Raw genomic sequence first — 121,896 nt, 5'->3', positions numbered from 1 at the left:
TTTTCTCCTCCCCATCCCTCAGGGGACGGGGTGGGGGTGAGCGAGCTGCTGGGGGGGGGGGGGGCTGTGCTGCCGGCTGGGTGGGCTCAAACCACGACAGAAGGTGACACCAGCATTCACCGTTTCTAACCAGCAGTCTTCTAAGGACTGGGGTATATTTTTGAAAGCTACGGTTGGCTAAACGTTGTGATAACTGCAGACATTATGTATCAGGACCTGTTTCCTGTTCCTAATAATTTTATTATCTTAGAAGAGATACAGAGCAAATTGTTTAGAAATATACAGTCTTTTTTACTTGCATGAATTGGATTAGTCTGAAAGATTCAATAAAGAGAATAACTCAGCTTAATTTTTTTTCCTACATGAGCTTGGATAAGTACAACTTGAAAAAGTTTCAACTCCTTTGGCACATTCTTTACAGTCAGAACAAGTTAACAAAATTTTGTTTAGATTTAGCTTTCTCAATGTGGTCCATTCTACTGTCTCTGCCTTGGGTGTTCTTCCTGTTTATAAACGAGCCACTATTTTAATTTTTCTTTTAAATGACCACATAGTGTCAATTAGTAGGGAATTTAAATAAAAAACCAAACCAAACTCTTAGAGTTGCCAAATCATGCTCCAACTGCTTGACTATATTATTCGTTACGGCCATAAAAACATATCTCAGTCTCTGGCAAAGTTTTTGATGGCTATTTTACTATCCTATCTTAGCAAAGAAGAGTACTTCATATACTACAAAATTTTTTACCCAATTCAGCTGTGCAAATACTAGCTTGCCCCTCTAGTATTCTATAAATTGGTATGTAAGATGTTGAATATGTTTCACATACCCAAAAGACAAACCAATATACAGACAAGGAATGACAAATACATAGAAATATTTATACACCATTTACCAAATTCAAATAAAACTCTAACAAAGGCAGAAATTAAAAAAATATTGTCATGTGTACTATATCCACAACTTTTAACCATGCTATCATTCACATAATTTTGAGATGCAAGGGTAAGGTAGAATGAAACATCCTGATTTTTCTTGCATTAGGGCATCAAGTCCCAGAGGTGATAGCTGCATTACTGGGAAGGATTAATGCCTGTATTTATCACGACTTATAAAACGTTACATTCTTTCGGTTCCTTTTTGTCAGCTTATTTTCTATATATTCCATGCTAGCATTCGTGAACCTCTCTTTTGTTGTATAAAGTGTGCGAAATGTTGTGTAGTAGTAACATCCTTTGGGGTTATCATTCATGTTGTCTTTGGGGCAAATTAGGGGTTGTACCTACCACTGACAGAGCCAGAGCCAGGTCATTCTCTGAAAGCAAGCTGTCAATTCCATTATGTTAGTTACCATTTATGGGCAAAAATCATATTAATTACCCATCAAACCTCCACAACTATAACCTGTAGTAATCTTGGACTGCCACCTAGAAGCTAACTGGCTGGTTTTGGAGTCATCTGGTCTCTCACCTTGAGAGCACACATGCTGGTGTGTCACAGTAAGTCCTCACAGAAAATTTCTTAGATTGTTAATTGATTTTATGCTGTTTCTTTGTTTATTAATATAGTTCTACCACGCAGAACTGTTGCAGAAGCAACAGTGTTTGCAATGAAGATCTGCAGTTGCAGCAACTGGCATCATGTTCTTCAGGTTTGCAACTTTCTGAACCGTAGCAGCTATTTTTGTTTTCAAGAAATGAAAATGTCCACCATTTCACATAATTTCTTTCTGTTTTCCACAATACAAGAAATCAGAGAGCTCTTCCACTGCTGTCAGATCCACGATCTACTTATGGCTGACACAGAGAAAGCCAGTACACACATGCAGAGCTTTCAAGACACACAGATGGCTACGCTGCCAGGCTAAGAACAGTAGTGCAGAAGAGCTGGGGATGCCAGATGTTCTCTCATCGTGAGCAATCCTAGAGTGAATCCAGGCAGAGAGGTGGGAGGAACACTACGACGCATCCAGGAAATCTAGCAAGCAAAAAGCACAGATTGAATAAACTGCAGCACCGGCATGCATGTGGACTATACAGCTACAGAAGACATCACAAGAGATTATAAATTAAGGTGATTAAGGTCTCCAGTGCGTTTACTAGCAGGTTATCATCACAGCTACAGAGGCGCTGGCATCCAAGCATGTACTAGGGCACATAAAGGACTGACTTGCAGGGAAAACTCATCTCTAGTTTTGTTTCAAGGGTTACAAGTCTCAGCAATGTCTACAACTGGTTTTCTTTACTTTGTAAAAGAATGTTAGTCACTTGAAACTAAGTCACTCTGGGCATTGACAACTCATGACAAAGAGCAGATCTGAAATCAAGTGGTTTGCACAAAATGGAGTGAAATAGTTTTAAAGTTACTCAGAAAAATTACGTAGTTTTTCATCATGAACCCATTTTGGTTTATCCATTGCATATTTTCAGTATACTTACAGAGTCGTTTTGATTCCGAAAAAAAAAAAAGACAGTAAACTCCTAACCCCATTTCTCTGATGCTTTTTATAATGACCACTGAAAGTTCTGGTCTGGGTAAGCTAAGTATGTCATCATCAAATTCATAGAGAGTTTTACAGAACTATAGGATCTAACCCAAAGAAGCATTTATTTCTTGTACTTGTTCCACTGAAAGTGCAGACTTGCAGAGTTTTTTGATAGTGTTTATTATTGAAGAACATCATATAAAATCAACAAGCTGCACTTGTAGCTAAAACACTGGCAGAAGAAAGTCCTTTGTTTGGGACAAACAAAGTGACATGGAAATCGGGTACAACTTCCAATCAAGGCCTTCCTTTCACGTGTCTGTAGGTATGATGTTTCAAACACCATCCCAGGGACCAAGAGAAGAAACAGTCATTGACTGTTATTCCCCAAACAAATTCACACTAGTACAATGTGATCAAGTATACAGAAAGGAAGAGGTTAAAGATAAAAAGCTGGAGAAAATATTTTTCCTTACTTGGGGTGATTTGAATTTCCCTTCCTGCCTACCCCACCCCCAATCAGGTATATAATTTTACCCAACAGTTACTAGACAGTGACATGTAGACCTAATTCCTCACTGAAATGTTGATGATCAGAAAAAAAAATGAGGGCCACACAGCATGAAACCCAAGAGGGAGGGGTTCAGCTGCTGATTAGCAAACAGATGACACAACTCCAATCTTCATTCAGTACTTGCTTCTAAATTTTGCAAATGTGTTGATGGGGATAGGTGCAGTGAAAATCAGCCTCTTCTAAGTCCAGTATTTTAAAATACCAAATTTATGAATGATATCTCTTTTCATTAAATATTTTGTGATATCCAAAGCATACGTATAGTCCATTCTAGCAGAGCAGTTAAAGAACAGGCTGTGTCAGCCTTTTAACATTTGCTACATGAGCATTACCTCATTCTAGTGTTTCTCTTCAAGATTTTTTTTTTTCCTGGTGTATAAAAAAGTGAGTGTTCATGAAGAAAGTGGTCTGGATAAAGAAGTTAGCAAGTTGCAAAGGAAAACCCCAAAAACACAGCCTATGTTTTGGGACTTTAACTTCCACATGGCAGGTGGGTTAAGGTTCGCATCTTTTGTAGTTCTTTATGATTTTGTAAGCCTATTAAGGTTTTGACAGTTGTTTTCCTACTTCAGGCAGGAAAACAAAGATTATTCAAGGACACTCCCCCACTTTCAAGCAGGCCAAAGCAGAGTTTATACTAGTTCCAAAGCTAGAGTTTTCCAGTTAAAAAAATGTAGGAAATTATTTATTGTTAGCTATATAAATGCATTGTTTCTGATCTGAATGTGAAGTCTGTCTTGCCACCTAATTAATTTCATAAAATAATCCAAGCTGTTAGGGCATAGCACGATCTCAGCATTGAAAAACTTCTGCACCTCAGTGGCAACATTGCCTCATTCATACTGCTGCAGAACGAACATCCATCAACTTGGGATGACTTAACAGTGAGAAAGAACATCTATTCTGGCTCCTTTAACTGCTCTTACCCTACTTTTTTCTTCATGTTATTTTCAGGAAATAAAATAAACTCTTCAGTAGGGGCTTTGCAAGTCATGCTTTGGTGAACAGAAAGCTTAAGAAAAGTGGCAAGAAAGTCACTGAAATTAGGTTTTCTTAAGATGCGGTAGATAGACCTAACAGCACTTACTACGCCTGGGCAGAGCTTCAGGAGTAAATTGGAAGCATGGACAACTTATAAGTCGGGAACAGAACGCACATGTGAAATGTGAACAGCTTAGAGACATCTGCATTTCATTTGCAATCATTCTTAAAGCTGTACCTCCACAAAGAAGTTCTCACCATCTGGGATGCTTTGAAGAGTTTATCTGTGTATGAAAATAGCCACACCATACTCTGGATCAATCATGCTTTTACCTGTGTAAATGAACTTTGCCTTTATTTTCTGTGAATTTTGGGGGTGCTGAGATGCAAGCTTACATCTGAAAAACAACACACTGTTCTGAACCAGTGTTGTCACAGACCTGCATTGATAGTAGCTGAGAACGAGTGGTCACCGTTATTTGGCTTTCAAGACCCTCCTTTGTCCACTGCAACCTCTTTCTGTCCCCCTTGTCTCATAATTTGCAAGTAGTACAGAGTGAAGGTGGGTTACTAATTAGGTTTCAGGACTAATTTTCTCACATTTCAAAGGCTGAGTTTGGACTCTGTCTCGGGGGAGAGAAACAGAGGAGAAACAGTGCAGGAAATGGCGCCACTTCCTCTGACACCTGCTCCCCCAGTTCCTTCCCCATTCCCCTCTCTGCGTGCCCAGAGCCTGGCTCCCCAGTGCCATGTCAGCCCCAGACTGGCAAAGAGGGTGATGGGGGAAAAATGACCCTTGGAGACTGAGCAGCAAGAGGGGCTGGGGTGGGGTAACTGCCCCGGGCGGCAGTTAGAGCCGTTGCAGGGGGACAAGTGGGCAGTTGTGGGACACCCCCAGGCAGGCGGCTGGTACAGGGCAGGGACAAGGTGAGCACGTGGGCGTGGGGCTGGGGCTGCCTGCCTGCTCCTGGTGGGCCCATGTCTCGGGGGGGGCAGGCACCCAGGCCGTTGTGCGACGGCATGCTTGTTGTGGAGGGTGTGTGTCGATCCACTGGGCACACCAGCACCCGAGCGTCCCCGTTACGGGAACCTGCATAGCGTCCTGCCCCTGAGCTGGCGTGTGTCCCCGCCTTTGTTCACTTATCTGTGTTCCTGTGTGTGTTTGCGTGCAGAAAGGGGACTATGCGTAACGGTGCGTGCGTGCACATGTGCACACCCAGGCGTGCTCACGGGGAGGGCCTGCGCAGATAAGCGTGCACCTGTATAGCAGAGGCGCGTGCTTGCACGCTTGGGTGCAGGCAGAAGGATGTGAGTCTTTTCGTGTACTTGTGGAAACATGCAGGCGTGCATGTGTGTGCAAGCTGAAGTGCGATGTTTAGTCCCACAGCTGTGTTGTTTTAAGCATGCACAGGTGAATGTCAAAATCTCACAAGCGCTTGGATGTTTTCATGTATATGTCTGTATGAAGGTTTGTGCTAAGATACTGAACGTCTGTCTGCAACGTATGTGCATATTTAAATGTCAGTTTGACAGTGTATCTGAGCATGCACTCAGGTCTATTTTTACATGTGAATAATCCAAGGAAGCAGTTTTGGTTGTAAATTGTGTGGTATACGCAATTTTGTGTACCAATTGTGTGGTAGCATTTGTACATACTTGATGAAGCGTGGATAGCAAAATGCCTTGTATCAAGGTTAGAGAAACATGTTGCTATGGAGAAAATGTGCTTATCTATTCATGTTTTATCAGTTGCGTTACTGAGAGAATGTGTTACACGAAAATTTTATTAAAACTGTAGATGTCACATGTATTTTCACCTGTCTCGTACACCTACTGTGCCAGATTGATGTGTATGTTTGTATATTTGCATGCAGTAGCATGTGTCTGTTCCGCAGTGCTTTCATTTGCCATGTGAGAATGTATGACTGCACATTTTTAATTGGGGAGCATGTGTAGGCCAGCTGGGAAGTATAGCCCGTTTTCATGAGTGTGGTATATGTTCTGTAGATCTAGCCTTGCAATGCATTGATTGCTATTGCTCAGTGACAGTAGGTAACAATGAAAGACATGCTCTTTTGCTGAAGATTTCTTACTAATACGGCATACTTTCATCTGTTGGTTTCCTATAGTTTCAATAGTTAGCATCACTTCCTAAGAGTCTTTAAAGGACTTTAAGGGACATTAAAATGAATGCCATGCTAATGAATCTGTCTTGCCACCTGGTTTACATGATTTGAAGAAAGCCTGCATTTAAAATTTTGTTCCTTAATAATATTTTTACACGAAACGTGAAACAAGCATCAGGACAAGAGTTCTCACATTGGCCACTATGCCTCAATTTGTGATCTGAAGGGAGCAGCTCCAGTGGGAATGCCAGGATAGTTCAAACTTTGGGCATATTTGCTGGTTGACTTCTCAGATATCAGTGCCAGTGGAGGTCACATTCGTAGTGGCACTTTCATTTTCCCCAAGACAAAGACTGCTATCTCAACCAAGAACTTTAGAAACCTCCACTCAAGCTGCTGATACAGTGGTAATGTTTATTGTTCAGTCAAGCTCCATTTGGAAGCTGAAGTCAAACTTCATCCATATATCTAACTTAACTGAGATAGTTTTCCTGCCCAGTTCACAGTTAATTATCTATTTTGAAAAAATTTTAAAAAGAAAAAGAAAAAATGTGAAAGATATTTTTTATTGATGACAGAATGATGAATGCAGGTAGATACACTTTGGGAGTTTAGTTATGGGACACATGTAAGTCATTGCTTTTCAAGTACTGCAGAAGTTAGAAGCCTGATGTGATGTCATTAGAGTTGAAGCTCTTTAATCAATATTTTTCTGAAATGATCTACTGCTAAAGCAGCTGTCATCCCATCCAAGGTCCCTGTGGCCATTCTGAATACAGTAATTATAAGTTTGAAGAATTGCTGAGGCTGAAAAATTTTGGAGACCCTCACAGATTAAGAAACTAAATTTTATTCTGTTTCCTGTGCTATGTGGGTTTTGCAAATAAGTTGCATATTACTCCACAGCATTCTGACATGGGGTGTTAACTGCCATTGTTGTAGGAGCTTCAGTTGAGTTAATTTTTGAGGGAATCAGAAGGCAGTGCTGAGTTCAGAACCATATAAATCAGTTCTACGCGTCACATTCTTTTAAAAAACTGTTAAATGTGCTTCGTATTTTGATATATTTCTTATAATCACAGGGAAATGGCAGGCAAGAAGAAAGAAATCCAGCTCCAGGTATAAATCCTAATTACTTGAACAGTTTTAGAGATGAATAGATTTTTTTTTCTGCCTTTTTAAGATGTGAAAATGTCAATTCATTTTATTTCAGGCCATAATAACCAGTCAAAACCAGTGGGGTGAAATGTTGCTGACAAAAGGTGTAGTAGGTACTAACTGTTACTATTTTCTGTTTAATCTCTCATGAAGACAGGTACAGTTTTTCATAATTATATTTAATAGATACTTGTCATAAATCTAGAAGACTGGTACTATATTATCTTTAAAGAAAGTTTATATTAATATATTTATAAATGTATATATTGTGTTTATGAATACACACTGTCTTCTATGACAGAAAAATACTTTTAATAAGTCATATTATCCATTATTTTATTCACTGTTTTACACTGATGTTTAGAAAATACCTTTCCAATATGGTATTCTGTACAGTAGAGGGTTGGACACTTTTGTGGAAGTTTTTCACTAAAATCATGTACAGACTAAATTAATTCTGTACAGTTGTACTTAGCAGTTAATTGGTCTGCATTCTTGAGAGTGCATGTTCTATGATGTGTATTATCCCGTTTTCAGTTCTCTCAGTCCAATAACAATTTCTCCTAGGTCTCCTAGGGATTGTGTTTGGGTAGGAGGAACAAATCTGTAATGGGGTCATATCTACAGAGGGAGGTAAAAATTCTGTAGAATAAAGATTTAGATAAAAATTAAAATCAACAGTGGGAAAAGAAAAAGAATAATTAAAAGGAAAAGGAATATGTGAGAAGTGTAGCTGTTGGGATTAATCATCTCAAACAGTATTGTGAAGTAGTTTGTTGATGTCAGAAGTAATTGAAATAAAAGAGGAAACTGTGATGCATCCACTGAATAAATTGATGTGTTCATAATGCATTCAATGACTAAAAGAGAACTGAAAGTTGCATGTGAACACCTTCCCAGTACTGTTCCAACACACCTATGAATATGTCTCATTTTATAAGTTCCACAAGTCAGCTGTTTGTAATTCCAAACTATTACATTTAGTAATAGATGTGTATCAGGCTTGGTGTGGTCCTTGCAAAGCTGTGGTGAATTTATTCAGAAGGCTGAAGAACGAGTTTGGTGAAGACGATGTGTTGCATTTTGCAGTGGTAAGGATGTAAATTCTGTATGGAAGTTTATTTACATTTTATTTTAAATGTAAATACACTTTAAATGTATCTTTTATCTGTCTGCATATACAGAGCTTTCATTTTACTGTCCTTATAGCAAGCCATCATAATTTTGGCCTGGTTGTCTCTTCTGCATATCTCCTTATAGGACTTTGTTTTGAGGTAGATCGGAAATAGTAATAAATATGGAATGAGCTGTAATAGAAAGGGAGCTGATATCCCACAGCTTTTTTTTGCCTTGATGAGACTGCAGAAACATTCAAAAGCCAGACTACCTGATTTTAAGTTTTGAGCCTCTACATTATGGATTATCATTTACAGTTCTTACACCCCTAAAAAATGCTTTTACACTTTTTCTCTGAATATTCCTTTGTATTTCATTTTTAAAAGAACAAAAAGGGAAAATTGAAAAATAAATTTTCACTAAGCTGTAGTATTAGAAATATTCCTCTACACCAGTAGTATAGAACAGGAGTTATATATCATATTTAAAGTAGATAAATTTGTTTCACAGATTCAGTTCCTCCCAGATGTTGACCAAGCTCACCCTTTTTCATGTTACTGAAAAATTTCAAGTGCCTGATCAAAGCATTTTTGCAGAAAATACGTGTATTGTTTACACACAAAAAAGCAGGCAGTTACGTTTGGAGGCAATCTCAAGTGCTTTCATAGAGTTGACCACATGTCACAAAGAACTTAATACAATCGATAATCACTTCCATCAAGACTTCATGGACTACTTCCTAGTTTATGTATGTTATTATAACCTACATGGGAAAACAGTACTAGGATAAGGTATTTTTCCATGATTAGCTGCTGTAATACAAAGGGAGACCAGCCCCATGGTACCAAAACCGTTCTTTCTTCATCACCAGCAAGTGCCATAAGGACTGCTAGTTGTATTTAAGACTGCAGTTTGAGTGTGTAACATCAAGGTATGTAAGACTGCAGTTTTCTTGCGGGTAAAAAGGTTTTTATGTATATGTGTGTGTGTATGTATGTGTGTGTGCATGCACACATAAGTAAATGATCTTTTTCATCTGACTTCAGGCAGAGGCTGACAGCATTCCAACTCTGCAGCCGTTTAGGAATAAATGTGAACCTGTGTTTCTTTTTTGTGTGGTAAGTACATCACATCAGTTTCTTTTGATGTGCTGCCTTTTGCCTTAATTTTTCAGTAGATTAAAAAGAAATGTGAAGCTGTATGAATCATATCTTTACATTTTACAGCATGTAGGATCATATCAGATGTTGTTTACTTGAGGCTGTTTCCCATGCCTAAATCTGTGATTCTTAAGCACAGTTTTGTGGTGGCTGCTGCAGGTACAGCCACAGAAGATTTTTGGTAGCCACAGCTTTGGTAGTTACTTAGTGAGAAATCCATGTAAGTTTTCCAGAGTTGCCTCACATAAAGTGCTACATGTGGCTACATTGAAATCATTATTTTATGCACATTTTCCCTCAGGGAAGAAGAGTTTACATTTCCTGCCACTTTAATGTTTTTAAGATAAACAAATAAAATTTCGTTTTTCACGCCTGAGCAATTGTAACAATTAATCATATATTTATTATCTCTCACTGATAGATGCAGAAAGACCGTTCTCCTAGGACTCCGCTGTGGAACACTGCTCACTTAGGAGGCAGTGGTTTTTTTGACTTGAGGGTGCTAGGATTTTAGTTGTCACAACTACGGGCCAAAACCAAAGATACTTTCGGGACACTTTAGGTTTGAATCTGAATATTGCCAAGTGAAGTTAGCAGCATCTTTGATCACTGGTAGTTAGCTTCACTGTGGTGCTCCTGAATGTAGTAGAGCATGCACTGAAGCGTAACATAGAGAAAAAGACAGAAAATGCCATGTTATAGAAAATAAGAGCTAGTAAACTCCATATTTGCATTTGCTTCTGACTGTACTGTTAATGGTGAGACTAGAAATAAACATGGAAAAATTGCGTAGAAGGAAGGGAGGAAGGAAGAGCAGGAAAAGTTCATTCTGGACTAGTAGAGGCAGTAACAGCTTTGGTATTCCCTACAGCAGGGATAGGAAGTGGTCCTGTTAATGGAAAAAAATAGCGAAATATAGCATGTTCCAAAACTCAAGTAAACGTGTGAACTAAGTGATGCGAACTCACCAAGAATGTTATTTTGTCTTTTTCAGAATGGCAAAATTGTTGCAATAGTGAGAGGTGTAAATGCTCCTCTTATAAGGAAGAAAATAACAGAGCTAGTGCAAGAAGAAAGGGAAATTGGAGCTGGACAGAAGGAACGTGCCCCGGTACTCACGAAACAGATACTTAAATATTTTTGTTACACTTGCATGGTTTCTCTCAATGTCTGTGATAGTGGTTTTGGTAATGTTGAATTTTTCGCATTTTTTTATGTAACAGTAAAGTGACATATGTGAGGGGTTGTTTTTTTTAGAAATTTCCATTGAATGGTACTTTATAAAAACTTAAGAAATTACATATTACAGATTAGCCTGCAAGAAATGGACAGATAGACAAAATGTCACTAGCACGTTTTGGTCAACTTTTTTCTTTCAGGACTGAGTATTTTCCACATATAACTTTGTAACAGTCCATCATATGAAAGAATTAAAGACATGGGAAATAGTCATGTCTCACTGCTTATTTTGAGTTAAAATGGAGTTCAAAGAACTCTTACGCTTACAGTAAAAGGAACTTTTAACCAACTGTAACTCAGTTAAGGCAAATCAGGCTAACCCAGGGTCTTTCTTAGAATTGCTCACTTTCCAGGGTAGCAAATGTGTCCTTACATTAAGATAAAAAGTTGTAAAGATGACAGCTGTGTTTAGTGACTCTAGCTTCACATTGGTGATGTACTTTTACTCTATTTGCAATTACCTTAGGTAGATGAACTTGTTTTCATAGAAGAGAAATCATCAGAAGAGACTGTTGAGGAGACTGTACCTCAGGGTGAATATATTTGGTTTACTTCAGAAATGTTAACAGAAAGAAAAAGAACAAATATCTTTTTAGTTATTTGATTAAGAGTTGGGTATGTCCAGCACTAATAGACCTTCTTTTGATTAATAATATGAAAGGCTATGACTGAGGATATCAAACTGAGGGAAGCTTTCTTCTGTAAGGAATTAAGATATCAGACTGTCATCATTAGTATTTTCATGCCGCCTTTTGGAACCTTCAGACTTCAGATCTGCATAAAACTAGCACCTGAAAGTCGCTTCTACACACTTCTACACTAGCTATGCAGTTTTGTTGAGGTGGTGTTTGTTAACCCTTGGATGTTCTACAGGAATGCCAACATGGGGGCAACCAGAGAGGACTGGAAGAGTTAATCTGTGAAAGAACGGCATGCCTTGTGTCTCAGATTATTTTTAATTAAGTCTTTCACCAGATTAGATTTAAGAGCTAAAGAATAGACTTTACATAAGAGCATAAATCCACGATAGTAGGATAAGTTGTGTCCCTTCCCCTTCCTCTTCATGCCTTCTTTATTGTATGGTTCAAGTGACATACTTCTGACCTCAGCTTTAGCCTATTTTTTTTCTCATAAACCCACTGAGACCTAGTAGTACAGTGTTACAAATCCTTTAGCAATTATATACAGACTTCACACTAATCCTCAGAACCTAAATGTGCGACAAGATCAGGGAACAGTTTTCAGCTTGGGTTCAGCTTCAGGTTAGAGGATCCCTCAGAAGCCATAATACACTCATATTTTGTGGTAATATTTTCCTTACCACATGCAGGTGCCTGTAAGTGTTTTCTAGTATTGGAAACAAGTAGTAGTCTGGTGTTTCTGTTAGAGCTGTCATTATATTCTTCCACAGTGTTTGGGATCTCAATGAATTACATTCTAATGCTTAACTGTAAACCTCAGATTCTGCAAAGATGATGTAGTTTATATTCTTTTCTGACCACTTTCTGTCATTTTGCAGGGATCTGTATGCTATGGATGCTGTAACAGTATGTCTACAACAGGAACACCTCTTTTCTTAAACATTAGATTGTGTTAGAAGGCATGTGTTACTTCAACAGTTATTTATTGCAAATGACTTCAGCATCCACAATGCTAAGGAAACAAATATCTACTATGACACGAAATGTGTATTTTTCTGGAAATCTCCAATATTCATACAGATTTTCACTTAGTGAATTTTCCTTAGTAATATTCATTCCTTTCACATTTCTAATCTTGTACATACAGAGCTCCCTAGACAAAGTTTCTATCTTAAACTCAGTTTTTCCACCACACCTAGCAGCATGTGAACCATTTTTCCACCATATTACCCAAAACACCAGTGGTTCATCAGGAATGTGGATTCCAGGGATGGCCAAGGTTAGTCCTGCACTCCAAGATATCTTTAAGTGCTGGAGTCACTTATTTTTTGGAACTACTGTTTGGCCATCTCAATATTAAAATGGAGTAATATTTAGAGACAGCTCAATAATGGAAAATTTAGTTGTGTATTTATTTTGATGAATGTATTCATTGACATGTGATTTTTTCCCTTTTCCAGAAGAAGTAGTCAGATATTCTGTTGGGATTATAAAACCTGATGATGTCTTAGAGGGACGCGTAGAAGAAATTAAACAAAAGGTAGACAGAATTTGAAAAGATTCTTTCATCCTATTTAGCTAAAAGGCATAGTACCAAGATACAAGATTAAGAAGATCCTAATTTATGCCCAGGCTTTAGAACAAGATCTGTTAATGCTTCTCTAATAAAGATGATAAAAGCATGATAATTTTGACCTGAAATAAGATAATGTTAAGATTGATACTATTGCTTTAATATTTTATTCAGTAGATGAGGTATGAAATTGATTTGTACCATGCCAATCAGCGACACATGAAAACAGAAAAATGTCTTTTTTTTTCCTTATATTGCAATAGAAATGAGAACTAGAAAGTGTGGTGGTGAAGTTAATTCTTGACAGTGTGTGCGCAGACACATATGGCAATATATGCATGTAGACGGTGAGGCTAATTCGTGTGCTCTAGTAATTGGGCACTAATATTTGTCAGTAGTGTGATATTTGTTCCTGCAGTGAAGAACACTATTCCAGCAAATACGCAAGGGTGCATCCACAGATTCAGTATTTGTTTAAGCCATCACACAGCGAAAGAAAAATTCTTTTGCCTTGCAGGATATGATACTAAAGTAATGCTCATTTCTCACTGTTCACATTACAAAAAATGCCTCATAACACTATATATTAAGCTAAAATTATGCTAATTTTAAAAAGTGTTATGACACGGACAGTGACATTTGCAGGAAGAAAATCAGAGTGTGGAATAGGTTGTTTCTGCAATTACTCTACATTGGCCAGAAAGAAAGCAAGTTCAGTAAAGGCAAAAAAAGCAGGCAGTTCTTGAAAGCAATTTGGCTGGAGCTGAGCGGCTGCTAGCTGGCTCTGCCTTTACACTGCCTTATGAGGTGTGTACTCATGCTGTTTCCAAAGTCAGCCTTGTCAAGGCGGTCTGGAAACACTCAGCAGCATCATAGGGGCTTTTAAAGAGCAGAGCGCTGGTAAGCAGATTAATATTGGCGTATGAGCAGTACTGGGGCTGGGTAGTGCCTTTGTTGTTTAGATATCAGTATATGGTATAAACCTCATACCAGTGGACTATGAATTTTGATACAGGTCATGTAAGTGCGCAACTCTTACACATACTTGAATTTAGTGCAGTAGTGTAACTTAAGATAGATAATCATAAAATAGATTTTATTTTATTTGCTGTTTCTAAAGCCAAGTAGTTTAGCCTCATACAACAATTGTTGACAAGTACACATTTATGTTACTACTATGATTATAATACAGTTTATAACAACATTTTTAGAAGTGGTTGCATGTTAATTACTCACAATGGTTAAAACAAGTTTATTCAATGTTAAATAAAAGGAATCATTAACTACTGAATGAATACATACATTGAACTGCACTATATTTTTCACAAACATGAACTTAGTGGGCATTGTAATCCTGAATTCAGTGAAGTGCTTTGAAAAGATGGAACTTCAGTTTAGGCAAATGTAGCAGTTATATTTGAAATATTTCAGAGAATTTTAAACTTAGGATAGCTTCCAGAATCAGTCAATCTAGATTTAAAATAACACATGATTTTGTATATATCCATTTTCAAATGCCACTGACTAATAACTGAATAATTTCAGATTAGAGATGCAGGATTTGGCATTGAAGCAGCAGAGGAGAAAATGTTGACTGAAGAGCAAATCAGAGTGTTCTATGCCCAGAATAAAGAACAGGTAAAAACAAACTAAAAACCTAAACCAAAGGAACAGGTAAAACATGTCATTGTAGCTATATGTGTTTACAAACCTCTGTCTTGTGAATTTTTAGTATGTTGAAAAACTGAATTAATGTATATTTAGTACATAGAAAAAAAGTGATATTATTTCTCTTTTTTTCTTACCAACGCATACAAATATGGCTTGGTAGCAATGTAACATTCCAACTAAGTTAAGCTAAACTCCAATTAAATACCAGAAGTTTTTGTAGTTCTTTCTGTTATCAGAATGTCTATAACCCCTAGTCATGGCCCTAAACATAGGTTGTTAGGTGCTGAAATGTAGCACAAAATCAAAATCCAGTGTCATGTATATGACAGTATGTATCTTTTGACACATACTTTTCCAGCCAGAAAATAAGTGATAGTATATATTACATTCTTTCCTCTTTGCAGCTTTTATCACAGGGTAGTACTGGGAATAAGCAGATGCATAGGCAGAAAGGGAAAGCATCTCCATTGAAGTTTCTTTTTGTGGCCTTGTCCTATATTAGTGGACCGCAAATAGCTAAGGACAGATAGCAAGTTCAAGACGACAATGAAATTATGCTGGTCAGCCATAAATGGTAGTGGTCTAGCAAACTAGCACTTGGATATTGTCAAGTGCTCTGGCAGTATGATAGCTAAAGTTAACTTTACAGAAGAATCTGAATCACAAAAATGAAGCTGCTTAGACTGCCTATTTAAGATCTGCAAGAAATAGACAAAGGCTGGAATTACATGCAGACAACTCGTTCGATATTATTAGAGGGACCAACAGAAGGGATCATTGAAAGGGCTGGCATAATCAGAAGAAGAACCTGGGAAATTGTTCCTGTGGCATTCCAAATGAATGAGAGTGAGACAAGATGGTTCCTACTGAAGCCAGAGGGAATAAAGAAATCTGATAGTGATCACCAGATGGCTGCACTATGGTTTAGAAAGGAAGTAACAGGAAGAGCTTGTGAGGAATTGTAAAGAGCTTCGTTTTGGCAAAGCTGGGATTCTAGTTTAGACACAGTTTTGAAGTAGAGGTAAAAGTAAGTCATCTTCATGGGAACAACAGCCAGATTTGAGATTAGTTAGGTGTGGAGGGAGTTGTGGGAGGAACAAAAAGAAAAAACAGGCAATGTTTGATATATGGCAGCACTACCACACTGCAGCAGATCCTAGCCAACATGGACAGGGAGAATAACAAAACTACCATGAACTATCAGAAGTGGTCCGGAGGGCCGTGTGCATATTGAGAAGCTAATTATTTGCCATTCTTTAAGTGTAACTTTAGGCTGAAAAATAATTATTTTAAAGTGACAACATAGAATATAGATTCCTTTGTGCTCAGTGGGCAAAATTATTCCTGCTTTAATACTCTGCAAGCTTGCTGAAGGTCCAGAGGCTGCCTATTATAACATAATGGAGACTCAAGGCATTAGACCTTGACAATAGACCTAACTGGAAGCAGAAATTGGTTTTTTTTAATGATGAAGCTGGGTGATCCAGGACAACCAAATCTGTTTCTTCTAACATAAGCAAGTGTACTTTTGAAGACACAACAGTATAAATACTCCCTTTATGCATTGTACTAAATGTTTTTGTATTTGCATTCATTCTGTCTCTTCTGAGTTTGTTCATCTTATGAAATGCGTTAAATGTCTGCATAGATATGAGGATAATTGAAAGAAAAAAGCAATGAATTGCAAGCATACATGTGACTATTTCATCCTTGTATTATTAAAGCAAAAATGTATCATACACAATCAGGTGAGGGTGAATAGTAAAGAAAATATTTAGTCAGGTATTTAAAAGGAGAGAAGATATTTGAGGAAATTCACAATATTGAAGGAAAAGGTGACATACAAGGAAAAAAAAGATTAAAAACTTGGAACAGCTTCGAAAGTTATTTTCTGATGAAAATGTACATTTAAAAGTTTGAAGGTTGAAACTGAAGGAGTGAAAAGAACATAGCAAAGAGAATGAAGAAAAAGCCTACAGATGTCTTGCAAATATCTCAATCTTCTATATTTACACCCAGCTACATGATTTTTGGTTTCAAAAACTATGCATGGAACTGTATTGCAGTTTGTTATGTCATACTGTATGTGCTACTGCAAGCATAGTGTTTGATCACATAGAGTTTCTAGGTCATTTTCTTCACTCATCATTTGTATTTTAACCTAGAAGAATATGTGGTACTTATTTAATGTAGTTCTATGACCGCCTTTATCTCAATTAATTTTGTTTTGAACATTTTATAACATTGTTGTCTCAAATCATTGATCAAAATACTTCCCAAACAATTTAACAGGGTTTTGAGTAAAGTATGTGAATGCCATTTTAGAACAGGAATTATGAGTTACTTTGGAAAGGATGGTTGTCTCATTTCTGATGATAAACTCAAGAGTTCCTGCAATTCATAGGGGCAAAATTATGTTTTTTAGCCTGGTTTTGATGATTTTGTTCAGTTCATGATGAGTGGACCATGCCACATTTTGGCAATCAGTAAAAAAGAAGCAACTGATGCTATTCCTCACTGGAAAGAACTACGTGAATCAAGTGAGAGTGTGCCTGAGGAGCCTGAGGCTGAGAAGCCAGACAGGTAACTACCAGTGAAAATGTGTCTGTGTGATTCAGTTACAGTATTCAGAGCACACCGTAAACTGAGGCACATTCTTACAGATGCTCACATGCCCATGTGTACAGGGTCCAGGGAGCAGGCAAGAGTTCTACACTTGGTCCTTCACAGGACCACCACTAGAGATGCAATTGCCGTTCCTGTGGGGACACGAACTCCATGGTTCCTGGGGAAAGATGACAAGCAAAGGGCACTGATCTGTTGTGGTTTCTGAACTAGCCTTGAATGGGTTGTCAGACTAATGGGAACAGTGCTACACTTCAAAGCTGATGTAGTCCATGCAATTTCACTTCATACTAGTTCACCCAGACAACATGACTGCCAGCATTGCTCATTGCACTCTTGCCCATGTTCACTCCTGTGTATGCTGGGAAGCTGTCATAACGGCCCAAGGGGACACCTGAAACATACTGTTCTCCCTGAGACCACTCTGTAAAAGCCAGCAAACAACTGGGAGGGTTTTGGGTTTTGTTCTGCCTCCCTCCAAGATGCATAAAAACATTGTAAGGACTACCTGTTCACAACTGTGGTATCTTGAAATGTTTGTTTGTCTCCTACACCAAGTATTTGTAGAGATTTTTAAAGAGGGTGATAGTTGTATACACAGCATCAGACAAGAGAGAGAGTATTCACAAAAATTCAAATATTGGATCGAGTTTTGTTTAGACAAGAGATTTACTTAAAGGCACATAAATTTAAATACTTTGTTCCAAAAAAGAACTTGTCGTAATAATATTTCTGTTGATGCCTGCTGTATCCCTTTCTGCATTAATCTAGTACAACTGGGGAATATTGCATTTCCTGTAAGTGGCCAAGAGTGACTGTATTTTCACAGCTAAATAAACCTTAGACATACAGCAAGTAGCAATGAGAAGTACCTCTGTTAAAGACGATTCTGTAGTACTATCATTTTTATGATCATGCTGTAAATGAATTAAGCACAATCCTTTTATTGATCATTCATTATACACTGTACACTTGTCAGAAGTAATTCTGTCTAGTGAAACAGAGAGACTTTTGAATAAGCTAGAGGAAAATTAGAAAAGCTGCATGGCTGAGATTTCTCTTTCATTGTACATGACAATGTACTTTTTGTGAAGGTTAGTAATTCTCTTCTCAAAAACATTACTTTAGCCATGAATATGAATTTAATAAAAACTTGGTTTGGCATTCTGTTCTTGTGTTTTGCTAAACTTTAAGAAAGTACATCTTCAAGAAGTCAACTGTTAACACAATGGATGCAGTGGCTTAACTACTGTATTACTTTGTGTCTTGTTAGGCTAGAAGGAACCGTGGAAACTGAGAGTATATTAAATCTATGTGATGTGCAAGACAGTGTAGAAGATGCCAGCAGACAACTTGCCTTCTTTTTCCCAAATTTTGATATAAAGAAGTCAAACCAGAAAGTTGAAAAGACTTTGGCCTTAGTTAGACCTTGTCTCTTAAAGGAAAGACGACGTAAGTATTAATAACTACATTTTCTATCTAGAGTATATAAAAAGTCTCATATTTTGAATTTTGAAAAATCTAACTCTATTAATGAAATGTACTTAGGTTATATTGTTTCCCCAGCATTAAGTTGACAGTAATCTTTGTCAGGAAAAAAGTTACATGGTTAATGATTTTGATATATTGAGAATGTAAATGTCAATGATTTTTTGTCCCTTTGGTTGATTTTTCAAGATTGTCTTTAGGTTGTAAATTTGTATGGAATATTTCTAGAGGACCTCTCAGAGAAGCTAGCATTTTCAAAGTATAGTATAGGGGATCATACTTCCCACCATAATAAAGTAGCTGGTAATATTCTTGAATGACAGGTCCAAGGTAGATCAATGGCAAGGTGAAGAAGATCTGACCCAGGATGTTCTATGCTGCGTAAGGCAGTGCTGCACAAGGGCAGGTCTATACAGACAAGGTTTTCACAGATTAAATAAAAAAATCTACGCCATTAGCATGAAGCTCCATCCAAACAAGTTTACTTTTCTTCTCAGATATATTTGCATTTCTTCCTAGATTCTAGATAGCATTTTTATTTCTAACTTGAGAATCTCTGTATTTGAAATAACCAATACACAGAGATCTGAAAGACTAGATTTTTGACCTCTCCTTGTACATTTATTTTCTTAATTGTTATCTAGTGTATTGCTTAGAGCAGCAGTTCTACAGTCCGTGTGTACGTAATTATAGAGTCATTTTGACTTGTGCCAGATACTGCTTGCTTACACATGTGGTCTTGTAAGACTTAGTTGAATATCCACCTATTCAAAATCCTTAGACCTCCTTTTGGTGATAGTAACACATACCGTATTTCTCAGTCAGGAGTTCCTACTGAGGTTTCTGAAGTAAGAGGAAGTGTTAAGAAGGTGAGCATCAGCTTTCTGAGTGTCCAGGCAATTACTGAAGCCCTCTAGCAGTTGCTTTAAATTAGTTTTTGGTTCTTCAGTTAGGGAATTGGTTCACCTGTAAAACTTTAACATTATGATTGGAAAGTCTATGTTGTTTCTTCGCAAGTGTGCAAATTAATGAATGGATGGCAAGTTAGCATTATTTCAATACATTAAACAGATTCTATCATACAAAGAATAAAGGACGATGGCTTCAAAATAGCAATGCAGAAAGAAATAATCCTGTCTGAAGAACAAACACGTGAATTTTACAAAGAGCATGAAAATCAAGACTACTTCCCAGTCCTTCTAGAGCAGATGACCAGGTACGTTGAATGAAAAATGAGAATATGCCTCTACAAATAAGACTGAAATTTTCACAATGAATAATTAGCCTGAATAATTCATGGCTACGAGATACTCATGTATCTGAGAGTTTAGTAGAACTCAAAACAGGATCAGACAACTGCAGATAATGAGATAATTCTCAAGTATAGCAGATAAATAAATGAGGTTTTTAAAACTTACTGGCTTCTCCATATCTCTGCATGTATGATGTCGAAGTCAGCGGCCAGTTCCATTGATTTGGGTGAAACCAATTGAGCTCTGCTCTGGAAGGCTGCATTTAGGTTGTCTATAGGAGAGCTCTGAAATCTGTCCAGTCTGTGTGATGGATTCCTTGGGGAGAAAAAACAAAACAAAACATGTTTGGATATTGCCTTCATGTGAAGTTGGGATATGGCTGGGACAAAAACTTTGGAGCTGATCAGCATTTTTGTGTCTAATAATATAGACATAGCCCAATTCTGTAACATTCTTGCTGTTGTGGTAAAATTCAGTAACTTTGAAATTTAAGTTCAAGTTTAAGCCCCATTAGCTTTTATCAGACTATAGCTGTTTAAACAGAGATCGGTTTTAAAATCCTCCAATACTAGGGCTCATTTTCCTAGCCTGGACTATATGTAATCAAATCACTTTCACAAACTGCAGAGAGTTTAGTAATTTTTTTTAATGACAGTTTTCCCATTTCACAGTGGTCCAACTCTTGTACTTGCTCTAACACGAGAAAATGCTGTAGCACACTGGAGAGATTTATTAGGCCCAAAGGCTGTTGAAGTGGCTAAGAAGGAAAATCCGAACAGGTAATACTTAGAATAATAAACCATCACTTACATCTTCCAATTTACTTTTGCATTCCTCACCAAAATGAATACCACATTCCAACTAGTGGAGCTATACTGCCATCATCTGGAAACGGATATATATTTCTGCAGTTAAGCTTGTTTTAAAGTGTTGTATTACACATAGAAACTATAACTTTTTTTTTGAAAAATAATGTCTGCTAAATATAATGAAAAGCTGAGTTTAAAAAAGCATATTGAAGTGAAGGAGATCTCTTGAGTCAGAGAAAAAGTATTGGTAATATCTAACTCTCGTTAATTTTTTTTTCTTGAAATAGCACCAATATTTTTTAGAGCACATGCTTATTTTCTCAGCTTAATGAAAACTTTGCATCAGTAGAATATTTTATTTATGACTACATTTTTCCTACACATTTTAGAAATGGACATCTTAGTTTTACCTGCTTATCATACTGTTCTAAGAAACTGCTGTGGCATTATCTTACCTATTGTTGACAAAAGTGATGTTTCATTAAGAAAGAACCGGTTTTATCTTGGAAATATAAGAAAATGAGAGTTGAGAGGGAAAGTGTTCATATTTCAGGTAGTTAATTAAAAAGTTGATTGTTCTTTTTGTAGTCAATGAAGGCTTCCTACTCCTACGGTGAGATCATCAAGCACTTAAGTCGCCAGATCAACATTAATTTGCATTCACTGGGTTAAAGCTCAAAATGGCTATTCTTTTAAGTAACTTCACTCTTTTCATGTCTCTTAGTTTACATGCAAAGTATGCAGTTGACAACATACCTGTTGACCAGCTGCATGGTAGTTCTACTCCCGATGATGCTCAGAAGGAATTACAGTTCTTCTTCCCTCAGGAGCACACTTTGGCATTAATCAAACCTGTTGCTGCTAAGAAGCATAAAGGTAAATGATCTAGAAAGTATGGACTATGTCTAATGTAATTTATACAAAGTATTAGCAACGTATGCATTCTTATTCTCTGAAATATTTTTTTCCATGCAGAGAAATGCTTTTACAGGGCTTGCATCGTTCATATTGAGGTCTCAAATGTGTCATTTCCTTTGTTTAAGCTGCCTACAGCTCTTTCTTCACAAGAAGGGTGGTGAAGTGAAGTGATAGAGTTCTTAGCTAAGTTAAACTGTTTAAAAGACAGGCACTTGTGCAAACCAGCTGCCCAGCATCCTTCTAAGTCAAAGAAGAGAGAGGCTTCCCAAATTCATGTTACTTATTTCAGGCAGGTATCTTTACTGACTCAAAAGGGGTCATTGCTCAATTAGATGCATTCCCATCCTTGTTTAACTTGCCATTAGACAAAGGGAATGAGGAGGAAAGGTCCAAGTAAAAAGAACACTGTTCACAATTTGGAATCTTACCTTTAAGATTTTTGCTGCCACTTTTTTTAAACCCTATATCCAGAGCTTCTTGGCATTCTTCTTTTCTTTCCTAACAAATTTCAGTAGTCTTTCTAATGTTCATTCATTGTTGGCTTTTCTGAATCTTTCTTCCTCTACTGTAACAATTCAGATTGATTTTAGCAGGGCAGCTAAAATAGAGCATTACAACTACAGTCCACCTTCTGTCCAATGTGAGAAACAACAGTGAATGCTACTGGTATAGTTTATAACAGTCTGGGTTTGTCACCTGCATAGGGATGGATTAGTGCTATGACAATTGTTTCTGCATCTTTCAGAGGACTGTTTAAGTGTTTGTCATATCATCCATGATTTTTTGATGTTGTAAGTAGAATTTGAATAGGTATTGGTAATTTTTTTAAAAAAGCATCTAGTATTTTTTGAAACATTTAAAGTTTGTGTCTTTTTTGCATCTAAACTTTTAAATTTTTTTTGCATCTAAACTATTTCAATCAAGAATGAGTTTGCTTGTTTTTCTACTAGATGATATTATGCAAAAAGTTAAGGATGCTGGATTTACCGTCTCAAAGATTAAAGAAGAAGCTTTATCTCGTGAAATGGCTACCCAGTTTTATAAGGATCACAAAGGAAAACCATTTTTTGAACAGTTAGTGACTTGTATGACTGAGTAAGTGTCCCGTTATACAATACTGAGGTATGTAGGTATACATCAAACTTTGAATTTAGAGTGCCAACAAAACAGGCTACACCCAAAGTGGGCTAATGATTTTATATTCTGTCACTCTTTCTGGCAAGTTTAGTGGCTTCTAGCATGGAGTGCTCTTCCTTTAAAAGGAAAATTTAAAATTCTTTCCAAACTTACAGATAGTGACCATGATTTTGGATTTTTTTGGAAAAAAAAAAAAAAAGAACTAATTTCTGATGGAATCCTTGTTCTCCCCATGTAAGACAAATATCTTCCTCATAATATTGTTAGTACTGCTGTTGATAAAACAGTATGTATTGTCTTGCTTCAGAAATTATTGGGTGAGAATCTTTTTAGGACAGAAAGTCCAAATCCAAATAGCTGATCATCATAATCTTTTTTGGCTTTCAAAGACAGGATATTGTCTTAAACAAAATACTCAGAAACAAATTTTAAAATTAAAACAGTTTAACAAAATTCAGATAGCGTAGTGCTTATCATAACCATTCACGGTACATCTGAAGTGAAATTTAAGTTTGCATCTCAGAACAGTGTAAGAGCTTCCTTATATTGATTTTACAGGGGCCCATCAGTGATAATGATCTTAACAAAGGAAAATGCTGTGGAAGAGTGGAGGCAACTAATGGGTCCAACTGATCCAGAAGTGGCAAAAGAGACCTCTCCTGACTCAATTCGAGCTCAGTTTGCACAAGATATTTTGTCTAATGCTGTTCATGGATCATCCAATAGAGAACATGCACTGAAAAGCATTGAATGTGTATTTGGAGAGATTGATATAGATTGAACAATTAAGGTGCAATCCCTGAAAATTTATATTCATGTAATTAGATGCATTTATCTACTACCCAACCACCTATATTTAAGACTATATATACACACATATTTTCCTTTGTACTCTACCCATTTTTTCATCAGCTGGTTTTTTGCTATCAGCTTTGCCATATTGCAAAGCATGTCAATGTAACAAGTCATACCTGCTACAAGTTTGATGTTAGTAATGATTTCTTTACGTATGCTTAGTAGATAGTTTTTCTTGTATCACTTTAACAGATTTATGCCTTTCCAATACTTCCAGGAGTCTAAGGTGTGTATATAACTACCTTAAAAAAATAGGGTCAAGGAAGGTCATTAAAACAGTATTAATGACACATCCATACAGATTGAGTCCTCCAGTTCAGGCAGCCTGCAAAGGAGAAATGCTGAAAGGTAATGGAGGCACTGCTACAACATTGGCAAGGAGCAGCAGAAAGTGTGGGTGTGCTCCCCAAGGAAGAAGGAGCCAGGAGCCAAGCATGACTGCAGCACAGGCTGTGCCCTCACCAGCAGGGCGCAGCCCCACAGCATCCAAGCAGAACTGGGTAGCCACGTCCATCAACAATCCCAGACAGAGCAAGTAAGGAACCATTCAATGGTCCAGTCAGGAACAACAGGCAAGCAGGCCACAGACAGGCATTCCTGCAACACAGCTCAGGCAAGGATTAAACCCAGGTGTAAGCTTAAATGGGGCTCCTGGGCCTGTTGGCCAACAGTATGGGTATGCATTCCAGGTGAGACTGCTCAGGGCTATCAAGGCCTGTTGTTTCCCTCCAGGCCCTGAAAAACATTTTCATTATTTATTCATCCTTTCCCTAAACATCTTCTAACAATTACTGCCACATGTAGGGTAACAAACTAGAAGGTCATTTACAGTCCATTTACTCGATTCAAATATATCAGATGAAGTAAGATATAAAGTCAGCTCTTAGATAACAGCTATTCTTGACATATACCTCCTTGCTAAACCAGTGGATTTGTACCCTTTCTCAGTTTAACTTGGCTGGCCTTTGTGGAGAACACAAATATTCCTCTGTAGCTAATATATTCTCACTTTCGCTGTCTGAGTCTGTTGAAGGTTGAGATACTAAAGAATGGCATTCAGTTAAAGCAATTTACTTACAGCATTGATTGTAAGTGCGAAGTCCAGAAAGAATGAAGTCTTTCTCACACTTTCTTTATTGTTCCTATTGTATTTAATACAACTAGCTGTTTTAAAGAGCTTCCTGATAAATATTTTTGTTGTGATGGGGTATTTGTTATTATAGACATTCCTCCAGCAGAAGTTGGACTGAGCATCCTCCTAGCAGCCCATTTTCACCTACAGCTGCTTTACTGCAGTAAAATCAACTTGAGGGTAGCTAGCCGGTAGGAAGTTGTGATTAGTGCAGAATTTATATGTCACCTTGGTGAGGGGAGTTCTGAGAAGCATATTCAGAATTGCTGTATGTTCTTTGGCTCGTTTTTCACTTCAAAAACCCATTTAAACTTTTCTTCCTGGCATTATTTCAGCACTCTACGTCTTTTGGGCGCTGGCACATTGTACTTTAAATCAAGAAGCGGTCTCAGAAGAGGTCTGAGTAGGGCAATTTCAGATACATCAACTCAGCTCATTTCCCGAGATCTTTGCTAGAGTTAACGGCTTCTCTACTAGCAGGGCAAACGCAATGTTGAAAGTTTAGATGGGATTATTCTTTGACAGGAACAGAAATGCTGAAATCAGCAAAATGTGTTTATGTCTTACTAAGAGTTCCTGAAACTTCTGATGGAAGTTCACAATCACAGTGCTTCATAGGTATCATACACAGGTTTTAGGTATGGTGGATCATTTATTGCACTGGTCTTAGAACTTTCACTTAGCTGTAGGAGTGCAATAGCTCTGACTGTTTAAGTGTGATATAATTTTACATACTGAGTTATTGCTTCTTTAACCATCATTCTTCATCCTCCATTACATCACTCTTAATCAATATAGCATTTTTTTCAGTTTGGTTTAACTCTTAGATGTTGAAGGATTCCATTTATTTGGGTTCATAATTAATGTGTGTCAATTATGATCCCTGTGTTATGCTTGGTTAAAATGGTCCAGTAGATTACATTGAAATATTACACATAGGTCTATGACAGGTTTTCTTCATGTAAATATCCAAACCCAAATTGAAATGTGGGAATAGTTAATTTGTTAATGATTATTTTCTTCTTCTAAATATGTTCTCGATCTTAATGTCCTTTAGCAGCTTTGGAAAGCAGGAATTTATTTCAGAACAATAAAAATGTTTCAGCTGATGAAGAGATTCAGATTCACGAAGGTTTTACATCTTTGAGATACAGACTTCTGTAGGATTATCAAAATATGCATTCAAAAGCATGGCAATTTAAATACTGTCAATATTGAGATTACTTTGTCTCTTTAAAAGTTTCACTCAACACTTAGGTATTGTACACATAATTTAGACTGCCATCTACTCTTCTTCAAATTTTATATTACTGTGACATAGACATGGATACAATTTTTAAGAATTTGAGCACTCATGGTGGGATCGGCAAGCATTTGCATTTATGGAGTCAGAAGGAATGTGTTCCAACATAAACTCCATTGAGTCTCACAGATGCAAATCTTCTTGCAATTAAATTTACACAACTCATCTGCCTACAAATCTTACAGAAAGTCTGACTCTGTCCTTTTATCTCATATCTAAATGCCAGATCAAAAGAGCATGTGACCTTCACGACTGTTAATTTAGAAAATATCTCGTGGTTCAGCATAGAATTAGGTGGTGCAGAGATGTGATGAAAATTCTTCCAACACTAACCAAAGATAACATAATTATTCTTCTGATTTTTGTCCCAGCAGGAGAGAAATGGAACCACAGGGCATGTTTATTTGTACAACAGACCACATAATTCCTTGTTTAGGAACATTAATGAAATCATAATCTGACACTATGACTACATTAAAGATCTGTTTCAGTTTATGATAAACAAGCTGGTTCTAAATCTCAAAACAATATTTAAGAAGAATTATTATGTCCCATTGTAGTGAGTGTTTGGACTGAATTACTGCATAATAAAATAAGAGAAGTGGGGAAAAACCTTTTTCCGCGCCAAGAAGATGGAGTCAATCAGCTTGTGGTTGTGTACTGCTGCAGTTTTTCCTTTGCTCTGACTGCTGAATGAGCTACACTGGCAAGTCAGACCTTCTAAGTATCTATTCACTTTATTCACAATTCTTTGTGATTTGTTTTCTGATTACCTTTCTCAGAGGATATATACTGATGTGCTCTGAGTATCTACAAACTAAAGTTTTCATCATTCTGTAACCACGAGATATTAAAATACTTCGGGTGTCGGTCTGTTTGGGTCATCTCTTGGTCACTCTGGTGCATCATCCGTTAACCTTCTATCTGTAACACAGACTGTCTGACATATTTAAGGTAGTTTTGGGTTTTGATCTCCGTATTCATATCTGGAGAAAAGGAGCGTGTCCTCCCTTCCAGATGTTTTCCTTTATGCTTATTGCCGTACTGGTTTATCCACAAGCCTTTTGGCAGCAACAATGGGAGCCAGTCTGATATTAGTAGGTTACCCGGGAGCACCTGAATTTACTGTGCATTTAACAAGAAAGTTCAAAATCCTGGGTCACTCTTTACAATAGCAAGAAGTCTACAGGAGTCTGGTGCATCCCATTTCATGCCAAAATTACGGCATGGGATAGCTTGTAGGATTATAGACTATAACCTAGAGGTTTTTGCATTGACATCACCGATTCAAATTATGCTTTTTTCAGTACAAATTGAAGCTATTGACATCTGACAGGGATTCTGTGATCTATATGAAATAATTGCAATGATTTTAGCCAGGTTCTCAGAACAATAGTAACCACCTTGCAGAAAGCTAGTCCATGCAACTGATTTTAGTGCTGTCTTTAATATTCTGAGATAATAAGGATCAAGAAGATTAAACACCTTCCAATAAGGCTTGTGTTTCATTTCAGAGATGTTACAGGAAATATAGTGTTAGCAGTTGAAACTGAATGTAGTTTTTCCACAGAACCTTGACTAGGTCTAATTAGAAGTAATGCACCACTGTAGAAATTATTAACTTGCAAGTTAATGTTTTTTTGCTATAAATAGAAATGTAATTTTGAATGTTTGTTGACCCATATTGATGGATTTATGTTTATTTACAAAATTACTTGGAGCTGATGTGGTTTACCAGAAAAGTCTGGTTGAGGAAACATTTTCAGATGTGCATTTACATTTAAATACTAAGCACAACAAAAAGGGTGTGTTGGTCGTGCGTAAATGGAGTAAATATTTTTTCAGGTTTCATTCATTTGGAATCTAGGTTACAATGCTGGATAAAATAATTAAAATAATATTTTGGACTGGCAAATCTTCTTGTTGTTTGTACAGGAAGTATCTCTCAGTTATATGCAATGGCTGGACAAAAGTAACGAGTTGCAACACAGAATTGAATTAAAGTGACCGGGTCAGCCGCATCTTGTTGGAGGGGGGTTTATGGGGTTTTTTTAAATGTGGTTCATAAAAGAGGTTCATTTGCATTTATAGTGAAAATATATATTCTAAAATGGCACCAATTATTCCCAATTAGAGTAAATATTTTTTCAGGTTTCATTCTTTTGGAACTGAAGTTAGAACATTTGGTGAAAATATTCAATGGCACTTCTTACTAAACCGGGCACATGTGTGTGGGAGGTAGTAAGAAACGGACTAGAAACATCTGTTCGGTGTTCCAGGCAATTTTTATTTTATATGAAAAAAATGCCAAACCCCGCAGTCGGACGGCAGCTGTAACACTGAGGAAAAAACATTCAACACTTCAAGTTTTGGCCTGTTAATTTTTCAGCTGTAGGTAGGTAGAGTAATTATGCTCCGCCATCGGAGAGCTATTTGCCCACTCTGCTAATTCGAGGTTTCATGACTCCATGCTGGGGTGCACTAACACAGCAATGACTACACCGGGCCACAGATGTGCACGGGGAGAGGCGAGTCTGACTTTTTGGCACACGCCGAGGAGCAGAAGTGGTGAGTGGGCCGTGCAGGAGGCTGCATTTTCCAGCTCGAACAGCCCTCACGGCTCCACTGTCTGTTTCACCCATTCACAAGGGAAGGGCAGTGGGTTGGATTCTGGGTCTGGATTCAGCCAGCATTTGATATCACAGTGAGTTAATAATTGTAAGGGGTTTTCAAGATAGAGTGACATATTATTGTTGAATGGTGTTGACCCATGGCTTCTTAAAAAGTAGAAAAAAATGGATTTGGGAAAACACGCTACCTTACTAATTCATCCCCCCTGTCTGCACATCTGTTCTTTGTATTAGGATATCCCCTGCTTTTGTGGTATTGCCTTCTTCCATATTTTTACCATATCAGAATAAAAGTTAGCATAAAGCATACAAAAAGATGTCAAGGCGTTTGGAATCACTGGGCTCAGTGCACTGAAGTTTATTCCAACATACTGGAAGAAGGGTCAATCTAATGATGGTGACTAACAGAAGGAATGGTGACGATTCTCTGGAGAAACTAATTTTTACATTTTTTTTCTCCGATATCAAAAAATGAAAAAATTTTATTTTAACGGTTGTAAAATAACATGTAATGTTGCTATGAAGTCTAGCTAGCTGTTCCAAAAGTTTCCTTCAATAAACACCACACTTCACTATGTTCACAATGAAGCTTGTTAAAGTGAAATATCACAACTTTGGTATTTGTTATTTCAATGTGACAATGGTAGGACTGTCGTTCATGTTTAATAGCTAACCTTATACATACTTACTGGGGTACTTTAAATTGGGATCAATAAGTAATTAAAGCTTAAAAACTCCTGCTACACAGTATATAAAACTATTTTAGAAGCTTTCCAATCATACTGATCTTTTAAATCATGCTCACTTAAGTCAGCATTTTCAAACTCACCTTATTTAGTCACCTGCAGTGAAATTCTGTCTCCTTGGATTTCCATGTCAGTTTTTCCATTTCATTGTGTAGGACTAAGATTTCACCTATAGTCTGTATTTCGGCACCTAAGTTTGTGGTCTGTTTTTTTAGATGTCAAGCACACATAATTCCCACTACAGTCAATAGATGCAATATAGGCTCAGCATTCCTGGTACCTGTATTACATATTGGATCTAATTCTGCAGATGTTCCATGGAGATAAAGTTCTGCATCTGCTCAGAATTCACAGGAAGGGCTACATTCAAATGCTGACCTTTACATATTTTAAACAACTGCTTGAAGCTCAACCAATGATCATGTAGTGTTGTTTTTCTTCCCCCTGAACTACCCTATACGCTATTACTCCATTTCTCTGTAACACCTCTGTCCCTTTGTTTTAAACATTCTAACTTGGCATCTATGTCTTCAGCTTGTGTTAGCGTAATAATGAATATATTACTGCTGCTACTAAAATCACTCCAACATATTCTACCTTGAATTTCATGCACGAAAATTTCACTGAAATTCTTGTAATGACAAAGATCAATATACTGATGTTAACCTACACAGAACTCTTTCTTTTCTTTTTCTGATGTAGACCCTCTCTATTTTAGAAATGCTCATTTTGTTTTATAGATACAAGAATTGCCAAGTCTAGGCCTTAGTTTAGCTGCAAGAATTCCTGGAGGTCTTTCAGATGTCTATCATGAGCTCCTACTATGCTAATGTAGGTGATCTTCTTATGTGTTAGCAGAAATCAGACAGTGCTGTCCATACTGCTTCATCCATGTACAGCTCGGGAGGAATAGCACAAATGCCATCTTGGAGTTATGCAGATTAGATTTTTATCACCTTGGCTATTTTAATACCTCACCCAGCAAATGTTAAGTCAGTAAAACTTAGTACATAAATAAAAGCATCCGCTTTGGCTGTGAGCCTTTGCAGGGTAAATGTTACCTTCTGATCAGCAAACCTGCAGACAGCCAGTTGTTTTGAGAAGTTCATGAACAGGGACAAGCCTTATTTACTTATTTATTTGTTTATTTATTTATTTGGTACCAGAGAAAGATTTAGAAATATGGTGTCAAATGATAAAAAATTATCCAAATGAGCACTAGGCCACATGAAGCCCTACCTTCTCCTTAATACTGTACAGTAGAAGTTATGTTTAGAATAATGCTTCTGTTCCAGTTGTTGTAACAAAGCTATATTACAGCATTCTACAGATCTGCTTCGCTTTAATCTGTCCTTTTAAAAAATACCGATTTTTCAATTAGATGCTTAAATATATTTGAACCTATAACAACAGAAGCCAGCCTGAAGTACAATAAAAAAATTAAATGTCTGCTTTCAATGCATTTTTGCTACACAAACCCACAAGATCAAATACTAGCACTGTAAGCATATTTTTGGCACACACATAAAAATAATCACATAATGCATACCCAGATGCTTATTGGTAAACTATTACTCTTTCGAATGCTTCGAACAAGGGCTGTATTCCAAATAGCAAATAGATTCCACTCCCGCAGCTGCAGCGGTTGCTGCCTGAGATGTCTGCCAGAGGTCACCATCCCTCTGCTGCTCCTCAGCTGCTACGACTCCCAGCTCCCCAGACTAACTCACAGACTAACTCACTGACTAACTCACCAGCTACTACACTGGTGCACTTCCTGAGGACAGAAGAGATGCCCCATACAGCTCTCCAACCTCCGGCATGGAAGCAGGGCAGGCAACCGGCATGAGGAGTTAAAACCTGTGGCAGCCAAGGCTGGATCTATCTAGAATTGCAAATCAGAGCCCTAAGATAAAGTTCAGTCAGCCTGAATATGCCTACCACATATCAGTGCAAACCTACGCTCTATGGCTTGCAGCTGCTTTAAAGGAAAAGCAAACCTTTTAAAAGTAAAGTGCAGGAAAAATGTCTACGTAGAAACTGCTGTGAGTTTTTAAGTCGATGAGTTCTGGATTAATAAAACATGCCGATCAAGCCAGATTGTGACCCTCATCATGGAGAAAAAAGTCTTTCCTTTGGGAAATGTCACATTCATACTTTTTTAGGGTTGATTTCTTTCTGGCCATTTCTTATTTTAATGGCTTTTTTGGGGCCACTGACCACTGGGTTGGTGTTTTTGGTTGATGGTTTTGGGGCTCCACTCCGACCACTGCGTCCTGCATTCTGGTTCTTACTGCGGGCTGTTCGTAGATTTTGTTCTTGCAGTCTTTGTTCCCACCTCTGTGGAAATGCAAAAAGACAAAGAGGCTGAGTTACAAAAAGACATTGCCATAAATAATTACATCTTCATCAAAGCTATCCTGAACCTTTGACACTGGTGCTGCTCTTAACAGTTTTGTGCTCTATCCCATAGGGCCATTGATCTCAGCGTGTTATGGCTGTCTGCAAGGGGAATCTGCCACACACTCTTGAGTGGAGAAATTTCCACAATGAAATGGTTGACGAAAATGACAACCGCACATCCCATGTGCATGCTGCATGCAAGTGCACATCTCACGCCTTTCCAGAAATCCGGGGGGCTGGCACCGTGCCATCAAAAAACCAAGGTCTGAGCACTGGATCTCCTTTGCAAATGCCTTCTTTGCTGCCCTACCAAACGTGCTACTTGGCTTTTCCTCAGAAAAGTCTGCAGAAAGCAGACTGTCTTTTCACAATATATATTTAAACATGTAGCTACGAGGGAAGGTGGTATTTACTTTCTGGTTCTGCTTTTCCCTGGGTGGAGAGGACTGGGCATAAAAGAGCTTGTGTTACAGACAAACAATGGAGATGACCACTGAAATCACAATGTTCAGAGTTGCAATGGGATGGTTGTGAATAATGCACCTGCAGCTTTATTCAGCAGCATCCCTGGGAAATTTTGAAAAGCAATGAGATCGAGCCCACCAAAGAGAATAGCTGTCAGATTTCCAAAATCAAAAGTGCAGTGGTTAGAAAACAGGTTTTTACAGTGAGGTTAAGTGGTTAGGTTATCCGAAATACGGCAAGATCCACAACACTGCAGCAGAGATGGCAGTCTTTCACCTCTAGGAACAGAAATACTTATTTTAAGGAAGGCGAGGTAGATAGTAGAACCTGGAAAGCATCTTGCCTCTCCCCTCTATTAATGAACTTTCTCTTCTGAAACTGCCAAAGGCAGGGACTTTGCCCAGTGATCAGAGTGAGAGAAGTGCTCTCCAGCTTTCCTACTTGGTATCTCTGCACTAACTCTGCTGCAACTCAGACTCTTGTCCTGGCTAGAGAAGAGACCAGCCATGCTGTGGTTATGTTAACAGCTGTCTTGTATGGCCCACAGACAGCTCAAAACATTCATTTTAAGTGGCAATTCAAGAGAAAAGTTGGATGCAATTCTTCAGAGATGAATGATGGGCATCAAAATGAAGCCACTGTGATACCTAGCTCCATAGTCGGCTATTTTGTGTGGTCGGGGTCATTATATGTATCTTTATAAAACAAAAACTATCAGCAGGCATTTAGGTGTGTCCCACTCAAACATGTTTAAATGAGGATTTAATTTATGAAACTACTAATATCAGAGGGAATGACACATGCTTTGAGAAGTATTTTGTTTGCCAGTCATGCATCTATTGGACAGTCCGGAAACACATGTTCAAACAGGTTTCAAGCCATAATTAGAAATGACAAAACAGTGTGAGGAGGCCACTAAAACACACTGTGTGCCAGCAGTGGGCCATTAAGTTGACAGCTAAGGGATTTCAAGAGTCTAAGTCGTATGTCAGTATTCCCCTAAATCCCACATGGTATCATCTGCAATTGCAATGTATTTATTCTTCAAAGATTTAAAGCATGTTTTCTTTTCCATACATAGGTTTTACAAAAGTGAAGACAAAAGGGAATGATCAAAGCGTCAAATACAATTTCCTGCAGGAAGCTGGTCTGTAACCTAAAAGCTTCTGCTGATGCATACGTGCATCTTTTTTTCTCCTCTCTATCAATTGTCAATCAGCTCATAATTAAAATAAATATATATGTATGTCCTTAATGCTCTGAAACCTTTTCTGAATTCCAGAAATAACTTTCTTCCATCTCTCAAAGAGTGAGAAAGAGGCAGATATTGTCTTGCTCCACCCTTTCTCTCCATTATAAAGAGGAGTTTACAAGCAGGGAGTGATAGCAAGTGCTATCCTGAAGCACCAAAAAGCAGGGGCATCTGCTACTCCTGCCTCCCTCCCAGGTCTCTATACTCTAGACTTTTCCTTCCAAAGTTCCCTGAAACCAGTGAGGGGATGCCAAATACTTTCAGTGGGTCTTCAGTGGGAAGTATCTGGTGAGAAGTCTGTGTCTCCAGCCTGCAATCTTTAATGCAGGAAAGCCCATTTATCCAGTGCGGTGGATTTTAACTTCCTTTCCTGCCTAATGTGGACTATATACTCATCTGTGTATCACCTGTCTGACAGCTATTTGCCTTAGCAGTGATGTGAAATTCCTAGAGTCATTGTTGTAATAAGCCAGAATTCACACAAAGATCATCCAACCATCCTATTTAGGGACAGTTTGCAGATAAAATAGAAATAAAATTTTAGAGACCCTAAAATACAAGACTACAATTTTCAAATTTTCACTTACACTTATATGTAGTTATGAGGTATGAAAATGCTAAAGTGAAAATAATGATACCCAGAGGTGGTATGGATATCTGAAAGTCAAGCAAGTTATTCAATGCTGAAGTAGAACAAAGATGTTTAACTTTTTATCAAGAATATCAGCATTCCTTTCTTTGATTGTATTTACCTTAAATCTTTTGTTTAATTGATCCTTCCATTTTTCAACTAGACATCCATCAAGAAGCATCAACCTGAAATTAAGAAATAAATACAAATTACAGGTATTTCTGATTTTGATCCCTGAGATGTCATTCCAGATGATTCGACACCGCCTGAGGCTGAAATGCACCAGCAGGTACTGGTACTGAACACTGACAGTTTCCGCGTATGGGATGATAAGCAGAAAAATATTTTTCTCCAGCCCTAAATGCTTTCTAATGGACTTCTACATGCTTATACTGATACTTCTGAAATTCTATTCTAAACTCTGTAAAAACAGAAAATAGTTTTCAAAAGAAACCAAATTTTACTGCCAAAACTGCAGTGCATGGGCAGTACTGAGAAAACATTTAGAGCCCTTTGTCCTTGCCTGCAGCTATTCTGCAGGGGAAACCCATCTTGATCACTGTTAACAAAAAGTGATGGGTTGGGTAACATCCCATGAAACATGTATATGCACATGTATTTTTACTTATGCCCACTATATGTTTGTGTGTGTTTGTATGCAGAAGATATAACGTATTTTACTTCCAAATTAAATAAAAAGCTGTTTCCCATGCACCAGCTAATACAGCTCAGGTGACAAATCATAACACATTATCTGATCACTTCCAACCTTCTCCACTTCCACCTACAAATACATGAGGACGGTGTTAAGTATTTCCAACATGTAATGACTTAATGAGTGCTTTAAAGTGAATTTGGAAGATGTACAGGCAGTGATACTTGCCTGCCAATGAAATCTGTCACACCTTCTAAGTCACAACCTAGAAACAGCTATTCTATACCATAGGGATGCTGGAATTTCTGTATCTCCTCTACTGCTAATTATTTAACTATTTTAAACTTTTTTCTTCTTCTTTTCTTTTCATTTCTTTTTTTTCTTTTTCTTTTTTTTTTTTTTTTTAATCATTTCCCTGATTCTGGAAGGTTTTACTTAGACATCAGTGTTGGCTGGAGACATCAAAACATTGTTGTAAACGCACACAATTTCATACAGCACTTTGCTGCGGGATGAGGTTTACACAGTGTAGCAGGGCCTGACCTCCAGTTTCCACAAACAGCATTGCTGCTCATACCAGCTCAAAAAGAGTACAAAATGCTGCCACTCGTAGCTGTGAGCCACTGTGAATCCATTTTACCCAAACACAAAAGGACTACACATCTCCTTTTGTTTACAGGGAGACATTAGGGAATTAACGTACTGGATTGAAGCTAAGGCCACATTGTGACGAATGAAACCACAACACGGTGTACATCTGATGCAGCTTCTGTTCAGGTCAAATTATGGAGTGAGACCCCAACCCTATTATTGATGGGCAATCGGTGTTTTGCTAGTGACTTCAGTAGAGACACAGCTTCCATCCATTTTCCTTCTGGCATTTTAAAAAGCTGCTGTAACTCAAAACCTTCTGTTTGCATGCCACTGAGTTCAACAGGAAACACATATAATAGTTTATGTTTCTTTTTCAAATCCACTTTAGTGCACTATACGAAATTAAAAACCTCAGTGACCTTTAAAAACCATCACAAAATACTTAGTGAATAGTGTGTTTTTCCATAGTAATGGAGAGGCAGATTGTGATCTTTCACTTTTGAAATCTCCCCTTCCTCACAGCCTCTTGAGGGTCCTTTCCAACAAAACTCTGCAGCTCAGAGCTCCTCAATCACAATCTTGGTGTTGGTCCTTCTGCGTGACTTGGAGCATGTATCCCTAAAATGGCTAACACAAGTAGAGGGCTCTAAATTAATCTTTGTGAAATACTTCCAGATCTGGAGGGGCAAGGTGCTGCGTAATAATAAAATACTGTGCCTGTTAGCTCACAAAAAAACCCTTAAGGTAACCAGGTATCAGGTGGCAACTTTTAAAGACACCTATAAAACGTTCTTAAAACATCAACATAAAACTCATTAAAAATATGGATATGGCCCATCAAGTTCTGCAAGTAGATACTCTATGGTCCTTACAAGCGCGCATGATCAATTAACAGTCACATCCCTGTACCCAAAACCAGCCTGCACGTTGTACGAACAGCCTTCCCTCTGACCCACAGCACACAGTCACACGTACCTACCACGCCACAACCTGTCCTGTTGGCATCTGTTGCTACTGGTACACTTGGGGTGCTAATGGGGATGGGATGTCCCCTTCTGCCTCAAGAACCCAGAGAGAAAAGGAAGCTGTGATTCACCACTCCCTCCCCTCCAGACCAGTGTGCTGGATTTCCTTCTATGCCTGGGGCTAGGCTGACTGCCAGACGAAAGGTCTGGTAAAGTTAGTTTTTGTTTTGTCTTTTAATCATACAGCAGGACTGGCAAGCTGCTCTGAGAGTATTTACTTTTCATCTGCCATCCGGAGCCAGAGCTCCAATGGCTGCAGCTTTGGCTGGTCCCGGTACAGCTGTGGGATCAGAAACATCTCGCTGATGGCACCAGTCCGAAGTATGGATAGGCCAGCGGAGAAGGCCTGGCTCTGTCTCCAGCAGCTCTGTGGAGAGGAGATGTGTATCATCTCCCGTCCCCTCCCCTGCAGTCAGTGAGGCAGAACTATGCCTTCCACATGGTCCTGCCAACATGGACCACTATCTACAGCCACCTCGGGCTTGTACCACACAAAGCAGCTCGTACCTGTGGAAAGCAATCCTGGAAAAACACTCCCAAACAGCTGGAGATGCCTGAACTGCTGCACGGTGCATCAAGCAATATGCTGTCAGCACCTAATGCCACCAGAGTTTATGCTCCACGTGTGAGCCAGGTTTTATAAACATTGCATGTAGCACAGATCTGAGACTGATCAAGCGGAAAAAGTTAATAGCAAAGGTAATTGAAACATGTAGGTGTACGTGAGAGTTATCTTAAGAAAAACTATCAGCAGTGTAATATTAACTATAACTCACAAAACATGGCCATGACCAGAAGGAGAGGTTTGCTGGTCCTCCCTCCCGTCTACCACAGCTAGCTATAGCACTTTTCTGCACCGTATCGCCAGGGCTCACCTTGAGCGCCATTCATAGCACATGATGAGAACATCCTGCTTGGGCTGAAGAGGTGGACACTGGCAGGAGGAATTTGTAAGAAGAGGCACTTGAGACAGAGGAATTGGCATCGAAGACTTAAGTATATCTTTGACTTCAACCACGGTCGTTACTTCATTGCAGTTCCCTCTTTCTACGCTTTTTACTTTAGCGTGAATGACTGCAATTAGAAAAATAGAGGCGTGAGAACGACAAACAATTTTACAAATTTAAACACATCTCAAAATTAAATAAATAAAATGTCTTAAATGGAAAGCTGTTGTTCTGGCTGTGAAACTAGAACTACTTCTTCATGTGTGGGCACGTATAGTGGCTTGGAATAACAGAGGCCTGATCCCAATTTGGTTTTCAGTAGGACTGTTGACAACTGTAAAATTAAACACGTGCCTCAATCTTTGCCAGATCAGGCCAAGCGATCTCGCCTGGAATCACACACACAGCTCCTTTGACTCAGACTTGAACCACCCCTTGCATAAATCGGACCCGTTCTATAGCCACATCTGGCTATTTCCGATTAAGTAATGAATAATTTACCTCACAGAGAGTTGCGTAAATTCAGTATTTTCAATAACAAAATCATTTCCCTGTCAGTTGCATCCAGGAACTTTTCTTAGATATAAGAAAGAAGAGAAGGTTTGAAACAAGCAGTTCAAAAACTAAGAGGCTTAGGATTGTTGCGATTTACTTGGTCTGTACTTGTTTTCATCTTTTGCCTTTGGATTATCCTCATAGATCCTCATATAAAACAGACTCAGGAACAGGTTCTTCTGACTCTGAATACACAAACATTCATCTTTTTACCTTTTATTGAGGAAAACTGCATGTCTGCATGGATGCAAGAAGGTGAAACTGCGTAGATTGCTCTGAGGCTGATTCCTGAGTAACTTTGTACCTGAGAACCTACCACTGCAGCATTCCACCCCTTCGCTCTTGTAAGAAGTACCAAATCACAGAAATGAAGCACTAGTTTTAGACAAAGGACCTTCTCTCTAGCAAAATAGGAAGGGTCCTATTATCACAGAATTCTTCAGTGAAAGCAGCATGAGAAGTGTATGTACCACAGGGTGATCAGCCTGCATCAACACTGCTCCTAGCAGCCACCAGGGCAAAAGCCTTCAAAGGGACCTACAAATGTTTGGAATAAATTTCACACGGAGAAAACAGGAGACCAGCAATTTTAATGCAGTTTGAGTTTTATGTGCTAACTTTATCAGGAGTGTAACAGCCACAAAACACCTGTGGGATTTCAGTTTTGGAGACTCACAATCCATTTTCAAGTCTGACTGAAACCAAGGTCTGATCAGCTAGAAATGCAATTTGGCTGTATATGTTATTTTAAAGGATTTCAGAAAAAAAAAAAAAATTTGTATGCAACCTGTTCTGCCCTGTCTTGTCTCTCAATTCATCTGCCACATAAGCATGTTTTTTCATTTCAGAAGAGGCCGAGTAAAAATCTACCTCTCAAAGACAAAATCTTGACTTTACAAATTCAATGGAATTAAATTTTGGACCCCAACCTACAGTTTTTATTCAAGCAACACTCCCACTGAGGTCACTGGAATCAGAATTTATATAACTAACATCTGTATTTCATTTCAGAATAGTCATTTTATATCGCTACTTCTTCATATATTTCAGACAAGTGTAGCAGTTCATTGTCCCATCTGAACATATCACTATGTTGCACAGAGATGCATTAATGAACTATATAAAAAGGATATATGATATAAATGCACTAAAATGCCATAACAAAGACCTGTACAAATACCTAAGTTAGATGTTCAGCTTAATTATTCCCTTCAAATTGGGGTTTGGATTTTTTTTCCCATACTAACAAAGAAACAAGTAACTACAATTTTACTTTCATTTGATATCAGACAAATAGGAATTCAATTGACATAATAACCCTGTTGCATAAGAACTGAATAAATCCCTTGAAGAAACAACTGTCTTCTGAGAAAAAGCCCATAAAGTGCAAAAGACCATGATAATACATGTTAAATTCATAGTTAATATGGGTTTTCTATTGACACATTACAGATGTTTAATCTGGTATTTGTGTGATCTTAAATTAGAGTTCTTCCTGACTCCCAGCATCAGAAAACTGGGGGGGGGGGGGGGGGGCAAGAGGGAAGACGGGTGAATAGATAGCTGTACTGCTAATATGTCATGCAAAACATCAGCCAGCTCCTTGGCTGGATGGTGCAAATTGTCATGGAATTCAATCAATCTCTGACAATTCCACCCCAGATGAGTAAGTAAAAGAATAAGTGAGTATAACTTTTTACCTTGCTTCAGCTTCATGCACATTTACAAGTTTTATTTAGATGATAAACTTCTGTTTATTCCACCTGACGGATGAAAACAGGAGCTGGCCAAGCAGCACATGGTCATGCTCACATCGGATGTAATTGCGCTCACTAGAGTGACCTTGACAGAAGCAAGCACCCTTTCTGCGGAGCGACTTGTTGATGCCAGCGCACATTACCGACGTTTCGCTGCGGTTACCAGAAACACACCATCATCTGCGCAACGACTACTGCTGCCTGCCCGAGGTGTGCGCAAGCGGTAGGTTTTGGGAGAGGACGGCTAGGTGTCCTCGGGCAAAAACCCACGGGGAAAGGCTGCGGTGAAGCAGTGTGTTCACACCGTGCTTGCTGGACGGGGCCTGGTGTGGGTGCAGCACCCACACGGAGCTGCCTGACTCGCGGGGGGCACAGAGAGGGGTGGGGCGGGCCAAGCGGAGCGTTTTCCCCCATGCACTTACTGTAGCTGTAGTTCTTGGCCAGGTAGGTCGACAGCGTAGGCTTTGTCTTTTTGCACCTGCATCGCTCTTCAAGGGAAGAGAAGGGGAAAAGGTTGAGGGGTGTCGGAGGTGGCCTGGCTCCGGGGAGGGGGAGGTGGGGGGCTGCCCGAGGCTCACCCTGCCCGCGGCTCTTGCAGTCGGGCTCCGGGGGGCTCTCCGGTACCAGCACTCCCTGCGTGAAGTCCGTCCACTTCACATCTGCGAACAGAGGTGCGGCGGGGAAGTAAAGCTGTCGGGGAGAGGCTCCCGGGGCAGGGGCGTGGGGGTCCCGCAGGCCCCCGCCCGGGGCGCCCCGCGGGGGGCAGAGGGGGTCCGCCCTACTGCCGCCCTACCGCCGCCCCCGGGGCGCTCACCCTCCGGCAGGTCGGTGACGATGGCCTCGGGGGAGATGCAGACGCCGCGGTCGTAGACGGGGAGGTCGTCGCAGGCGAGGCTCTCGGGCCAGCTGTGGTTGTAGCGGCGCATGATGGGCTCGCAGCCGTCGCGGGCGCGCTGGCAGACGGAGCGGCAGGGCTTGATGGGGTCGTAGAGGAACTCCAGGGTGCAGATGGGGGCGTACATGGCGCAGAGGAAGAAGGGGAGGACCGGGCTGCAGCCGGTGCCCACCAGCTCCTCGTACTGCTCGATGGCGAGGACGGCGTTTTCCTGGGTGCTGTGGTGGAGGTGGTTGGGCATGCGGGTGATGTTCCAGGGCATGGGGCGGCACATGGGGATGCGCACCGCCTCGCACGGCGCGCCCTGAGCCCGCGGGCTCACCCGCAGCCACAGGGACACCGCCACCAAGGCGCGCAGCATCCTCCTCCTCCTCCTTCGCCGCCGCCCGCCGCCCGCCGCCGCCGCCCCGCGGGTCGCGGCGCTGCCTCCCGGCGCCCGGCTGCAGTCGAGTCGCGGGAGCCGCCGCGCCGACAGCCATGGACATCGCGGGACCGCATTTATACCGGTGGCGCGAGTGACGTGGGGCCGATCGCGCTCCCTTGGCAGCACCGCTCCTCCGGGGGGGTGGGTGGGTGTGTGTGTGCGTGTGTGTTTTGCTGTGCAGGCACGGTGACATCACCTCCACCCCGTTTAATCCCCCGGCGACATCACTGCGTCTCTCGTCCGCGGCTCCAGCTCCGTTTCAGTTTTCATCTGTGTCATAAATTCCTTCAGGTGGAAGGAGTTGGGGCGGGGGAGCAAACCCAAACCACAGGCATCGCCGCGCTCCGACGCGGGGAGAGGGGGGGAGGCGACGGGAGGGACGCGGGGCTGAACTTAACGCTGCGTTTTCCCAAGGGACACGGAGCAGAAAGTTTTTGCGGGCTTGGGGGAGCTCCGGCGGCTGTTCCACTCGCTCTTGTCCCGGTTTGCTCGAGAAGCGGCCGCGACCGAGCCGAGCCGGGAGCGGGCGGGCGGCGGGAGCGGGGCAGCGTGGGGCCGGTGCGGGGCTGCTCTGCGGGCAGCCAGCCCCCCCCCCCGCTGCGCTCCCCCAGCCTCTGCCCCGCCACGGTCGCATCTGCGAATGCGTAGGAGGAGGGATTTCAGGCTTTTCCCAAGCTGTTTTTAATTTTTCTTTCCTTGGCAGTCTCAGTGCAGGGAAAACACCTATGGGTCCTTCCTGCCCTGTGGGCAAATGCTGCACCCCAGTCTTTGGGGGCACCCGCTGAGAAAACGAGATTAACTCAATGCCGAGTGATTGCAGTGGCTTGGGAAAGCCCCAGGGCGGCTCCGAGTTAGCAGCTCCAGGACTGCCCGGCCAGGTACCGCGGTGCCGCCGGTGTTTCCCCTCGCAGACCCGGCAGAGCGCAGGGTGCTGCGGAGCCGGGGCGTCTGTGGGGCACAGGCTTCCCCCTGCCCCGCCTTTGAGTGCGAGGAAAGCTCATCCAGAGCGGAAACAGCAGTTGAGAAGCCCGAGAGGGCAGTGGGAGATGAAGGGTTGCCTGCGCTTGGTGACACTGTCCGTCCGTGAGGAGCCACTAAATTCTTTCCCTCGAGAGCAACAGTAAAGCAGTTTCACCCAGCAGGTCCCTCCTGTTCGCGTATCGCCTCCCTCCCAAAGCCCTCCCAGCGTGCCCAGAAGGACCCCAAGGCTCGGGCCTTGCGGGTGCCCCTCTGGCATCACCCGGGCACGGCCAAGCAAACCCTCCCGGCCACGCCGGGTGCAAGGAGGGGGGCACGGGAGCGCGAGGCTCCCCCTCCCCTGTCGCCCCTCTGCCTCCTGCCCCTCCATCCCGCTCGTACACAGCAGATCGGGCAGAAACCGCCTTTCCCCGCTGAGGTGATGCGGGTTTGGAGGCGGTCCGCCCCCGCCCCCCCCCCGGGCCCGCCCGCCTGCGCGCCGTGCGGGGCGGCCGTGCGCGGACCGGCGCGCGGAGCATGGCGCGCGCGGCGGGCGGGCTGCGGCGGCCGGGGCCGGGGCTGCGGCTGGGGCTGGGGCTGCTGCTGGGCGGCCTCCTGCTGCGGGGCGGCGGCGGGGGGGCGGCGGCGGCGGGTGCCGAGCCGTGCCAGGCCCCGCGGCAGTGGGAAGGGCGCACCGTGTCCTACGAGCACGGCACGGGCCGCAACACCCGGGCCGCCGTCTCCTACGACGGCCCCAACCAGCGCCTCCGCATCCTGGAGGAGAGGAAGGCGCTCATCCCTTGCAAGAAGTAGGTGTCCGCGGCGGGACCCCGCGGCCGGGCCGGGCCGGGCGCTGATCGTCGCCGCAGAGCCCGGAGGAGCCTCCCGGGGGGGTGTGGGGCGATACGAGGGCGGGGGGGGGGACGAGGGGGAATGTTTGTTCTCCCGCGGCCCCCTGCGGTGCGGGGCGGCACCTCCCCTGCGGGGGGCGGCCTCTGGCAGCCATCGGCGGTGGGAAACCTGTCGCCGACATGACTTGCATCCATGCTCCGTGTGTCTTGCGAGGTTTATGATCGACAGTGGCAGCTGTTTACCCTTGGAGGCAATTCGTTTCTCCCAACTATTTTTTTTTTTTTTTTTTAAACGGAATGGGAACGGAGTCCAAAAATACAGCCCAAAATGGGAGCTATAATGAGTATAATGAAGAGATTACACTCAAATGCGGGAATAATGTCATGGGGGGGATTCTAGCCCAGTAATTTGCTAACAGGTTTGAGTCGCGTTTTACAAGTTCTCCCGTCGGTCTTGGTTCCTGCAAGTGCTACATCAGTGCAGGGTGTCAGGGTGACTCTGTCACCTGTGGTACGGTGTACTCATTCACATTGCACAGGCTGCCCAGCCGTGGAGGACCTCCCTGTTCTTGCTATGTGTCTGTAAAGCCTGTAACTAGTGCTACAAAATCCCTGTGTCATTGTGCATTTCTTGATTTGCTGAAAAACAAGTGTAGAAAAAACTGACTGCAGAAGGGCCTCTTTTTTTTCACCTCAACCTGCCAAGGTCCAGCTCTGACAGGCTGTGTGGAAGAAATGCTCAGCCCAGAGAGGCCTTCCTGAGTGAGATATTTCTGGGTACCAGCTATCAGTAACTCTCAGACACCGTGTCAAGACATACCTGCCAGCATGAGGGTAGCCAGTCTGCCCGTACCTCCGCCTCTCCCACCTAAAATTTGTTCAAATAAAACAGCGTCAGTCCTGGGGATGTGTAAGCCGAGGTGAAGGCCAGCCTACAAATGCTGTATCATCCAAACTAAATGGTCTCTGCTATTGTGAAAGATCAATATTCCTTTTTGCTCCTGGCTTTTTTTCCTGACAACAATCAATTTCTTACCAACATCACGTAGTCGTTGTTTGAATCTTCCCAAAGGGTGTGCTCTTCCTTGGTCCTTTCTCTGACCATCCCCAAACACTCTTAAAACTGTTTTATGTGTTTCATTTTCAAGCTTAGCTTTCCCTCATTGTGAGCTTTTTTCTTGATTTCTATTTTCATATAGAAGCCATAGGAAGAATGTCAAAGGCAACATACAACTGTTTGCTGGTGGACTGCCAACATACAGCATAGAGTCTGATGTTGGCTGTGCTCATATTCCCCTTCTTTTAGAAGTCCTAGGTTGACCTTCATGTTTGACAAGCATAAACTGCTGCTAAAGTCTGATGCAAGTAATTTCTAGCTTCTAAGTTGTACTGAGCTCATTTCTTCAAGCTTATGTTTATTTTATTTGAAAACTTTACTTTAAGATTGAATAATTATTCTACATTTTCTGTTCTGGGCCAGATTTTGGCTTTTGCCAAGATCTCCTCTTTTTACATTTCTGATAAATATTTGCTCTGGACGCAGTTTTGTCTGGGCTGATAGGGCTAGAACGAGTCACAGTGCAGACAGGTGCACTTGAAGCATCTCTCTGTTGGTTTTCCCTGTCTTTTTTGTTCTAGACAATCTCTGACCTCAGGATCCCTGCTGTTTCCAGGCTGACCATGTTTCCTGCTGTCCAAAGCTGGAAGGTGATTTTGTTATGTGCGCGGCTAGTGTCTGCTAAGGGTGTGACCCAGCTTCCATTGAAGTCAACGGAAAGACTCCCATTGGTTTCAATGTGTGTTGGATCGGGTCTGGAATTGTGATCACAACTTCATTTCACTGTGGACACAGTGAGTCATAAACTGAAGCCTTAGGAGTTAGAGGCAAGGGGATTTATCCTGCCTTTTGAAAAATAACTGCTCCTCCACTCTGCTTTGACGTTGGCAAGAAAAGGGTAATTACGCCAAGGCAGTGACTACAAAAGCAACAAGAAAAATAGTGCTGTACTGGTCTCTAAGGAAATTTCCATATAAATTCTCACAAATGGACACATTTTGCTCCTATCAGATGTGACTTACATGCAGCAATCAGGGTTGGCCAACAACCAAATTTTTATACAAAGCGTTTTCTGAAGCTTGCAAATGTGGACCTTAATCAGCTACAGCCCTGTTTAAGTTAGTTGACTGAGGTTAATCAGGGACACAAAGATCTGCCTGTGTGGAATGGCTCACAGGCTCATAACCACAGGAAAACCTGAAACTTTCGGGTTTTGTTGTAGATATATGTTTCAAATTCATGTAGTTTGGTATGTGGCATTTTCATACCTACATCAACCCAGTGTTTTAAGTAAACTCCTGAAAAGTAACTGTAAGGTAAATATCCCATTGCTGCTTTGTTAACATCACTCCTTTGCTCGCCAGTCGTTGCAAGAGCACTGGAGGTGCAGGAACTGTTTTGGTAAAGGCTGCCCGCTCCCCGTCGGCCAGCTGCAGTGTCGTCACCTGAGCACACACCTCGCTCGCTGTACAGCCAAGTGAAGCCACTTCGTTAAAGCAGCCATCGGTGGTTGTTTCAGGCAGCTTGTTGGCTGTGTGTTTCTCCGGGTCATACTGTTGACTGCCTGCACATCGGCTTAGAGTGTAAAACCTACCAATGGTGATCCTAGGCTGAGCTTTTTAAGAGGAGAACCTATTCCAGCTGGATTCATTACTAAATTTTCTTTTTCGCTTCTTTTGCAGCCCCAGCCTTAGCTACACTCTGCATCTTGGGTTATCTCCAGTGTGCATTGCACCACTGCATCTTTCCCCTTCAGGATCAATGTTTTGGGGATAGACGGAGAGGGCAGGGACAATCTTCTCTTTTGGTTTCGTGTGGCACTCAGCTGGTACCAGGAGAAGAGAAAAGAAAACAAACAGAGGTTTTTATTGAGAATGTTGTGCCATTTGGAAGAGGTGATGCCAGTAGGGTTATGGTATGATTTGAAAGGAGAGCACTTGAAGCAGTTCCCTAGAGCTTTTCAGGCAGAGCTGTGTCACATTACCTGTTAAACACAGGACATGTTTTTAAATCCTTTATTGCCTACTAGATGGGAGTTACTTCTTTTTGTGCTGTCTGTATATTAATCCTTCCTTGCTCTTGTTCAACTCTCTGTTGGTCACCATCTCAGGACACCATAAAATAGGTAACGGTGATGAGAATTGTTCTGCTGTGAGGGCAAAAGTGTTTCAGTTTAAGGTAACATGTACTGGTTCAGATTTGAATATGACATCACTGCAAACCGGTGAGAAACCCTGGCACTACAGAGGTCTAAACCAAAAATCCTACTGACTGCATTGTGGCCAGAACTTTTTGCGTCCTGAATCATCTTTCATTTTCATGGAGAAACAGAGCAAGAAGTGCACTGCCTGGCACTGCTGAAGCCACTTGACAGGCATTAGTGCTCAGTTATGAAGGAAGAAAAGCATGAAGTGGAGGGCAGAGCAGAAATCACACAGATGGCATTGGAGGGCTGGTGTGTTACTTACCACATGCCGTATTTATCGTTTCACCCTTATCTTCCATACTATTTTTCACAGAGTGATTTTCAGGGGAGGCTCACTAGCAGTTTGTCCTATGAGAAATGCGATGATGGGGAGAAAAAAATTTCCTTGTGGTCAGGAAAGTCAGTAGGAGGAAGAAAATTAATTTCTCTCTTCTATGAGTGTGTTTTAACGGTAACCTCCATGGGCCGTTGTACAGTGTGCAGCGCATTGGCATGCCTGTGTATTTGAGACTGCTAGGGTTGCTGTCTTAACAACCGTAACGGCAGAACAAAAAACCAACCTGGAGATACCACATTTATTTTATTTAAAACCAGAACTGCATGTTGGTAATTTCTTTAGTTTCAATTGTATTTGTAAAAGACAGGCACAGTTATGTGCAGGATTAACTCCTTCACTTGTCAACAAAAACTGCTGGTATAATAGAGGAGCAACAAAGCTGTGTTTAGACAAATACGTCTGTTTTTCCTGTTTGCATGCATGTGTCAGTCCCTGTCCTTGACTAAAGAGAAGCAGCATATGGCCAGGTGCAAACATAACAGCATTCATCTGGAGAAAAGGTGTTGGCTTCTCAAAATAAACAGTGTGGGCACGCGTGTCTGACTTATCTCAACTACTTCTTAGTTGTTTTAGGATGTGTGATTGTAAAGGAAAAAACAGCAGTGTCTGACCTATTAAAATCATATAATCCATCCGTTTTGTGGTCATTATGGTGACTCAACAGGCTAAGTATTGAGCTACCCGGAGTGACTGCAAATTTATTTCCCAGACTTGGTTTTGGGAGTGGTTTCTGCAGCTTAACGTTTAGGGGAATGAACTATGGTCATGGGTAAAATTTTCAGAATTGGCCAAGTTACTTGGGATCCCAAACCCCATTTTTTAAGATTGTGTAGAGTGTACAGACTTCTGAGACCCTTAATTTGCAGTGAAACATGGAATTGAATTTTCAGCAGTTTCTCTAAATCTAGCACGAGTTCTTTGGATCTAAAATGCTTCATAAGCTGCTGTGTATATAAGTCACTTTTGAGAATAAGAACTAAGGGAAGGTACTCAAACCTCCTGCATTTACTTTTCTCCCATAGGTGCCAAGTTCTTTCAGGTGTCTGCTGCTAGTAACGACTGAGTTTGGAAAGGTGGCACTGGAAGGCTGCTGTGATGGATGTGGGCTGCCAGTCAGATGGTAGGCAACAGCCTGAAGCATGCAGATGTTGTTCTAGTGAGAGTTGTGTGCCATTGGGCTATGGAGGGTTGGCCTTAACTTTTGCATTTCCATCATAAGCTGATTTATGCCTGGGTTTTCTGAGTCCCTTAGTGATGCTCCCTGCTAAGACAGCCGGTTCCTTGGAGAGAGCACTGTACAAGGAGGGAGTTGTGGTCCACAAGGGCTGCGTGGAGGAGCATCTTGTCTCACCCAAACTGTTCATTCGGTTTGTTTCTGCCTATGAGAGGTAACAGCCATTTCCCTTTCCAAGTTCTTGATCTTGTTGGAGGTCGGCCAGGCTGTACAGTTCAGGGAGGTAGTGCAGCTTGCCTTCATCGTTACAGGTGGGCTGGGTGGGAAGAGATGAAAACACCGCTCAGGGGACGCAGTTGATAGTCTTCAGCCATCAAGCTGCAACACTAACATGCAAGTGGACTCAGAGGAAGCTGGGAACTGTTGGCCTAGAGATACCTTTGCTGTCTTGTGTTTTATGTTTTTGATAACTTCCTTGGACAGCAGCATCTTTCTCAGAGTCATGGGGGAAAAAAAAAAAGAAAAAAAAAAGATAACTGAGTATGAATAAAGCAGCTCCATTGCTTTGAGATGCCCTGTTCTGTTTAATGTAGTGTTCTCAAAACCGTTGTTTATGCTAAGTGCTCTGGAGCTATCGAAACACAGCACCCACCCAAACTGCAAAAAATAAACTGGCTGTTAAGTTTGAAAGAGCAGGATCCACAAAACCCTTTAAAGCTGGAGAGAAAATGTAGATAAGCAGTGTCAAGTGTCCCCAGGTTGATGATTTGCTGGAGTGCTGGTTAGTGTGCTTAGAAACTGCTGTCAGACACTCAATGGTCACATCAGTTATAGGTAATGTTAACTGGGTGTTCTTAAAAAAATAGAGGTTCTTATTAAGAAGTTTTGTTTTTCTAAAAAACATGGTTAAATGATAGCCACTGGCACCATATTGCTGTTGATACTAGTGGATATTGGCTTAAGCCTTTTATCCATCTGAACCCTTTAAAGTTGGAGGAATACTTCCTCCCTCTTATTATCTCTTCCTTGCCTATTTGAACTCTTTGGAGTAACATTTGTTTGCATTGAAACTTAGGGCTCATTTTGTACTGTTGGACATTATGGGAAAAACTTAAAGCAAAACCAGGACTATACTGAAGATATAATACACCGATATTTCTGTAACTCAGACCAGAGGACCAGTGTTTTCACAAGATAAATCACTGTCAGTTTTATTCAGATATTTTTTACTCTTTACTTTTTTTTTATTAGTAGAGATTTAGAGTGGAGATGAATAGAGAGAGACATTCGAGTTCATAATTTGTTGTGTTCGCAGACAGCACGCAGACAGTTGATGGTGACGTGACTGCACAGCTAAACAAACACGATGAAAGAAATCTTTATATTCATGATCTTAATTTGGGCTCCATTCAGCCTGATGCCTGATGTAATTCAGATGGCACAACTGGCAACATCACACCTATCCTCACAGGACCAAGTGCCATTTGTCTGAAAAAGTATCTTCTCTGAAGGATAAACCATAATCTTCTAATTTAAGGCTGAGAAAAAACCCTGACTGTACATTGCTTTCAGAGAAATCTGAGGGATAAAAGCATCCAAAAGACACTTCAGCAGTTGATGCATTAGTCCTTCAATTGTAATCTAAGTTAAGGATCCAGGTCTTCTTAATGTAAAAGGGACAGTAATTTAAAACAGTTTTAGGTATTCTAGCGAACATTTACTGAAATGCCTCCAGAAATGTGTCCATTCACGTGATTAGTATACGCGCTATAACTCTCTAGAATTTCCTATCTGTAGGCTCTCCATATCTCGCCATCCCAATTTGGTTCACTGCAATTACAGTGCATGTCAGGACAGGGTGCTTTAGGGCACAGTCTCTTCCCAGTGATGTGTATCTGTCAGTTGCCTGTTGTGGCTGTAGCTGTCCCTGGGCCGAGCAGTGGGTGTGTCCCAGGGCTCCCTTCATTGCAGGGTGAAGGAATATGTTCCAGATTGTCCCAGCAGCTGGGGGAGCGGCTGTGGTATGCTCCGAGGAGCAGGCTTTCAGAGGTATGACTATATCCTATCTACTCTAGGTGGTCCTGCTCTGGCAGGGAGGTTGGACTTGATCTTTCAAGGTCCCTTCCAACCCTAACATTCTGTGATTCTGTGATCCTGGAATTTAGAGAGAGCTAAGACCAGGGAACACACTGAATTGTTCAGTCCCGTGATTTATCTTACATATGCAGTTGAACTGTATTTTCCTTGATATGCCAGAAAGAGAAGGGTTTGGGATATGATGGCTGCATGTGTTACAGTCGAGAGCATACTGAAAAGCTGAAGAGTTTGGGTTAATAAGCAAAAGATTTTTCCCGTACTTTTTGCTTGCTTTTGTAACTCAGGGCTGCAAACTTAGTGAAGTCAATGAGAATTTTGCCTTTGGCACAAGGATCTTAGCCCAGGACTTTATGTTAGATGCACATTTGTAACATACGTGGGAGGGATGTGCAAGAAATACTTTTCTCCGTTTCCAATTCAAATTCGGCCTCAATTGCTGAGGTTGGTCCACACTGCCAATACTGAAACCATCATTCAGCCTCTAGCCTTATTGATGACAGCAAATAACTGCGGTGGACAGCTTTCAATATTGTGTCATCTGAGTGGAATGGGAAGATGTAGTGATAAAACCTGTGCCTCTGAATCTGGTCCACACCCTGCCTCTGGCAGCACTTCCAAGGATGAATTTTGGTAGGCCATTGCCAGTTAGAGGAGAGGAAGTGTTCAGGGAAGGAGGCAGGATGTTTTAATCTTAAGAACAGAAGACTTTTTTTTTAACCTTCCCTGCCTTTCATTTTGCAGTCTGTTTGTTCACTAATGTACTTCATTTTCATGCCACTGCTGTTCATTAGTTAGTATCGGTATTGACTTGTTCATGTGACAGGAGAATTTATGTATAAGTTCATTATTTTGTGGTTCAGAGAATGCTCTTCTCATGCTTTTTTCCTGTCAGAGGTCATCCTGCTCTGAAAGTTTTCTTCTCCAGCTAGAGAACTGATTTGTTTTGCATGTCAACAGGCTTGTCCGTTTATTAACTGCATGGGACAGGTTTTCAACTGGATGACATCTTCATAGACAAGTAAAGTCAGTGAAATGATGCTAATTTATACCTCTATCTGTATGCCAGGTCATTAGCTGATGCAGAATTGAAAGTTAGGGTTCAAATATCCTTCTTTCCTCTCCATTTTGCTATGAACTAATGACTAAACTTGACATGATTAGATGTTTCAATCCAGGAAAGGACAGTGCCATAGCAAATAATACTGAGTTATTCAGAAAAAGCATAAATACAGTTCTCTGTCACATAACATGGGAGAAGGTTAAATTTAAAGGAGCTTTGGGAAAGAAGAATGCTTGCCACAGTGGCCATGTGTCGGTAAGAGGTAAGAGTAGAAAGAAGAGGCATGTAAATAAATGTGTAAGATTAGAAACTGATGCAGACTTAGAAATGGACTGCTGACGATTCAAGGGTGAACACAGTAGAAAATAGAACAGAGTTTTCTTCTCAAGCCAGGATTTAGGCATCGTATCTTTGCAAAGACTGGAGGAAAGTGTCTTTTCCCATGCCTGTCACGCTAGGGCTGCTTTCTGGAGAAAAGGACTTGGGGCCAGTGACTTTTGGACTGTGGATCTGCATAGCTGCAGCAGCAGCAGTCCAACTCATGACCCTCATGTTGGCTGACTTCATCCCTATCTTCAGTCGACCTTCAGCTTGGCCTTCCCTGTCAATTTGCAAGGAATTGCATGCTCAGCAACTTGCTGAGTTCTCTCTCTCTCAAAGTATTTTTACCTGTTGCTCCTCTTAACTCAAAGGGGAAATTATTTTCTCCTCCAAAGTGTTTTTAAGGCATGGTATAGTGTCTGGCGTGCTGGGGAGGGGGTGAATGTCTGGGTGGAACAAGGCCACCTTGTGCAATATTTTGGCCCTTCCAGAATAAGGAGCATTATGCCCAGCATGGCATTGCATAACCTGAAGGTACCACTGGCCAGTGAAACATCTCCTCATCTCTGCCAAGCAGACCTGTTTCTTTCAGCTGTTTTTGTTTACTGCCTTACTTTTATGGCCCTGAGAGAGATGCATCTATGTTGACAGGAGATCTTAGATTCCACAAGGAAACTGTGTGTCCTTCCAAGGCTCCAGAGGACAGCTTTTTGCCTATATCATGATCACTTTCTGATACCAGTCACAGGTCAAGGACAGGATTTTCTGCCAAGGGTTTGTTCCCATTTGTGAAAGCGCAGAAGGCTCAACATGTGAGATAGCCCTTGTTTTCAGTAGTGTATTGATTTCCAGAGTTCGTACCTTATATACTTTCATATCCAGGAGTAAATTAGGGGTTTACAACAGCATAATAACTGTCCTTGTCCAAAACCTAATTTATGACAGGTGGTAGTAAGAAAGAAAGAATCATTTGTTTTCGTCTGAACTTGTACTTTTTTTTTCATCTTTTATAAATATAGATCCTTGACAAACTTTTATTTGACAATCAGTTTGATCATTCTTTTGAAGGTTATGTGCACACATTTGGCTTTGTGTCCCACTCGATTATTAAAAGATGCTTCCCTTGTACCACAAAAAGTGAATAAGGAAAGAGTAATTTTTGCAATTCTTGATTTTGCTCTGAGAATGTTATTAGCAATATTCCTACAGTCAGCAGGGCTGTTCCCATAACTTAGCAATGACCATATTTTTGCTTTTCCAGATTTTGTTTTTGTATTTTCACAATTTTCAGAATTTGTGGCATCAGAACATGAATTTGGCAGGCACGTTCTTCTTGTACAATGTTCACACTGTAGTTATTACACTTTTTCAGTCTTTGGCTACTGAGATTTCATATGTCTTGGGAGCTACTTAGCTATTCGTTCCATGAAAGCCTATTTTATCCCATTCATTTCTTATGAAATTAACCCTTTCATTCTGGCATTGGCCAGAATATATTTTGTGGGCCAAATCCAGCCCAGAGAAAACTTCCATTGAGCCTTCTGCTTTTCCCTGCTGAATAGCTCCTTGTCACTTTAATAATTGTCTGGCACTTGGATCCCCCTGTCTTGCTGCCCCTGTGTCCATGTCAAAGGAGCAAAAGGGGCTGGATGATTAGGTTGGAGATTACTCTAGTCAATCACCCCTATGGGTAAGGGTCAGTGGTATGCACTGACATCTTGGAAAAGTAATGGACAAGTCACTGGTAATATGTGCGGATGCCAGACTACATGTATAGCTTATTTCTTTTGCATATAAAACAAGGCAGGGTTGAGTGGTTTTGTGACCTTATTAATTTCTTGTCTGATAGAAAAAAACCTTTATGATTTTGACAGTTAAGAAGGTTTGGATTATCAGCTATCATTGATAGATACCAAATTATTCTAAATCCAGAGCTCTGTCTGCATTTTTTTGCAAATAAAAAAGAACATGTTTCAAAACTTAATAGAAATACATGTTGAACTGCATAACTGTCTGATTCAACCCAAATGTCCCCAAAGAGACGTCTAAAAGGTACAGGTGTAAAGCACAGAAGGTTTCTAAAATTCTGGAAGAGTTGTAAAAAATCTCGATTGCTGCTTTCTTTTGCATCTTAGAAGACTGAAACTGTTTTGCTCTAGCTCCCACCTAATGAAGCAGTCTCTTCATTGCAGTTAAAATTTTCTTTTAATGTGAAATATCCAAGAAGTGGCTTATCCTTAAGTTTATTAAACTCATTTGCTCTTCTCAAATGGAAGGTAATATTGCATTCTTACGGGATATCTTATTTGCTACATGTATTATTTATCCTGAGGACAGTTCATAACAAAATGTGATACTGTGATTGATAGAAAACAATGCAGAAAACCAAAATTACCACATGTATTGCAACATCCCATATTAAGGTTACTTATGATGAACCTTGTTTCTTTACTCCATTTGAAAAATAACATTGTAATAACGCCCTGCATATTTACCTTTTGGTCAGTTGAATAGTTCACAAGTAATTCGTTCCAAAAATGGCTTCACTGACCCTTGTTGATTGACTTCTTGTGCAGTAATGTGCTCTTCAGAATCTGCTTCTTTATAGCTATTGCCAAATATTGTTTCATATTTCTGCGTGTGTGATCAAAACTCAGTGAACTGCTTTACTGGAGTTAGCAGTAAAGCAGGAAAAGTTTTATGACATCTGTAACTAATATCCCAGGTTGTCTATTGGGAACAAACTGTTTTCTAACAGATCTATTTTTTTTTTTAAGAACTAACTTACTTTTTCTTAAGGCTTTAATAGGGTTAGAGGAAAAGCCCCCCCAAACACCTCCACAGTATGGTACCACTTACCAGCAGGAAAAAGAACAAAAACCTCTGCCTTTGTTCTACTCTGTTCTTATTCTAAGCTTGGGACCAGTTGCAGGAAAAAAATGCTGTAAGATAGCAATGAAAACAACCAGTTACAAGACTTTCCACCAGGGTTTCAGCCTCTGATGTTGCCCATCTGTTTCTCTGTCAGTTCTGGTATTTTCACACTTAGCAAGACTTATCTCCTGTCCTCCTGTTGGTCCTTTGTGGGAATTCACGGTGAGGCTGCTGCTTCATCTGAAAATCAGATGGCTCAGTAGATAAGAGTGTTCCTAAAAATGTGGTATACTTGGCATTTGCCATTTATTTTGGTGAAATCCTACACAGGAAGGCTGGTGCGAGACCTGTATAGTGTTTAGCTGCTGAACAGCTGGGAATTTCTCCTTAAGCAGTTGGTCTGCATGGAAACCTGCTGTTTGTATGGATACCTGTTGTTTCAGAAATTTATGTTTCTGAGGGGAAGTGGCTAGTTTTCTCTGAAGTTTTCCAAGGGCAGTTTTGTGGGTGGCAGTGCTAAAGGCTTTTAAACACTCATATGGGGCACAGAGTCGATGCAGTGAACACAGCAAAGAAGGATCTCATTTTGCATTCTTTCAGTATCTCCTAATACCATTTGCAACTGTGGTTTTATCGTATTCAGATACTTCTCTTGCCAGGAAACTTATGATTCTGCCATACTTTTAGGCAGCCAGTACTGGAAAGTTTACTCATGCTAAGCAGTTATGGTAATTCTCAGAGGATGTTTATTATTTGGAAAGCAAAGTTCCATACAGGATGAGGAGTTCTTACTACAATTAGTTCCCAAATTAATGTATCACTATTTAATTAGATCCAGATTTGTTTGCCACCATCTTCTATACAAGAAATAAATTTCTTTTTTCTTATCTGTGGTGACATCTGTGGACTTGGACACCTCCTTGTATAACTTTAAATACCTGTGTACAAAACCACACATGGATTTGCAGTCAGGCTGGTTTGTTACCTCAGAAAAGAATGAAAGACACAAATTCGCATAATGTGCTTAATGAAGTGTGAAGGTCTGCCATCTCCTGTACTTTTTATAGAGGGGAAAAAGAATTAGGGAGAGTGAAAGGAGATAAGGGTGTGTGAGTGGAGGTGGCCCTTGCATTTTGTTTATCCCTTTGTTATTGAAGAGTGATGATGTAAGGGACCATTTAACTGCCTCAATATAGCAGAAGACAAAAGACTTGCTATTTTTTTAGCTTATCTTCTGGCCTGCCTGTCTCCAAAACCAATGCAAGCGTATAGACATTGTTTCTCAATACATTTATATGTATTCTTCATTTATTGATGTATTTATCTTCATTTTTAGTTAGTTACATTGCCTGTAGGAGTAAGTGATTTCACAACATATATACCTCATAGGCAGGTTATTTTAAGTTCCTAAATCCTTAATGTGAGTAATCTAGTCTTCTGAAGTAGAAGACAGTTGGCCATCAGAGATGGAGGCAGAATTGGGTGTAGTTCAGATATGTTCAGGGTACGCTAATATAGTCAAACCAGGTCAAAGTGATGTACAGTCTGGCACAGAGGCACGAGCTGCCGTTTGAGGCACTGCCAAATGCAGGTACCACAACTGCTTAGTCAGAGCCCAGTAAAGGGATCCATGGTGGGTCAAGTGGGATCTCCTCTCTTACTGTGTTTTGGAAGTCTAACACATGTCTGAAACACAGTTTGGTTCTCTGGATTTCCTTCTTCTGAAAGCATGGAAAAATTCACTTACAAAGCTTGTATTGTATCTCTGCAGGATATGTATTGTAACCAGGATGCTTATATACTGTAGCAATAGTAACTATAAACATTGTTCAATGTGTTCAGTGTCCTTCAGATTTATATTTTTTTTTTTAACCGTAGAAGTGTTCTTTAAATATCCAGTATTCTCCTTCGTGTTGGGCTGACTAATTATCTGCTGTTTGCCATTACTGCCTCCATTTATAATCAGCCTAGTCTTTGTAATTCATTCCCCCTAATATTTGAATTCAGTTTCAGGCTGTAAAAATCCATAGATCATTTCTGTATTTTTTACAAAGTCACTTAAAATATTATGAAAAGAGGGAGAACATCTCATCATTACAATATGTGTGTGATGTTTGCTAGGAAATTAGTATACAGTGTATGAACAAACATCAAATATAAAGACAAAAATCTGCTTTAATCATTAGCCCAAACTGTTTATACTGAAGCAGCATATGCAGAAATTAAGCTTTGAAGAGCCGATCATAGCAGCCTCCAGCTACAATGCCCTTGAGATACACCTGTGGTGTAGAGGGCTGGGGCAGGCAGTGACAACATGGGGCTTGGTTGGCACAGAAAGCTTTTTCCATCCTCTGTTCCCCTGGTTGCTTCGACAGCAAGCACGCAGATCCTGATGGAGGGTGGCTGGCTCTGCTGCGAAAGGCTGACCTATGCTGCTGGGAACACTGTCAGGAAGGGGACCCGTAGTAGCACAGCAGTGCATCTCTGGCCAGAAAGCCTCTTGCCCAAGGCGTGGCCATGCTAATAAGCAGTTTGTTGGAGGAGGTGGACCATATTGTCCCAACCAGAGTGTTATAAAATAGCCTTTGATTGCTGTCCTGTAAAGCTTTAAGGATAGGGAGGATTTCTAGGGTGAGAAAAGTGATATATCACACGGGCCTCCTCTTAGGACTTGCTCAAGGCTTTGGGCATACCTCCGCCCAGATGCTTTTTGTAAGAAGAGATGGGCAGTAATCGAATTACCATCTTGGCCAGAGTGAGTTTTCTCTATGGTTTTTGCTCCCTCCCAGCTCCCTCCCTCAGAAATCGCTTTCCTGTTCCCTGAATGAGTCCAACCCCAGGGTTAACACAGTGCAGAGAACCTGGGAGAGGAAGTGCCCCAAGAGATACAGTAAGACCAGGAAGCAAATGGATAAATGAAAATGCTACAAAAGATTTCTCATAAGCAGATTCATTTTTCTGAGTTTCCATACTCTCAGAGGTCTAGGATTTTTGTCAAGTTAGCTGTAAAAAATTACTACATAAAAAAGGCCCAAAAGAGTTTTTTATGACAAAAAGATGTTTCAAATAATTTAAGTGTTTGTAGTTAAGTATATAAATAATTACTTTGCCTAAAAACAAAGCCCAGAACACTATAAAGAGAACAAGAAATGCCACGAAAGCCAGAATATTCGAAAGTCAGCTTAAACTTGTGGATATATGTTTGGGGGATTCGAGAGTGCATAAAACATGTTATGTTTGCCTTCCAATATCTTCTCAGATTGCCCATTTGAGGTAAATTGATAGCTGTGTTAGGTTTTAAACATTTTTCAGCTTCTTTTTTCTTCTAAATGGAACAACTAATAAACACCTGATGTAACATCTGTAAAAATCAGTGAAACTTTCTGGCTAATTTCACAGGGCTTTGGGTCAGGTTAATGTATAATTTTGGAGAAGAAGTTATACTCCAGCCAGATTTATCTCTAATTACATAGCTGGTAGATGGAAGTTGTAAACAGTGGCAGTTACATGAGGATCTGCTGTTACCATGTGGAAAGAGCAATTGTCTCTTGACAGCCACAGGAAACATGAGAGATGGGAGGGAAAACCTGATGGGCAGGAAAGTGATTTCTGCTGATGCACTTCCCTGGGGAGAGAATTCAGGAGTTTCTTATGCTGACTTTGTATAGAAAAAAAATATCTGGTAATGTTTGGCACCTCAGTTTTGGAATGGTTACAGTGACACACTGAATTTTAGAAAATACTGAATACTGTCCCTCTGAAAATTTGCCCTTTTCAAGTATCTTCATGTTGAACATCCAAAAGAGGAAGCTGTTCAAAATCACTGGTCAGTTTTTAAAATCTTGACCATTAAATGTATAAAACAAGGCAATTAGAAACAGCAAAAAAAATACAATATGCAAATATGAGGCACTGTGTAAAATTTAAATAATTATAAAGTCATTTGTACTTTAAAAATGAGTTATTTTCATATTTGTTATGGTTATAGGAATGGTAAAGGAAAATAATGTTAGCATGTACAAAAGTTTAGAATTCACGTTAATTAAGAAAAGCTCAAAGAGTGGCTACCTGGCTGTGTTATGTATGACACTGGGCTCTGTGTCAGGGAGACACCCCAAAATTAGGTAGACATACATGTTTGCTAAAGACTTCATCTTGTATTTGTGTCAGATGCTAAATGGTAAAGCTATTTCTGTCATGTTCTAAGCAGCATGGGTAGTCTAAACATATTCAATAGGTCTAGTGACCTTTTCCTGAGTAATGGAAAACTTTCAGCTGTGCCAGTGCAGTATTTTTATACCAATATTATTTACAGGTCTTGCCCTCCTTACTACTGCTTCTTGCTGTCCTTGAAAGAAAAATAAATGTGTCAGATTTTTAATACAATTAAAATGGCTATAAACATTCTTAAAAATAGAAATGTATTCTTAGCCATGCTTACATTAGCTGATTGCTGTGTCTTCAGCAACTGTTGTTTCTGTGATGGACTAACAGATAATCTGTGAAATGGTTCTGTATCAAATACACCAATGTGTACCCTAAAGCAAGTACTCAATAATTTGAAGAGAAAGGTCTTGAAATTCATCTATTATTTATTTGTGTATTTGCAGTCCAGCTGATTTTTAAGAACATACTGAGGTCTGCCAGTTTCTTGTAATGCATCATGGATATTGCTTATGGAGGATTCCTACAAGCAGTATACATGAGATAACTGCTGAAAGTCTCCCACAGAAGACAGAAAAATCGTGGGTTACTGGAGAGTTGTAATAACAAAAAGCACAATAACTCAATAGAGGACCAAAAAAGTCAGTTTTGTGCAGAATAATTTTAACAGATGGTTTGACCTTTTAATTATTCCCTTTGAATGCTGAGCGTGTATCATTTGAATCCTATCTCCTCAGTCCTGGTTTTAGACAGTATTTGTCTTTAACTCATTAACAGGCACTGAAAACAATGTGATGGTGTAATTAGGGTTAACTGTAAAAGCAAACAGAGCTGAGGGTCATCAGTGTGCAGATGGCAGAATCCCTCAAATCCCCGGGCTCCCCCTGTGAGATAACATGGAGGGTCATCCCTCTGGCTCCTCAGAGAGGGTGCACAGTTGCCACTGTTGCTTAAGAGGTTTCAGAAAGCGACCCCCAAAGGTTGTTCCACACCTTTGGGCACATAGCAGTGTCAAAGATCCAAGTCATAGAACTGATAATGTCAGGACTAATAGATTAAGCTTGTCTGTTGCCAGAAGAGATGAACAGCCATCTATATTCTCTAATCACCTATGTGTGAGGCTGGGAAGGTCTCCAAGTCACCGTATAACCTGTTCCTCCATCCCGGAGAAGCAAAGCTTTATTTGGGATGTCTCTGACCCCTGGTTTTCTTACCAGTTCTTGTAAAAGCTTGAATGTAAGAACACACACATGCAGACGTTCTCAGAGTATCTCATAAGTAAACCCTCCTTGCTTAAAGTGGTGCTGTTCTCTTCCAATGCTATCTTCAGGTGACTTGGAGAACAATTGGTATTCTTTTTTAGCTTTTTATATACTGGACAGCTTCTCATGTGTCCTACTTCCTTTTGTAGACTAAACATGCTCAGTTTTCGTCATAGGTCCTGTTTCTTAAACATCCCACCATTCTTCCTGTTCGTTAGACTATATCACATCTGTTTTTCTGTTCCTTTAAGTGTGGCATCCAAAACCAAGAACAGTGTTACCACTCTGACCTCATCAGGGCTAAGCAGAACAGAATAAATGACCTCCCTAATTGACACAGAACTGTAAACTTGCCTTTCTAAATCATCACTGTGTACTGTACCACATCTCAATGGATATGAGTTCAGAATGCCATTTGCTTTATAACCCTGGAGCAATTAACGTCTGTCCCTAGTGATATGTTTTCTCTTGCACAGACATTCCCTTCTCTCCCATAATTCTTTTATTATGCACACTTTCAGTCAGCTCCACATGGACTTTTAACACAGCAATGCTTTGTGTTTGAATCCAGTCACTACTTTATGCACTCAGCAAACAATATTACTTTTGATTGATAGCTGCCAAAGGAAGAAGACAAAGACCTTCACAAAGACTTCTGGATGAAACGAATAAGTTATTTTAACATTGGAGGTGGGAAGGGAGCATAAAGTGCAGTGCTGGGACTTCAGGTTACATTTATTTCCAGTGAAGGGAAGTTTTATTTAAAAATAAGCTATACTCAAATCTTTGGATAAAGATGCTGGAAAGTTAAAGTGTAGTTAGCTTTCAAACTGTGTCACCTGATTGTCCTAGCTGGCCTGACTTCCAGACTCCCTTGAAAACAGACCTAGTGTGTTTTATCTTTTACATTGGACAGATATCTGAAAGACCTGAATCATCCCTCTTAAGGAAATCATTGCAGATGGAAGCTGGAAATCGTTACGTCTTGGGGCAGTAATCTGGTACAAGTGCATATTGTCACAAATTTTTCCAGGGAATACTCCATCATGAAAGAAAAGTTTTCTCTGTCGGAATAGGGACCTACTCCCCATCTGTTCCAAAGGGCAATCTGTTTCTATGGTTTCTTTGTGATTACTTTTGATACAGGAATGCATACTGAAAAGGAACTGACTTGCCATGTATATGCATGATGTGATTTACAATTTCAATGAAGAGCAATATAGGTCTCCTGAATTTCATGTAGTCCCTGTTCACGGTATCTGAAGATCCTTCTCTGTTTATACACGGAAGTTAAGATGTGTAAGAAGCTGCAGTGCCCAGTCCTAGCTGAAAAATTGGTGTTTATTTTTTATTATTCTTTTATTCCAAAGCAAGTGTCTGGAAAAGGGAGATATGTTTAAGTTCAGTTGTTTATGATTAGGGATCTCATTTTCCTATGCCTTTCTCGTGTGTAAAATAGATAATGTCATGTTGGGGCAGAGCTAAGATCCAATTTAATATCTTGTCTCTGAGCCTGATTTGGAGAAAGGTGTGAAAACTCCAGATAAATCTGGCACTTAGAATCATAGAATCGTAGAATCATTTAGGTTGGAAAAGACCTTTAAGATCATCAAGTTCCAAACATTAACCTGGCACTGCCAAGCCCACCACTAAACCATGTCCCAAAGCACCACATCTACACATATTTTAAATACCTCCAGGGATGGTGACTCAACCACTTCCCTGGGCAGCCTGTGCCAATGCTGGGCAGCAAGGCCTTACTGTACTAGACTTTGTCCAAACTCAGAACAGGAAAATAATCTCTGACCTCAGGTATATTTTGATATCATGTGGTTCTACTAGTATATACCATATTCTCTAGGAAGTGATTCCATTGATACGTTGGAAAGCATTATGGTATTCTGGCCACATCTTCCATTCATTTTCTTTTGAGCTATGCTGCTGTCTGCCGAGGGCTCCAGTTCACGAATATACCATTATTTGTGGAAACACACAGATGCTCTCTAGTAAGGACAGTGCGACTTTTAGCCCCTTGAAAAACACGGCTCCCTTAAACACAATATTTTATTGTTTTCCTGAATTTAAACTTCAATTAGAATGCGTTGTGCTCAGGGGTGCAACTTGGTGGATCAGACTGATTGAGTGTCAAATAGCCAAAAAAGGGACAGCAAGAGAAATGGCATGCTTGCTGAAGTACTTAATTTCCCTTAGTGTTTGCCAAAGTAGCTAATCTAATTTATGGGAAAACAATTAAAAGAATAAGACATTGCATAATTTTTTATTGCGTTTTATAATTAAAGACACAAAAATATGTCATCCTTTAGCTAGTGTAGCTTTGATGTTCCAGCTTTTGATTCTTGTATTTTAGGTTTTTTCTCTACACAAACTTCATAATTAACCGGACTTAAACTGCCTAATTCTCTCTGCTTTGGAAACTGGTAGTGTTGTCAAAGTTCCTCGTATACCTTGCTAATTAGATATCTGATACAGGGAGCTTCATCGCCTTGAAAATAAAAAAGGCCCTATACAATCTGTGACTGATTTAAGTCAGACTAAAAACCACTGCTTTTACACAATATCAGATTACATTTACTGTCACATGTATTTACACAATACTGTATTTGTACAATATACCATAGTCCAGCACCACTGCCAAACATGTGAGATCAAATATGGTAAATTACTGTTGTTCTTGAGGTCTGATACACCAGAAGAAAAACACGAGTCTGAAATTACCGAAAGCTTCATGGGAAAGAGGAAAGGAGTTCCCAGAAATATACTGAAGAACGAATGCTTCTCAGTTTTGAAGTGAGCTCGCCAGAGCTTTCCAAAAGCAGATGAATGTTCTTGACCTGATGAGTGTTTATCAACTGTCTGTGTGTCTGCTTGGCAGCTTTGCTGCCTTGAAAATGTTCTTAAACTGAAAAGCTGAGAAGATGAGGTTTTGTAGTCATCCTAGCGAAGATTCCTATTCTCCCAGTACATCTTTCTTCAATAAGAAATGTGTAAAAAAATAGTGGTATTGTTGTGAGGTATGTTACCAAGAGGATACAAGATAACTCAAGAATTAGGTATTTGGATGTACCTCTCTGTGAATACTAGAACAGAGTATTTGTTTGGGATATTTTTAGTGAAATTTGTTCTATTTAGAAGTGTTTCTAATTTCTTTCACAGTGTTTAAAAATGCCTTTTTACAAACAGAACAATCAAAGAATTAAGTAATACCACAAAAAGGCAGACAGATCCTTCAAGCTTTCAGTTAATCTCAAAAGAGAAAATAAAGTTAGCCTTGGAATAATTGCAGCGACCTCGACTTGATATCTTAAATAGCAAATACTGTTCCCTACTGAGTAATACAATATCTCTGATACAAATCATAGATAAAATTTTGCTTTTATTTTTGAGTGGCTTTGTAATACTTACTAGGTAATGTAAGTCCTGGCTAACGCGAGTGGGAGTTTCAAGGATACAGTAGCTGCAGCTGGGAAAACTGAATCAACAGGTTAAAGCCCTGGATGCATGAAACCCCATGTTTTACAAAAACCATTGTTCCACTGTTTTTTGGGGCAGGAATTGTGGTTTTGTTCTTTGTTAATACAATGCCTCGAACAACTGGTTCTTGATCCCTGATTAGTGTCTCTTCAGTGCTACAGCAATCAAAAAATAAATAACAAGAATGGCATTTTAAGGCTCTGGTACTGTAAGTTACTTGTCCAAAGCCACAGAGCAAAATGATGCAGAGCCAGATTTAGCACACAAGGAATTTCTTTTGCCCAGTCTCAGCCTCAGACCATTATTTTGCTTCTCTCTAGTAAATGACCTTGTCTGATGTGCTTCGATCCATCACGCCGGTCTTGGCATGCCACTGCCAGCACCTCTGCTTCTCTGAGTCACTACAAAGGCAATTGGATGGCAAGCAGCTCCTTCCTTCTAGGTTTGACACTCACGAGGAAGCCTTCGGAAGTGCAGAAGTAAACCCTGGGAGTCACGCAGATGTGTTAGGTGACAGACAGGCTAGCATGCTTCAGGACTGACAGCGGGGAAGGACCTCAGCATAGGGCGCTCTTCAGCAGGACTCGGTGCAGACTGAGTATCTGAAACAGAGCTGGTAGCATGGTCTCAAGTAAGTCGTTAGATAAGTCTATTTGTTTCAGTCTTTTATGAGAGTACAACAGTGTGTCTCTATGGTATCTGGGCTGTCTCTTGGGAGGCACCTCTATCTCCCCAAATTTCAGAAGGAATCTCAGAGGTAGGATGGTATTTGGATGCACACCCACTCCTTGCAGTATGTCCTCAATGCAAGTGCTTCACCTCGTGATTGTGTGGGCATGGTATTCTGCCCTTGAATTGAATTCAGTTCGTCTCTCATTCAGAAAAATACTTTCCTTAGCTTGGGAGAAGAGAATATTGAGTGCAGTATGTATCCCTCCCGTCTGACATGATTACTTCCAGCAAAGTCAATGGAATTATTTGCACAGGATATGGTCCAGTGTTAAGAAATTCTTTAAAGCATTGGAGCAAAAAAAACATGTGTGTGTCTTCATATGCTGGAATTTATCCATTTTCAGGCACAGACAAAGGGAGTATTAAGGACCATGAGAGAGTCCCGTTAAGGGCATAGTGTACCAAGGGTGTGAGACATAGGACAGGGTAGGATGGACTAGGATAGGAAAGGAAGGGAAATAGTCTCAGACAGGCAAATAGGGTAACTTGTCCAAGTAACTTCTCCAAATCTGTTTGAAAGCGCCCAGCAAACAGGTCGGGGCTTTCTTGAAGTTACAGTTTAAGGAATGAAATTATTATAAAAATAATATTAGAGGTGGGCACAGGCTGCAAATATGGTACTTTTTCTGAAAAAAACCAAACTAATTAAAAATCATTTCCCCTTCTGTTTCTTTGCCAAGACCTATTTTCAGGACTCTGTACTTCCCCTCAAGCAGCCAATGAAATTTGAAATTTCAGGCAACTAAAACAAATAGAGGCAGTATACTTAGGACTTGGCCAGTAAAAAAAAAAAAAAAAGAAAAAAGAAAAAAAGAGGAGATGGTTTTAAAATGTTTTGCTTTAAAATATGCTAGATTGTAATTTTTATGTTCATGCACATTTTATTATTAATTTTGGCTGGTAAATAGTTCTTGTTATAAAACAACAGCTTAAGCATTCACCTTTCATATGCAGTTAAACTCAGATCCTGTGTAATTTTAGGTTTCTGTGCTTGCTATTTGCAGGACACACAGAGGAGCAATTCTCTTTAAAACTTGGATGTGATGTACATCCGGGTTGAGTTATGACAGTGTAAATCATGTTCACTGCTTAACCAGGGATGCCATGCACAGTGGTTAGAGCCATGTTCTTTACAGTTCTCATCTTGTGCGCATGCCACTCTAGCTGCTGAGTTCATTCCAGCAGCGCATCAAATCATACGACTGGTGTCTGTTCCACATGTGTTCACTCTGCCTCTTCCAGAGCCAAAAATGTAGGTGGTGGAGCCTCTTGCTCTGCAGAATGGGTGCTAGAGAGGCACTTGGTGATGAGTTGGATTTGTTGGATTTTTCTAATTCTTCTTTTCATTGTCGTTTCATAATGCACATCTTGCTGTCTGCATGGAAGATGTCAAAGTCAAGAAAGTAGGCTTTTTTGGGTTGTGGTCCTCCTTCTGCGAGTATTCAGGCCATCTGTTGAAGTCACAGTGACCATCCACGTGCTGGAAGTTAATACATGCACTTGTCAGATTGAAGTTTGAACTACCGTTTCACTTGAGTAAAGGTGGCACATGTCCCTCATGCAATGATATCAACTCACAGGTTACAAAATTCAGAACAAAATATATTTATTCAATTAAATAATTTATAAAGGAAAGAATAAGGAAAAAGAAAACATGAAAAAAATAGTTTTAAAAATGAGAATAAAATTTCTGTGCAAAATAAGTTTTGAGTTTAAATTTTATTCCCAGTAGTTTGTCATGCTTCGCCAATATATTTCTTTTTTGTTCTTTCACAAAATGACTGTACTATCACTCAAATATCTCAAACACATTGACAGACTGATCTGTAAGGCATTCCTCATCCTACTGTTATGGGAGCTGCTGGACAGACAGCTGAACAGTAGTTGAGTCATTAGAACCTGGTTGCAAACACATAAATAAGTGTATTTTAGTGTTCTTGTGAGTATGTCCTCTGGACTGAACGTGATATAAAAGTTACGGTCACAGGCTTGGGTTTAGCTAAGGGACCCGTTTTTATGTACTGAATTCTTCAGTAGCATCTCGCAACTGTGGAAACATTGCCTTTGACTAAGAAAATGTCAGGCGAGTTTAGGTTGGTACAAGTCATCACAGAAACAGGAATATTTTAAGATACGGGCAGGAGAACAATTTACCATCAGGAAGCTAATGCATAACCTTGCAGCTTGTCAGCATTTCTGTGTGAGTCTTGTTAATGTGTGGGAAGTTCCCTGTGACTGACTCCCTCATGGAAAGTGGGACAAGCTACCTCCCATATTGTACAAGGTTGTGTGTAAAAGGTATGCCCCAGCTTACCTCATGTCAGCCGTCTTGTCCCCTGTTACATTCTTCATCACTGTTCAGTTTTACTAATGCCATTTAGCCTGTCTCTGTTTCCACACATGCTGGATAAATGATCCTTTCAAGAAGTAATGGAAATGTTGCTCAGGTGCTTTTAACCATGCTTAGACATTTCTCATAGTGCAACCTTTAAATGCCTCTGTGTCGGTGGGTGAAATGATTCCTGTCTGATGCAATTGTATAGTGCAACAATTAAAATGGTAAATTGTTTTGTTGTCGACCCTGTTTAATGTAAACTTTACATCCTCTCCGAAAGAATGAGAAGACTGTGAAGAGAAACATGCAAGAGTTGGGAAATGCCACAGAGCAGATCCCCTCTTGCTTTTGTGCATCATCTCTTCAATACATGGATTATGCGCTGTTATACACCAGCTTCCTGTCTCTCTGATGGCACAGAATGAATGCTTTTAGGGGCTAGCATCAGCTTTGTGAAGTGGAAGACACCACTGTCCAAAGGACAGTCAAGTTATATTTTTTTTGCAGGAAATGGAGGCAGCATCATGAATGAAGCAAGGAATTACGGGTGGAAAGAAACACTATTACGAATAGGCAAGATGAAGGTGTTTGAGGGAATTAATACCATCCCTTCCTTTTCTCTAGAGTCACCACATAACAGTAGACTGTCGCCAAATACTTGAGCTGAGATATTCACAAGAAGCCTCTAATAATGAGTGCGCAGTTCTGAGGGGTTTAGAGAGTGACTCCTGGCTCTCCTTTGCAAGAGGTGCAGAGCATGCGAGAGGATGCATTGAGTTGTACTTTGAACAACTCATCATCTGATTGATAATGCGAAGTATCCTGGAGAAGTTTTGCTTCTGGTTGCATGTTCAAAATCAGCTGATACTTCTGATAATTTTGATTTTAGTGTTTCTCTGTTTCTGTCCACAGTTACAAGGTAAGGATCATACCACCTCCTTTTTACAGGTATAGAAGCAAAGTCACAGTGGTTTTGGTAGATCCAACTACTATAATTAGTAACTAGATGAAAATATCTATGAAGAGGTTTATCATCTCTCCTCTTGGTCACTTCATACTCTATAGAAGATCATTTTTAAATCCTTATTAACTATCCATTTTGTTGACCTCACCTTCTGGCCTCTCAAGCCCATTGATCTCCACACCTATCCTTATCTCCGCCTTACTATTTTGCTCTTGTGCTTTCTCCTTTCATTACTTCTTGAGTCTGATGGCTTCCAGAGAGAAACTTTGCCATTTGGAGGGAGAGCCTCTCAGTTCTGCACTTGGGACCATGTACTTCCCCCTTCACTGGCAAGCTGCCGTGGAGAAGCATCTGTGAGGACAGCAGATACCACATCTAACCAGCACGGAGAAAGGCTTCAGCACGTTCATGGGGAATTTAATCTATCCAGCCTATGCAAGCAGATTTTTTCAAAGGCTTATAACTTAGACAAATTTGGGCAACTTCTAATAAAAACTTATCCCCTGCCAAATTTCAAGTCCTTTCTCCAAAACATGGATGCACTACAGCTTTTTAATGAAACAGTTATTAAAAAACAAAACAAAACTAGGAATAATAACATGTTTTTCTCTCAGTTGTTCTCAGAAAAGTTGTTCTGTTGTTCTCAGAAATGGCTGAACCAGTTCAGCCTGATTTATTTATTTTGGAAAGAGTCAACTGAGACAAACTTTCAGCATGTGAAATTTCAGCCCAACTGGTTAGCCTTTCTCAAAGTTTGGCAAAGTTTAATGCAAGTGAAAATGGCCTTATACTGAGAAGTCAAAGGCAAGCTTACTTATCAGCAATGCTCTTTGCTTGGTATAGAAAAAGACTATATGTATTAACTGCTTTTTTTTTTTTTTAATGTTTCAGATTCTTTGAATATATATTGCTCTATAAAGATGCAGTGATGTTTCAGATTGAACAAGTTACGAAGCTTTGCTCAAAGATTGCTCTGACGGAGCCATGGGATCCATATGATATTCCAGCCAATTCAACTTATGAAGATCAGTACTACATTGGGGGACCTGGAGACCAGATTATGGTACAGGAATGGTCTGATAGAAAACCAGCCAGGAAGTGTACGTGCATGCTTTTGTTTCATCTTAATAACAATCACTGTCTCTGCTACCCAGGGAAAAATAAGGTTGTTCATGTTTCACCCCAGCTTTCCATGTTTCTATAAAGTTTGCTGGAAGAAATAATAAATATACCCTGTGCACAGCATATCATTTTATTATCAATGCATATTATTAAGAAAATGTTTCATATCTCAGCATGCTCAAATATGTTCAAGGGACTTGATTGTATTTTAGTTCATATCATACAGATTTTGGCATGGAACAGCATCATTTTGCATCAGAATCCATAGCCTATATCAAAAATTTATCTAGAGAAGAATTAGTAATATAATTAGGGGCACATTCAAACTAGAGTGTGCATAACAGAAACAAAGCAGGTGTCAGTGTGTGTCTACACACTGCAATCAAATGTTATCGTAGAATACGTCCAATACATGGTTCTGCAGCAAGGGACATCCTTAACATGCACCTAAGTTTTGTTACCTGCTACACTAGTAAGAAACATCTGCTCGCAAGGCTTAGTTCTGCACTTGGCAGCTGAACACCTGCATCATAAAAGAAAGTAGGCTGAATTTTCCAAGGTTAGGTTTTGGACGCAAAGCAATTTGTTAGCATATTGATTTCAGTTTCATCTATGGTTTACTGATGACCCAGGCAACTATAAAAATTATTTTAAAACCCCATGAAATTTGTGGAACTATTCAGCTAATGCAATACTTATGGTTATAGACTCCTAATATATAGTTTGGTTATGAACCTGAGCATTTAGCCAGGGGAAAATATTTCTTTCTTGAATGATAGTAGAAAGAATTAAGTAGAAAATGAAGGGTAACTAGGTTGATATATCCTGTGGTATCCTACAAGAGGCAAATTCTCACTTACTCCAAGAATTTTGTTTTTCATTTCCAGTATTTTGTATATATATATGTATATAAGTAATTCCATCACATTCCAGAACTTAATATCCAGATACATTCAGTTAATGATGTGTGATTATCCTGTAGTATTTTGTGTCTCCAGTGCTTTTCTCTATGATCATTCATAAAAATAATGTCTTAAAGTTGTCTACCCACCCACCTTTCAGCTTGGATTCTACAAATTATATTTCTGTTAAAATTATAAATATATTCAGTCAAGATATAGACTACCTTGGTATATTTTACCTTATTTTTTTTATTCAAAATTCTGATAGAAGACTTGTTGAGGAAAAGAAACCTCCATTTCTGGATACTGAAAACCAAACTCATTGAGGTCAGAATGTTTTTGGTATATTAGGATGTTCAAATGCTACTCAGCTTGCCACCCTTTCTTTAGGTACTGTATGTGTGTTTCATGTCACAGCTTATCTATGAGTATGGTACAGCGTATGACACAATACCGGAAGGACAGAAAATAAGTATGGTTGATCGCTGCCGAGTGAGAGAAAATAAGCCTCCTTGGGACTGGAAAAATTTGTTATAGGCATCCCTCAGAGGAACTGATTTATGATTGTAGTAGGTAATTTTGTATTTTAACCTCATGAGTTTCTGCTGTCAAGTGATCTGAACTACATAAAACAACTGGATGAAGTGGTGTATGATGGAAGGCGTAAAGAAAGATCACAGAAGTGCAAGGGGTTAGTAAAAGAGATTTAAAACTGAAGAGTTTTCAAAGGAAACCACCTCGATGGTATTGACTACAGAAATAACATAGTGGTGAAAGTGGAGGTGATGACAGAAGACATGGCGGAAAGAGAGTGACGGAATACCTCTGAGATAAGCATGTCGTGGAATTAAACTGAAGTTAAAAAAAGGGACAGACTTGCTACATCACATACATGGAGGAGATCAACAGTGAGTGCAGTCTTGAAATAATTAATGAACTGGTAGAAATGTTTGAGAGGAACAGGAATTAAAAATATTAACATGATGATATGAATAGATGATGTTAAACAGAAGGAATGAGTATAGAGAAGAGATGGAGACACTTGAGTTGTAATGAGACAAACCTCTGTGGAAAAAGATGAAGCAAGTTCGTGTTTGTTTGCATTAAAGATGTGGTGAGTATCATCAGTGTAAGAATGACGGTTGAGAGTATAGAGGACCAAAAGCTGTGGAAGCAAGATGCTATGGCTGTCAGTTCTGGTGCAGAGGGGTCCCCAGCACAGCAGAGGCCAAGTGCTTCCTTGGGTAGGTGAGTGCAGCACTTCCTGTGCACAGGAAGGAGTCAGATGTCCCACATAGTTGGGGGGACAAAGTATTTTAGAGTGTCAAAGGCTGTGTTGAGGGCCAGCATTGTGAAGTGGATCACAGGTTTTCAGTAATCACACCTCTCAGCTTGTCATGAACAGAGTGTAAGGTGAAATGTCCCCCTGCTACCCAAGATGATGGCACCAAAATTTGTCTTCTGGGAGCGTTTAATTACTTTACTGGTAAAGGGAGTAAGTGCTGACATGAAAGTGGCATGAGAGATGAGAGAAATCAGACTTGTGCAGAACACAACTAAATTTGGGACTAAGCAGAAGCGACACTCCTTCAGAAGAAGTGTACTTGAAAGGTGACATAGCGATGCCATGGCGGTTTTATGGTTTGAAATGTGCTTGACACAAATATGTTCAGGTTTAAGATCCTTGTGGTGTCCAAATTATACCATTTTTGTGGCCTTTCTTGGTGTTTCCATGCATATGGACAGAACTATGGGCAGTTCCAGCCTATAGGCTTTGCTTGAGGAATGGACATTTTTTTGACTGACATAATTGTAACACATTCATTTACTCTTCTCATCTAAAGTAGTCACATTTCTGCTTGGTTACAGTGGAATCCTGGGTCGGCGTTTACACAGTCAAAGACTGTTACCCAGTACAGGAAACCTATACGAAGAACTACAGCGTGACAACCTCCACTCGCTTTTTTGATTTACAGCTGGGCATTGCCGACCCCTCAGTGTTTACCCCACCCAGCACCTGCCAGACAGCCCAGCTGAGGAAGATGAAAGATGAATGCTGATTATGGACACTGGCTGTCCCAGGCAAACAAATATTAGCCAAGAGGATGGTTATTAATTGTCAGTTGCTGACGTCTAACCTGATTTTTTAAGCTTATTGTTGCTCTTTTGGGAATTGTAAGTTTTCACTTGGAAGAGAACATAAACATTTAACTGAGTAAAATGTGTAACACGAAAGATCTCTTTCCTCACATTAAGCTTTTCAGTGGTGCACTTGCAGTATTATATAGTTACCAGTAAGATAGTATTTATAGATACTATTTATTTAAGCTGTGGCTGATTTTCTTTTTGCAAAGGTTTCATTATTTATTTTTTCTAGAAGACAAAGCATAAACAGTCTGCAATAATGGTAACATCTAGAAGGAAAAGCTAGATTTTGTTGTTGTTGCTACTTCTGGGGACTTGAGGGAAGGGGAAATATGTCCTGGATAAGACCTCATCCCTAACCAAAAAACACCTGTTTTAAACAGTGTACATCAAAAGTATGGAAATTTGTTCTCTTGGTTTTGTTTTGCTTTGTGGGTTGTTGGTTGGTTGGTTTTTTTCTGCCCTTCAGGAAGGTGGTAGTCTAATATTTGAGCTCATTTTTTTCTTCCTGAAAAGGTACTGGAGTAGCTCTATTCATGTAACGCTAGCTGACATGCAAAAAAACCCTTTTCTGTTTCTTAGGAGAATGGCATGAAAGAAAAGGAAGGAGGGAGAGGTACACCCCCAAAAAAAGTAAACCAAAGTTTTCTTGCGTTTACTACACTTTTGGTGAAGTGTTCTGGTAGGGTGCAACAAGACATTTTTCAGCCATATTTTACTTTAGCAGCCACTTCTCAAGCAATACTAGTTTTAACCTATGCAAAGAGATTAATTAAGAGCTACAGCACTATAAACGGCTCTAGTATTTTGTAACTGTTTTCCAAAGTCCTTACTCAAAGAGTATGGAAACACCTTTGTAATTCCAGGTAGAAGGGGAAAAAGCTGTTCTTAGTGCATAATTGGTAAAGGTGAAATCAGCATTCACACAGTGCCTGGTGATGCAGATGGAGTGAGACAGAGCTGTGTGACTGGTGTGGGGAGGTGGGAGGAGCAATGGGAGGCAGAGGGAGGGGGTTTAGATGTCCTCTGCACCATGTGGCTGCAAGGCACTGCGCTCTAAGCAGAAATTACAGTCTTGCTTTCTTTTGCACCCACTCCATTGAAGCCTGCCTTACTTGCTATTCCATCAGCATCTCAAACCTTATTATCGCCACATCCTTTTTTGGTGGGCAGATGAAAGTTTCCTTAAGGGGAATAAATAACTAACTAAAAAAGCACGGGAAGCACACATATTTTCCTTTAGAAAATTCAACCCAAATCTTCATGCACCTTCGGGACCTCAGAAGTGTGGAATGGTGACGGGTATTGCGATTTTACCAAATGAAATTAGTTGGCTTGTTCTGTAAGTCTAGGCAGGCATTTTATTTATTATTTGCAAATATGTTTAAAGCCAGATTCTTGTACTCTTATGTGTGTTGGGTAGTTGTTTGCTCCAGAAGCTGGCTGGCTGGAAACAGTGCCACACTGGGAGGTTTGATGTCTCTGGAGGAGAGATGCTGGGCAGGCTTTTAGTGCTTTATATGCTCATAGCTTTTTTTACATAAGCAAGTGGTACAGTGGTTATTTTGCTTTCACAGCTGTGGTCAGAATAGCATTTTACATTGCCTTGTGCCTAATGAAAACATATACACATACCTGCTAAGATTTAGATAGTTCATTAAAAATTTTCTCTTGGACGTGACCATTTCAGTGAAACATGCTAGTGGCAAGAAGGATTAGGTTGTCTTGAATTCAGAGTGCATTTAGTCTGTACTCGCCTTCTGTATTTTTTGTGACAGCCTAAATGCTAACTGTATATTGTTCTCATTAGGGCAAGGATTAACATGCATTTCTTAGTATCTGTGACCTGTTAGAATCTGGAAATTATAATAAAACTGGCTAGCAAACATGAGGCTGTGGTACTGTATCATTTGGGATGACTTTGTTGTGATAGAGCAGATAGCCCAGTAATCAGGGTGTTTGTACTATGTTTTGCTGCCAGTGATATCTTTTCTAGCAATAACATTAAATGTTCCTTTAAATATTAATTTACAAAAGACTGGTACACAGAATTGCTTTAAAAATGTTGCCGTGACATACAGGGAAATTTTGTATGTCTAAATATGTACCTCTAAACAATGCTGTGGTCTTCGTATTTATGCTCTGAAATTCAATAAAGAGAGTTGTCAAAGAGATGTCGAACAACAAATTTTTGTATTCTGTGTTTCAAATTAGCGATGAACCAAATACGAAGCACAAAGTGCATATGCCTGATATGTTACCTTTGTTTTCATTTGCTGTGGTTTGTTATGTACCGCAAGAGCCATTTTGTCTTTATGCGACTATGCTAATGACTCAATGAGCATAAAAGGACTTTAAAGTAGCCATGTAGTGTGCTGCCACAGTAAAGTAGAAATGAGGTTTTCATATGTCTGATAGTCTGGAGAACTTGTTTATCACAGTTATCTGGTGTAAAATTGATAACAAATTGGTATCTACATGAGTTATATTGTATTCTATTGGGTAACAGTGACAGAGCCTGGAAGCTGGATAGCCTGTGAGACAAAGCTGGTTTTGTGAGATTTCCAGTGCTTCCTAGTTTTAGCTGGGCCAGAAATAGTGCAAACATAGATCTGCCTGCCATATTTTTGTATTTCTGCTTGGAGGCTTCGCTGAAAGCAGGATGTGTAGAAACACAACATTGTTTTATTTAAAGTTAAGCAAACATTCCTGAATCTCAAAACAGGTTTAGTTTGAGTTTGGGGAGGAGATGTGGGCATTTGGTTCAGTTCCTGTTTTAACAGTTTGCTTAGCTGTAGTATTAGGGCCAGATTTTGCTGCCTCAAGCCATTCTGCACACCATGGAAGTGCTGCCATTTACCAGGGCATGCCAACTTTCATGAAAGAATGTAGGAAGAAGTACAATAATCTGTAGTCAAAGTAAATTTTAGTCAAGAAATCTCTAAACAACACAATATTCTTATTTTGGGACACTCTTAAAATTAGTGTTTTTTCCAGCTTGAAGTTCATTTCATTCTAGTGCTCACACTTACTTCTTGCAGCCTTGCATCTCTTTTCCCACCACCCTTTACTTCCTAATGTCACTGTATCCACCTCCAAAGTGGCATTTACAACCCTCACTTGCATTTATTTTAGTAGGAGTTAGCACCTAAATACCTTACGGATCTGATCTGGGCCTGACCTCTTCAGTTTTGCCATCAATCTTATCTCAAGTGCAAGAGCAGTGCCAGCCATAACCAAACGTGAACAACGTACACTGAACTACGTGTAGGTGACCAGTGGTGAGAGCAGCGTTGACTCAGGTCCAGTTGCCGGTGCCCTGAAGTCCCAATCAATGAGCAGTCTTGGCACAGCTCCTGCATCACATCCTGCATCTCCTGCATCCTCAGCCACAAACTGGTGCTGGAGGCAAGCTGCAGTATGTTGCCACGTGACAGAAAGGCACGTCAGGAAATCATCAGCCAGTTGGCTGCTCCCTAGCTGTGAGGAATAAAGATTTGAAAAGAGCACCCCCACAAAAAGACAGCAGTCCCAGACTGTAAAGATCCAGAGATCTCCCTCAGCTACCTTTCCAGGAGGTTGCATTTATGGCATGGGCTTGGGCACATACAGATTTAATCTTCACATTTGCACTTAGGCATAGGAACCAATGAAGCAAGCTTGGAAGGCTCTTTAAGCACTTCTGAGCATTTACTGCTTTATAAGAGGAGAGGGAGAAAAGCTTATGATACAATGAGTAGTCTCAGAAAACAGTGACAGATATGTAGGATAAGAATGATGAGATGCTCCTATGAAGCTGCTAGGGTAAATTTCCAAACATTGTTGAGTGCATGCTAGTTTAACATGCTCCAGGGTAAAGATCCATGTGGTTAGATATGGCTGTCTCAGCACAGAGCCTGAAACTGCATACTGAAGGAAATTATGTGCATAGTTACAGTATGATATTTGTTTGAAGTAAGGACAAATAGCCCAGTAGTGTGCATTTTGCGGGCATGAGCAAGTGACTGGTGACTTGCCTGTTTAGCTACAGGAATATATGTTCCTGTCAGGAGGGATGCTGTCTGCTGCCTCTGAGCAGAGGCTGAGCACATCAGAGGACAGAAGAACTACTTTTCTTACCACCCTGTCTGCTGCCTCTGAGCAGAGGCTGAGCACATCAGAGGACAGAAGAACTACTTTTCTTACCACCCCGTCCATGGGCACCTGCTTCAGGCTTCTTGCTTTCCCACTCCGCAAAGTTGGAACAATAATTCTGCTTTCTACCTGCTCTTATCTTCCTGACTGCGATAGCTCTGGGCCAACATCACCACCTTAGCCAGTGGGGTCCTCAGAGGCCTGGAGGCTTTGCTGCAGTATCACAAATGTCATGGAGGGTTCCCAGCCTCTGCCTTAACAATGCGTAATAAAATTATGCGTGTGTGTTATACGTGTGGGCTTACCCTTTGCACCCCTGCGTGCTCGCTCGGTGCATGGGGTTGTTGCTCATGCGCTCAGCACCCAGTCATCACCATTAATTGGGCTCAGCTCAGGTTTCACTGACGCCAGGCAAAGGGGCTCATGAGCAAAAGGAAAGGAGAGGAGAGGAAAGGAAAGGAAAGCCTGCTGGGCTTGCCCTGCTCCCCACCGGCACTTTTCCCACGCTTGCCCAGTGCTGGTAAACAGCTTTGACGTTCCTGAAACAGCAGCAGCTGAGTTGCCAGCTCTGTGTTACAGCCTATGTCACGCTGAAGGAGAGGGCTGGGTTTCACCCTCTGCACTAAAATTATCCTTCAGGCCAGGCCGGGGACTTGGTTTTGGTGGAGAAAGCATGCCCGCTCCTATTGCCCCCGCCGCTGCCATCCCAGTTTGTGCCCATGCCATCTGCACCCGTCCGGCAGTCTGTGGCAGTCTCCCAGGCTGTCCCCAGCCTGTCCCCACTGTTTCGTCTCCATCCTCCACTCCCCAACCTCGTTGTCCTCACACATAGGGCTGGTGGGTCTTCTCCACTTTCCTATGGGGCTTGCAAAGGTGTGGGAAAAGTCCTTCCTCTCTTCCCACTGCTATGCCATTTCAAAATTAATTTTTTATGTGGTTACTTCAGCCGACTCCTTTCTTGTTTATATGAGAGCTGCCTCTGTTAACTTGATGGGGCGATTTGTCATAGGGATGCTGAGCTTGGGGTTTTTTACCACCCTCTTGGTGCCAGGTAGCAGCCCTTGTTTATGCTGCAATATTTCATACTTAGCGACTTGTATAGTGCTGGCAGCATCTTACACTGGTAAGAGCACAGAGGGCAGAAATACTGAAAGTAATGATGAGTGACAGCAGAGATACTGTCTGGTGGCCCAGGTGACTACCAAGTACCACAACAGTGTTAAACCTCTGGGGCGGGGGCTCTGGAGAGGCTGTAGACACTTCACCCCAAGAAAACCTCACACCTCTCCAAAGGAAAATCAGGAGCTATGTTGGGCAGCCCGTATTGCATTTACTTTATTAAAGTAGTATCTTGTACTAAATCCTGTGTGCATGACCATAGCTCACTCTTGAGCAGTTGCTTCACAGATGGACAGAAAAACAGATGTTTTCTCCCAGCACAGTTCTACAGAAATGGTGTAAAACTTAGTTATGAGCAGAAAATGTTGACTTTTGAATTAAATAAATGGTATGTAGAAAGTTCCAGAGACTTGTAGTGAAACAAAAGCTATATCTGTAAAGCAATCTGTAGCTTTAAGGTAATGATTTTCAGCCTTAGAACTTCTACTTTAAAGTAAATAAATGATGTAACTTGTCAGGACTGAACTCTGAATGAGTACTCTCAGCTGGCATTCAGCTTTGAAAGAAGCTGCTTCTGTTGGGGGCTTGAAGGGAGGCTCTTGCCTGAAGTTTGCTACTTTTTCCAACCATACCAACTGAGCTAATGAAAGATCCTGCCTCTTCCTACAAACCTTGTCCTGTCAAAGGGATGGGCTTTCTTTACTTGTGTGTATGCTCAGTACTCTGCAGATTTCCAAAGAAAGATGATGGTTTATGCCAGCACAGGATCTGTCCTGGATTTTTTTTTAGTCAAATGTACTTGCTTCAACACAGAGCAGGCTATGAGCAACAGACAGTGTCCCTTATCATGGGAGAAAGCTTACCCGAACTGATGACATTTTTCCCTGTTTCCAGCCTGCTGGGACATCCTAGACCGGAAATCCCATTCAAAGAATCTATAAGGTTCATGTACCATGTAGGTGAGAATAGGAGAAAAACAGCAATGGAAGAGCAAGGTGAAAAAAGAAGTGAGATGAGGCAAAATTAAAGTATGCAAAGAAAGTGATAGCCCAGAAACCAGTCAACCACTCTCCAAATAAAAGAAAAAAAAAAAAAAAAAGGAAGAAGACAGAGAACGGTCTTTGCCTGCCCCTTCTCAGCCTGTTTTATGGGTTTACAGGAAATACATGGAGGACCACATCCAAATTTAAAGGTTCCTGAACATCAGCATTTCTTTTAAGGCAATACGAATCCCTGAAAGACCTGACCGGCTTGAGAGAGTACGTGTGGGGTTTGCTCACATGGACGCTGCTCACTCAGTGCCCGACGGCCCCATGGGGACCAGTGGAGTGCTTTCAGGTGCCCCACAAAGGGAAGGAGGCTTTGGGTGGGCCTCCACCTCCTCCTTGGGAAGGAGGCCTTGGGTGTATTTGACCTTTCAGGCTCCCTTCAAGGAAGTACCAAGCATTTGCACCTCCTGCTGAAACAGATAGATTGAGCACAAAATCATCTCTAGCTGGTGGAAATCAACAGTCAGAGCTTATGACCTTGTTCTTTCCTTTCCAAGAAAAGTTTTCTTAACTGAGCTGCTGAATTTGGACATTGAAAGTGCCTAACTCCCTTCCATATAATTTCCACCTTGTGCTAGTTCACACTGCCAGAATGATATTGCCCTTAGGATTATTTGTTCCAACGTTGTTCCAACAGCCTCACTCTTACAGATGTGGATGAAAAGGACAGGTTGTCCCCATGGGAAACATTAGGAGAAATAATCAGAGGGAGAAGTCCAGAACAAAGCAAGGCAGGACATGTTCCTGTGCACCTGCTGCCTTTCCCATCACACGAGACACCCAAGCTAAACTTGCAAAATGGGCAGTCTCAAAAACTAAGCCACAGGAAGCAAAGTGCTATTGTGCTTCAAAGATTGGGGCTAATATTGTCCGTATTAGAACAGCGCTCACATGATGTCAGATGTGTTGCTTGCTAATGAAATTTCCCTCTCTGGAGAATCTTTTATAAGAGCAGAAGGAAATGTTGGATATTGCCTCCACAGCAAGTCGTGTCCCAGCCAGCCAAAAGCACCAGGCAAGGGCAGCCAAGCACAATACATCTTTAATGCTTCCTCCTTTATTTCTACATGGCTGTCAAAGGGATTTAGGGGAGGAAGACATATGTGGCATGTGTTTGGTCAGGTGTCTCAAGTGCTGCAGTGAACTTTGGGCCACCTGAACCCAAGGGTGTGAGCAGAATCGTTGTACTTGAGTGTTGTAAACAGCACTTGCTTTGTACTTGAAACCCTCACACTGAAGTGCCCTGCTGTTTAACAGGCATTCATAGGAAAACATTTGGGATGAGATATAAACCTCAGATCAGGCCATCAATAGCCATAGTTGAAAAAGAAAAGACAAGAAATTGTTAAAGAAAGAAGAAAGCCAAGCAATACCTGCACTTGAAAAAAAAATCCATCTACATTGGCTAAAAGACAGGACTTTTTTTTGATGTGGCAGACAGTGCAATTATCTAGGAATTTGTTAATTCCAGTCTGGATTGTTACTAGATACAGCACAGTACCAGAACGCAATTAGTACAGCTAGAGCTAATTGTTTCAGGATGTGCTAGTTCAGCATTCATTTGCCTTGTGGGGCCCTTTGCAAAGAGGAAAGCATGGTCTTAAAACACCTGGCTAACAGTTCCTTTTCAAGAGTAACTCAAAACATTGGTTTTAGCTTAAAAATTCCATATAGTCTGAAATCCTTGCTACTGACAGATTTTTACCTCAAAGTCCTCTGGACAGAGGGCACTCATGGCAAGTGAATTCATCTCTAGCCTTGCTCTGCCTACTGATCCATCAGATCCACGGTTGGACGCATGCAAGGGCCTGTCTCGTCACCCTGAGCTGGCATCAAAATGTTGAGACTCTTTATCTGAATAGAAATAGCTTGGCAGCTTTCTGCACTCATTGTACCAGTTTTGCAAAGTGGTTAATGACCAAGTGTGTGCTAGAAGGTTGTTTTCCATAGTTTCTTTCATTAATTAAAAAAAATAAAGTTCCTTTGTATCCAAATAACATAATCAGTGATTTCATCACACCAGTATTCTCTGATGGTTTCAGGTGGGTGTATAAAAAGCAAAATCTTTAGTCCTTCTTTGCAGCTATCTTACAGGTGCGTAGCAACTCTTAAAGACAGGCAGTTGCCTTTTAGTGTCGGATGGTCACCTGGCCAGCCATCTCCTTACCCGCATCAGCATTGCCAGCAGCAACCTTCCTCTTCACTAAATGCCTGCAGAACTCACAGCTGGATCTGCTGGTCATGGCTGCCTAGAGCTGGACACCAGCAGGCTGCTGATGGGTGAAAGTGCCCTTAACATACCTCTCAGGCTCCACCCTTCATGCTGTGCTGCCATCAAATGTATGAAATACTGCAGTTCATGGTCAGTTCTTTTGAGTTTAGGTTGCAGAAAACCATTATTCCAGATATGTAGGCTTTCTGCATTCTCCAAAAGAAACATTCATTGAGCAGATCATATTCTGGATTTCATGGCATCCTTGAACCAGAAAAACCTGTATCTCACAGTATAGTTCTAGAGCCTCCATACTCCCTACCAGCTGAAACTCTGGCAGAAGAGATACCCCCTACATCAATAAACACTGTGTGAAGAGCTGCAGGGTAGAAATAGGTAACACAGCGTCAGGTGGAGCGTCATGAGTTTCTGCTACAGTTCAGAAACATCAGAGTGCGCAAATGCTCCTGGGGGCATGCGTAGATCACAGGGTGACTATGAACCACAAATGTGATACAGGCAAATGCATTCTTGTGTGTCAGGCAAGATATTTCCATAGGAAAGGCAAGCATTGTGCAAAGCCCTGGTGAGAACTCACCTATATCACTATGGACATGTCATTACTCAGGTTCAAAAAAGATAAATCCCATCTGGGATGAAGTCAAACAAAGACTAAGCAGTTGATGAGGGGCATGGAGGGCCTGCAGAAGAAGAAGACAATGACTAGAAAGAGCAAGACAAAGGCTGAGAGGGCTGCCATCACTTTCAAGAAAGATATCAAGGAGGAAGGCCAAAGGAGGAAAAGAGACATTGAAATGCAAAGAAAAATACGGTAAAGACCACAAAACAATTCAGGACTTCTTTCCAAGGAGACAACCTCACCAGAAACAACAGTGTAGTAGCACATGTCACTTGGTGAATTGGTAAGGAATGACGAGGAAATCATGCTTACTGTCTATGTCTCTGCAAAGTTCATGCAGAGGGAACCAAACTCCTTTCTTCCACCTTTGGCATCACCACAAACAAATAAATGCATAGGGTATAAAAGCCCCCCCCCCTCTTTTTTTTCTTTTGACATCCTGAATGTACAGATGAGTTTTGGCACAAATGTGCAAAATGACAATAACAGTATCTTCTTTACTCTTTCAGTACTCAAAAGACTAAATCGTAAAGGAAAAAGAGATTTGCCAGGGTTTTAGATGGACATCTCACCACAAAGTGAGTAGAGAAATAACTCTCAGACAGATGAAAGTCACAAATGAGCTATGGAAGTTTTACCCCATGGCTGAAGCGCATTTTGTATCCTGTATAAACATGGCCAACTGTGCAGATTGGTTTCAGTGGGACAAGGGGTTGTGATGGTGATAGCAGCAATGAGTCGTTTGGAAGAGTCGTCGTTTGCCTGGCTGTGTGGCTGTGCTTTGGGCATGGATCCAAATGTTCTAGGTCTGAAAATGGCCAACCTTTCTACCACAGCAGTGTCACCTCCGCTCACTCGTTTTTCAAAGCTGTTATTTCCATCGTGGTCTGTTGGCACCGTCCATCCCAGCCTATGGCTCTGGCTACACTTTGGCTTTCCTCCAGGCTGTGGCTGCCGTAACCACCCCGTTATCTCCTTGGTAAACTGTTTGTGTGCCTGGTCCTCCTCGTTGTGTGGCCTTGTGGACGTTAGCTCTGGTGCAGAGAGGGGATGGCTAATAGGGGTGGTCTCTGGGCTGCAGGGCTGGTTCTGCAGGGTGGCAGAGGAGGCGTCAGGGACACCCAGCAGCTGTGCCCAGTGCTTGGCCACCAAGGGCAGGGACAGCCCCTGGGCCTCCTGGGCACAGGGCCTGCCTCGGGGCCAGCACCCCAAAGGCCTTCCTCCCAAGGGTGCTGGGCGGAGGGGCGGTGGGCGGGGCTGCACATGGGGGGGCCTGTCAGTCACCCCACGTCACAGTGCCGTCACCCGGCAACGCGGCAGTCACAATGCCCCGGGGCAGGGCAAAAGGGAGCACCCTGCCCCGTCCCCTGCCAGAGCTGGCCTGCGGGCAGCCGGAGCACAGCTGAGAGGAAACCCTTGAGGAGCCGGTGGGATCCTTTCCTTGGGGGGGGCTGAGGGAGGAAGAGCAGAGGCTGGATGAGGCTGCTGGAGGTTCTCTGCTGCAAGGCCACCTCGCACCAGGGCCACTTTCAAAGCCCATCTGAGGGATGGAAATCCTACTTCAGCCTTCAGGGAACAGATATAAGGCCCTCAGGAGACGAGAAGAACCACCAACCCCTGGAGGTGCCAGAGGCTATCAGGCCTTTTCAGGTGGACAGGAGCGGCCAGACCAAGGGAATGCCTTCTTGAGGAGCACTGCAGAGCTCGCCATCCTCATCCCCCATGGAGCCAGGGGCAGCAGCTGTAAGAAAAGGGATGCAGAGATGTTGTCAGGGGTTCCTGGGCTTTGGAGCACCCACTGGTGCCCCTGCCAGGTGCAGGAAGGATTCTCGCCCCCAAGGTCGATCAGCCCGGGGGCATTTGGCCACTCTGGGGAGCCCCTGAGGTGGCTCCAGGCTGAGAGAGAACAGGGCTTGGGCATCTCTGGGGAGGCGCGACCAGCCTGTGGGACGAGGGGGCAGGTCTTGCTCAGGTGCTCAGGGAGTAGCCGATCGCCAGCCAGCGCTGGGGTCAGGAAGGAATTTTCCCCCGGGCAGATTGGCACTGGGCCCCGGGGGTTTTTTGCCTTCCTCTGCAGCACTGAGCACGTCCCCTTGCCAGGGCTCCTCTGGCCCATTTTGGCCAGGCGCCTGCTGCTCGTGCTCCACGAAGGTGGCCCGCGGGCCCCGCATCTGGGGGGGAGGAAGCTTTTTGAGCCCCAGGGCAAGCCTTCGTGGTGGAGCCCAGGAGCCGCTTCTTTTCCTCTGCAGCATTGAGCACCGGCCCCTGTCAGGGCCCCTCTGGGCCCTTTCCCTTCGGTCCTTGCCCACTGCTCTTGCCCCTCCCAGGCACCACTCGTGCCCTGGCTCCCTCGGGCTCTCTTGCCCTGTGCAAGCTGGTAGCAGGAGCGAGCTCTGCTCTTCCCTTGGCTCCACTTCCCAGGGGCTTCTGGCTTGTGCACAACAGCCTGTGCTTGGAAGGGCTCCAGGCTTGCTGCCCCAGCCGCAGCTGCCACTTTCCAGCTCTCCCTGTGTGCAATACAAGCCCCGAGCAGGCACGAGAGCCCTTTTCATGCATCACTGGCCAAGGAAAGAGAAAAGAAAAGAGAAAAAAGAGGACAAAAAGAGAAAAGAGAGAAAAAAGAAAAAAAAAAAAAGAAAAGAGAAAAAAAAAAAGATAGAGAAGAAAGCAATGAAACTAAATTAAAATAAAAAAGAATAAACTAAATAAACTAGAATAAAATAAATAAAATAAAATGAAAAAAAAAGAAGAAAAGGAAAGCAATTAAACTAAACCAAATTAGAATAGAATAGATTAAATAAAATAGAATAAACTAAACTACATTAGAATAGAATAAAAGAAAAAGAAAGAGGAGAAAAGAGAAAAGAAAATAAGAAAAGAAAAAAAGAGAAGAAAAGAGAAAAAGAATAGAAAGCAATTAAACTAATTTAAAATAGAATAGATTGAATAAAATAGAATAAACTAAACTAGAATAGAATAAAATGAAATAAAATGAAAATAAAACAGAAAAAAGAGAAAAGCAATTAAACTAAATTAGAATAGAATAGAATAAACTAAACTAAACTAGAATAGTAAAATAACAAGAGTAGAGGTGAAGAGAGAAGAGGTGAAGAGAGAAGAGGAGAAGAGAGAAGAGGAGAAGAAAGGAGAAGAAGAGAGAAGAGGAGAGAGAAGAGGAGAAGAGAGAAGAGGAGGAGAAGAGAGAAGAGAGAAAAGGATAAGAGAGAAGAGGAGAAGAAAGAAGAGGAGAAGAGGAGAAGAGAAAAGGAGAAGAGAGAAGAGGAGGAGAAGAGAGAAGAGAGGAGAAGAGAGGAGAAGAGAGAAGAGGAGAAAGAAGAGAGAGGAGAAGAGAGAGGAGAAGAGAGAAGAGAGAAAGGAAAAGAGGAGAAAAGATAATAGGAAAGAGAAAAAAAAAGAGAAAGAAAAAAATAGAAAAGAGAAAAGAAAGCGATTAAACTAAATTAAAATAGAATAGAATAAATTAAAATAAACTAGAATATACTAGAATAAACTAAATAAACTAGAATAAATTAGAATAAACTAAATAAACTAGAATAAATTGAAATGAAATAAAATTAAAGGAAAAAAGAAAAAGGAAAGCAATTAAACTAAATTAGAACAGAATAGGTTAAATAAAATAGAATACACTAAAGTCGAATAGAGTAAAATGAAATAAAATGAAAAGAAAACAGAAAAAAAAAGCAATTAAACTAAATTAGAATAGAATAGAATAAACTAAACTAAACCAGAATATAATAAAATAAAAAGAGAAGAGGTGAAGAGAGAAGAGGAGAAGAAGAGAGAGGAGGAGAAGAGAGAGGAGGAGGAGAAGACAGAAGAGGAGAGAAGAGCAGAAGAGAGGAGAGAAGAGAAGAGAGAAGAGGAGAAGAAAGAAGAGGAGAAGAAGAGAGAAGAGGAGAAGAGAGAAGAGAAGAGGAGAAGAGAGAAAAGGAGAAGAGAGAAGAGGAGAAGAAGAGAGAAGAGGAGAAGAAGAGAGAAGAGGAGAAGAGAGAAGAGAGAGGAGAAGAGCGAAGAGAAAAAAGAGAAGAAAAGAAAATAGGAAAGAGGGAAAAAAAGAGAAAAGATAAAAGAAAGCAATTAAACTAAATTAAAATCAAATAAAATAAATTAAAATAAACTAGAATATACTGAAATAAACTAAATAAACTAGAATAAATTAGAATAAACTAAATAAACTAGAATAAAATGAAATAAAATAAAATTAAAGGAAAAAAGAAAAAAGGAAAGCAATTAAACTAAACTAAATTAGAATAGAATAGATTAAATAAAATAAATACACTAAAGTAGAATAGAATAAAATGAAATAAAATTAAAAGAAAACAGAAAAAAAAAGAAAAGCAATTAAACTGAATTAGAATAGAATAGAATAAACTAAACTAAACTAGAATAGAATAAAATAAAAAGAGGTGAAAAGAGAAGAGGAGCAGAGAGAAGAGGAGAAGAGGAGAAGAGAGGAGAGGAGAAGAGAGGAGAAAAGAAAATAGGAAAGAGGAAAAAAAGAGAAAAGAGAAAAAAAAAAAAGAGAAAAGAGAAAGTAAGACAAAATAAAAATAAAATAACCCCCACCTCCAACATGGCTCGGGCAGGAGCCTGAGCTGGGACATGTCCCCTGGGCCCTTGGCAGGAGTCAGTGGGGCTGCGGGTCCAAGGGGAGGCCGGTCCCAGCCACTGAGGCCTATGAGCACCCCCAGGACCCCGACAGAAGTTGACCCACACTGCTCACGTGCTCTCCTTTAGACACTTATTGTTGTCCAGTTTGGAGACCGAGTATTGGGCCAGACGGACCTTCGCTCTGAGGGAGTGCTGTTGTCTCAAGCTCTTGTGCTTTCGTACATTTTTCAAGGGCAAACAACTCAGGCATTTCTGAAAATGAGCTGAAGAGGTACAAGTATCACGCACCTCTTCTTTTGTGTGTGACTGGTACTGATCCTCGTTCTCGCTCTTCAGGAAATGGGGACTTCTTGGCCTGTGGTCATGCTGCCACAGTATTGGAGTTTTTGCATCCTAAGTGATACATGATGTTGGTTATTGTCCTTTCTTGTCAAAGGCTAAAGAAAAGAATAATTTAGAAATAAAAGAGAAAAAGTAAACTAGCTGTTGAATTTTTTGGGGGTTGTGTTTTTTCCAATGCCAAAATACAAATTCTGCATGACAAGCTCTGGCCTAGGCCTGAGGTCTCTGTCCAGGAGAGCAGCTCTCTGCAGTGCAGGTCCCACACCCATCTGGAAGACACGGGCAGGGACGGGCACATCTCCAGCGTGGCTCAGGCAGGGACTGGAGTCCCTGAAATGAAAAAAGTTCTTTACTGAAAAAGGTTCATTACCGAATAAAGAGAGAAAAATCACATTCCTAAATGTTTTGAGTTTTTTCTGTTAAGAGCCTTCTTTGTGCATCAGTTATGTGCTTTCCTGTTTCTGGCAAAGGTCAATATTTTATAGTTAATTTTTGTTTTTTCAATATCAGTTACATATTTTCAGAATTGTTGTATCATCTGTGGGTTGACCTAGAGTAGAGTCTGTCTCTGATTTGAAGGAGACTGGGTTCAGCTGGCACCCTTTCTTTCGGCTCCAGGCAGTCCCATTGTTTGGGTTATTCTATATGGCAGGCTTCAGGAAGGATGTGTGGTCAAAATACAGTATGTCCTGTGAAGGAATGATGTTTACAACCGGCGTGTTCCTTCCCTGCTGCGCCTGGGTGAAGGACATTCACCAGGAAGATAAACAGCCCATAATTCATGATATTGCAAGAAACCCTATGGACAAATTTGCCTGGAGAGGTGGGTTCATAGTAACCGTGCTGCATACTAACTGTGCCATAGTAACCGTGCTGGATTCTAACTGTGCCACTAACTCCTTGTCACAAGAGACATGTGAGTGAGCCAGAAATTGGTATTCCCCATGCAGTCTCAGTAGCACATGGCTCTCCACAAGATGTAGGGGATTTGTGACTTTCTATGGCTCTCTGACTTTCCTTTGCCAGACTTCAAGCAACGTTTTTCAAGCTAAACTGAGGATTGCATCAGCCTGCTCCTGGCCACGCTTGTGCATTGTGTTCATGCTTGTGAGCATCAGCTCTGAAACAGAGTCAGAAAAATAAAATAAAATCCTGTTTCCACTTGTATCCTTTGGATTATGTGTCCTTGAAAGTGGTTTTGGACAACAGTCTCATAGTTATTCAACCCATCATGAGTGCGGGAGAATAGAACAGAATAGAACTGGCCCTAGAACTGAGCCCTGAGGAACACCGCGCTGGTGACTGCTCATCAGCCAGAGACAGCCCCATTCACGAGAACTCTTTGAGCCCTGCCCTTCAGCCAGTTCTTCACCCAGCGCACCGTGTACCTGCTCTGGACAACTTATCCAGAAGGATGCTGCAAGAGACAGTTTCAAAAGCCTTACTAAAATCCAGAAAAACTACATCCACCACCTTCCTTCCTCCGCTTCATCTGCTACACAGGTGACCTTATCATAGAAGTATATCAAAATAGTTAAACAGGACTTTCCCTCTGTGAACCGTGTTGACTGTGATTGCATTGCCCTTTAAAGGCCTCTCAGTAGCATCCAGTATGATGTTCTCCATAATTTTTCCAGCTACTGAACCTTTCCTGCCCGAGGTTAGACTATCAGGTCTGTAGTTTCCTGGGTCTTCTGACATGCTCTTGTAAACTGGAACAACATTGGATAGCTTCCAGTGAGCGGTGACCTCTATTGCATAAAAACACCTGGTTCCATCACCACGCTTGCTGGTGTAGCACTATTGGTTAACTGGGCTGTAAAAAGAGGGTTTGAGAACACCTTCAAGAATATAGCTCTTGTTCATTGGTTGTAATGGTAATATACTTGTACTATAGCCTCCTGTGAAGAGCAACTGGATCACTGTGTTATCTAATTTTTTTAGAAAACTAAAAGCCTAAACTTCCTGTGAGTTTATGCATACATGGAGCCAAGGACAATTTAGTTGGACTTTCAAACCTTCTTCATGCCAGACATATCTTGGGAGATTAATCCAGGGAGTCTGTTTTTCTATTTGGTTGGAAGATGAATCCAGGCAGTCCAATTTTTTATTTTCTTAGCAGACAGTGAGAAGTTAAGTCTCACCCATTGTGTAGCATCAGATAAAAGAAATAAAGTATCCATCTTCAGATCAGACTTTCAGCTACATGTTTTCCTGGCAAGTATGACAGGAAAGCGGACATCCCAGCAGACAATTCAAGCCTGACAATGCAATGCTCAGCAGCAGGAGCCTCAAGGGCTCTGTAATCTGCAGATGGGCAAGGAGCATGATGAAAGGATGTATTAAACATCTTTGGTTCCAGGTCCAATAAGGCAATGATCTGGGCTCCTTATTTGTTCATTGTTCAATGTGGTTTTTTATTTTCCCCTGGGAAATATCTGAAAGACTGGAAAAATCTAAGAAGAAAAACTAGTGTCCTAAATTTATGCAGTTCTCAGAAGAGCATAGGCCTGTTGGCTCTGTAGTTTCTAGTATTTCATTTCAAGTCATCTGCAGTAGCTGCAGAGCTCAGCTGCCAGCCGTTGAAGTTTAAGCTTTTACTTTCCTGTCAAAAGTCCTTCATTCTCTGCCCACCCTACGGCTGGCCTCTGCTCCAAGCTCTCATACCACTTTGTTTTTCCAGTTACTCCATCCCACTGCTTCCATTTTTTGAATATTGTAAAGCACTCACAAGCATTTTGTAAACATTCCTTTTATGGTACTAAAACACTTGATCCCTTTTCAGATGGCAGCTGAGAACACCTCACCCCTCACTCTTAAGAGCATATTATATTACAGATGTGTGTTATACATATATGTCCAATACAAAGGTAACATATGTAATTACCAAGTATGAAAGCACTAATCATAATTACTGTGGTTATTTACACAGGAACTATTGCTAAGAAGACTGTTCATTTTACATGTGATGGTTATAATGCCACGTTTGAAAGTTTCCACCACTGCTATGATTGTTAAGTTTTTCCAATCTTATTTCTCTGTTTTCCTTTTCCTGTAAAGTTTTGTTTCAGTCTAATATTAAAAGAGGTTGACATCTGCTCATGAAACTCATTTCTATTTTGATGTTCCTTTGTAGCAAATCCTGGCAAGGATATCAGCGAGTGTGATGCTCTGTATCACTGTATACACCATTAAAATACATTTATTACAGAAAGCTTTTTATTTGAAATCCTACTGCCCTGGTAGGGGTCTTCTTAAGTCAAACACAGCATCTCCAGGAGAGAAGTCTTTGCAGATGGTGTGAGCTCATTCTCATTCTGTGTTTAGCTTTAGTGTTGCTTCCACAGGATCTAAAGATGGACTGAAGTTAAAAAGCAAGTGGAAGGCTAAATCACCAGGGAGATGGAAAAGAGTGTTTTCATGAGATCTATAAATCTTCTCGAGACATTCTAAAATTACAGGTAGCTGCCTGGGCTGAGTTTGATGCTAGCAGTCAAGAAACTAAGCACTAATTTTACATTTTGAAACTGTCTTAAAATGGGTTTATTTTTCAGCTGGAGTGTGGATGACTCACAGCAATCAGGAGGCCCAAAAGACCGTGTGTCAGATCCTCGCGCAGCGCAAACCGGTGTCAGTCCACAGCATCCAGTGGAGCTACACTGGCTAGCGCTGAGTGAGCCGCTGACTCTTACCTATCATTTTCTATCTGTGAAATCCAGACAAACAACCCTTTCAGGGCTAGGGACGCTGGGGAGCTCCGAGAGCCATATTACAGAGCTCCCCGTTATACAGCCTGGCTCAGTTTTATCTCCTTTTTCACTGACCTCAGCAGTGGCATGTGTTGGTCAACTGCCTCTGAAACAAAATGTGAATCCCCTCAACTTTGCTGGTCTGTCTGTGCAACTACCCCAGGGGTTGTGTGACATGACACTGGTGAAGTGACCTCATAACGTTGAGTGCTGATATTGGCCCCTCTCTGGCATGATGAAAGCAGGATGTTTTCACATAAGTGGTGGACAAGCGCACCCTTGAATTTACTGTCATTTCCTTGTCACTCTGCAAGGCACAGCAGACACCAGCCCTGTCCGCAGTTGCACAAACACATGCCATCAAAGACCTGGACACCAAACGCTGGCACAGCGCGCAGGCGGTGCTTGTGTTCTGGTAATTAATGAACTCCTGGCAGGAGGCTGCCGGGAGCTCAGCATCCCCTGACGAGCACATGCCAGACCGCGCAGGGGTGGCGCTCACTGCGATTAAAGACACAGCTCCAGCAAAAAGAAAGCGGAAGCAAACAGCAGCTTTCTGCCAATAAGTGCATTGCATAAGGTCAAGGCTTGGGAGCTGTGCAAGCTGGTGCTCTGCACAAATTAAGATATTCTTTACTTGTGCTCACCTCAGTGCTCATCAGCATCACTCACGGGCTCTATGACACTGCCTGGGTGTCCTGTTTGGTGCACAGATCCCATGGGTCTAACCTCCACGCACCTGGAGTGCCACAAAACACGGTCCTGACCTAACAAACAGAAAAGGTAATGTTTGGCCTCCCAAGTTGTAGTGCACATATAGGCATGCATGTGAATCCAAGAGGTCCCGGTTGCTTGAGGTTTCCATACAATGCAGTTTGTGGCATCCTCTGTTAATAATCTGGCAACCAGTTCCACTTGGATGAAATGCCTTGAGAGGACCCAAGCTTAGGCCACAGAGGTGTTTGTAAGGATGTCAGGGGAAGACCTGAACCAGAACAGTGAAACTGAGATAACCTACTGAAAAATCCAGTGCATAACACAGTGCTAACACCAGGACGTCATGATACTGAGCTACGTGTCTGTTCAAGGTGAATGGACTCAAAACAAGACCCAAACTCTAACTGCAGGACTGTGAATGGGCATCTTCAAAGTCAAGCCCAAAGGTTAACCCAAGGCTGTCAAGGTAACTTCAGAGCAAGCTTTACCTTCCTGGGCAAGGACTGTCCATTTTTTTGGCAATGTGGCACCCAGCATGCAATGCCTTGGATCTGAACTGGAGGTCTGAAATGTGGCACATTTGCTCTTAGTCGGTGCTCAGCACCAGACTGCACAGGGCAAGCAGGAAAGTGTCCCACTGTGATGCCTTGCCTTTGTGAAAGCTGCTGGCACACAGACAAGGTATAGTGGATTTTGTGGAATGATTTGTTCAAACGAGAATTTCTCTGGCGTAAACTCAGCGAATCTTGCTCCTAACCCTTACTTCTTCACAGCCAGTGCAGCTTTGGCCTGTTTTATACCTCCATTTCTAACATCTAAGTTCTACTTGATACTCATAATCTTTAATAATCTTCACCTTTCCAGTGTTGGAGGCTCCTTACTACCAGTTTTAAAGTCATGATGAGCATTAAGAAATGAAATCACCTTGCTGTTTATGTCTTGAATGGATTTGTAGCATTAGAAATTATACTTAACCTCTTCTTTTCTGACCTTCTTTGCTTATATTTTCAATTTAGGAAGATACTTTGGGTAGGGGTTATTTCTATTTCAATGAGAGAAATGCACGGTGCAGATGTGCCTATGAAAGAGAGGGCAAAGCAGCCACAGGTAGCGGACATGCACAACTGAGTAGAAATTAATTCTACATTTTATTTGGAAAGTAGTACATACGTTGGCAAATAACCTAGAGCACAATAATATTTGGTTCTGTCTTCTGCAGAAATCCTATGCAAACAAACAGATATTTAGGTCAAAGACTTCATAACTCATTTCATATCTCTCTAATGAAAATAAACAAAACATTTCAGTTTAGCAGGAATTTTTAGTATTTGTAAAAAAAAAAACAAACCAACAACAAAACATCATAGATCTATGTTTCTCAATTAAAAATCACTCTGATACATGTGCAATCTGGACAGTTTTAGGAGGATTCATTGTACTCAACCTTAGATACCAGCATAGGAAGATCTAGATCTGTCTGAGCAATCTCAGTTCTCCTTAGAGGCAATGACTAAAAAGAGTTACTTCATGGAGTGAGCTAAGTGAGCTGAGTGAGAAGCCTGCTCTAGGAGGAGACAAATCAGTCTCTCAAAATGTCTATTCATAACCTTCGTTGACTAAACAGTAATCTCTTCACTTAGCTGCAACACAGGTAACTTTGTTGGGCCACGTGAAGCTTGTCTCTGTTTTCCACTGTTGTTAAAGGAAATTGCCCCAAATTCCCAGATTTAGGCACTCAAACTCAGATTTTTTTTGTGCAAGTATTATTGCCTCATGTGACGTATTTAATAAGAGTTGCTATAATTTTCCCTTTGGAGAGTGATATAAATCTTACATTGTGTAGCGATTCATTTCCTAGATCTTTTTTTCATCCTTCTATATCATATAACTGTTTTCTTGGGGTGTTATCATTATTATCTGATGTGAAATTCAAACTTTTTAGTCTGTAGCCAGGGTTTTCTTTTACTTAAATACGGACCAAATACTCCTACAGCTGAGGAGAAAATAGGACTTTTTTCACTTCAATGAGAAAATGACTGTTTTCTCTTCTACCAAAACCTGAGGGGGCAAATATCATGTATTTGCTAATCTCTACAGCGTATCATCTTTCAATGAGAGGTGAAAATACCTCTGTTTGTTCAAATCACTTTGTGAAATTAAGCCTTGTCAGTACATAGGTATGGATCTTAACCTTAGTTTACAGGCAACATTTTTAAAAAATTGTTAAATGAAACCAAAGAGATTACACTCAACTTTCAAAATTCAGTTTCTTAAATTCATATTTAAGCACTTACCAGATAATATGGAAGACTGTGATTTGTTAAATGTTCACCCTAGAAAAAACCACAAAAGATTAATATTTTGAATGCCAGTAAATTCACTTGAAACCTCACTTCTGACATTCGCTTTCAAAAATTAGAGTCAAGACTTTGATAATATTAAAAACAGGAAATACAATCCTTTCTACAGAGGATCCTGGGAGATCCAGCTTCAATGCTATAATATTCTATAGAAGTTATTTTAGAGTGTGTTTTAGACCCTTTAAACTACATTTTTGTTATTCTTCAGAAATGGACACAGATCATATTGAGAAAAAAATATTCTGCAACTTCTACTTACAGACAATTACAGTTTCTTATTAAATTATACAATTCTTTAAGTCAAAGAACAGATAGTTCTGTCTACTAAAATATGTGTTGAGAATGGAACTTGCGCTTCTTTGCTTGTGTTTCATCAAACAAGCCTTTATTTCACACTGCAATACCATATATTTTAACTTATAAGACACTGAAAAGAGCTGCAATGCTAAAAAATGAAGAGAGATCAAATTTGAGTTGCCTTAAAACTGTGTTACCAAAAAATTCACCTTGGAGTCCATATCCTACACACTGAGCATTGGGTCACTGAAATAAAAACCTTAGGATAAAAGAAAGAAAGGGGAGGTTGGACAGGCTGAGGAAATGAAGAACAAGAAAAGGTAGAAGAGAAGAAAAAGAAGAAGCTCTTGGAAGTGACACCTTATGCACTGCAAATCCCAGTTTACATTTCTCCTCTCTTTGGGATGTTCAGTCCTAGGGAGTCTTCCAAAAGCACATACCTCCAAGTGCCGCCAGAGAGTTAGTAAGCAATATATCGTCTCCCAAATATGAGTTATGTCTTTCTCACACTGAAACTTACTGCTAATTAAAGGTGATGGAAGATTTATTTGCCTATATAATAACGTCAGTTTGTTCTACTGTAATCAGAATATGGGCTGAAACCTAATAAAAGCACTGGAAAGGTGCCCATTGACTTTAAAGAGATTTGGATCTGGTCCTGAAGTGGTAAAGAAAAAAAGCTATTCCTCCTCTCCCCCTTCTAAAATAAATTGTGAATATGATTGCACGATCATACTGGAAGACAGATGTTGTGGTAACAGAATAACAGAAAACAAACAGGCATCCTTATGCCTCAGTGCTCCTAGTGTATGTATCACACCCTAACAAACACACACACGGAGCAGTATTCTTGGTCACTTAAAAGACCAAATTATTCCTATGTCTTTAGTGGCTGGCTCACTGTCCTCTTGCATTACTTGGCATCTGCATCCTGCTGCATCTCTACATGACAGTCCTACGGTTTGATCTCCTCTTTGCATTGTGTTGCAGCATTTCTCCACCAACTTTTTCATCTATTCTTTGTCACACTTTCAGACACTGACAGGAGCCTCAAATATGGAGCCTCAAACACTGGCAGCTCTTTTGCAGCACTTGCTTTGCCATGCAGGCAACCTGCTGCTGGTATACCAGGGACAGGCCCGGAACTTGCCCAGCCCTGAGCTGAGGGTGGCCTGGGGGTGGTGTAGGGGGGTGTATGGCAGCCCTTTTTAGCCACGTTCTGCTGGCAACATGGCAGAAATAGGCTTTACCACAACATGGGTATGTGCTGCTGCTTGTAATTTGTCTGAAACAAGTGAGTTCATAGAGTTATGACTGGAAAAGGCCCATGAACCTCTTTTCCATCCCCCCTGGTCAGTGCAGGTCACAGACTGGGTACACTGCACAGAGTCAAAGGAAAATTTTGTCTGGGTGCTCAAAACCTTTTTTATCTCACCCACATTACAATAACTTGTCCCTCTCTGATGGGAGTGCAGGGGCTGGACAGGCTTCCTGCATTGTGCTCTCAATGGCTCCTGGCTCAGGAAGTGACAGCATCTTGAACTAATTTTTTTAAATGGGGGTTGATTTTAAGCAACATATTTTCCAAACTGTTTTTTTTAAATGTAAGTCTAATTGTTTTTTTTTCTTCTTTCTTTCTTTTTCTTTTTCTTTTTTTTTTTTTTTTTCCCAACCTCTTGGCAGAGAAGAGAATTCTGTGCAGGGCCTTGAATGAGGGACACTCAGGGCAGCCAAAGACATCAGCAACATCTGCCAGCCACCTCTGGAGGGCGGGAGCATCAACGAGGGCTGGACGTAGGCTCCTCCATCAGCAGAGCCCTCAGCCGCAGACAGGGTCAGTAACCACAGCCCAATCCGGTGCTCTTTCCGCAGCAGACAGTTGTCCTTTTCCACATGGTCAGGTACACTGCTTCTGGGACAAATTTGGGGGTTTTCATCACCGGCAGTGAGGGGGTGGGAGAGAAGTTGCATCCAAATACAGGACCGTCACGTGTTGGGCTGGCATAGAAAGGTCTCCTGTTAGCCAGGCTGCAGATGCAGGGAGAAGTTTCCTCTGTAGTTTCTCCTTCTGGATGTTAGGAGCCATTTGAAGAGCAGTGAAATGGGCAGCGAATGTTTCCTCTCCCCCCACTGCCTTCCCACCTCCGTGCAGCCACTTGTGGGGCTTCCTTGGCGTGTTATGAGTCTGCATGACAGGGAGGAGGACTTGGCCAGCCGCAGCTGCCTTGGGCTTATTGGCTCACCTTGCATGGAAAATACGTGAAGCGCCAAATATCATCCACTGAGGCTGTTTTGCCAGCCCCAGGCATTCAAACGTTAAGCAAAATGCTCCCACATAAAATAAGAGTGGCTTAAATCCCCTAAAATTAAAGTGTGTGAGCTTGCCAGTGGATGTGCAATTGTTTCTTTGCAACTCATGGTTGGACACTCCCGCATGCCAATGGGCACAAAGTTTCCTAAAGGGACTTCACTTTCTCTAGGCTTGCCTGGTGCAGTGGGGTGGTGAAGATGCTGCAAGACACCCCATGGTCCCCACCGACAGGACAAGACAAGGCCCCATGTCGAGGGCAGGTCTATTGCCTATCACAGTGCTTGGGAGGGCGAACCCAGATTCTTTGCATAGATCCAAGTTTTTCTCAATTTGTGAAATTTTCCACGTCCTTCACAGACAGGATTCTTCAGCTCTAGGCTGGTTTCCATGAGGCTGGACGGGAACGCTTCACAGCAGCAGGATGTTTTATTGCTGCCTTTTGTATTTTGCCCAGACAGCATTCCTCTGTCCGTGTGCCCAGTGTTGATGAGCGTAGATTTTTCTTTGGTGCACAGAGCACGTTTATCTTCCTGGAAAGCCAGCTCCAAAGACTATGACTGACAGGTAGCTGATATAAAAGCAAGGAAGCTCTGCCGAGGACTGGTTTGTGCGCAGTGAGGTCTGGATCCTGCCCTGCAGCAGAAGGGCATTTGCCACGTGGCTCCCTCAAGCAGCATGAGCAGCTGGGAGTAGGTTCTGACACCCAGCCTGGTCTCTGTGGGCAAACCAGCAGGCTTTCTGAAGCAAGGAGGAGCTTTTTATATAGATTTGGTGTTTTATCCAAGGACAGGAAATTCATAAGAGGTATTTACCCAGAGAGCATCTTGGTAATGGACAGATTTCCAGTCCCAGTAAAGTTACAGCCCCACTTTTCTACATTAGTCTTGTGTCTGTCCCATGCCTTATATTAGGCAAAACTAGGCTGTAGCTAGTTTTAGCACGTCCACCTCTCCAGCAGCTAAGATAGAAAATAGGTTTTTTAAACAACATAATTATAGTTTCACCCTGTAAGATGCATATTTTTCATTATATATGTTGCTTTACATTCACAGACAGGTTTTGTCCAGGTCTGCCCACACACATTAGTTTGTAAAGGCCTGGGTTTTTTGGGGAGTGGGTAAGTTTGGGGGCCGGGGAAGGGAAGTTTACCATAAATATTCATTGCATTGCAGCTGAGGTACTAGGCTAGGGCTTCCTACAACAAAATGTTAACTGTGGTAACAAGACAAAAGAATGAGCTAGGAGTCACATTTAATATTTAGAGATTATGCGTCCAGATCAGATGTTACTACACCTAAACCTTGCTCAGAGCAAGCATGCATGCTGGGGACCTCAAAAGGATTGTACCCAGCCCTTGGTTTAAACTTAAGAACCAAGTGGGGAAAAGGAGCCAAATCAGCAGTTTTGCATTAAGAAAGAGGGGTGAAATTTGTCATGTGAGGCAAGCGGCAATTAGCGCAGCACCAGGCAGCAGGGAGGGCTCAGGCTTTGGCTGTGCAAGTGTTTCTAATGAAAGAAGCTCGATCAGGCAGTGTGTTTCAGTGCCTAGGTAATTGTTTCACAGCAGACGTTTTCATCAATTATTCAACTACGTCAGAGCATCTGTTGCCAAGACGGCCACTGAACTTCATCTAAATCCCCAGAAATCTGGGGGGAAACACTCTCATTGTTACAGGTCTGTGCATCGTTACTTGGAGCTAGAGCAGACAGGAGCGCAGTTTTAAACTTGCATTTCTGCCATTATAAGATGCAGATGTCCAGCATTTCAAAACTCTTTTTTTCTCTGAAATGCTTGGGATCTGGTAGCCTCGAGCCTTGCAAAAACATTTTAAAATGTAATGCACTTTTAAACACTACAGGGCTGTAATAATTAGCAGACACAGCAGTTTTGGCAGGAGATGATGCAAATTATTTACTTCACCGAGTTCAGCTCCTGCCACCTAAAGCACACACAATCCTGCTCCATGCAGATGTAAAATTCTGTGTGAGTACCAAGGGCTGAACAGGGGGTGAGGGTTGCAGTGTCTGAGCAGTGGGTGGGGATGATGCCTACCAATAGCAACAGATCGCACTTCTGCCTCTCATCCCCACTCCCAGCAACAACAGGATGAATAAGCTAGCTTTTCCAGAGCATCTGTCCTGCTTCCCTTTATGGTTTGGGATTTTACCTATGCAAAATTCATTTGCATTGATGCAAAAAGAAAAGAATTGCAAAACTGGCTAATTGCCATATGATACCAGTACCTATGAGACAGGTAAGCATCAAAATTGTCTTTTAGTTTCAGGTAGCCTTTTGACTTCAAAGCATATTGCAGGTGGCTGAATGAGATGGAGCTAAGAATCTCATGCTCCATGGTAAGACGTAAGGCTATATTTTATGCACTTGGAAATATTGAGATCAAGCTTAGCAGTGGGATCATGCCAAGCAAAGAGCTCAAACTCAGTACATGGACACCTAGAGCTACCAGTAAGAGAAGCTAAACCCTGGCCACATCGCAGATGTCTCCTGCAGGTACGTTAATCAGGAGGATAAGGGGGTTGCAAGAGCCTTGGGGCAGGTCCAGCAACTGACTTTGCTCTTGCGGAGGATGACCCAATGCCTCTGTAAGATTTGTGGCCTGAAATGGTGGACCATGCATCCAGTAACAGAGGTGGCTGTCAATGCTTGTCTGCAGATTGTGAGGACTATTTGCCACAGCACTGAAATGAGATATTTGTCACATGTCACTACTGCACCTCGGACCCAACACTCAGAAACTTGTATCCGCTCACTGGTTTTCCCTTTCTTTGTACATCCTGTACCGGAGCAGAAGAGGATTAAAAAGACATAAGCACATACATATTGTTTATCTTCTAAAGTGAATTCACTGGAAAGATTCCAGTTAGCTTCAACTGTCTTTGGACCAATCTTTCAAGGAAAAGATGCAAACTGGTTTTTGCAATGTACTGTACCATCCCCTTGAATTAGTTTGGGAAGCTAGCTTGTAATTTAGCACTTAAAACATTTTAACCACTGTTACTGAGGAATTTTAAACCTAAGCATTATAAAAAGTCATCACTTTTGGACTCCCTCATAAAGTCAAGTTTTAAATTTGCATGTAAAATGTAATTTTACCAAGCACAATCTTCCTTTCTAGATGGGACTCCAAATTCAGAAAACTGATAATTTATGTTTACATATCTAGCAGAGGACTAGAAAGCCTCAACTGATGTTCACAAAGCCTTATGTTAACATGAGATTTAAAGTCTGTGGTAGTTTTGTTTATGTGACAGTTCAGGAAAGGATTTACCTGCCTTCTTTTCAGAGTATTTTCAGCTTTAAGAAGTTCATCATCGGACTTATGAATGGCTTTATTTCCTCCTGTCTCACTACAATTACTCTTTTCTCAGGAAAAGAACATACAAAGAGAGTAAAGGCAGAGCTACCTTTGGAAAAAATTTGCAGAGAAAAAAAATGATAGAACATTTTTGAGCATTTTAGAAAATTGCACTCATTTAAGCTTATTATAATATCATTGTTACAGACATGGTGTATGTTTTCTAGCAAGAACTTTCTCTTAAATGAAAATTAAACCCACAATACCATAAGCAATCGGAAGAGGAGTTAGCTTCCAGACTCTATATTGCCCAAATTGCAACAACTTTCAGCTGCTTAACACTGACTATTGCCATGCTTGCTTCTGACTTAAGGATTTGAACTACATCCTTTCAGAAGACAACTGATTTCTCACTGTACGTTGCAAAAAGTGCATCCATGAGAGAACTTTACAGAGTATTTTCTGTAACCTGAGAATCTGAAGAAGATTTCTAGTCTAAACCTTTCTTCTGGAGCCAATTCTCTTCTTTCACCTTATCTCTCTGAAGGATGTAAGAATATTTTGTTCAATCTTTATACTTCTGCCCTATCTGGATATTTTACACGACAGTCACTGACCCATTCTTCTAAATTCTAAACGACATTTTCACAATATCACAAAACACAAATGTGGTCATCAGAGTTGATCACCTTCAGATCACAGAGGAAAATAACTTCAATTTACTTGACTTGTTTTGACTGCCATTTAGACCGAGCAACATCCTCTAGAACTGAAATTTCAACTTTCTGTGGCAAATCCTCCAATTTCTGATGCAGTGAGGCAGAAAAGTTTGTGGCTTAGACTGGAGAAAGCAATTTCCTTCTTTAATGACAATAGCAGCTACAGAAAAAATAATACTGAGGTTGATTGATACACAGGCATGAACTGCTCTGTTACTCAGTGCCTCTATAGATTTTCCTTAATCAACTGAGAACATTGTCTGAATCAAAGCTGTAAAAGCTGCTATGAGCTTGTTATTCAAATATGCAAAACTGATGTATAACATAAAAAAAAAAAAAAAAAAAAAAAAGCGCACTGTATAAATCCCAGGAGTATAGAGAACAAAGACTTGGAAAAGTCAGGCAAATTTTGGTTTTAAATTTAAGCAGTTTCTCCAAACATAACCTCAGTGGCTGATGGAAATTCACGTTCTGAATTCATAACCAATAATTTAATATGGAAGTATTTTCCTCTAGCTGAAGTGCAGTGTTCACCCACCTCTGAACTAAGTAAAGCACCTGGGTATATAATTAGGGAGACCAAGCATTCTCTTCAAATTTATTTTTCACTTCCTCCAACAGCCTAAGAAGTTTCCAGATGCATATTGCCATATGGTACAACACAAGGCAATAAACTAGCCCTAACCTTCCTAGCCAGGGTAGATCAGTCATCCCCAGGCAGGCAAGAAACCAAGAGCTACTCATCAGCACCTTAAGGCTCGTGCATAGGCTTCCTCTGAATATTTGTCCTTGTGTTTAAAATAAATAGTGGCATTTTCTAGCAAGCACTTAAGTCCTTCAGTATAACAGCAGTATTTATGCAGCTTTGTGCTATGGTTGCGGGTAGGTATTTTCAGATTTGCAATAAAACCTTCGGGTATTTAGCATCCTTTTAAAAGACCTAGATGGAGAAAGTCCATACCGGATGGAAAGAATGATACTGGTTCTTGCGGAAAGTATCTACCCTGTCAGTATCACCACTATTTCATCAACACACCATTTTGAAAGAAAAAGGAGGTGCTGAGAAGCCCTGACAGTGCACACTTTCTAATACCCCTGTAAAGAATTACTTTTTCCTCTCCTCTGCTGGCCTGTACCCTGGCCACAAGAGGCTGGCAACAACATGCATGCCCTCATCTCTCTGGAGATGCCTTCAAGGCCTGTACCTGTCAACAGAATTAAAAGGAGATTTACTGACTGATAACATACAAGTCCTTTTGCTGTCCCATTCTGGAGGGAAAAAATAGTTGCAGGTCAGCTCACAGCAAGAGTTAGGTGTAGCTGAATGTTCTTTCCTAAAATCCATTTCTTTCTTCTGAATCTTCAGATTTAAAATGCTTCAAGAGCACTTACTATAACATTACTGTTGCCCCGGAAGGAACCCTAGACAGATATTAGACTGCATCTGAAGGAATAATTGGATGAGAACTAGAAAAACCCTATTATTTACCAAAAGGCCTGCAACACAAACCATGACAGAGACAAAGCCACTACATTTCACAAGACCAGTCTGGAGGGAAGTTCTTGTGCGTCATTTAAAAGGCCATTTATTCTTAAAATACAGGAACCTCTAATGGAATAAATGTTTCACCTCCAGCTCACTTATATAATTTTTGGCATATTAAAATTTTGCCTTCCTTCATGAAGACTTATAACCATTCTTCAGAGTTATGAAAGAGAAAATCCAGCAGGACCCTCTGAGAGGATGGCTAATGACAGAGTATCTTTGTTTGTACTGAAAAGACTTTGTTAAGAAAGTAAAGGAATAAAAACTTCAAATATTGACCTTGCCATCAGTTTCCAAATGTATTTTTCTTGGCAGGAGTATTATTAAATTCCTCTCAAATAGACTTTTGACAATATTTTAACTTTATTTTTATGTAATCTTTGAAAACAAACCAGTTTGTTGAACCTTTTTTTTTCCTGAAAATTTAACAATCGTATGAGGTCTTCTGTTGTAACAAAACCAATATTTTAACATGGAGACATCAAAAACTTCCTGCAAATAAATTATCACATAGCGCAACCTTAAAGAACAGTAATTACAGCACTGGCAAAGTTACCTTGAAGATTAAAAGACCTTATCCCAATGTAATAGCTCAGTGTGCTCCAATCTTTTCCTCTCAAAGCTCTAGAGCAGTAGAGAGATGGGCAGCCAGGCCTGAAGAAGCCTGAAAATCCCAGACTGCAATACAGGAAGTGTTTTTCTGATTTTGACCTCATTTTTTCTTGTAAAGACCATTCTTTGATAAAGATATAGACTTTTACAGTTAGAATTCTGGGCGCTTGTAAAGAGAATTTAAGCTAAGAGTGTTACATCTACAAGTGGTGAACAGACAAGATGAGAATCATTCCTGTACATACTTTTAAAATAACAATACATTTGTCATTTAAAAAAAGAATTTGAGTTATCGAATGAAAGAGACCATGACTGTAGGAACCGACGTATTTTTCCCTCATTTTTGAAGTCATGATGGAAGTTCAAGGGCAGTGTAAGCTCAGGCAGGATGTGCTCAATGTCAAGCTGTAGATTACAAATTTTGAGGCCAATTAAAAGCAACAAAGACAAACATAAAGCTTTTACATAAGCATTTCAAAACCAAGCTCTTTTTCTGCTGAATTTTTTTTTAAATAAATAATCTGTTCTAGAAACTTTGGTTTTGTCCAGTCAATAATAAATCAGAGAAACAGCAGCTAAAAAATTAGTGCATAACCTGAAGTCAGATGCAACAGAATTATTCTGTACCTCCAGGAAAGCCGGAAAGCCAAATGCCAGTGGCTTTTTTCCCTGTTTCCAAAAAAAGCTGTATTATCTATCAGTGAAAAGGAATCCAGCTCTGACCATGACCGTAAACCACATGGCACAGGAAGAGACAGAGACCAAGATAAATAATTACAACCCCATTAAAGGCTTTATGAATAAAACCTAATATGAGAAAACTCTACTCAGCATTCAACAGGCCAGTGTTACGGTTCCTGGCACATGGGCATTGTGTACCATGGAAAGATATAGCCTTTGGTACTAAGCTGCAACCTGAATCCTGCGCTGCCTTTGGGAAAAGCCTGAGGTGTAAGCGAAGTATGTCCTCGCAGTAATTCTGTCCGAAGCTAACAGATGAAAAACAAAACCATTCCTCTACACCAGAAACCTGTGATCATCAACAGCAATGATGACTTTATAGGACTGACATGGGTGTTAACTAACCCCTTAATCATTGCTTTTCCAGGTGATATCACTGCAGAGATTGCTTACTCAGACTGACTGACATGGAAAACTACTCATCACCTTTTCCAAAGTGAAAAATTTAGCAGGTAATCTTCCTTCTGAAGAGCTTTGCAGAGTTGTTTAAGCATCTGCCAAATGTCTTCCAAACACCTTACTCTGTATTACCAAAGCTGGTCTTTGTTTAGGTGTCAATTTGTGGCAATCAATACGTGCAGACCAAGCACTAGAGACATGCCTATTTATTTGAAAACTTGTTTTTCTTATCTGGACTATCCATTAACACTGTCCAACAGCTCACATTGCAGTGAATACTTTGAAGTGAAATCTGGAAGACGAGTCCTCACTTGCTTTCACATAAAAAATCTATCTTCTCTTCCAGACCTGCTGCTGACTTGCTGTGACTATTGGCAATAGCAATCTTGCTTCCACATTTATTGAATTATTTGTTAATATTGTTCACTAATATTTATCTTTTAAGAAGGAGCCCATGTGGTGAGTATATAGAATACTTTCGATGGGAAACAGTGGCTGATGGTGGTGACTTAAATCTGTAGAAAAATGGCTCAGAAATTATTTCGTTTTACAGAACAGCCAGCAGTGCAACCTACTGCAGTATAGAGAAGTCTGTTCAGTAAGACATTCATTAATAACAACACCTTACCCCCCTAAAAAACCAACCCAACAAACAACTAGGTTTAGATATAGAACTGAAAGAAATCATGAGAACTACTGTAAAATATTCTAATTCTGGATAAATGTAGCAAGCACATCAATCAAATGTCCTTCCAAGTATTCGCATTACCATTTGCTCATCACATTCTTTGGAAAATGGCTCCAGAAGATAGAAGCCTACTCATTAGCCAAAAATTTAAACATTGTAACAGTCGTCTAGAGAGTTGTAGGCCAAGTCAAGATAGAAAGCTGAAGCAGCTCAGAGGCTGAGAAATCTTGGAACCAAACAAGATAAAGGTTTATTGTAAGATGTGAAAAACATGGCATCACATGTGGAAGAGCTCCCTTATTTCTACTTTGTCAACCCCCAAAATTACATCATATCTTTTCAGAAACAGAATTGTTTTCCAAACCTAAGCACAGAGGCCATGAAAATTCAAGGAGAATAAGGGATCCTCAAGCACGACATGCAAATCCTTACCATGGCATGGCTACTGTTTATGACAGCCATCCTTTTTTAAGCTATGTTGACCACTCCAGATGTTAATCTTCAACATCATGTCACAAAGTCCTATGGGAAGAGAGATGATAAACAGTATTGAGGTCCTGGACATAAACGGTAAAATACTGACTATTACAACTGTATTGCAGAGATCATGGGATGTAGTCATAGATCCCTGCTCTTAGTGGAGGCTAGTGGTATTTGATAGTGGGTAGGAAAAACTGACACAGACAATGCTGGAAGCCAATTTCCAGCCTTGGGTAAAGATCCTACTGTAACAAGCTCAAAACAGGGCAGGCAAAGCCCATCCCAAGGAGACTCTGCTGACTCATAGGTGTTAGTGGTGTCAAACTTAACTGGGATCAAGGAACAGTTGCAGACATGCGGTGAATCATTCTTCCAGTTTTATTCTAGGCAAAAACTCCCCAGTCCCCCAGCCATATTATTAAAGCATAAAACATTTCAAAAACTGCTTCAAACCAACTTCAAGACAACAAAATGTTTCCTCCCTTGACCCTTCTCTTCCCAGTTACTTAGAGAAACTTCTCTTTCTATTGTTCTGTCTCTTTCTATTAGTTTTTATCTATTACGTGTAAGGACTTCACCTTCAGATACCTGTCAAGAAATGTAGCATATCTAAGCCAGGCATTAAAATTGTTTGTCAGAGATATATTTATTTCCTTTAAACAGTCCACTTGCATTGGTTGGGAAAGCAGGCTTACTTTAACTGTGATAGCAACAAAGGATTTGTTGTCTGGTGGTGTTACCACTGTCTAAATAATTAGTAGCAGGCTATCTGCAGATGGGTTTACATGTTAATATAAGAGGATGTTTTTGTAATCCTTCCATTATCTAGAATGTGGTTGTTTAAAAGCCTGGAGATTTTACCAAAAAAAATTAAGAACAATTATTTAGGAAACTAATTTCCTATTGAGCTCAGCATGAAGTTAGGAAACTAAATACAATTTGGGACCTCAGAGTTGTCTGACCCAGGCTCTTCTTGGCTTCCCAAATCTACCATGACAGATTAAGCGAGTGATCTCTGATTTAGCATCCCATCTGTAAAAAAGACAATATTCTTTGCAAAGATTTTTTTTTTTATTTCAAGATAAAAGAAAAAAAAAAAAAAGTATGTCTTTCATACACAGAGAGCTCCCCAGAGGAACTCCATTTCATCAAGTTCAAAAAGTTACATGAAATTCTTAGAAGTGTGCCAGATGTGCCTGGAAGACTACGCACTTCTGATCATCAGGTTTCCAGTTTTTGTTGGTCTGACACTCGAACTAATCACTGTCAAGCTTCAAGCTGATGAAATAATTTTCATTATGCCTTGATGTTATGAGAATAAAGTTGACAGCAATTGTCATCTAATACATGAAAATGTTCTGAAGTTCCAAGCATTGGGCGAGGGCTGTTGAGGTGTTATTACCGTCAGCAGCAATGTAAGCTGGGGCAAATGCACAACCAGAATTATTCACACCACCTCGTATTTCTGATCACAGAAACCTGTGAAATAAGGTTTCTTTCCATTAGCAGCTGTAAATTCATTAAACTCAGTTCTGGCACTACGGTGAACGGGGTTTTCTGCTTTCACTCTCCTAAAAGGAAGCAGGGGAAAAAGACGAGATCACCAGTTTAGGGTCTAGGAGATACAGTGTGTTACGGGGCTGAAAGACAGACTTGTCAGCCTCACTCTGTTAATCATCAAACAGATGGGAAATTTCAACATTCAAATATAGAAGGTGCTGATCATTACAAGAACTTATTGAGAAAACAAAAACCTGCTTGATTTTGATAGTGTGAGAAGTGAAGGAGTTTTTCCATCATCTATGTACTTTAACTTGAGAATGAAACGCTCCCTCTAAGAGATTTCTGAATTTCTTCCTACACGGGCTTACTAAACATCTAGATGTTACCATCTCAGTGGCTTTTATTTGACCTCCTTCTCTTAATGGTTTCCCACTTGACATTTCCCCGTCTTGTGTACCATCTGGTTGCAATGAAAGCATTCCAGGGGTTTGCATGCCTTCTCAGCCCAGAAATCTTATGTAAAAACCTGCTTATGCAGCTCTATAAATCTGTTAGTTCTGTAGTATCTTGACCACTTCAGCAATACCTTCCCCTGCAGGATTTTGTTTGCTGATTTTGCTGAGACTGAAACTAGTACCACATAGGAGATGTCTTTCATCCATGTTGTAGCAGCCTGCTGTAGTATCAGGGATGAAGAAGATCCCTAGACAATTCTAGTAATTCTGTGATTAACCTCCACCGCTCCATTTTGCTGTGTCTTTGTGCAACTTTTGATGACACTCAGATTTGGTTTTGTCTTTTCAGGACTTCATAGGCATTATGGAGGTTCAACTTCAGAGCTACTCCTTGTAAAACCTTGATAAGTAAATGTAAAACCTTCATAGTAAAATATAAAACCTTCGTAGTAAATTTGCAACAAAGTCACAATTCCAGTCCTCAGTGAAACATCTCATGTGTATCAAACCATCAAAACAGCACAAAAATAACAAGTATTTGTAGTATCAGAGGGGTTTTAACCAAAAGCTATTATACATGTTATTCTTCACATCAACTCCCCACCGTTTTTAGACACTGTCTTTTTATCCCAAGGCATTATCAAAAGCTGTTTCACCAGAAGCACTGGCACTGTTACGTGCTTATGGACTTTTTTTTTTTGAAAGAGACAGTGTTTCACTATGTATCATGTATCACATAAACATGGCCCATAAGATGTGTTACTGGGGCTTACTCGTGAAAATGTCCCCCTCTCAGTCCTTTCACACCATGAGAGAGCCCTCGCTAACAAAACGTTTGGGAAGAGCAGCTCTCCACTTCTGAAAGCGATGCCAGTACCAGCTCTAGCTATGGGCACCTGGTGCAGTCAACCACAGGATCCACAGGGCTGGTTTTGATCCTGTTTTTTTTTTTCCCATAACCCCCAGACCGATACAGTTGTTATGAGAGGCCTGAACGGTACCTGAAAGGAGCTCAAGCACACTGAACATATCCAATGTGGTGATAATGCTTGATGACAGCCTCTGAAGTTATGTAAGGACCTGATTTCCAGGTAGTTCAGGACCCTTTTGTCATAAATACCTTATTTTGCATGTACTCTGAAACATAAACTAACCCAAACTAAACCCACATCTCCTCTTTACTGCTTCTCTCTTTATCTTAAGCTCAAATGCTACAACCTAAGACATGTGGGATAAATGCTTTCCTGGCTATGTTGTAATGGTGAGAAGACAGAGACTAAACTAGACACTAACGCAGAAACTTTTTATTGCCACCATTGCATGGTAAGCATTAAACCTTTGCTTTCTGGCAATTGCTTTCAAGTGATGTCATACAGCCCCATTTCCCCACAGCACAAATGCCCAGCATTTCCAGCCAGGCATGAAAAAGAGCTGTGAAGCTGTAGCTTCTTTGAAGTGGTACAGGCTCATTTCTAAAAGAGCTTTGAGCCTTCATGGATATTTCCCAGTGTCGTTTTACCAGGTCAGTGATTTCCAGGGCTGGATGGTACCTTGGCAGGCTGTCTAACCTGTCTCTGCTGCTCCAAGCCTGTGTCAGCTCTATCTGCATTGTTCCTGATCGGCGTTTAACCAGTCTGCTCCCAGCAGCCTCCAAAACTGAAGACCTCACTGCCTCCTCTCTGATCATTTATCTCATGCTTTGCTTCCCATGCTCCTAGGAGTGTCCTAGCTGATGTTTAGCCCACAGTCATGTGTCTTACTCTATGGGTATCAAAAAATGATTGTTCCTTTCACCATTGCAGCAGCCTTTCATGATCTAGAAACCTGTGATGTCCCTGCTTAGCCACCCCTTCTTCAGAAGAAACACAAGTAAATTCAATCTTTCTTCAAAGACTGTGATTTCTAGGCTTCTGCTCTTTCTCATTACTCTTCCCTGGACTCTTTTCAAGTACTTATAGCCTTCTTAATGTGCAGTCTCACCAGCTAGACACAGAGCTTCAGCTGCGGCTGTGCTGTAACACAATGGTTGTTTTTTTTCCATCCTTGTGTCTTATAGGTCATCCTCTTGTTTATGCAGCCTAGCTTTTGCTTTTCTTGTAGCTCTACAACTCTGTTGACTCACGTTCAGCTTCTAGCCCCTTTCCTACTGACATGCTGCCTAACCAGTCGTTACTCCTCAGTGTCTGCCCATCCCACACTTGTCCTGTTGAAAAGTGTTTTGTTTCATTTTGTTTCCATAATATTTTTCCAATTTGGCAATATTTCTTTAAGTTCTAACCTTGACCTCCTTCCCAGCTTGGTGTCATTTGCAAATTCAATGCAATACTTTATTCTATCATCAGGTCACTCATAAAAATGTTGCATAGTATCAGACTCAGATTAAACCCCTGCAAAACCCTGCTCACTGCATCCCTCTGACTTTGCTGATGATATGGTTTTCTAGAAGCTTCCCCCCCCCCAATATTCATTTTTTGCCCCCTCCCAATATTCATTTCACGTTGACCATGCTTCCCTAGTTTATTTATGAGTGTCATATGTAACATGGTTAAGATGCATGACACCTACTGCTTTTGCTCTGTCCACAGATTCTATGACAGAAGGAAATTAAATCAGCTTGACAGACAACTGAGAGCAGAGAAGGGTAACTAATAGCTGTGGTGAACAGTAACCAGTCAGACCTTCTGTAGAATGGCTATCTGAACCAGTATTTCAGATTGGAAATAAACTGAATTCCCAACAATGTACCCTGACAGTAAGCAGTGTATCACTGATGTTTAGCTCAGCCGCTGCAGAAGACCACCCTCGGTGGAAGGTCAGCCAGACATAAAGGAGGTTTTGTTGAACACTCACACAGAAATACAGAGAAGTTATTGCAGCACATCTTAAAGTGGGCCTGGGCTGGCACTGAGAGAGGAGAGGGTAAGTGCTCTGGCAGTCACATTTTTAACATTTGTGGATTTTATACGTGGCATGAGCCAAACTGAAACCACTTGATGCGTCTTAGATGCTGGTAGCTGTTGTGGCACAAACAGGTCAGGAAACCCCAAACCCCAAAATCCAAGACTTGTTTACCCAATAGTAGATAAGGGCAACACATCTGGTTTTGAAAGGGTTTTTTTGTTGGAATTTTTTGTAAAAAGCAAAGACCCCAGAAACATGACACTTCTTTTCAAACATTTGTTTATAACTGATGCTTAATTGGGCAAGGAAAATGTTCCCACGGCTTCATTAACCACAAGTCAAATTAAAAAATATGGAGGCTGCATTCCTTGTTTTGATGGAGTACTCTGCATTTGAAGCTATGAGTGTTTCCTCAGTCACTCACATTACAGGCGTCCATTATAACACATCTCCAGAATACGGGAAAATGTATTTGTTTTGCCCTATATGAATAAGCAGCTTTCCTAAACTCACCTTTCCTACGGATCAAGGGAACACTAGGATTTCTGGGAGCACCAAGGCCAGGTCCTTTTATTACCACACTTCCCTTTCCCAAGTAAAGGGTTGCTCCATCTTAAAAATAATCATGTTGTTTTGCCTCCTGCTGCTCCCATGAATAGGGTGTTGCAAGATCTCCCTACTCTAATAGTCACATACCTTCTACTTCCCAGCTTGAATTTATTCATGCCTACTTTATACTCCTTTGCTGTATTTTATCACAGAGCATTAACTCAGTTGTAGGGGCCCATATTACTTGCATCTGTTGGTGCATGCTTCTTTTCTCCTGCTTCCACTTTGGCCCCACCAGGAACTGATATTCAATGAAGGAAACCAATGGGCAAAGCCACAAGAGTTGTGCTGGGATCTTGCAAGTACTGAACGTAACATTAACTGAGCAATGTCTGAGTCAGTGAAGCAGAGCATTCACCCTAGCACTGATTATCTTTCCCATCAGTGTCAGCCACTTAAGCTCTCTCCCAGAAATTCATCCAGCTTGGTTAAAATTTCTGGGAAGGGAAGGTTTCCTCCGTTGCCTGTCCAAGTCCACAGCTCTAAGAGTGGAAAACACAAGGACAAGTCACTTTTAGCAGATGGATAATAGAAGTTGTGTTTATTTCTGGCTCTGTGAAATCTTTTTTTCTCCCATACAGGGTTCACACGTGCTATGCTACCGTCGTGACCATGGTGTGTTAGCACCCTCCTATGCCTTTCCCATCTTAAATACAACTCCTTAGGTCAAGCCGTAGGCCTCTGCTAGCCCTCCTGAAGACACCCTTCCCCAGGACAGTGAACAATAGCAATGGTATGAGCCCAGGGGAAGGCATGACCCAAAGGTAGGGCAAGCCTTGGAATGATTATGCTCTAACACTGCCCAAGCATTCAGATGTACAGCACTGTCTAGCTTGGATACTCAGGCCAAACTAACCTGGCAGGGTCACCTGGTGTGGGACCTCAGTGTAGCCTCAGAAGGTGATGAGAAGAGGTCATCACCTTGCAGGCTTTCAAGACCCAAGTGGACATAGCGTTGTGCAACATGGTCTGAACTCAGCTCTGACCCTTCTTGGACCAGAAACCTCCTGAGGTCCCTTCCTGCCTGAGGGACTCTGTTAGCACACAGGAGACACAGGTGGGTGATCTAATCCATGACCAGCTCACTGGCTGACATCCTCCATACATATAAATTGCCAAGTGTCAGCCCCTGACAAGCTCTGCAACTGAGAGCTGGAGATGAAAGTAAAAAATCCAACACCATAAATACAGAAAGCAAGATGAAACAGCCATGGCTACTTCAAAGTAAGTACCAGGTATTGGAAAACTTAATCATGCCGAAGAACTGTGTGAAATAAGTTGGCCTCTGCCTTCCGTTATAGAAAATATGCCTTCAGAGCCTCCCACTGAGATTCTGGCAGGCATTGTTTCTGGACATCATCTATTGGAAAATGATTGATTCCTCTTTGACACAGCATCAGAGCATCTTTGGAATTTAAGTTTCCTTATGTTTGGCAAGCACTTTGAATTATTAAGAAATGGAAACATCAGAATGCAAGTGTTCAGTACTCAATTTTATGACTACATTGCCCAAGTGACAGATCTGTGCAAGATTAGAGACCTGTTAACACTGGCTATTTTTAAGTGTAGAGAAGCATTTTATTTCCTCACAGTACTATTGTTCTCTGCCAAATTACCCAACAGAATTGTTTCTAGATTCCAGGACTTCTCCAAAAAGTTCTTTGCACTCATAAAGTTGCAGGCAGGAAAGTTTAAAAATTACTAAATATCACAGAGAAACAAGTAAAAGCAGTGTGACTATTGCTGACCTCACATGCTACATGGTCAGTTCTGAAGCTGATAATTTATTTCACCATTTTGACACAGCAACATTTAAAATAAATTACTCCAGAATTATTTCTTCATTGTATTCAGCTTGCAACCAGAAAGCTAAGCCTAACAGGGTGCATGTGTAGTGGCCCTTGCTTAAACACAGAGCATACTAGTAAAAGACAATGCACATCACTACAACACAGTGCAACACTTCTTCAGTTTGTTCCAAAACTCTCATGCTAATACCTCGTCCAAGCACAGTGGCAATCTCTTGTTCTCTATTGGTTTCATATAATTTATCTGTGTAAATTCAAGAGGCCTAAGCGTTTAACGAGGCTAGACTATTTTTCTCAAACAAAATGCAAATAAAAAATTAAAAAGATCCAGAAAAATTGTTCCTTTCCCAAATTAAATATCACACCATTACATGTCTTTGCTCTCTCCGGTAAAGCCTGTAGACTATAATATTATGGAGCTTTTAAGCCTCTTGCAGTCCCATGAATACATAAAGATTGCATATTGATTTCTGACTGCAATAAGTTATCTCAATTTGTTGTATAAGAGGTATTGAAATATTTGGTTCAAAGTTCTTGTTTGGAGGGAAATGATCTTTATATTTCCATTCTCTCTGAGTCATTTGACAGGTCTCAATTCCTGCTTTTCCCCTTCCAAATGCCATTTGCATCCCTCCATCCTAGCTTAGAAAACTGGTGTTTTCTGATAAGTTGCTCCAAGTTGCGATGCTAGAGCATCATGCATCACACAAGGGATGCGGAGTCTCTTTTAAGGAGAATCTGGGAGCACACAGTTGTGGAGACCGAAGGATATTTTCTGTGTTGAGGTGTTGGGCAAGGAGACCAAATATTTGCATCCTTTTTCCAGGTATCCAGTCTGGGCATAGCTCTCAAAGCACCTCAAGGCTGCAACTAGGTCAGACTCAGCCTTCACGCATGAGCTGCTCTTCATCATGCTAGAGGAGAAAGGACTGAGGATGAAATCCAACTTCTCCAAGTAGTTAACTCCACCAGGCACTGCTGGGTTTTAACGCAGGTCTTTTCCAGTCTAAGCCCCAAGCTCTCCTCCTGGGTCAGAACTTAGAGATCCTTCAAAATGTCTTGTATTCCTGAATTGTTTCCCCACAAACCACACACTGGCTTCATCAGATGCTGGAAGGCACAGAGCCGTCTCACAGTAATCTTCTGACGCCTCAGCCTCACAGGGTCACCATTGCTGTCCACAGCAAAAAGACTATGAAGCCAGTCAAGCACAGAGGGTAAGTCCTGGGACAATTTGGCTCTGCCACAGCTGCTGTGTGTTTAGCTCGGTTGACTTCTCTGATCTGTACATGCTATGGTGGCTCAGCAAGCTTCTGGCATTAATAGTGACATACCTTTCCAGAGCTTTATTTAGGAAGGCATCTATTGACCTGGTTGTCTCTTCTCTGGGTACACCAGCCAGTTTTGATCAGCATCAAGCCAGTGGTAACAGGCTTTTCACCCAATTGCTCTTGCCATGTGGCCACTGCCATCATGTCCTGTCTTTTCACTAAAACCGGGTTCTTATTTTGAAAACCCTGCTTTTCACTCTTCAGGCATTAATTACACAATCAAATTAATCTAAGATATCACTTCTTTAACTATAAAAAGTATGTTTCCAAATTTCAGAAGTGCAATTGGAGATGGAGCACATTTTCTCACTAGGGAAAATCCCATTAGGGTTTACTTATATACCCAAAGTAGCTTCAGAAGTTTTTAGAGAACTTCACTTATAAGGTAGAAAACTCACCCACAACTTGGCAGGACATGTATCTCAAGAAAGTGTTCAAAAGGGAGATCTACAGTGTTGCTGTAGATTTGTTGTTGGCATCTGGAGAATGAAGAAATGTTCCAGTCATAAATAACTTTCAGGCTTCATGTTCTAGCAGAAATATTGCCACTTTTTCAAGTAAACCAGATTCAACATAAAAATCATACCTTATCACTTATTCAGACAGTCTGATTTATAGGGACTGCTGTGCTTAGTGCTAGTCATCCTGATTGCATACTTGTACTTCTTCACATGTTGCTGACATGATCTCACTTTGTGGCAATAAAATATTTGGCTTTTATTAGGATTTCCCTCATATATTGGGTAAAAGCTGATTATAAGTAGTCACTTGAAGTAACGTTCTCTATCACGGAGAGCTACTTAATAGAAATGTATTTAAATAAATTAGCTATTAACTTTGACAGTACAGCACATTATCTTTCCTTTCTATGTAGCCACATAGCAGTTACATAAGAAATACACAAAATAGAAACAGAATTAATACAACTTTGTTGTTATCCTTCTTTCCTTGGGTAAAACTTCCAGGGATAATACAGCATCTTGGAAGGACTAAGAGGGTTGATCCTGCCTCAGTATGAGATTTTACATACAGTACTTGTTGCCAGAGAGTATAGATTGCCAGACTGTAATCAATTTCTGGAAATCTTATTTTTTCCCACCTCTTCTTCCAAGAAGGTGGAGTACCCCTCTGTACACAAGGAGGATTTAAACCCAGCTGTATTCCCAGTAGTCTGGCCTCGTTCTTGTCATGTGCTACCGAAGAAGAAAGGATCATGTATTTAGTTTGTCTGGGAAGGCAAAGACTATTAAGCACAGGGCCTGGAAAAGATGGGATGTTTTGGAATTTCTAGAAAAAGATGGTGGTTTGATTTGCATAGTTTTGCTGCTGACTGGTGGCACGAAATTCGGACAGCATCTGTTTTATTGCATCACCATTACTGGACATCACGTGATATGATAAGACTGACCCACCCTGGAATGACTAATCGAGTGGGATGCTTGAAAAGGTTTTTTTCTTTTTTACAACCCTCAATTAGAGAAACCACATTTTCCAGGGAAAAAACAGTACTTTTAAGCGTGTGTGAATGTGTATGTGTGTTGTGCTTTTTGGTTTTAGGTTTTTTTGTTTTTAACAAAGAAGGCTCTCCTGCCCACTAAAGAATTTGGTCAGAGAGGCTTTTTGTTTTTAAACCTGTAGTGAATCAACATGAATCATCTAATTTTAACCAGCATCTTTATAGTTTGAAGCAAAAAGTAAGACTTAGTCCTAGGCGAGGCAAAAATGGATTTCCTGGCTCATGCAGCTTGTCGCCCTATTTGTTGTGAGATATACAACCACGTTACTTTCCCTGCTTTCAGCTATGCCTATTGGAATTGCAGCTACACCATTTCCCAAGAATATGCTTAGTGCGTCAGCTAACCTTTAAATATTAAAAATGGAGAGTTGCTTTGCAAACTTATGCCAAAATGGAAAGGTGTAAGGAAACCGCAGTCTGGAACACGAGAACTTGACGTTCCTCATGCTGAGGCTCCTCTACATCTTTCAGCACTGAGGCCATGGGTGGTTTCTAGAAATAATATTGTGTTTGTAGCTGTGCACCGCTAGAAAATGGTTTTCAGACCTACCTGTTTATGATAAAGCCCTGAGCAATAAGCAACTGTCTTTTTCTCTTCTCCTGCTGAAATTGTCAAGCTTAATCCCTCAGTAAGGGCTATGCCACATTTTGCCACTTTGCCCCCTTGCAGGATATATATTCTACTGAGCTTGGTAGAGCTTAACTATAACATGCAGCAGATTAAGTATGGGACACCCACCATTCATTTGAGATGTTCAGCTGTGTTTAGATATCTCCAGTAGTTTTGTAAGACTTTAGAGTAAAAGGCACCGTGCATCACAGTTGAGGTGGGGGTCATCCATCACCTATGTAAATTTATCATGGAGCAGATTGAAAAGGCATCCTGCTAGCCACCACAGTGCAATGACATCTATCCTTCCAGCCTGGTTGTGTACGCTAAGTAGAGCCTTTGGTAGAGTAGGCAAACAGTTGCTGACACAGGTCTTGGACTGCTGAGTTTCAGGGAGATTGCTGTCTACCGGGCAGCCTACAAAAAACTTCCAGTCTTCCACAGTGGTTGAGAGACCAGGGCCAGACGTGCCAGGATCCATGGTGTCTGGCCATATCCATAAATAAGTGTTGGGCTTTACAAACCACCTTTATACGTGGTGTGTACAGTTGGAGTGGTTTTATTATTATTTCTTTGTCTTCAATAAGGTTTGAATCTACCCAAAACGTGGGATATGGAGGGAGAGGGCGTCCTTCATTTGCAGCATCTATCCACTCTTAATGCAAGAACACATCTCCATAATAGTTATCTGCCTCTCATAGGAGCTTCAAGACTTTTCCTGCATGTTTTGGAAAAAGAAGGAATTTTTAGCAGTAGCACAGTGATGGGCTCTGTGCTAGCAACATGTTCAGCCTTGCTCTGCTTGAATCTACTGGGATGACAGAATGGGCCATTTAGAGTCTAGTATTTTTCACTGAACAAAGTGAAGAAATGGTTTTCTTCCAGCTCAAATTTGTCTAAAATTCCTTCTCGTCATGCTTTTTAGGAAGTGCTCTTGGATGTGAAAACAGCAATCTCACAGACAGCTTCAGGGATGAAACATCCTTTCTATAATTTCCAAACCTGGTACACACACTCTTTCTTGACACTTGTAGGGTGGAACAACATATTTTCTGGAGACCTTTTATGGTACCCAAGTTAACTTAAAGAAGTATGAAAGAACCCCCACCCCTCTGAAAAGCTCTTCCTCTAGGTACCCCTGGAGGGGAAGGCTGCAGTGGGAGCTGCTGCCATCACCTCGAGGGATGCCAAAATACAAGCAAGCTCCTTCAGGCAAATACTGGGGGAAAAAAAAAAAAAAAAAAAAAAAAAAAGCCTGTGAAATGCAAGAGAACAGTTGGGAAAGCACAGCTAGGGCCTCCAGGGCTTATGTTCCCGTCAGGTACATGCTCTGAAACAGTGGAGAGGGGTTGTGGTTTGTAGCTTGTAGTCAACTAGTGGATTTGAGCTGCCTTCAGGGCCCCCGCAGGCTGTCAAAAGAAAACAAATGGTTGCTGCTGCGGCTGCAGCCCAGGGAATCCCTTGGGCCGCTGGTCACAGCCTTCACGCCCCAAGCTTCACACTCCCACTAACAAAACAAAACACTGCAAGGAGCTTCATGAGACACCAACTTCAAGCCCAGAGAGCTGAAGGGAGACAGGTCCTATAAAAGCACCCTAATATGTTATGGGAAGGATCCCAGCCTGCTGTAAAGGTAACAGTCTGTCCGCAAAAACCACTGGTATTTTAGGGAGTTTTCCTGCTCACTACAACAAGCTCCTTTTGGATCCACACAGACAGGGCTGACAGGGAGCAGACCAAGTGCTGGTCACCCTTCACCACCTCCCACTCCAGCTGCACCCTCTTCCCAACGTGCACCTTCTGAAACAACAGGGCTTGCATCAAGCTGGGCATTTTAAGAAAGTAGCCATAAATATGTCCCAAGCCTTTGCTGATTTATTAAAAAGGACTGACGTCTAGGCAGATGGCCAAAGACTACCCCTAAAAAAAACCTGCAGATGAAGACCAGGTTATTTAGCAAAATCTCTACCCTCCCCTCTTCCCTTTCTTCTCTAGAAACTGTGACGTAGCTGAGAGTATAGCTGGGAGGTTATAAAGAATTCAAGGACACTACGTAATCCCTCTTCTTGCTTCCTAAACCTGCAAAATGGTCTGACTTCCGAAACTTTGGAGGATGAGTCAAGGTTTTAGAACACCTCAAAGACCATGTTGTGCCTTAGCACTCTGCCTTGACAGGCTGAGCAGAGAAACTCCTGCTTCCACGGCTACCTACAGGACATGTGGCTGCTGCCTCCTTCCTCTGCTCCTGCTGACACTGATGCTTTTCAGGTCTCAGCAGGGCTCACAGGGAGTCCCCTAGGCCGCACTTTCAGGGACTATTTCATCCCTATTAGCAGCTCAGACAGCAGTTCCCCATCTCTTCTTGGGGCAGGGCGATATGGATTGCACCTTAGGAATTTCTCACAAACATGAACTGCAGCTTTTGGCCTTCCTTTGTTTTAGGACACCAAAGTCAATAAAAAAAGAGATTTGAAAAATGACGTCTTTATGTTCTTTTAAAAATCTGACACCCATTTGGAGATACTGATAGTGTTTTTGTGCTGGCTTTTCAGTTTGTGCTTTACCACAAATTTCCTATGGCTGTAAAGGCAAATGCAACCATGTAATTATCATGGTTTTCATCGTTCAGTGGCATTAGCTGGCTGGTTATTGTGGCTTTTATACCCCGGTTCCTAGCCACAATCTAACATTCACTCATAAATTTGGGCCCTGAGTCAGATCCATAGTTCATGTCTTATCATGGTAGATTAATGTTTCCTCTAGCTATTCTATACCTTGCCAGCTCTGTGCCTGCTCACAGTTACTGTATACATACCCAAAAAAAACCTAAAGCAAAACTTGGGATAAGCACAAAGAAAACTCAGCATGGATACTCAAAACTTTAACTGCATCAGGTAGAAGCTCTTTTAAGACTCCTAGACAGTAGCAAATCCTTTTCTGCAAGGGGAGATTTACTGTGAGCTGGAGGGGGAAGGATGGTGCAGCAACAGAAAGGAGAAAGTTACTGTCATCTCCATAAACAGTTCCTGCTCAGAAAATCTATAGATCTAAATTGTCTATAATATATAGACAACACATCTGAAAAGGGATTTTTTGCAATATATCTTTAGCTGTGCTTTTCTTGCAAGACATACCTTTCTACAGTGCCCTTAACAAGAGACCATCACACTAGTGAGCTGAGTAACACAACCAGCTTTGCTACACTGTCCAGTTTCCTTCCTGAACTGAAATCTGCTCCTTGAACGAGGCTGGAAGCCAGAATTTTGCAGACTAAAACATGAAAGCACTATCTGGCTTGATCAAGACAAACACAAACCAGCAGCATAGCATAAGGGTCTTCATATATTCTGGGATAAGACACATCCTGCCTTGTCCTCCAAACTTTGACATAGTGCTACAGGATGATTCATACTAACTCAACAAAAATGCCAGGTACTGTACGACTACCAGGTGAGTGATCTTTCCTCTTTCCTCCCCATCCCCGCCTTTTTTCCCCTCCCAGGTCCAAGAGGTTAGCTGATTAGGGACTTGTAGCATGAAGTAAACCATTTCAACTACTACTACAAGAAGTTAAAAGATTTACAGATGGCGCTGTAAGACAGCAACTCTTCTTGGGTTTCTCAGGCTCATTATTTGCAATGAAAAATAACTCAGCACCAGGCTCACGCAGCTCCTTTTGTCCATAAATCTGCTTAAACTCAGACATTGGAAGCCTTGTCCTCCATCTGAATGTCTTTTAATTTTTTTTTAGTATGTGAAGGTGGTACTCCTGAGCTCCAGTGTGAGAAGTATTGAAATATTAATAAAAAACAGAATAACAAAAGGGTATTGCAAGTAGCAAAGGCATCTGTGAACAATCCCTGTTGTTTTTAAACTCTACTTTCTGCCAAAGTGTTATACAACACTAGAAAGCCGTATAGTCTAACTTTGACTCAGGTCCGGCAGGTGGAAGAGTTATTAAAAGAAAGGCTGCAGTGCCTGGAGGTTTCATTTTCTTGTACAAACATAAGGGTACATTGGAGCATGCAGTGTTGATGATACTGTGGGGACAAAGCACAAACTACTTGGGCCATTAAAAACCCACATCCCAGACTATGCCACATGGCAGCACAGGAGAAAAATGAAGCATTTCTTGCTAACACAAACCAATTAAATTATTTTTAGCTTCTACAAAAACAAAAAACAGCAAAAAAGCAGCCACGCTGGTCACTAAGACAATAAGCATTTCTAAGATTAGTCTCTAAATTCTCTAAATACATGCACAGTCCCCCCACCTCCCAAAAGGAAAATCATAGTAACCATTAGGGTGTCTGCATTTAAGACTAAAGCCACGAACCAAAGATTTAGACTAAAGGTTGAAGTTTTTAATTTTCATTCTGCTGTACAAAAGGAATGTTTTTGCTCTTCCTTACACCAAATACCATAATCTATATGGCCATTTTCTGTGACTGCATATTTGGCAGAGTGAGCTAACGGATCCTCTGATTTCCCTGTCCCCATGTGATTTTGATCAAAAACAGTAATTTGGGGTATTAAGTCTTCTACAGTCTTTGCACCTTGTTGGCTTCAGGAGAGCAATTCCTGTAGCTTAGACAGTTGTCTAAGGTGTGCATTGCTCTCCCCTTTCCTTTACCTTTACCATGGAGTGGCTTTGCCTTCAGACTTTTATTGAAGAATATCATGCAAGAAAAAAAGTAGGGAAAAGTAAAGCCAAGCATAACCTGGATATACTTTGTTTCCTTGGGAAACAAGTAAATGAGTATGTCTTTCATGTCTGCATGCAGATGTATATAAATATGAGTGTATGTGTTCGTGTGTATGTTTGCAGGTGTGTATCCAAGGGTCTTGTGTACGGACAGCAGAGCCAAAATATGAGAGCAGGAGATGAGAAAAACATTCTTTTGTAACCTAAAAGTAGCCCTGAGGTTTTTTGGGGTATTGCAAAGCACTGTGCAGGCTCACACAGTGAAAATATCCACTAAAGGTGCCATGGCAACACTCATCAAGGAAACTTGTAGGGGACTCTACAGTTGCTTATGATATGAATCCCAGAAACAACAGAAGAAAAAATAGTGGGACTTCAGATAGCATGTGTCAGTGTTCTTTGAAAATTTCCCCCAATATAGCAAAAGGTGAGATTGCTATTCATCTTAACTAACATGCAGTGACATGAGCTGTTACTTTTATTACCTGAGATCTAGCTTGACAATGGCTGTTGTAAATTTTGCACAAATAAATATATAAGTATATATTTTTAAACTCTTCGTATCTAGCACCAGCATGTAATTTTCAGAACTGTTGGCTTAAGCAATCACCCTTTGCCTTGCAGAGGTCTGGCTGATGGTCTGGGGCAAGAGTAGTTCCACTCTGAGAGCCCAGGATAGCCAACAGCTGTCCCCATCTGAGCCCTGGCTGGCTTCAGAGGGCTGATGCACATGGGCCAGTGGGCAGCCCTACATAGATCTAATTCATGGCTCTTGTTTCCATATTTTGGGGTATTTCACTTAAAAATCTAGTTACTAAAGGTGGGGAAACTCAGACATTTACTACCCTGAGGGGAGAACCATAAGCAACTCCACTGTCCACCACAAGCCTCGAGTGAATGGCCACCCTAATTAGAGGCTAAAGCCATAAACGAGCAAATCATTGGGCAAAGAGGTTTTTTTAAGAAAGGAAAAGACTCCTTTTAGGAAGCCTTAATTTTTTATGTGGCAAGGACTCTATGTGGATCCTGCATGCCACTGCACCCTCTTTAAAGAGATCAGTTACTGAAATAGGCTGCTACAAGGTCCACCCCAACCAGCATGGCTAGAGGAAATGAGTAGAGGAGGGCAGAGCAAGCAAGCCAGCCAGCTGCAAAGCCGCTCAACAGGCAAAATGGGCATTCATGGTGAAAAGCAGTAGCTGGAGGGGAACCTTGCCATAGACAACTTAGTAGCAGCTGGTCTCAATGGCCTGTGGTCACCGTCTTGCCCCACTGCAGTATCCTAGAGTTAAAAAAAAGATAGCTTTACAGCCATATGCCCTCCACAACCAATCTTCACTGGCTGGGATGAGAGACAGGGCAGGATGTATCCTGTGGGAGAACAGTCGCTGGGTAGGTCAGTTGTCACCGAGAGCTTTTATTGAGGGAAAACATGTACAACCAGGCATTACTTAGACATGTTGGGGCATTCATTGGTCCTGCTCTGGTGCTGCTCTTGTGGCTTTGGAAGGGCTTGTGTTTTGCTTCTCATGCTCCTTCCTGTGTTTTCATGTTGCTTGCCATTAACACAGCACTGCATCATCACAGTGCGGCTTGGCTCAGCAGCCTCTGCTCCTGCAGCTCTATCTCAGCACCAGGGAAAGGACAGCACTGCCCTCCCTGGTGTCAGTCCCTCCAATTTCCCACTGCTAGCACAGTAGCACTGCTTGACACAGTCCACCTTCAGCGATCTGCCTCCGTGCAGGCTGGATAAGCCTTGCAGGCTCAGCTGATGCATCTCAACAAGGCAGGGGGAATATATTTTCTTTCTGTTTTTCTATACAGATAACTTGATATGGGTTGTTCCTGTGATCATCAGAAAGAGCCCAAGTTTAAATCCATGTCCATCCATACATTGTGCTGTTTGGTCTTTTAACTTCTGGTGGTTACAGGCTATGAATCCTCCTAATTTTTCTATTCTTTCTCCTTTTTTGTTGTCAGTTCCTTTCCTTAGCAGTGGCAGTATGCTTCAAATCTGAATCTCCTATTTGGCTTCCCTGATGCTTTGCAGTGACAGTACTTATTTTTTTCAAATTACAGGGTTTTAGTTATTATAAGAACACTTTGAATAAAGGAAGTGCCTTCTGGCAGCAAAGAAAACATTTCACTGCGTGACATAAACATCGTATATCATGCCACTGATTACAAGACTACCCAAGCAAGTTCTTGAATGCCGTTTTAAAATTCCTTGTTAGCAAAGCTGTTTTGTCAGACCATCATCTTTGAAGTCTAAATTCATAGAATCTGTGTAATCACTTCCTTAGCAAAGGATGGTGAAAGATGGCAAAGCCCAATAGCCAAACCACTGAACATACCTTGTGAAGACACATAGTAGAGACTTTTTTAAAAAAAAGGTTAATCGTAATTAATCAGTTACTTTAATGTTTGTATTTTTCCAGGATTTTCATTTTAGCTGTGCTTATCTACAGAATTTTACTTCAGTGAGTTTCAACTCTCCCTTCAGTTTATGCCAAAATTCATTCTAAAATCCTAGCCTGACAATTCATGTTGCTGATGCCAGGGAAAATGGAGCTGTCTATTTTAATTAAAACAAATTATTCTATGGTCTAGGTTAACAATAATTTCTGAAGACTGTAATTTCCTGGATTTTTATCTGCCTTTTGCTTAAAATTTAATGATGACTCTGCTGTCTGTCTTCCCACCTCATCCTTCAACACCCTGCTCTTCCAGTGAGTCATTTCAGAAAATTCCTCTGCAATTATCTGATGTACTGATTTATGTCTAACAGAGGGAGCAGCTGCCTAGGCTACTGCTGTCTATCAAACAGACAGAGCACATATTTTAATGGGTCAATTGTACAGGTATCATCTATAAACCTGTTAAAGACCTTTGTTACTTCTGCATTTCATTATACAAAAATCTCTGTTGTACAAGGTTTAACATAATATCAGAATGATTCTTAGTGGTTTTGTAATGTTAAATAACCCTTTTATATTAATCCCATAGTATTGTATTTTATTGCTAGCATACATTTTTGTAGAAAACAGGTACTAAAAAATTCACTATATGTCATTTAACAAGAAAATGGCTACATAATTCTTAGTTACATTTAATTTTT

General features: G+C 41.0%; 3 protein-coding genes across 3 annotated transcripts; 2 read left to right on the top strand and 1 right to left on the bottom strand.

The window, feature by feature from the left end:
- Window positions 1-7,253: 7,253 nt before the first annotated feature.
- NME8 (NME/NM23 family member 8) lies at window positions 7,254-23,736 on the top strand. Its single transcript, XM_086468331.1, has 15 exons — window positions 7,254-7,286; window positions 7,381-7,438; window positions 8,310-8,416; window positions 9,488-9,559; window positions 10,596-10,712; window positions 11,307-11,373; window positions 12,942-13,021; window positions 14,600-14,692; window positions 17,151-17,308; window positions 18,624-18,802; window positions 19,910-20,054; window positions 20,763-20,870; window positions 21,625-21,776; window positions 22,769-22,913; window positions 23,514-23,736. The coding sequence occupies exons 1-15, from the start codon at window positions 7,254-7,256 to the stop codon at window positions 23,734-23,736; spliced, it is 1,737 nt and encodes a 578-aa protein (XP_086324457.1).
- An 8,036-nt stretch (window positions 23,737-31,772) lies between these two features.
- SFRP4 (secreted frizzled related protein 4) lies at window positions 31,773-41,161 on the bottom strand. Its single transcript, XM_086468082.1, has 6 exons — window positions 40,720-41,161; window positions 40,484-40,564; window positions 40,328-40,393; window positions 37,522-37,720; window positions 34,494-34,557; window positions 31,773-31,961 (listed from the first exon to the last, which is right to left on the bottom strand). Exons 1-6 carry the CDS (start codon window positions 41,159-41,161, stop codon window positions 31,773-31,775), a joined length of 1,041 nt encoding a protein of 346 aa, XP_086324208.1.
- Window positions 41,162-42,718: 1,557 nt separating this feature from the next.
- EPDR1 (ependymin related 1) lies at window positions 42,719-71,191 on the top strand. The gene is made up of 3 exons (XM_086468300.1): window positions 42,719-42,990; window positions 67,999-68,207; window positions 71,001-71,191. The coding sequence occupies exons 1-3, from the start codon at window positions 42,719-42,721 to the stop codon at window positions 71,189-71,191; spliced, it is 672 nt and encodes a 223-aa protein (XP_086324426.1).
- The last annotated feature ends 50,705 nt before the right edge of the window (window positions 71,192-121,896 follow it).

Source organism: Leptosomus discolor, chromosome 7 (genome assembly GCF_034619465.1).
Source record: "Leptosomus discolor isolate bLepDis1 chromosome 7, bLepDis1.hap2, whole genome shotgun sequence".
In the NCBI taxonomy this organism is placed as follows: Eukaryota; Metazoa; Chordata; class Aves; order Leptosomiformes; family Leptosomidae; genus Leptosomus; species Leptosomus discolor.
This window is presented reverse-complemented; position numbering and strand designations above follow the sequence as displayed.

Coding starts and splice junctions, on each gene's coding strand:
- NME8 (XM_086468331.1), top strand. CDS start 7,254: ATGGCAGGCAAGAAGAAAGAAATCCAGCTCCAG. Junction 11,374..12,941: donor TGAGGAGACTGTACCTCAGG/GTGAATATATTT, acceptor TCCCTTTTCCAG/AAGAAGTAGTCAGATATTCT. Junction 13,022..14,599: donor TAGAAGAAATTAAACAAAAG/GTAGACAGAATT, acceptor GAATAATTTCAG/ATTAGAGATGCAGGATTTGG.
- SFRP4 (XM_086468082.1), bottom strand. CDS start 41,161: ATGCTGCGCGCCTTGGTGGCGGTGTCCCTGTGGCTGCGGGTGAGCCCG. Junction 40,565..40,719: donor CGTCACCGACCTGCCGGAGG/GTGAGCGCCCCG, acceptor CTCTGTTCGCAG/ATGTGAAGTGGACGGACTTC. Junction 37,721..40,327: donor GGCCAAGAACTACAGCTACA/GTAAGTGCATGG, acceptor TTCTAATTGCAG/TCATTCACGCTAAAGTAAAA.
- EPDR1 (XM_086468300.1), top strand. CDS start 42,719: ATGGCGCGCGCGGCGGGCGGGCTGCGGCGGCCGGGGCCGGGGCTGCGG. Junction 42,991..67,998: donor GCGCTCATCCCTTGCAAGAA/GTAGGTGTCCGC, acceptor TTAATGTTTCAG/ATTCTTTGAATATATATTGC. Junction 68,208..71,000: donor TAGAAAACCAGCCAGGAAGT/GTACGTGCATGC, acceptor GCTTGGTTACAG/TGGAATCCTGGGTCGGCGTT.